Source organism: Neovison vison, chromosome 8 (assembly GCF_020171115.1).
Source record: "Neovison vison isolate M4711 chromosome 8, ASM_NN_V1, whole genome shotgun sequence".
Taxonomy (NCBI): Eukaryota; Metazoa; Chordata; class Mammalia; order Carnivora; family Mustelidae; genus Neogale; species Neogale vison.
Window position 1 is genome coordinate 63,539,814 of NC_058098.1, and position 144,179 is coordinate 63,683,992.

The 144,179-nt window shown below is 40.3% G+C and overlaps 1 long non-coding RNA gene and 1 pseudogene across 1 annotated transcript; one reads left to right on the forward strand and one right to left on the reverse strand.

Moving 5' to 3' along the window:
- Positions 1-13,684: 13,684 nt before the first annotated feature.
- On the forward strand, positions 13,685-105,148 carry LOC122916414. The gene is made up of 6 exons (XR_006386195.1): positions 13,685-13,726; positions 19,883-19,951; positions 30,560-30,610; positions 52,136-52,216; positions 96,252-96,343; positions 105,111-105,148. It is a non-coding gene; the product is annotated as an uncharacterized LOC122916414 (long non-coding RNA).
- Positions 84,824-86,960, reverse strand: LOC122916413 (annotated as a pseudogene).
- Positions 105,149-144,179: the final 39,031 nt, after the last annotated feature.

Sequence of the window (144,179 nt, forward strand, 5' to 3'; positions counted from 1 at the left end):
TCCTTTTTGGTAGGGTCCTTGCCTGGTTTGGGGATCAGCGTAATGCTGGCTTCATAGAAAGAGTCTGGAAGTTTTCCTTCTGCTTCAATTTTTTGAAACAGCTTCAGGAGAATAGGTGTTATTTCTTCTTGGAAGGTTTGGTAGAATTCCCCAGGGAATCCGTCAGGTCCTGGGCTCTTGTTTTTTGGGAGATTTTTGATCACTGCTTCAATCTCGTTATTAGATATCGGTCTATTCAGGTTGTCGATTTCTTCCTGGTTCAATTTTGGTAGTTTATATTTTTCCGGGAATGCATCCATTTCATCTAAGTTGCTAAGCTTATTGGCATATAACTGTTCGTAATAACTTCTGATGATTGTTTCTACTTCCTTGGTGTTAGTTGTGATCTCTCCCTTTTCATTCATAATTTTATTAATTTGGGATTTCTCTCTTTTCTTTTGGATTAGTGTAGCCAGTGGCTTATCGATCTTATTGATTCTTTCAAAAAACCAGCTTCTAGTTTCATTGATACGTTCTACTGTATCTCTGGTTTCTCCCTCATTGATCTCAGCTCTAATCTTGATGATTTCCCTTCTTATGTGTGGAGTTGGTTTGATTTGTTGTTGATCCTCCAGTTCTTTAAGGTGTAGAGACAGCTGGTGTGTTCTGGATTTTTCAATTTTTTTGAGCAAGGCTTGGATGGCTATATATTTTCCCCTTAGGACCGCCTTTGCTGTATCCCATAGGTTTTGGACCGAAGTGTCTTCATTCTCATTGGTTTCCATGAATTGTTTCAGTTCTTCTTTGATCTCCTGGTTGATCCAAGCATTCTTAAGCAAGGTGGTCTTTAGCTTCCAGGTGTTTGAGTTCCTTTGGAACTTTTCCTTGTGATTGAGCTCCAGTTTCAAAGCATTGTGATCTGATAATATGCAGGGAATAATCTCAGTCTTTTGGTATCGGCTGAGTCCTGATTTGTGACCCAGTATGTGGTCTATTCTGGAGAAGGTTCCTTGTGCACTTGAGAAGAATGAGTATTCTGCTGTTTTAGGGTGGAATGTTCTGTATATATCTATGAGGTCCATCTGGTCCAATGTGTCATTCAATGCTCTTGTTTCTTTATTGATTTTCTGCTTCGATGATCTGTCTAATTCTGAAAGAGGCGTGTTAAGATCACCTACGATTAGTGTATTCATATCAATATGACTCTTTATCTTGGTTAACAGTTTTCTTAAGTAATTGGCTGCTCCCATATTGGGAGCATAGATATTTACAATTGTTAGATCATCTTGGTGGATAGTCCCTTTAAGGATTATGTAGTGTCCTTCTGTATCTCTGAGTACAGTCTTTAGTTTGAAGTCTAATTTATCTGATATGAGAATCGCTACCCCAGCCTTCTTTTGAGTCCCATTGGCATGAAAGATGTTTCTCCACCCCTTCACTTTCAGTCTGCGTGTATCTTTAGGTTCAAAATGGGTCTCTTGTAGACAGCATATGGATGGGTCCTGTCGTTTTATCCAATCTGCAACCCTGTGCCGTTTTATGGGTGCATTTAGGCCATTCACATTGAGAGTGATTATTGATAGATACGTTTTTATTGACATCGAGTTACCTTTGAAGTCTTTCTTTCTGTAGACTGTCTCTATATTTCTGTTCAATGCTATTCTTGGGATTTTTCCTCTCTTATAGCACCCCCCTTAATATTTCCTGCAGTATCGGCTTGGTGGTTGCATAGTCTTTTAAGCCTTGCCGGTCTTGGAAACTCTTTATCTCTCCATCCATTTTGAATGTCAGTCTTGCTGGATAAAGTATTCTTGGCTGCATGTTCTTCTCATTTAGTGCCCTGAATATATCTTGCCAGCCTCTTCTGGCTTGCCAGGTCTCTGTGGACAGGTCTGACGTTATTCTGATGGGCTTCCCTCTGTAAGTAAGGAGGCTCTTTGCCCTGGCAGCTTTCAAGAGATTATACCTACAATTATAATTTCTCAATTTGACTATCAGGTGTCGTGATGTTTTTTTGGAGTGTATAATCTTGGGTGGAGACCGTTCAGCCTCTAGTACATGAACGCTGGTTTCATTCGCGAGATTCGGAAAGTTTTCATGAAGGACTTGTTCCACGACATCTTCTAGACTTCTTTCTTTCTCCTCCCCTTCAGGAATTCCAATAATTCTGACGTTGGAACGCTTCATGGCATCACTTATTTCCCTAATTCTGCTTTCATGGGATCTAAGCTGTTTGTTCCAGGCTTCCTCCTGATCCTTTCTCTCTATCTGTTTGTCTTCCAGATCACTAATTCTATCTTCTGTCTCAGTTACCCTAGCTTTGAGAGAGTTTAGATTGGATTGGAACTCATTGAGAGCATTGTGGACCTCCTCCCTGGTAGCTTTAAGCTCCGCCCTAACATTGTGAACATCCTGTCTGGTCGCTTTCAGTTCGGCCCTAATCAATTCTGTTTGGTCATCCATGGCTTTCTCCAACCTAGCTATTGCCTGGATAATTGTTAGCCTGAATTCTCTTTCCGACATATTGTCTATGTTGATAGCCGTTAGCTCTATTGCAGAAGGTCCATCCTCTGTATTTTTCTTCTGTTGGGCATTCCTCCTCCTAGTCATTTTGGTGGGAGAAGACTGAACAGATGTAGCTGGATGTATCAACTCTGGTGCAGTCAAGGTGCACCCTGGAACACTTCCTGATCTCCGTCTCAGAGAGAAGCCTCAGTCTGGGTGCAGAAGCTGAATAAATTCCCCCTTGGACGCTGGCAATGCAGGTTCCAAGTTAAAGACCCTGGGGGCGCAGGATCTTTTGCTCGTCCCCAAAGCCAAGGCAGTGGCGGCTGTCTGGGAGCTCCTGCCCGCCAGAGAGGTTCCAAGCAGAGATCGCACACTGAGATTTTGCCGCCGGCTGGGGCTGGGAGTGCCCGGCTTGCGCGCACCTCTTTTCAGAGGCGGCTGTGGGTCGGGCGCGCGTCTGGGGCACTGAGAACGGGGCGCTGGTCCGTAAGCCGCAGGCTGGGCTTTCGTGCGCCTCTGTCCGGGGAAGAGTTTAGCGCGAGCGCGGCTTAGACTTTGAAACAATGGTGCGGGTCAAGAAGCGCCCCCGGGCCTTAGATACCCAGGAGAGCTGGAGCGACGTGCACGCGCATCTCAAGCTTTGTGGTAGGGCGAGCGCGCGTTCTGCAGACCGGCGCGGCTCCCATCCCCTCACAGGAGCCGGAACCCCCGCGCTCTGGGGCGCGCTGGCGGCTTAGGGACCAGGAGCCGGTTTCTCTGCCGCACTTTCTCTGCCTCCGCGCCGGGGAGGCCGTCTGGGACCGGGGACTTAAGCCCCTGTCCCTAGCCGCCCCGTTTCCCACAATTTGCCCCCGTGATCCTTTGCTCTTTTGGAGTGCTTTCAACCAGTCTCCAAGTTAATGCTGGTCCCCAGATGCAGGGCACTCTCGCTCGTATCGGGGTATGACTTTCGCACCGGTCGCCTCTGGTGGCTCCCTCCCCCTTTTGTTTATCTTCCGATATCAGTCCGCTGTTCCCATTCCGCTTTACCTGCTCACTGGTGTCTTCTGCCCCTGTAGAGATCCAGACGTGTATAATTCTGATCTCAGGCTGATTTCATGGGTGATCAGAGTTCTTTGGTAGGTAATCAGCTCACTTTGAGGTACCGGCTGATAAGACGCCTCTTCCTAGTACCCCGCCATCTTGTCCCTCAAGTTGCCTTTTAACAAAGGCAGATATGTCTTTCTTTTGTAGTTCCCCACCCCCTAAGCACTGCTCCTTTGTACTTTACTGGAAACAGATTACCTTCCTTCCTTCTTCACAAAGAAAATCAAGGTTTCCAGGGATGAACTCCCTCTACTTACTCCTTCTTCTTGTTCAAATTTTTGCAATGGTCTCTCCGAAGATTTTTGACTTCTGCTTCAATTTCCTTGCTGGTTATGAGTCTGTTCAGATCTTCTCTTTCTTCCTATTTCTGTTTTGGTAGTTTATAAGCTCCCTGAAATGCATCCATTTCTTTCAGATTGCCTATTTTCTTGTACATAGTTGCTCATAATATGTTCTTGTAATTGTTTGTATTTCTTTGGTGTTGGTTGTGATATCTCCTCTTTCATTCATGATTTTATTAATTTGGGTCCTTTCTCTTTTCTTTTTGATAAATCTGGCCAGGAGTTTATCAATCTTATTAATTCTTTCAAAGAACCAGCTCCTACTTTCATTGAACAGTTCTACTGTTTTTTGTTTTGTTTTTTGGTTTCTATTTCATTGGTTTCTGCTCTGATCTTTATTATTTCTCTTATCCTACTGGATTTAGGATTTGTTTGCTGTTCTTCCTCCAGCTCCTGTAGGTATAGGGTTAGGTAGTGTATTTGAGACCTTTCTTGTTTCATGAGAAAGGGTTGTATTGTCATGTACTTTCCTCTCAGAACTGCTTTTGATCTCTCCCAAAGATTTTGAACAGTTGTGTTTTCATTTCCATTTGTTTCCATTTGTTTCTGTGAATTTTTTCAATTCTTTAATTTCCTGATTGGCCCATTCATTTTTTAGTAGTAGCCTCCATCTATTTGAATTCTTTCCAGCTTTCCTTTTGTGATTGAGTTCTAGTTTCAAAGCATTGTGGTCTGAAAATAGGCAGGGAATGATTCCAATTTTTTTGGTGTCAGTTGAGACCTGATTTGTCGCCCAGGATGTGATTTATTCTGGAGCATGTTCCATGTGCACTAGGGAAGAATGTGTATTCTGTTGTTTTGGAATGGGATGTTCTGAATATGTCTTTGATGTCCCTCTGGTCCAGTGTGTCATGTAAAGCTTTTATTTCCTTGTGGATCTTTGCTGTCCATTTCAGTGTCCATTTCAGTGAGGGGAGAGTTAAAGTCCCCTACTATTATTGTATTATTGTGATGTGTTTCTTTGATTTTTTTAATTAATTAGTTTATACAGTTGACTGCTCCCATGTTAAGGGCATAGATATTTGTTTTTTTTAATTTAATTTTTTTTTCGGTGTTCCAAGATTCATTATTTATGCTGAGTGAAACAAGGGCATGGATTTTTAAAATGGCTAGATCTTATTCGACAGACCCTTTAATTATGATATAGTGTCCTTCCTCATCTCTTATGTGTAATTTGTCAGATATAAGACAAATGTAATTTGTCTGATATAAGGATTGCCACCCAAGGTTTTTTTTGATGTCCATTAACATGGTAAATTGTTTTTTACCCCCTCACTTTAAATATGGAGGTGTTTTGGGGTCTAAAATGAGTCTTTTGCAGACAGCATATTAATGGGCCTTATTATTATTATTTTTAATCCATTCTGATACTTTGTGTCTTTTGATTGGGGCACTTAGCCCATTTAAATTCAGGGTAACTATTGAAAGATATGAATTCAGTGCATGCAGACATATTGTCTGTATGGCAACACTGTATATTGTCTCTGTTCCCTTCTGGTCTATGTTATTTTTAGGCTCTCTCTTTGCTTAGAGGACCCCTTTCCAATAGTTCCTGTAAGGCTAGTTTGGTGTTTGAAAATTCTTTTAGTTTTTACTTGTCCTGGAAGTTTTTTTAATCTTTCCTTCTATTTTCAATGACAGCCTAGCTGGATATAGTATTCTTGACTGCATATTTTTCTTGTTTAGTGCTTTGAATATATCATGCCAGTCCTTTCTGGCCTTCCAAGTCTCTGTGGTAGGTTTGTTGCCAATCCCATATTTCTACAGTAGTATGTTACAGACCTCTTGTCCTGAGCTGCTATCAGGATTCTTTTTGTCTCTGAGACTTGTAAGTTTTACTATTAGATGATGGGATGTGGACCTATTTTTATTGATTTATAAGTGGGTTCTCTGTGCCTTCTGGATTTTTTTTTTATTTTTTATAAACACATATTTTTATTTCCAGGGGTACAGGTCCATGAATCGCCAGGTCCACACACCCCACAGCACTCACCAAAGCACACACCCCCAATGTCCATAACCCCACCCCCCTTCTCCCAACCCCCCTCCCCCCAGCAACCCTCAGTTTGTTTTTTGATATTAAGAGTCACTTATGGTTTGTCTCCCTCCCAATTCCATCTTGTTTCATTCTTCTCCTACCCACTTAAGCCCCCATGTTGCATCACCACTTCCTCATATCAGGGAGGTCATATGATAGTTGTCTTTCTCCGCTTGACTTATTTCACAAAGCATGATACACTCTAGTTCCATCCATGTTGTCGCAAATGGCAAGATTTCATTTCTTTTGATGGCTGCATAGTATTCCATTGTGTATATATACCACATCTTCTTTATCCATTCATCTGTTGATGGACATCTAGGCTCTTTCCATAGTTTGGCTATTGTGGACATTGCTGCTATAAACATTCGGGTGCATGTGCCCCTTTGGATCACTACGTTTGTATCTTTAGGGTAAATTCCCAGTAGTGCAATTGCTGGGTCATAGGGCAGTTCTATTTTCAACATTTTGAGGGAACTCTATGCTGTTTTCCAGAGTGGTTGCACCAGCTTGCATTCCCACCAACAGTGTAGGAGGGTTCCCCTTTCTCCGCATCCTCGCCAGCATCTGTCATTTCCTGACTTGGTTTTTTTTTGAATTTTTTTTCCAATTTATTTATTTTCAGAAAAACAGTATTCATTATTTTTTCACCACACCCAGTGCTCCATGCAAGCCGTGCCCTCTATAATACCCACCACCTGGCACCCCAACCTCCCACCCCTCCACCACTTCAAACCCCTCAGATTGTTTTTCAGAGTCCATAGTCTCTCATGGTTCACCACCCCTTCCAATTTACCCAAAAGCACATACCCTCCCCAATGTCCATAACCCTACCCTCCTTCTCCCAACCCCCCTCCCCCCAGCAACCCACAGTTTGTTTCGTGAGATTAAGAGTCACTTATGGTTTGTCTCCCTCCCTATCCCATCTTGTTTCATGGATTCTTCTCCTACCCACTTAAGCCCCCATGTTGCATCACTACTTCCTCATATCAGGGAGATCATATGATAGTTGTCTTTCTCTGCTTGACTTATTTCGCTAAGCATGATACGCTCCAGTTCCATCCATGTTGTCGCAAATGGCAAGATTTCGTTTCTTTTGATGGCTGCATAGTATTCCATTGTGTATATATACCACATCTTCTTGATCCATTCATCTGTTGATGGACATCTAGGTTCTTTCCATAGTTTGGCTATTGTGGACATTGCTGCTATAAACATTCGGGTGCACGTGCCCCTTTGGATCACTACGTTTGTATCTTTAGGGTAAATTCCCAGTAGTGCAATTGCTGGGTCATAGGGCAGTTCTATTTTCAACATTTTGAGGAACCTCCATGCTGTTTTCCAGAGTGGTTGCATTCCCAGCTTGCATTCCCACCAACAGTGTAGGAGGGTTCCCCTTTCTCCGCATCCTCGCCAGCATCTGTCATTTCCTGACTTGTAGGAGGGTTCCCCTTTCTCCGCATCCTCGCCAGCATCTGTCATTTCCTGACTTGTTGATTTTAGCCATTCTGACTGGTGTGAGGTGATATCTCATTGTGGTTTTGATTTGTATTTCCCTGATGCCGAGAGATATGGAGCACTTTTTCATGTGTCTGTTGGCCATCTGGATGTCTTCTTTGCAGAAATGTCTGTTCATATCCTCTGCCCATTTCTTGATTGGATTATTTGTTCTTTGGGTGTTGAGTTTGCTAAGTTCTTTATAGATTTTGGACACTAGTCCTTTATCTGATATGTCGTTTGCAAATATCTTCTCCCATTCTGTCAGTTGTCTTTTGATTTTGTTAACTGTTTCCTTTGCTGTGCAAGAGCTTTTGATCTTGATGAAATCCCAATAGTTCATTTTTGCCCTTGTTTCCCTTGCCTTTGGCGATGTTCCTAGGAAGATGTTGCTGCGGCTGAGGTCGAAGAGGTTGCTGCCTGTGTTCTCCTCAAGGATTTTGATGGATTCCTTTCTCACATTGAGGTCCTTAATCCATTTTGAGTCTATTTTTGTGTGTGGTGTAAGGAAATGGTCCAATTTCATTTTTCTGCACGTGGCTGTCCAATTTTCCCAACACCATTTATTAAAGAGGCTGTCTTTTTTCCATTGGACATTCTTGCCTGCTTTGTCGAAGATTAGTTCACCATAGAGTTGAGGGTCTATTTCTGGGCTTTCTATTCTCTTCCATTGATCTATGTCTCTGTTTTTGTGCAAGCAACTAACTTTTTAAAGAAAACTGTATTTCCTAGATAGATAGAAAAATAATACACACAAACATATATAAATCTGGTTATATATGTAATATTTATATATACTTAAATATAAATACATTTTAGATATGTTTATATATACATACATAATTTACTTAGAATATTAATATACAAGTTTATGTACTTTACTTAGAAGTCATCTTTTTTGTGTAAATGTATACACGCATACCTTGGAGATAATGTGGGCTCAGTTCCACATGACTAGAAAAAAGTGAATATTGTAATAAAGTGACTCAACTGAATTTTTTGGTTTGCCAATGCTTAAAGTTATGTTTATACATTACACGTAGTCTACTAAGTGGATGATAGTTTATGTCTTAAAAAATGTACGTAAGCATTACTTAAAAACACATTTTTGCAAAAAAATGCTAACCATCATTTGAGCTCTCAGGGAGTCTTAATCACTAATCACAGATCATCAAAACAAATATAGTAAAAACAAAAAAGTTTGAAATATTGCAAGAATTATCAAAATGTGACACAGAGACACCAAGAAAGAAAATGCTGTTGGAAAAATATTGCCAACAGACTTGTTGATGCAGGGCTGTCAGAAACCCTCAATTTGTTAAAAAAAAAAAACAACACAGCATCTGCAAAGTGCGATAAAGTGAAACACAATAAAACAATGTATGTCTCTCTCTATATATATCAGAATTCTCATTCCAATGATCTAAAAAGATTGGATCATCTGGCTTCCTTTGAATAATATAAATTTTTAAAAGTAATTTTACTGCAAGGCCAATCAATTAAATTCTCTGCTTGAGCCCCTAAGTAATCATTTCAAATGAACATACAAAAAAGCCTTAATTTTAGAAACATCTAAATGAAATAGGAAATTTTATTAAGAATAGCCCTTACAAATGTCTTATCTGGCATGATCAGAGTTCCTAGGTTATATATCTTCTTCTTTTGATAAGTCACCTTAAAATAGGTTCTAAGGGATACCTAGATATCTATATAGATATGTCTATATATATATATATATATATATATATATATATATATAAAATGTGTATGCACATATAATCTTTAAATCATCTTTAAAGTATAATACTTGCAATATTTCTTATTATTAACCTATATTAATTAGTCTGGTTCCTTATAAAGTATGTAAAATGGCCAACAAGTCAAAGATTCTTAAGAACATACAGCAAAACAAAAATTTATCCCTGGTTTTTCTCTTAAATTAACTCAAAATATAACTTAAATAACTCAAGTAAACTTAAATATATAAACCCAAATTATGGCTATTCCTCACTCAGAAGAATATTGAAATTAAAATTCTATTTTAAAATAATAATGACTAAAGTGATAAATGAATTCAATTTATTTGCTTATGCATTCATTCATCATGCCTTAAAGTAGGGGCTAGTTCTTATTTCTAGTAAACTCATGTCATGAGTATAGATTCTTTGCCTCTTTGGTTAGGTTTATTCCTAGGTGTCTTAGTTTTGGGTGCAATTGTAAATGGGATTGACTCCTTAATTACTCTTTCTTCTGTCTTGTTGTTGGTGTAGAGAAATGCAACTGATTTCTGTGCATTGATTTTATATCCTGACACTTTACTGAATTCCTGTGCAAGTTCTAGCAGTTTTGGAGTGGAGTCTTTTGGGTTTTCCACATATAGTATCATATCATCTGCGAAGAGTGATAATTTGACTTCTTCTTTGCCGATTTGGATGCCTTTAATTTCCTTTTGTTGTCTGATGGCTGAGGCTAGGACTTCTAGTACTATGTTGAATAGCAGTGGTGATAATGGACATCCCTGCCGTGTTCCTGACCTTAGCGGAAAAGCTTTCAGTTTTTCTCCATTGAGAATGATATTTGCGGTGGGTTTTTCATAGATGGCTTTGATGATATTGAGGTATGTGCCCTCTATCCCTACACTTTGAAAAGTCTTCATCAGGAAGGGATGCTGTACTTTGTCAAATGCTTTTTCAGCATCTATTGAGAGTATCATATGGTTCTTGTTCTTTCTTTTATTGATGTGTTGTATCACATTGACTGATTTGTGGATGTTGAACCAACCTTGCAGCCCTGGAATAAATGCCGCTTGGTCGTTGTGAATAATCCTTTTAATGTACTGTTGAATCCTATTGGCTAGTATTTTGGTGAGAATTTTCGCATCTGTGTTCATCAAGGATATTGGTCTATAGCTCTCTTTTTTGATGGGATCCTTGTCTGGTTTTGGGATCAAGGTGATGTTGGCCTCATAAAATGAGTTTGGAAGTTTTCCTTCCATTTCAATTTTTTGGAACAGTTTCAGGAGAATAAGAATTAGTTCTTCTTTAAATGTTTGGTAGAATTCCCCCGGGAAGCCGTCTGGCCGTGGGCTTTTGTTTGTTTGGAGATTTTTAATGACTGTTTCAATCTCCTTACTGTTTATGGGTCTGTTCAGGATTTCTATTTCTTCCTGGTTCAGTTGTGGTAGTTTATATGTTTCTAGGAATGCATCCATTTCTTCCGGATTGTCAAATTTGTTGGCATAGAGTTGCTCATAGTATGTTCTTATAATAGTTTGTATTTCTTTGGTGTTAGTTGTGATCTTTCCTCTTTCATTCATGATTTTATTTATTTGTGTCCTTTCTCCTTTCTTTTTGATAAGTCTGGCCAGGGGTTTATCAATTTTATTAATTCTTTCAAAGAACCAGCTCCTGGTTTTGTTGATTTGTTCTATTGTTTTTTTTGGTTTCTATTTCATTGATTTCTGCTCTGATCTTTATGATTTCTCTTCTCTTGTTGGGCTTAGGATTTCTTTCTTGTTCTTTCTCCAGCTCCTTTAGGTGTAGGGTTAGGTTGCGTACCTGAGACCTTTCTTGTTTCTTGAGAAAGGCTTGTACCACTATATATTTTCCTCTCAGGACTGCCTTTGTTGTGTCCCACAGATTTTGAACCATTGTGTTTTCATTATCATTTGTTTCCATGATTTTTTTTCAATTCTTCTTTAATTTCCTGTTTGACCCATCCATTCTTTAGAAGGATGCTGTTTAGTCTCCGTGTATTTGGGTTCTTTCCAAACTTCCTCTTGTGGTTGAGTTCTAGCTTCAGAGCATTGTGGTCTGAAAATATGCAGAGAATGATCCCAATCTTTTGATACCGGTTGAGTCCTGATTTAGGACCGAGGATGTGATCTATTCTGGAGAATGTTCCATGTGCACTAGAGAAGAATGTATATTCTGTTGCTTTGGGATGAAATGTTCTGAATATATCTGTGATGTCCATCTGGTCCAGTGTATCATTTAAGGCCCTTATTTCCTTGCTGATCTTTTGCTTGGATGATCTGTCCATTTCAGTGAGGGGAGTGTTAAAGTCCCCTACTATTATTGTATTATTGTTGATGTGTTTCTTTGATTTTGTTATTAATTGGTTTATATAGTTGGCTGCTCCCACGTTGGGGGCATAGATATTTAAAATCGTTAGATCTTCTTGTTGGACAGACCCTTTGAGTATGATATAGTGTCCTTCCTCATCTCTTATTATAGTCTTTGGCTTAAAATCTAATTGATCTGATATAAGGATTGCCACTCCTGCTTTTTTCTGATGTCCATTAGCATGGTAAATTCTTTTCCACCCCCTCACTTTAAATCTGGAGGTGTCTTTGGGCTTAAAATGAGTTTCTTGGAGGCAACATACAGATGGGTTTTGTTTTTTTATCCATTCTGATACCCTGTGTCTTTTGATTGGGGCATTTAGCCCATTAACATTCAGGGTAACTATTGAAAGATATGATTTTAGTGCCATTGTATTGCCTGTAAGGTGACTGTTACTGTATATTGTCTCTGTTCCTTTCTGATCTACCACTTGTAGGCTCTCTCTTTGCTTAGAGGACCCCTTTCGATATTTCCTCTAGAGCTGGTTTGATGTTTGCAAATTCTTTCAGTTTTTGTTTGTCCTGGAAGCTTTTAATCTCTCCTTCTATTTTCAATGATAGCCTAGCTGGATATAGTATTCTTGGCTGCATGTTTTTCTCGTTTAGTGCTCTGAAAATATCATGCCAGCTCTTTCTGGCCTGCCAGGTCTCTATGGATAAGTCAGCTGCCAATCTAATATTTTTACCATTGTATGTTATAGACTTCTTTTCCCGGGCTGCTTTCAGGATTTTCTCTTTGTCACTAAGACTTGTAAATTTTACTATTAGGTGACGGGGTGTGGGCCTATTCTTATTGATTTTGAGGGGCGTTCTCTGAACCCCCTGAATTTTGATGCTCATTCCCTTTGCCATATTGGGGAAATTCTCCCCAATAATTCTCTCCAGTATACCTTCTGCTCCCCTCTCTCTTTCTTCTTCTTCTGGAATCCCAATTATTCTAATGTTGTTTCGTGTTATGGTATCACTTATCTCTTGAATTCTCCCCTCGTGATCCAGTAGCTGTTTGTCCCTCTTTTGCTCAGCTTCTTTATTCTCTGTCATTTGGTCTTCTATATCACTTATTCTTTCTTCTGCCTCATTTATCCTAGCAGTGAGAGCCTCCATTTTTTATTGCAACTCATTGATAGCTTTTTTGATTTCAACTTGTTTAGATTTTAGTTCTTTTATTTCTTCAGAAAGGGCTTTTATATCTCCCAAGAGGGTTTCTCTAATATCTTCCATGCCTTTTTTGAGCCCAGCTAGAACCTTGAGAATTGTCATTCTGAACTCTAGATCTGACATATTACCAATGTCTGTATTGATTAGGTCCCTAGCCTTCGGTACTGCCTCTTGTTCTTTTTTTTTGCGGTGAATTTTTCCGCCTTGTCACTTAGTCCAGATAAGAGTATATGAAGGAGCAAGTAAAATACTAAAAGGGTGGCAACAACCCCAGGAAAATATGCTTTAACCAAATCAGAAGAGATCCCAAATCATGAGGGGGGAGAAAGGGGATAAAAAGAGGTTCAAAAAGAAAGAAAGAAAAAAAGAAAAAAAAGAAAAGAATTAAAAAAAGAAATCAAATAAAGAAATGTATAAAAAAGAAATATATATATATATATATTAGATAAAGTAGTTAAAAAACGTTAAAAAAGAAAAGGGTAAAAGTTACAAAAAATTTTAGCAGAAGAAGAGAAAAAAATGAAAAAGAAAAAAAATTAAATTAACTGCAAGACTAAAAAATCACAGGAACAAAGCCATGAGTTCCATGCTTTGCTTTCTCCTCCTCTGGAATTCTGCTGCTCTCTTTGGTATTGAAACCACACTCCTTGGTAGGTGAACTTGGTCTTGGCTGGATTTCTTGTCGATCTTTGGGGAGGGGCCTGGTGTAATGATTCTCAAGTGTCTTTGCCTCAGGCGGTATTCCACTGCCCTTACCAGGGGCCGGGCTGAGTAATCCGCTCGGGTTTGCTTTCAGGAGCTTTTGTTCCCTGAGCGCTTTCCGTAGAGTTCTGGAGGACGGGAATACAAATGGCGGCCTCCTGGTCTCCCGCGCGGAGGAGCCGAGAGCCCGGGGCCCCACTCCTCAGTGCGCCCCCAGAGAACAGCGCCCAGTAACTGCCATCTGCCTTACCTCTGGCCACGCTCCGAGCTCAACGAGCCTGTGGCCAGTTCAAGGTAACACCGAGCTGTGACCTTACTGTCGGCTCTGTCTCTGTAGCCGGCTTTCCTGTTCTAATTCCCGCAAGCTCTGCGACACTCAGACACCCCTGATCCTTCTGTGACCTTGCGGGCCCTGAGGCCACACTGCCCTCGAGTGGGCTTCGTCCTGATTTAGCCTCTGGAGCGATGTCCCTCAGCAGAACAGACTTTTAAAAGTCCTGATTTTGTGCTCCGCTGCTCTGCCACTTGCCGGGAGCCAGCCCTTCCCCCCGGGGTCTATCTTCCTGTCGCTTTGGATTCACTTCTCTGCCAGTCCTACCTTTCAGAAAGTGGTTATTTTTCTGTTTCTAGAATTGCTGTTCTTCTTCTCTTTGATCTGCCGATGAATTTGCAGGTGTTTGCAATCTTTAGATAAGCTCTCTAGCTGATCTCCTGCTAGCTGAAGTAGTCTCAGCCTGCCACTTCTCCGCCATCTTGACTCCTCCCCCCTGCCTTCTGGATTTTGATGCTTGTTTCCTTCACCAAATTAGGAAAATTCTCCACTATAATTTAATTCAATATATCATCTGCCCCCTTCTCTCTTTCTTCTTCTTCTGAGATCCCAATTATTCCAATATTGTTTCTTCTTATGGTATCATTTACCTCTCAAATTCTTCCCTTGTAATCCAGTAGTTATTTTCTCTTTTTTTCTTTATTCTCCATCATTTTGTCTCCAAATCAGTAATTCTCTTCTGCCTCGTTTGTCCTGGCTCATTTGTCCTGGAGTTAGAGTCTCCATTTTTTATTGCACCTCATTAATAGCCTTTTTGATTTTGACTTGGTTAGATTTTAGTTTTTCATTTCCCAGAAAGGCATTCTTTAGTATCTTCTATGCTTTTTCAAGCCCAGCTAGCATCTTTATAATCATAATTCTGAACTCTAGTTCCGACATCTTACTAATGTCCATAATTGATTAAGTCCCTAGTCATCGGTACTGCCTATTGTTATTGTTTTTTTTTTTTAAGGTAAGTTTTTCTATTTTGTCCAGAGAAGAATAGAGTGAATGAGAGAACAAAGTGTACAAAGGTTAACAATGACCCCAGAAAAATATACTCTAAAGATATCAGAAGAGACTGGAAATGGGGGCAGGGAGGAGAATGAAAGAAAAAAAATAAAAAAGAATATGATTAGGCTGGTGAATAGAACAGAGCCACACACTATATTTTGGGTGTAATTTTGTCTGTTAGAGGAAACTGCCTCCCAAAATTATAAAAAAAGAAAAACCTTTATATATATATATATATATATATATATATATGGTTAAGTATAATGAAGGGATGGAATATAACTATAAAAATGAAAATTAAAAAAGATTAAAAAATGAATTGATAAGATATTGGTTAAAATAGGAAAGAAGAAAAATTCAAAAAAGAAAAGAAAAAAAAGGATATTAAAAAAATTAAAGTTGAAAGACTAAGGAATCATTGGAAAAAAGCCATTAATTCTATGTGCTGTATTCTCCAAGCACTGCTGTTTTGCATTTCTCATTTATCAGTAAACCTGGTCTTGGTTGGATGTTTTTGCTGATCTTCTGGGGGAGGGGTCTGTTACAGTGATTCTCAAATGTCTTTGACTGAGATGGAATTGTACTGCCCTTGCCAAGGGCCAGGTTAAGCAATCTGCTCAGGTTCGCTCTTGGGAGCTTTTGTTCTGTGAATGCTTTCTGTACAGCTTCGGAGGAGGAGAATGAAGATGGCAGCCTCCCAATCTCTGGCCCGTAGGAGGCAAGAGCTTGGGGCCCCACTCCTCAGTGTGCTCTCAGAGAAAAGCAGTCAATCCCTCCCATTTCCCTGGTGTCCTGCCACACTCTGTGCTCACCTGGCCTGTGAGCAAGCATTTCTGTCTCTGGCAAAAGGCCCATTTTGAGTCTCCAAACCCAGTAGATTCCTGTAGTGTGCTCCCACACCACTCCTCCTGGAGGAGGAAGGTGAGTCTCCCTGCATCTGCAGCTAGTTGTGTTCCTGCCAGAAGAGCAGTGGCCTGACCGAGCCTTGGATCATGGTTTAAGGTAGCCCCGAGGTGAGAGCCCCCACTTTGGCTCCATCTCTGCAGCTGGCTTCCCTGCTGTAATACCTGGGAACTCTGCCACACTCAGACATCCCTGTCTGAGTCCCTGTGGTCCTGAGACCACATTACCCATGAGGGCCTCTGGAACATCGTCCCTTAGTGGAGCAGATTTCTAAAAGTTCTGATTTTGTGCTCTGCTGCTCTACTGCTTGCCAGGCCTTTCCCCCTTACCCCACCTCCCCACTGTTTCCCTTCCTGTATGTTGCCTCGGATTTACTTCTCCACACGTCCTACCTTCCAGAAAGCAGTGGTTTTTCTGTTCCAGAATTGCTGCTATTCTTTTCTTTGATCTCCTGCTGAGTTTGTAGGTGTTTAGAATGGTTTGATAACTATATAGCTAAATTCCTGGGACCCAAGGAAATTTAGGTCTCTCACTCCTCTGCCATCTTGCTCCTCCCATCTACTGTAGGTTTTTGTTTAGTGGTTATCATGAGGCTTACATAAAACAATTTAGAGATGTTATAGTCTATTTTAAGTTGATTAAAGCTTAACTTTGCATACAAAAACAGTGCCTTTTTATCCCTGTTCATTTCTGTTTTTGATGCCACAGTTTACATCTTTTTATATTGTGTATGCATTAACAAATTGTTTTAGGTACAGTTATTTTTAATACTTTTGTTCTTTAACATTTTATACTGGAGTTAAATGGTTACTACCCCACCATATTATAGTAATATAATCTTCTGAATTTAACTACTTACCTTTACTATTGTTTTTTATAATTTCATGTTACTAATTATGTCTTTTATTTCACCTTGAAAACCTCCTTTCAACATTTCCTGTAAAGCAGGTCTAGTGGTGATGAAATCCCTTAGCTTTTTTTTTTCAATTTATTTATTTTCAGAAAAACAGTATTCATTATTTTTTCACCACACCCAGTGCTCCATGCAAGCCGTGCCCTCTATAATACCCACCCCCTGGTACCCCAACCTCCACCCCCCCCCCGCCACTTCAAACCCCTCAGATTGTTTTTCAGAGCCCATAGTCTCTCATGGTTCACCTCCCCTTCCAATTTAAGCTTTTTTTTTTTTTAAACCTTTATCTTTCTTTTATTTCAGAAGTACAACTTTGCTGAGCAAAGTATTCTTTGTTGCTCCTTTTCCCTTTCAGCACTTCAAATATAATATTCAGCTCTCTTCTAACCTGCAAAGGTTTTGCTTAGGAATCTGTTTATGGCCTTATGAGGGTTTCCTTATAGGTAAGGATTATTTTTTTCTTTTGCTGCTTTAAAAATTCTCCCCCCCCCTTTTTTTTTTGATTTTGGGTAGTTTTATTGTGTGGCTTGGAGTAGAACTCTTTGAATTGAAAATTTTGGAAACCTATGAGTTTCATAAAATTTGATGTCTCCATTTCCCCCCAGATTTGGTAAGTTTGCTGTCATTATTCCTTTAAATAAACTTTCTCTTTATACCTCTCTCCTCTTTCTGGGACTCCAATAACGTACATATTGTTTGTCTTAATGGTATCCCATATAGTGTGGTATCATATTCATGTAGATTTTTTTCACTTTTGTTTATTCTTTTTTCTTTGTTTGCTTCTGTCTGGGAATTTCAAATAACCTGTCTTTGACTTCACAGATTCTTGCTTATGCTTGGTCAAGCTTAACATTGCACTTTTCATTTCATTCATTGTGCTTTTTAGCTCTAGGTTTTCTGTTTACTTTTTTTTCATGATTTCTTGCCTCTGTTAAACTTCCCATTTTGTTCATGTGTTGCTTCTCCAATTTTATTGAATTGTCTTTTCTGTGTTTTCTTGTAGCTCATTGAAATTCCTTAAAGCAACTATTTTGATTTCTTCATCAAGCAAATTGCAGATTTTGGTTTCTTTGCGGTAGATTTCTGGAAAAACATTGTCATGTTTCCTTGATTTTTCATGTTTCTTGAAGTCTTACATTGCTGTCTTTGTATTTGAAAAAGCAGCCACCTCCTTCCTTCTTTCCTGACTACCTTCAGGAAAGAAATACATTCTGTCAGCTCTGCTAGGGATTCTGAGGCTTTCTTAGATATTTTCTTTATATATGCCTCCTCCACATCTCTAGTTCCCTTTTAAGGTTATATGCCTTTTCTAGATCTTGCAAAGCCAGACAGGGTGCTTTCTCTACAGTGTTGCTAAGTGCTCAAGTCTATGTATTTTCTCTAGTCCTGCAGAGTATGGCCAACTTTCTGTGCCTTCTTGCTAATCGTCTACAAAAACTTTCACTTGTCTCCCTTAGAAGTACATACAGGGAGCCAGCCACAGGATGGGAGTCTGTGTGGGTGAGGCAAGTGGAATGTCGGTGGGGGGAGGGTGTCCTGTGGGCAAGTTAGGGGATCCACAGGCAAGGTCTCCCTGGTGGCTCAAAAGCAGGCTTCCTGATGAATCTGCAAAGTGGTTAGTACATGTCTTATACGCCTTCCAAGAGCCCTGGCTTCTGTCCTTCCAACCTATCCCTACCCTAGGGCATCAGTATTCCGAATGGGGCAAAAAGAAATGGGCTTCTTCTGCAAAGCTGTGGAACCCAGGTGCTCACTCATATGCCCTCATTTCCTCCTTGGGAGAGAACTGGATGGAGAATGTCTCTCTTGGCATAGAGCTGTGCCACCTTGCGGAAAAGAGATGTAGGTAAAATGGCACTGTTTCTCTAACCCTCTTTGATGTGTCCAATCTTGGATATTTTTTTGCTCCAACAGTATGCTGGAACTTCTTTGCTATACACCTGGACTTCCGTAAATATCCTCTCATCCATAGGTGATTGTTAAAACTGGTGTTCCTTGGGTTGGGGGGGAGACAGTAGGAAATGCCTATTTTTCCATTTTGGTGACATCACTCTCATATCTGCTTAGTCATTTCAATATTCCCCTATTATAAAGAATCCTGTGATAAGCCCCATTGTGTGGAGCCTTTCTCTATGTTAAGGATTATTTCTCAAGAATATTTCCTAAAATAGGAAATTACTAGCAGCAAAGTAAAAGCAGTTTTAAGGGTCCTGAATTATACTGCCAAATTGCTCTCATGAAAGGTTCTGCAAAATTACAGTTCTGATAGCAAGACACAAGCCTCCTTGTTTCATTTCACTCCCTATCATTGAATATTACCTAAAAACCTTTCTTAATTTCATAGGCAGTTTCCAACATATTGTGATTTAAAGTTTTTTTTTAAAGATTTTATTTATTTATTTGACAGACAGGGATCACAAGTAGGCAGAGAGGCAGGCAGAGGGAGAGGGGGAAACAGGTTCCCTGCTGAGCAGAGAGCCCGATGTGGGGCTCGATCCCAGGACCCTGGGATCATGACCTGAGCAGAAGACATAGGCTTTAACCCACTAAGCCACCCAGGTGCCTCTAAAGTTTTGAAACCCTATAGCATCCTATTTGTCTTCAAATATACAAGCTTGCATATCACTGCAGCAAGGAGAAAGAATATTTCTCGTCTTGCTCTTGTTTGGTAGTTATTAAAATGAAAAAAGAATTCAAACACATTTGTGTTTTTTTTTTTCCTGTGATGTATATAATTACTTGTACACACATTTTCAAAGCAAAATCATCAGCTGATTATCTCCAGATAAACATCCAATCAAATGTCATTAGTATTCACATTGGAAACAAGCAGCATTTTCATTGTGAACCATCAAGATTGCCCAATCTGTAGGGAAGAGATGAAACAGAGACAATTGCTAAAGGAACTAACAGCACAGCACTTTTAAGGACCCATAAAGAGCATGTAGTTCGGCTTCCTGCACACCTGTTTTCATTTGTGCTTTCAAATTGAAGAAAGTTTACAATGAGTCTTGACAACAATAAGCGCCATATGTTAAAGACAATCATTGCTCTAGCCTGTGGCTTCCCTAAAAGAGCTGTGGTTGAGAAATACCATTTTACACCCTAATAGGAAACAATGAGAACTACTTTTCTTTTCTTGTGTGTTTAAGAGTTCTCCCATGAACCGGGGCACTGACACTGGCATCTATGTAAACATTTGCCAAATACATAATTTGGGGAAACAAGCTCTAGTAAGAATAGGTACATGCTAATGGTTTAAGACCAATGATTTTGTTTTGTTTTGTTTTTGTAAATCATCTCCTTTAAGCCTTAGCACCAGTCTCTGGGAAGAAGGAAGCCTTGGAGGAGACAGAGCTGAGCCCAGGACCGTCCTCTGGTATGTGGTGGCAAGTTAAGTTCATTGAATTCAAAGCTCTTGCTCTTTCAACACCAGGTTGTTTGTCTCTCATTTCTCAAATAAGGTCTACAGCCAAGACCTTGCATCCCCTGCTCATTCCCTGCTAGCTGGAGTTGCTGCTATAACTTTGATGGGGTCCATTAAATTTCATGGGTTTTATGGCCTCCCTCCAAAGCATCCTTTTGTGCTTACCCAAAGACAAAATCCAACTACAAGCAGGACTGATGTGGGTGCAGGGCTTTTCTTTTCATGGGGACTGCATACATTTGACTGATAAAAATGATGTGGTTTGGGAATCGCCTTTGTTTGTGAGAGCAATGCTAGTCACTGTCATTTGGAAAGCCAGTCTGCATCTCCTTTGCCAAGGCTCAGAATTAATTTCATTCAACTCTGTTCTGACTTTGTGGCCTCTATGGGCATGTACGTGGCCAGACATTCACCTTGGCCTGAAAGGATATAACTCTTGAGCTGGAGGGAGGCCAGACAGTCAGGTTGGGTCCCTCTAGAAAGAGTGTCAGTGTCTTGGGCACCTTGATCTTATCATATGATAGATGGAAACAGCTTTTTAAAAGAAAGAAAACAATAGGACTTGTGTTAGGATAATTTAAGACTTTGTGCCAGAATTAATGGTAGTCTTGGTTCCATATTAACGGGCTTTTTGTTTTGAGTAGAGCTCTTATACACTGTCTAGGTTTTTTCAAATTGTCTCGGTTTTCTCACTTGTGCAATAAGAACTTGGACATATCACAAAGTTTTGCTAAATCAAATGAGACAATGAGTGCAGAAGCACTTTGTAAAATTAAAGCTGATGTGAGCTCATTGTCCAGATAGTTGTGTTCTCAAATCTGACATTTCTCTTCCTTCTGTCCTATGACTCCTCATTATCCCCCTGCACTGCCTCCCCTCCCAGGTGCATCATGGAATTCTGTCAGAAATGTCAGGCTAAGGTGATTTCCATCCAGAGAGAGGCTTGGAGAAGTCAGCTCCTTACAGTAAACACTGTAGGTATGAATGTTCTCAGTTCTGTAGAGTGAGTGTCTGATTCGTGACAGCTCATACCCCTTAACTGCTTTCATCTCTGACATTCTAGCAAAAAATTACCTTTGCACTGTTTCAGCTGATAGAAAGGAAATTGCTGTTTTGTGGTTATTTGTTTGGAATTAGGCAGCAGAAAAGAAAACAGTACCCTGCTAGGCAAGCCATAAAATGGGATTTATCCCTTCAACCTCTTGTAAAATTAGAAGACCCAATAAAACAGGGAGCACAGAGCACACTTTCCAGAAGTAAAAGATAACAGAGCATATGGTAAATGGAGCAAATTGTGGATGGTGGTGATGCGAGAGCCAAGGAGGAAATTGCAAGAGTGTAGATATTTCAGCAAACTCTTAATTCAGGACCCTGACTGTGCCCTGGAAACTTGTTTTCTTTAGGACTATATGGTTCAAAGACAAGTGTTCAAGCTAGATTTTAATGAACAAGGCAAGAATGACCCTTGAATGGACACAGGTTAATTCTTTCCAGCTACCCACTCAACAGTGCTTGGACTTACTTTTAAAGAACTTGTTTTTTTTCTTTTTTTTGCTTTGTCCCTCCAGTCCCTCGGGCATCTAACTAATGGGAGCTCATGTTCATGTTTTCATCTCAGACTGACTTACTGTTGGCAGAAAGCAGACTTTGAGTGCACCAGGAGTGGAAGGAGTTGGTTGGGAGGCCTGTGAGCCACAGGGCAGTAAATAGATTGACACAGACAGATTGATGTGCTTAGTTCAGTCTGTTCCGTAACAGGAGTTCTGCGGCTATGGAGTTGGAATACAAGGCTTCTTGGAAAAGATTGACTCTGTGCTTTCCCAAGAAAGAGTAATTAACAGTTCTGATGCAATCAGTTTCACAAGGCTTTTGTGTAACCTGTGGACTGTGTCCATTTTGAAGGACATTTTGAAGGATTACTGTTAAACTTTGGTAAAATTTCTAAATTATTTCCTTTTTATCTGGAGAAAGAAAATAAAATTCTTTTTTTAAAAAAAAGATTTTATTTATTTATTTGAGAGACAGAGATCACAAGTAGGCAGAGAGGCAGGCAGAGAGAGAGAGGGAAGCAGACTCCCTGCTGAGCAGAAAGCCTGATGTGGGGCTCGATCCCAGGACCCTGAAATCATGACCTGAGGTGAAGGCAGAGGTTTAGCCCACTGAGCCACCCAGGAGCCCCAAGAAAATAAGATTCTTAAAAACAAAACAAAACAAAACAACCTTGTTATTCTGAACCAACTTTAAACTAACAGAAAAATCTAAATAATGTGAAGAGTTCCCATATATCCCTCACCGAGCTTCCGCTGATGTTGACATTTTACATAACTGTAGAACAATTACTAACACCAGGAAATTAACATTAGTAGAATACTGTTAACAAAATAAAGACTATGTGTTTCTTACTTCTTATTCTCCTGTGAACTGTAACTTCTGGATTGACCCTTGTTTTTCCTGACCTTGGTATGTTTGAAGAGTTTTGCTGGATATCCCTCAATTTGGGTTTGTCTGGTGATTTTTCCTGAAAGGCCTGAGGTTATACACTTTTATTAAGAATACTAGAGAATGAAGCTGCAGCCTTAGTGTGTCATATCAGGGGGTTCCAGGTGTCAGTGTGGTATAATTACTGGTGATGTTGACTTGATTACTTGGTGAAGGCAGTTTCTGCTGAGGTTTCTCCATTGTAAGTTTACTACTATTCCTTTCGTAGTTAGTAAGTATTTTGGGGAAGACACCTAGAGACTCTGCAAATCCTGTTTCTCCTGAAACTCTTGCTTACTAATTTCAGCCCCTATCGCTGGATCTTTCCTGGAAAAAATATTACTGTAGTGTTTGCATAATGGGGACAACCTATTTCCTTCTCCATTTATCAGTTGGAGAAAATGAAGAAAAGACCATCCTATATGGGATGGTCTGCCCTTTTCCTCCATTTATTTACTGATGCTATACATTTAAAAAATGTTTATCAGTGAGAACTCAGTGATATTTATTCTATGCTATGTGTAATACCCTAATACCTTCCCTTTCTATTTTGTTTGTAAAAATGTGTTCCAGTCTTGTCATTAGGATCCTTTTCAGGTTGGCTCCTGTGGTCAAGCCTCCATCTTTTTTGAGCATTTCCTGACTTCTGGTACCACAAGATGCTCCGGGCTCATCTTGTATCTTGTATTTTCCCTGATCTTGTTCTGGAATTTACTACTTCACAGATAGCCTTGTTGTTGTTGTTGTTGTTGTTGTTGTGTGTATGTGTGTGTGTTTAATAGGTGGAAGATGGTTAGAAACAAAATCAGAGCACTGAGAGTGTTGATCATTTCTGGGTGTCCCTGCTTCTAGTGCTTCCAGGAAAAAGTGGGAGAAATTTGCACACGTGCCTGCCCATGTGTATGCGCACATCTGCACCTATCCTTTACCTGTATATTCATATGAAAGACATGACTTTGTACCAGTCCTTCAGATACCCATGCAGTAGCATGGGTCGCCCTTGGGCTTTATCCCTTTCTTGGGTTGTAACTGTTTTCTCTAACCGTCAGGAACCTGGTTCTCATTAGCTTCAAAATATTCCTCGTTTGCTCAGTTTTCATATGAGCATGGATTACTTTCAGATTCACAACCCATACTCCAGTAAGAGACACATTTGCTGATGAGATTGCAGCATTTATGTATTTTTTTTTTTTTGGTCTTAATTCCTACAGTATCTAGACAAGATGCTGCTTTCCATGGTGACTTAAGTCAGTCTTCCCCTCCCCCTCCCTTCGGTGTGGTTATGGATGGTATTCATTTGGAATACGGCTTTTAAAACAAAACACATGCTCAAGTTTGCATGCCAAGGTGAACATGCTTGTGACAGCTTCTGTCTCAACTGGCTTCTTCTTTCCAATCCCATCTGCTACTGCAGTCTTCCCATGCGGAGCCACCAGCCTCTTTGCCAAGCCTGGGTTTTTGTCACACACTACAGTCCTTCTTTGGAGAGCTGCACATGGTCTCGATTCAGAGGTCTGTCCAGGACTCCTGGGCACCCCAGCACAAAGGGCCTTTGACATGTGCCAGAACCTGCCTGCCTCTGCTTTGTGGGGACGGCTCCTGACCAGCCAAAACCCCGACCCGGGCTGGGCCTCAGAGGGTGCCTCAGAATGGGCTGGGGCAGGCCCAAGACATCTCAGGCAGTGACATGTGGTGAGCTTGTACCTGTGCCTCAGGGAAACATCTGCCTGCTTGCTGTCCTTCAGTTTGCTCCAATGTCTATGTGCTTTGTAACTAGGGGCACAGTGTGGGTTTCCCCTCATCTCCGTTTGGAACCCTGAGCAATTTAAAAATAAGAACCCCAACTGGGAGGCCATCTCCAATAACCCTGCTTACAGGAAAGAGGGAGGGCAAATGCCTCCTGCTGTTGCTCTAGGCCTGCAGAATTCCTTCACAGTCGGGGCCAAGGTCACCCTCTGCCTACAGGTCAGCAGGACCAGGGAAAGAAGGCTGTGGAGAAATCCCCCACAGAGGGAGCCTGGGAGAAGAAGCTGAGTTCTCGGGGAGGTAAAAGGGGAAGAATTGTGTGAGTGGGAACAACCAGTCTCCAAAATGAAAGTGTACTTGTAGGTTCATTTACGTGTGACAGGACCCAAGTCTACTTCGGTTTTGGTAGACTTTTCTCTCTTTAGACTTGAAGATGCTGAGGGCAAAGAGATCTTTTTTTCTTCATTATCTATATCCTTAGAAAGCATGTCAATTGAATGCAGAGCCCATGAAGAAATGAAATAAAAAGATGAGTTTTAAGACCTAAGTGTCCTAAGGAGAGGATTACCAGAGTGGGGGTGGACGTGGATGCCTGCGCTGGGCGAGAGGAGCTTCATCGGGTCCCAAAGGTGGAAGAAGGGAGATGAGCAGGTGGGGAGGGAGAACACATTCCATGCAGACCAGGGAAGCATGGTTAGGATGGTCAGGATGTTTGGGGCACTGCAGCTAAGAAATTGAATGAAAGTGGGGAATGATGGGGGATGAGGTTGATATAGTTGATTAGGACCAAATCCTAGAGAGAGAGAGCAGAAGCTTTAATAGTTAGAAATTGAAATTTGGAGCCAAATAGATGTGTTTGGTTTCATACAAGTTTATATTTTGTGGACCTTTTTATTGTTACAAGGTATGTTCCTATACTTGTGATGGTTGAAATAGTTCTGTGGTTCAGGGGTGTGTGTGTGTGCATGTGTGTACTTGTCTCTTTATCTTCTATCTGTCTGTCTATCATCATCATCATCTATCATTCCAACTATCCTCATCATCATCTATCATCAATTAATCTGGGGTAGCAGTCAAGTCTACAATGTTGTAAAGTTTGGAGTCAGTCTGCTGCTGTCTCCAATACTTCCTCTCTGGTGACCTTGGATCGGTCACTTCACCTCTAAGAGTCCCAGTACCCTTGATCTGTGAAGTGAGCCTGGGAACAACAAGAGCCAGGCCACAGAGTTGCTGTCAAGATGGGTCGCTGCATGAGCAGCGTGGTGGGTACCTGGCTTTGGGAAGCACTGCCGGTGCTGTCATTAGCAATGACACTAACTCTACAGGGAAATGGTGCTGCTGGTGCCCATGTTCAAGCATGGACATCTGATGTTTCTGGAAAAAGGAGGAGTATAAGGAAGCCATGTTTCAGGAAAAGTTGATCCCAGAGCATGCGGGGTGGGCTGATGTGAGGGGATTGTCCGAGTAGCCAGTTGTGGGCACAAATGATGCACACGTGAAAACATAGTGACACAAGAAGATAAAAAGTCCCAGGTAAGTGAGACAGACAGGTGAGCCCCAAGAGGATGGTGAGATACAGAAAAGGAGCAAGAGAGGAGGCATGGACAAAGAAGTGAGATCTGAGGTTGGTTCAACTCCTGAGCTTGACCCTAGTTTTGGTCAAACAGAGTATCTTTTACTTATATAAAGATGGAATTCTGGGAGAGTGTCATGGAGGATACAATGGAAATATCCCATGATGCCACTTCCTCCCAGCATTGTTCTCCCCTTCTTGAGAAGATAGGATTTTCCTTGCTGTTGTAATGTCGCTTATCTACAGATGACGGCAAAGCCTCCTGATGATTCGTGAGCAGCTCGTTAAAAGCTGGGCATTTCCCTGACTCTTGAAGACAACACTTTGAATGTGCCAGGGAGTCAGCCCCCCTGTTCAGGAGGTGGAGAGAAGGTGAAGGTGCATTTTATCCCTTGCACACAAGGACAAGGGAGAATATCTCCGGAACAGTATGTTTGGGTTCTTATGAACACATGCGGTGTTTGGTGAGGCACTGCAGCTTCAATATTATTTTCTTGGTGAACGAATAAAAACTAAGAAGGGTGTAGATGTGTCCAAGTGGAACAGGGCAGGCATAAGGATGCCCACTTTGTCATGGAGAGCCCCTCACATGGTCTACCCACGGGACGACATCATGACTACATTAGTCATTTGGTTTCACGTGGCTTGGGTGCTTTTCCTTTAAATAGCCTGAGGGTTTCCATGGAGCTAATTACCTGCCATTTATTAAAGAACCACAAGTTATCTGTGTGCATGAATATATGCATTTTTGTTACCCAGCCAGAATCTCCCTGTAGTGCCTTTCTGATCTGAACTTCAGCTTCTTCTGTTGCGGGAGAGAAGTATCTCTTTTGCTTTTCTTTCTAATCTAATTCTTCTCCTGCTTCCCCCGCCTCTTCTTCCTTATCCTCTGCTCTCTGTGGTTCTCATGTGGAATCAATACTGCACACAGGTGAGTTGGTTCTTATAGTAGAGATGATAACTTAACTGCAAAAATTCTGCGATGCCACCATTCTCTATCTCCCTCCACCGCTGGTGGCCTCTCCTTATGTTTCCGTCTCCTTACATGTAATGGGTTGAGGCCTCTCCAAATTCCTATGTCGCAAGTCCTAACCTCCCATCCCTCAGAATATGAACTTCTTTGGAAATAGGGTCATTGCAGATGTAATTAGTTAAGATGAAGTCATACTAGGATAGGATGGGCCCCTAATCCAATATGACCAGAATCACTATAAAAAGGTGAAATTTCAATACACACACACACACACACACACACACACACACACACACACGGGAACTTCATGTGAGCAGGAAGACAGAGACTAGAGTTTTGAATTTATAAGTCAAGTGACACCCGTGATTTCCAGAAGAGTGCCAGAAGGTGGGTGGGGACATAGGGCACAGGCCTCTCTGGGTATTTGTATCCTGTTTACACAAAGATGGAGTGTTTATAATACTTTAGCTAGCTCGCATATCTTGAATACCTTTATCTTTACCAATGAGAGCCCATTTCTATGTCTATCTTGCTTCAACAAGCCACTGTTTTCTCCAATGCAAACGTCTTCCTGACATTCAGAATGATCACTAGAGTAGATAAAAGCATTGGTTGAAATGTGAGTAACAGGGGCACTTAGAGCAGCTCCTTCTAGAATACAGGTAGGTCAGGGCTTTCACCTCAGGACTGTGGGTCACCCCGGGACTGTGGGTCACCCCGGGACTGTGGGTCACCTCGGGACTGTGGATCACCCCGGGACTGTGGGTCACCTCGGGACTGTGGATCACCCCGGGACTGTGGGTCACCCCGGGACTGTGGATCACCCCGGGACTGTGGGTCACCTCGGGACTGTGGATCACCCCGGGACTGTGGGTCACCCCGGGACTGTGGATCACCCCGGGACTGTGGATCACCCCGGGACTGTGGGTCACCCCGGGACTGTGGATCACCCCGGGACTGTGGGTCACCCCGGGACTGTAGTTCACCCCAGGACTGTAGTTCTGATGTTTGGACAGTTAGCTTGAGCTAACACACATAACATCATACTGTGTTTTCTGAAGTATTCTTTATAATCTTTTTTTTAAAAAAGATTTTATTTATTTGTTAGAGAGTGAGAGAGCGCTCAAGTAGGGGAGTGGCAAGCAGAGCAGGTGAAAGAGAAAAAAGGCTCCTGGCTGAGCAAGGACCCTGACATGGGACTGAATCCCAGAATCCTGGGATTATGACTTTAGCTAAAGGCAGACTCTTAACCGATTGAGCTACCCTCTTCTGAAGTGTTTTAAGAGGAAGTACGAAACCCCAGGACTAATGCTTTGCTAGGCCAAGCCAGTTAAACACAGTCGCTACCACTCCCTATTGTGTTCCATCCTGTGTTTTCTGTCATTTCTGCCCCATTTCGATCCCATATCCTGTAGGCTGTGGGTGCTCATGTGAAGCACGAGGATGTGGGCACTGAAAGTCAGATGAGGGAACTTAGAGCTTGTACAGTACTTGACTCTGGCAAGCCATGCTAAAGTTGAAACATAGGAGAGCACATGAAAGGTAAACAGATGCACACTCCTGAGATAGGATTAATGTCCCAAATCCACCAGTACTGGTCATGTGGCTTTGGCTGCTACTTCATCTCCATGGAGCGGAATGTCCTCATCTTTAAAATGTGCAGTCTGGATGAAATGTTCTGTAAGGACTCTTTTAACCCTGCCAAATTACTTTTTTATATTCTACTGTGTGGACACAGGCAGCATGGATTCTTTGTGGAAGGAATGGGTAAGAATTCTAGAGGGAAGACAAATGCAATTTTTAAAAATTTGCTAATAAGTTATGTGTAAAAATGCCATTTACAGTATGGAGCTACTCACTGGTTTCTTGAGTCCTACCCATGACTTGATGGTGTAAGGGACATTGCTGGCTGGTACATTTCATCCTACTTATTTATGCGTACATGTATTTATTACCCTACACACTTAAGATAGGATTTAAGGTGAAATTCTTCCACTCTCCTTCTTCCTAATTTTTTCATAATTTTCATACAGAGCACTAGGTGGCAATGTTGTGTTTTTAAAATCACTTTATTTTCCACACTATTTGATGAGATGCTACTTAAAAATAACTATGTTTTCCATTTTAGTTCGTCTTGAGATCATACTTCCTCATTGTTTAAAATGTGATAAGAAACCTTCATTCTTGAGCTCAGAGGCACTAAAAATTGTTGTTGTTGTTGTTCTTCAAGATAACAATCCCAGTAGCTAAGTCAAGTAAAATTAAATAAAATCTATCCTATGGTATAAAAGGAATTTGAATTTTCCCTGAAAAAGGAGTTTAGAATTCATCCTGAAAATAGAGAATTGACAGAGAGATTCTTATTCTCTATGGAGAAGAATGCCAAACCCAGTTTTACTCTTTTTTTCAGTGTATCTGTTTTTAGAGGGGGGGGTAAAGAGAGGGAGAGAGAGAGAGAGAGAGAGAGAGAGAACCATAAACCAATTTTAGAAAGCAAAGACCATTTTAGGCCCTCATCATAATATAATTTTTGAAAAGAAAAGACATTAATCTTCTGAAAGATAACTCTTTGCAAATAAGGAAAATCACCTAGGCATTTCTTTCCACAGTAGGAGTGAAACCAGAAGGAAAGAGTACATTAGACCCAGAATTTCCTCTGGCCTGATAGTGAAGAGTATGGACTCATCTCTTTCACAGATACTGTTTCTAGAAACTAGCAGTTTTGGGGGAAAGTTATTTGTATGTTTAATGATCTGAGACTGTTTTTCTACCAGTACTGTTATATTGACACTGGGCAAGTCGAGGGGGTGGGGAGGAAGATGGATAATGGGGTACTGGTCTTATTTGCTTAGTTACTTATGTTGCAAATTCTCACTTACTGATAAACACACATGGCCACAGTTGCAGAGTGTCTCTGGGGGCCATTTAAAATCATGCACTGGGAACACCTGGGTGGCCAATCAATTAAGTGCCTGACTCTTGGTTTCCAATTAGGTTGTGATCTCAGGGTCCTGGGATCGAGCCTCGTGTCAGGTTCCTGTTCAGTATGGAGTCTGCTGGAGTTTCTCTCTCCCTCTCCCTCTGCTCCACCCCCCAGCACTCTCTCTCAAATAAATAAGTAAATCTGTAAAAAAAACAAAACACTATGGAGTATTATGCCTCCATCAGAAAGGATGAATACCCAACTTTTGTAGCAACATGGACGGGACTGGAAGAGATTATGCTGAGTGAAATAAGTCAAGCAGAGAGAGTCAATTATCATATGGTTTCACTTATTTGTGGAGCATAACAAAAAGCATGGAGGACATGGGGAGTTAGAGAGAAGGGGGTTGGGGTAAATTGGAAGGGGAGGTGAATCATGAGAGACTATGGATTCTGAAAAACAATCTGAGGGGTTTGAAGTGGCGGGGTGGGGGTGGGTGGGAGGTCAGGGTACCAGGTTGTGGGTATTATAGAGGGCACGGATTGCATGGAGCACTGGGTGTGGTGAAAAAAAGTAATGATACTGTTATGCTGAAAATAAATAAATGAAAAACAAAAACAAAAACAAAGCAAAACAAAACAAAAACTAAAACAAAAAAAATGTATGGACCATGGGCTCTGCCCCACCATCCTAACTTCATAGGTAAGGCACCCAGTCTTTGAGGATTTTGACTTTCTCCTTAGTTAAATGGGGGCTCCCATCTCTCAGAATTGTTGTGACAACTCAATAATAATGATTAAAAAAATAATAAAGTATACGACGTAGAACACAATAGTTAATACTGCTATTTTCCTTTTCTTTCCAAAGGTTGACCAAAAACGACCCTAATGTCCCCTGACCTGAATTGCTGGCCAAAGTGTAAGTAAAGCTCAGATGTCAAAAGACAACTCAGACCTTAACAATGTTCACACTTGCTATAATAGCAAATGCACAAGTTGTTTCACATTCAAAGCCACTGTCCCTTTTAAAACCACATGCATGTTTCCTCCACAAATAAAAAGTAAAAACGAACGAAGAAAAATCCCAAGATGCCAGGCAACAAACTCTGCACATGACTCAGTGTGGTACCCGCATTAGGTACTTTTAAAACTGCTCTGGCTTAAATGTCAGAACTTCCCCAGAAATCTAAAGATGAGTTTGAAAAAAAAAAATAAAATAAAGAAAATAAAGATGAGTTTGAATATCAAAATTTGGCTTTGATTTGGTTTTCCAGACCTACTTAATTTGTAGATGTAAAGTCTAGGCAAGCAGAAATAATTTCACTTACTTTATCTAATTGGACAAATAAAGACTGAAGTGATACTAGAATCGACTGTACTAGACAGTATTCGCCACAATATTTGAAACAGTAAGCTTTGTTTCATATGTATATGAATTTAGATTTTTGTTTGATTTGCTATATGTTGTTGAGATTATTATGTCTTATATACATATGAATTTATGTAAATGCCTTCAAATCGACTGTCCCTAGAAACATTATCTATGAAAGAGGTAAGTCCTTTCACTGATACACACAATGCATAGGACAGCCCCTACAACAAAGGACTATCCAGCCCCAAATGTCAATGGTGCTGTGGTTGGAGAATCTCTGGCTTAGAAAGAGCTTCCCGATGGTGGGGTCCAGACCCTTCTGGTTTGGGTTAATATTGTGAGGTGATAACAGGATTATCTGTGTCTCAGTAAGCACCGAGAATACTCTGTAATGAAATGATACAAAATATTCATACTCTTTGCTCTTTGTATTGTTGTGTCCACAAGAAATGAAAGCTTCTAGCTTCTTAGGGATTTTGGAAGGCTATCATAGAAGACTTCAATGATCTTTATAAGAAAATTATGCAGACTAAACTTGTATACTGCTGGTGCTATATGACGGCTCTAACATAATGCAAACTGTCATTCTGAATGAGCCTATTAGAAATAATTCATGTTTTTCTGGCATATGAAACCAGAGAGAAGTGTGTTTTAAACCAATGTTCAGTTGAGGAAGTGCTAGGGACCAGGCTCTGGGGATAGGCTGGGAGGAATGATACACTCACTGACTTCAGACAACCAGCAGTCCTAGGACGAAGACAACTGTGAGTCAAATCATGACCTGAATCAGCCTAAAATCACAGCAGGCTGGGTGCTGGGGAAAAGAGGAGCCTGGTCTCTAGGAGTGGAAGGTAGAGAGGTGTTGCGTGGAGGTGACCGAGCAGGTCAAGGAGGTCAAGAAGGCCAGCACCACTGGGGGAGGGATGGGGGAGTTGCTGGAAGGTAGAGTGGGGAAAGCAGAAGGAGGAGGCCAGGGTAGGAACTCAGATCTTTATCATAAGAGCAGTAAGAAGCATTAATTAATCAGAAGCACAAGATAATTAGTTTTTCTTTTTTAAAAAAAAATCACTCTGCTTGGAAATGGAAAATGGATGGTATGAAAATAATTATACTATTTTTATTCCCGTTATTTAAGTGATATCCTGTCTCCCTCCCTGTCCCCAGTCCCACAAAGGAGAGGCCTTGCCTACACTATCCTGAGATGCAGACAGGTTTCTTAACTGGGTTGATGTATGGAATCAATGTGAAAATTCTGAAAGTGATGTCCTGAAGGTGGGACAAGGTCTGAATTGGAGGAATTGGTCCAAAACCAAAAATCCATGGGTTTAGATAAAAATAATGAAACAAGATGGGCACTACAGCAAGAAATTCACTGTTGGAGAAACACACAGTACTAAAAAAGGGAGAGCCTGGAAGGATCCTCTGATCATGGCAGGCACGTTTCCTGTGACTTTTCCTGGACACAGCAGGGCAGGTAGCCTTTCCCAGATGACCTCTCTTGTGAATAGTGGGAGACAGGGTGTCCCTGGGTTCGATCAACGAGTCCTCTTATGGAGCTCTTGCAAATTTCTGATGCAGAATGTGAATTTCCCAAATCACTGTCCCATGGGCATTTCCCCCACGCTGTACCAATATGGGACTTCCATGACCTCACCAGGAATCCAGTACTCTTCATTTAAGATTATCTGGATCCCCTGCTAGGTCTGGCTGCTGGAGTGCATGGTGGAATATGGGATCTTAGCAGGCTGGGAGAGGCAGGCACTTGGCAAAGACATGGCAAATGCCCATGGAAGGGACAATAGAGTAGAGAGGCCAGAGGTTTTATTTAAAGGAATAGCACCAGAGTGGATTTTTCCACTATTGTAATATGGCCTCATCCTGATTCTAATATTTGTGGTTTTCTCCTCTTTTTATACCATTCTGTGTTTTTGATAATCCCATCACCACATTCTATTTATTTATTTAGGAGGGACACTTTGTGTCCTGGGCTATCAATATGGGGCTGTCCTTTTGAGCAGGGCCAGGACCACTGTGCTGCACACACACAGAAGGCATCATGTGCACACAGTCTGTGTGAATGATGCCCCCTGGAGTTGTTCTCTACACACACATACATTTGGAAATTTAAAAACAGAACATTAACCATATCTTGTTCTTTGCATTCCTTTTATAATGCAATGCTTCTGACTGATGAAGCAAGTAGTCAGGAACTGTGGGGAAAGAAGGAAACATGCACAAAGTCATATGCCAGGAGGATATCTTTCTGTATTCTTTGGTTAAAAGAATTCTTGGCTTGGTTCTCTAACTCTCACTGTGAGTTCTGGAAGGCAGGGGTGGTGTCTACCCTGGTCACTGGGGTTTACCTAAATCTTGGAACAGTCTTCCACACAAAACAGGAACTGGGTAAATACTTGTGGAGTAAAAAAAAAAAAATTTTTTTTTTCATTTTTGTGGACATTGTTATTGATTGGGGTTATTTTCAGCTGTTGTCACAGAACTGTTCCTGCAGAGGCTTAATCAAATAGGCAGCTACTTTTTCTCCTTCGTGGTCTGCAGGCAGTTGCATGGAGCCCCACAAAGTGACCAACAAGGAAACTGTTCTCTTTCCCTGCTCTGTTCTTTGCACGAGGCTTTTGCCCGAGGCTTTTGCATGCAGGGTTGCAAGAAGATTGTGCCAGGCCTCCAGGTGGGACAAAGAATAAGGTCAAGGGGCAAAACAAGATGATACTGTATCTTTTTACTGGAAATAAAGTAGTTTGTTCAAAATCTTCACTAAGATCTCTGTAACAAACCAGGACATAGCATCCTTTGCCCCAAGAGGGCCGAAACCAAATTTATTTTACTCTGACTATGGAGTTACCTGTATTCTCTGGGTGTTGCTACAGTGGCACAGGGCTTCTTATAGTGCCCATGATGTATGTACATTAAATATCTGATTTTTTCCTATGTACATGACAAAAATGTTCCTTATGTTATTTACTAAGAAAAAGAATTTTATAAACCTAATTCCCAGCATGGTATTTTTGAGAAGCTTTTGAGATAATACCTAAAGTTGCTTCATTAAAAAAGGAGGCTGACAATATTCCTGACAATATCTTAAGCCAAAAACCTTCTTGTGATGGGGCTCATGAGAGTAATCCAAACTGATTGTGTCTGATCAGTAATTCAGGATTTAGATTAAACAAGAATGGAATCCAAAGACAAATGATCCCTTTAAAGAAACAGTTAGTATGCTCATCTTCATCTCACTAACGACATTTTTTTTTCCCCACATGTTCAAGACCTGGTTTTATTACCCATGTACTCTATGAAGAGCTCTGAGCTCCTATCAGGTTCCAGGCGCTGGGCACAAACACAAATGCATTCATGGAGCAGTGAGTGGGAGTCTCACCCCCGTACTGGGGTTGTTGCCGCTTTTGATCCCCAAGGCCAGCGCCCTCAGATGCTTGCATTTCAGTGGCAGGAGGTAGAAAAGAGACAAAGGTACAAGTAGATAAAGAGCCCCTTGTAAACAGGAATCAGAGCCTGAAGAAAATAAAACGAGGCACATAGGGAGAATAAGTGAGTAGCTGGTGGAACAGGGAGCCCCTTTCGATTGGGTGGTCAGAGGTCTTTCTTGAGATCCAAGGGAGAGATGGGAGCCAACCCGGAGTAGGCGGCGGGGAGGGAGGCGGGCAGGCACAGAGGACAGCCGGTGTAAAGCTCTGAACCTGAATAGCTTAGTGTTCCGGCCAGGAGAAAGCGCAGGTATGGCCGAGAGTAGTTATTAGGCTGGGACTAGTTGTTAGAGGACGGCAGTGCGTGCTCACGAGGGACCAGGTCACCCAGGACCAACAGGCCATGTGAATAAGCTTGGACTTTATCTTAACCAAAATTAGAGGCAGCTGCAGTGTTGTCTGATCTGTGACTTGGAACTTCTCTGTGATGATCAGCTGTAGGCATTCAGGCTGGCAGTGCTCTTGTGGGGAGTGGGGCTCGGCGCTTGGATTCTGCTGTGAGACAGATTTGGGAGGTGGAGCCCATGAGATTGGCTGTAACCTTCAGTTGCGGGGTGCATCGGGGAAGAGAATCAGGACCACTCCCGGCTTGGGGATGAGGCACAATATTGTACCTGCATCGATCAGCTCCCTCTGTCATAACTCTCTGGGTTAACCCCAGGCTGGGGGGCTTAACCAACAGACGTTTATTTTCTCACAGTCTTGGTGGTTGGAAGTCCAAGATCAAGGTGTCAGCTGATTTGGTTTCTCCTGAACCATCTCCCATTGGCTTGCAGATGTCTGCAATCCCTGGGGCCTCTCAGTGTATCCAAATTCCCTCTTCTTATAAGGACCCCTGTCAGATTGAATTAGGGCCAACACTAATGTCTTATTTTAACTTGATCACTTCTATTACAGGCTCTGTCTCCAAATACAGTCACATTTGGAGGTACTGAGGATTAGCACTGCAACATACATATTCTGAGGAGACACAACTTAGCCTGTAATGGTCCACAATGAGCAGATATCCAGATAAACCCAGCAAAGGAGCGGTCATGAAAGATAGTGAATCTTTTAAGGTGTTAGAGATACCATCAAGATATAGATTGTGTTTGCAAAGAAATCTGGATGTCTTAATATATTTTTTCTGGTCAGAACAGCTCTGCCAGGGTTAATAGTATCAGAGAAGAAACTAGAAGGAGAAGACTTGGAGGGGAAGGAGAGGAACAGAGGAGGGAGCCAGAGAAAACAGACTTTTTGAAATGATTCTCAGGCTTTGCTCAGTGAGAGAAGTTGTCATGTGCAATTATATTTACCCAGATATAAAAATTTGCTTCAGAATGTAGTGAATTTCATGATCGTAGATGAGCTTTGATATTGAGAAAATTGGTTACTTCTCTGGGGAGGGAGATGGGTGGAAATGATTTGCATTCTGGCGGGGATGGGGCTTAGTTATTAAGGAGAGTGGCCCAAGTCAATGACAAACTGGCTGCTACTTCCTTAGTGTTTTGAAATCATGGTGACTCCAGGGTAAGACGTTCTCACAATGAAAATATTTAACTGTTTTTTTTTCATGATAACATAATTAATGGGTAATTATTCCTGTAGCCTTTGTGCATGATTAGATGTTCAAAGAATGCAGGAAATACGTAGGGAAGAAAATGAAATCCTCTGAAATTCTACCCTCTGAGATCACCAGCATCAACAGTGACTCATCGTCATTTCTTCATGCTTTACTTTATGCATATATATGCACATCTTTAATTCACACCATGCAAGCTATGTTATTTACAGTAGTGTGTGTGCATGAGCACGTGTGTTTGTGGGTGTGCCCATGGGGCTCAACTGTGCATGCATGCTGTTCCCTCTCCCTATCCATTCCCTGTGAACTGTGCTGGCAACCTGTTTCCCATCCTTTCTGTTCTCCAAGGACCCATGCTCACTTACCAATAAAGACCTATATCTACACTCAAACACAGGTTCCATTTTAAAATTAATGTCTGTTTTACAAAAGTGTGATCTCAAGTGAATATGTCTGTATATACAAACACTCATTTTCCCTCATCTCACTTTCTCATTCACCTCTGTTCTTTGCAAGTGTTCTGCTTCGTAAGTGCTAATGGCGTGTCTGCTTTGTTCCTTGAATTCAATTTCGGTGCCTGTTGAGATGCTGTATTTCATCAACATCTCTTCTGTGAGCATCACATCTTTGTGTCAGCACTGCCCTGGTTTTCCCAGCTTCTCCTTCTCCCACCTCTTCTTGGTGGGGGAGATGCTGGGGTGCTTGCTGGTGGACAGGTGATGTAATTAGATGTTCCATTAGCATACACCCCACAGACTTTTCTCAGGAGCGCTCTCCCTCTCTAAGTGTTAATTCCGTTGAAATGTCAGTGGGTCAGAGGGTATTTCTACACATTATTATTATTAGTTATTCAGCAATCTGGCTCACTGTGTGAATTGACCCTGACCTTGGTTTGGAAATCCACAAAGTGCTTCCCTGGACTTTTTGTCTTTGTCACTGCTTTCCATAAAGGTAGAGATTTGTTCTCCTCTCCCTATCAGAGGGACTTAGATTCCCATGCAAGGCATGGATCCAATTTCTATGACTTCTTCCTACAGAGCCTACCCAGGTAATTTCCCCAAGATCTGCTCACCTCTTCCATGTTGCTTCTCTGATCCCAATGCAGAGAATGATTATTGCTTAACTGAACCTGCCTGGCAATCAAAATTGTTTCTGTTGAGATGATGTTCCAGTCCTTCAATTAAATGTCATTCTCTTCAGGAATGCTTGGGTGGCAGAAAGGAAAATTGTTCTATGTTTCTGATTAGTGTGCTTTTCACTGTAGAAAATATTCTTAGCATGGATCTTGAGCCCAGGGAAGCAATGTGATTGCTGCTTAATATTTTGAAATCTTAACCCTAAAGGGCAAGCCAGATATTTACTAGTTGTACATTCTTAATAACACACATTAAATAAGTTGCAACCATGAATGCAGATAAAATTAATTCTACCTAGAGTTAATGGAGGGGCGCCTGGGTGGCTCAGTGGTTAAAGCCTCTGCCTTTGGCTTGGGTCATGATCTCAGGGTCCTGGGGTCAAGCCCCGCATCAGGCTCTCTGCTCAGCGGGGAGCCTGCTTCCTCCTCTCTCTCTGCCTGCTTCTCTGCCTACTTGTGATCTCTGTCTGTCAAATGAATAAATAAAAATCTTCAAAAAAAAAAGAGTTAATGGAAATATATGATGCTGTTTTTCGACTTTAATGGAAACTTGCTAAGATTTTATTTAAAATATTTTGTGAAAAGTGAAGTTATAATAAAATTATACAGAGGGAAAAGTTCTAGAATGATCCATAAGTGTGCACGTGAATGCAGTACTTTCTCCAGCAGTCATTTATCGTAAGAGGATTTATGGCTGTTTCATGATTTCCAAGGGCCAACTGTTAGCACAAACTTGGTCTTACCAGGTCCAACACCACACCAGGAGGGAATGGGGATGGAATGCAGAAACTGGCACATTCTGTTGGGCATGCTCCTTGTCCTCTCGTGCAGGAGACTCTGGGTCCACAGGACAGGGGGCAGCTGCAGGACCGGGAAGGGGCCTGGTATCTGCTGAACTTTCCTGAAACACTGAGTGGTGACTGGGTCTGAGGACCAGTAATGCTGGAGAATCTGTGTTGAGATCTCTGTTTCCAGAATTCAGAGCTCTCTGGGGTCTGCCAAGCAGGCGGATGCTCTCTGTGCTTGGCTCTCCTGTCACTATGTCTGGGAATTAGACAGAGAAAAAAATCCTTGGTTGCTCCAAAATGAGGCTTCAGTTCATGGAACATTTCCACAATGTCAAGCCTTCAGTAGCTCAGTACTGGTGTATTTGTGTGTGTGTGTGTGTGTGTGTTCACATGTACAAATGGTTCTGACCTTATTTTAGCAATTTAAATGCAGGTTAACATAACTTGGTTTTCCTGCTGTGTGGGTGCCTAGGAAATTTAATTGAATCTAACCAACACTTGTATTCTCTGGAACGGACAGATGAGTTTTCTCTGGGGAATGAAAAATACCAGGTGGTTCGAAATTAGAAGACAGCCTGTGAGAGCAAATGAACTCCATGCAGGGAACTGTGAGGTCTGCATTCCCACCTTAACTCTTGTTGTCCATCCAGGGAAGTGTAAGTAGGTCACTTAAACTCTTAAGAATGTTTTAAGTCAAAATTTAATCAATGGTAAAAGAACTAAATTGGCTATCTGACTTAAAAAGCTCCTTCCAGATTGAAAATCATCAGCCAAGGGTGAAACAACAGATCGACTACTTATTGTCTTCAGATGCTTATATAGAAAAGCATTAAATTACGAGAGCATTCAAAAAAATCATGTAATAAGCAAAAGAATCCAGTAACTTCCTGACTTTAAGTTATAACTAGGGTAAAAGTTAGACACTCTAAAAAAAAATCCCCTTTAGTAATTATTGCATTACACAGACCATTGCCCTGATTATTCATTCATTCCTAAAATATTTCAAGTTCATGCTCTGTGGGCAGTAGTTGCAAGGTGCTAGGGATGCAAGCTAAAAAGACATACATGCCTTCCTCGAAGTAGTCATGGAAGGTGGGTCTTGGAGAAAGAATGGAAAGTACATAGTAAAGAAGCTAATGACTACAGAGTATAATGAGGGCTACCATACCTAAAGGACACCTTGCTGCCTAGGAAATGCTGATCTTGTTGCACATTTCCATCCACATTGTGAAAACATAAGATGGAAGTGATTGCAAAATGTTCCTATATGCTCCCCACTCACTGGATTTTCAGCAGCTAAAACCAATCATGATGAATGAGAAAATGTAGATTTGAGTGTAATATATGTACTGTTTCAAGGAATCGACACAGGAAAATGTAAGGGGAAGGGGTATTAGCTCTGGAATGAGGTGGATGTGAATTCAGATTCTGGCTCTTTTTTTTTCCTTCAATTTATTTATTTTCAGAAAAAGAGTATTTAATATTTTTTTCACCACACCCAGTGCTCCATGCAATCCATGCCCTCTATAATACCCACCACCTGGTACCCCAACCTCCCACCCCCCTGCCACTTCAAACCCCTCAGATTGTTTTTCAGAGTCCATAGTCTCTCATGGTTTACCTCCCCTTCCAATTTACCCAAATTCCCTTCTCCTCTCTAACGCCCCTTGTCCTCCATGCTATTTGTTAAGCTCCACAAATAAGTGAAACCATATGATAATTGACTCTCTCTGCTTGACTTATTTCACTCAGCATAATCTCTTCCAGTCCCATCCATGTTGCTACAAAAGTTGGGTATTCATCCTTTCTGATGGAGGCATAATATTCCATAGTGTATATGGACCACATCTTCCTTATCCATTCATCCGTTGAAGTGCATCTTGGTTCTTTCCATAGTTTGGCGACCGTGGCCATTGCTGCTATAAACATTGGGGTACAGATGGCCCTTCTTTTCACGACATCTGTGTCTTTGGGGTAAATACCCAGGAGTGCAATGGCAGGGTCATAGGGAAGCTCTATTTTTAATTTCTTGAGGAATCTCCACACTGTTCTCCAAAGAGGCTGCACCAACTTGCATTCCACCCCCAAACTACTAGAACTCATACAGATTCTGGCTCTTTCTAAACTGGTTCCTCTAAGTGAGTAACTCAACTTCAAGCTTCAGTTCCCTTGTTTGTACAAAGGGACACACTGCCTTTCTCACTTGCTGAGCTAGTGAAATAGGAACACGTGAAAGGATCTATTTCTCTGGTCTCCTCACTTGGTATTGGTCTTATTTCAACTTCTGTAGGGCACTGTTTTTCCTAAGTATCTGGAGATGTTTTTCCCATCACACAAGAGGATAAAAGATCTCCTCTTATCTCTGGTACAATGGAGACACCTTGGGATCTGGAATTGAATTTGCCTTGTTAACAAGTTCCCATTGACATGGCAGTGGGCCTTCAGCTCCTTTATGAGGCTCCTTAGAAAACACGCATGTGATGAGAGACCATCTCTTTGGGCTCCTAGACTGTCTAGGGTGTAGTCTCTGTCTTCACTGTCACTTAGTTCCATTCACCTGCTCTCTATCCCCATTAGGGCCATTTTGACCATTTCACCCTGTCTCTGTTACAAGTTCCTTGTCCACAGCCACTCAGCCCAATACCCTCAACCTCTTCACTTGGCCAGAAACCATCTATTTAAACCTAATACATGCCAAGTGCCAGGCAATGTATCTTCTGCTTTGTGGGAGTCACTATCTGGGACACAGGGATGTGCCCATCATGATGCCCTGTTATTTCTACTGTCTGGAAAGCTATTGCTAGAGCTTGCCTTGTTTTACTTAATGGGAAATATCATCTCCTTTTCTGAAGTTCACCCTTACAGAGGGGCTTTGCTACATGGTTGCTTGACCTGAGAGATTTTAATTTATGCATCATCTTGCTTTCCAGTACTGTACCTCCCACAAAGTTGCTGGACCAGTTGGGGGTCCCTGAAATCCACACTATGATTTAGTTAATGATGTACCCATCACTCTTCAATCCTGATTCTTTTTAGGACTCTGAAAACTGCTTTTGAATAAGGCAGGAACTCTTTATCCAGGAGACTCCTTGACTCCTGTATACACTGGTGGAAACAGATAGAAACCTGAGTATGCTGTCACTTAACTTCACCCACAGATATGTCTGTACTCAGTATGAAGCTGGGACAGGCAGATACACTTCAAGATTTAACACAAATGGGATATTTCTTTTGAAAGAGCTCTTGACTTCCAGTCATGTTGATGGGTTGAGCATAACAGATCTCCTTATACTATTCTGAATGCAAAGAAATTGTGGATGAAATATTTAAAAATATTTTTGAAGATTCAAGATCAAGGTAGGGAGACAGTAGAAGGGAGGAGAAGCTGAACTGAACCAGCCTCTAGATAAGGGACCTTCATACAGAGCTTTTGACAACTGTATGAATGGGGAACATATGTGTGGGTTCACACTAAGCAGGAAAAAACCTCAGTGCCTAGGTTGAAACTAGGAGCTGGGGGAATTATTACGTCTTTGAATAGGAACTGGGCTATCTACCCATGAGGCTGGGGTCCAAGTAAAGAGCAAACTGACCACCCTTGGTCATTGACTGTATGCAGAATTATCTACGACCAGGCCTGTGGAACTTTCAGTTGTTGAACTCACAGAGTTACGCTCTCCCAGAGATTTAGCCCCAGAACCCACAATAGGTTTTGGGCAAATAAAGAACTACACAGAAAAATTTCTAAGACCCAGAGAAAGAATAGTCATGGAGAACAATGATGTGAAATGAGATCATACAGAGGAATGGTGCAATGTTTGATAGAACTGGCTCCATGAACGTTGATCTATGGTACTACCCCTGCTCTGACTCCAAATTGTAAGTGCGTGTCTAAAGGAGAAGTGATAAGAGAAGACTATGAACACAGCTTAAACGAGTATGTTTAAAAGTCAAAAGGGATAAAGGAGAATATGACCTAAGGATAAGAAGTTATGAAATAGAAGAAACGGGTATAAAAAATAACTCAAAATCTGGGAATTAAAAAAAATCACTAGAGGGTTTACTGATTCATTAGACAAAACTGTAGGGAGAATCAATAAAGGGGTAGATAGATCAGATAAATCTTTCAGAAATCAGCATTGAAAAATAATGATGTGAAAAATAGAAAAGTTAAGAGGTATGGAAGACAAAATGAACAGTCCCAGCACACCTGTAATGGAGTCCCTGCAGGTGATGGAGACAGTAGTAGAGGCAACGTCCAAAAAGATAATGTTGACTTATTTCACTCAGCATAATCTCTTCCAGTCCTGTCCATGTTGCAGAGAGAGTCAATTATCATATGGTTTCACTTATTTGTGGAGCATTACAAATAGCATGGAGGACATGGGGAGTTAGAGAGGAGAAGGGAGTTGGGGGAAATTGGAAGGGGAGGTGAACCATGAGAGACTATAGACTCTGAAAAACAATCTGAGGGGTTTGAAGTGGCGGGGGGTGGGAGGTTGGGGTACCAGGTGGTGGGTATTATAGAGGGCACGGATTGCATGGGGCATTGGGTGTGGTGAAAAAACAATGAATACTGTTATGCTAAAAATAAATAAATAATTTAAAAAAAGATAATGTTGAGAGCTTTCCAGAAGTGGAAAAAAATACCCATCAGATTGAAATATTATAATGGTACCAAGATTAATTGAGTAAATCATTCATTCATTGAATCCAAGATTCATTTATGAATCTTGGAACACTGAAAAAAAATAAAATTAAATTAAGATGTTAAAAAAATTTATAATGAAATAAGTAAATTCTACACACACACACACACACACACACACACACGTAAAGAAACTGAAAAACATCAAGAGAAAAATTCTAAAACCCACCAGGGAGAAATCAGAGTAATGATAAATAAATAACAGTGAAAAGACAGTAGTGTTTGCATCAGAAATAAAAGAAGACGAGACAATGGAAGAAAATATTTAAGGTCCTGAGGAATAATGTTGTGAACTTAGAATGCTGAGTTGAATGAATATTTAAGAGTGAAGGGAGAAAAATAGATAGGTTTGTAAATATTATTACTTAAAGACTTATAGCAAGATATATGAAATATACAAATAATGTACTTAAATAAGAATAATGAATTTATAAAGAAAGAGTGGGATGCAGGAAGTAATAGTAAGCAGAAACAAATGTGCAGAACATGGTGATGTATTTAAGTACATATTCACTGAAGAGTAAAATAATTATTAATGACAACAATAGTGAAAAAACCAGAGTGTGTGTGAATTTATAAGCCATATAGAAATAAAGAATAGAATACTAATCATGTGAGGTGGGGATTAGGAATGTGGAAAATTGAGAGGGAAGTTAAATTATTGCCACCCTTCTGTGTTGTTTGATAAGAAGATAGAGATATTGATTTATTTGTACTTATTTGGAAAATATAATTTTAAGTATATATGTGAAAAACAAGAGTAAATGCACAAATGGTAAAAATATAATGCATGATTACTAAATGAGTAGAGGGAAAGATGGGAAATATATAGTTCGACCATCCTTGTAGAAAGAGAAAAGAAGAGAAGTAATAAAAATACATATTTAAAACCCACAAATAAGATCACACAAAAAAGTTCAGATATATCAAAATCATACAATGAAAGGGGTAAACACAAATTAAATGACAGACATAAACAGATTGGATTAATATCTAGCTATTTGATGTTTACAAGAAGCACATTTACAATGTAAGGATACAAAAATGTTGAAAAACAATAAATACAAAATATATGCCAGCTATATACTAAAATAAGATGATGTAGAAATATTAGTAATAACCAAAAGAGAATATAAGACAAAAACAGAAAAGCAAAGGAAAGGAAACATTTCTTATGAAAGGGAGGCAAAAATTCCCTAAGAAGTCATAGCAATAATGATTGCATGCATATGAGATAAAATTGCCAAATAATTAAAGAAATAGCTTACAGGAAAATAGAAGAAATTGGCAAAGCCACAATGATAGTGTGAGGTTTAACTATGCTTCCCAGAGAATGATGGTTCAAACTTACAAAAAAAATCATAGAAATTAGAAAAACACAATTGACAAACTTTGATTTAATGATTTTATATAAAGTTTTGCTTTTGACAAAGAATATAATTATTTTAAGTACATACAGAACTTTTCAAAAAATATATATTTCATTGAAAAAAATTTCAACAAATCCCTAAGAATTTATCATATATAACCATATAAATTTATAAAAATATATTTTATATTTAATATATTATATATAATATATAATTTATATTATATATAACTGTATAAATTTATATTTATATATATAACCATCTTCTCTGACTACAATGCAATAAAATCAGAAAAATAAAGAATTGGCATGAGCTCAAAAAATATCAGATGTTTATGAAAATATTTAGATAAAACACATTTCAAAGTAATCCATTAGTTATAAAAAAATGTCATGATGGAAATTAAGAAAATGAGAAAAGTATCATAATATTTTAAAATGTACACTATAGTAAAACCAGTTCTGAGAATGAGAGTTATATCTTTCAAAAACGTATTAGAAAAATAAAAAAACATTAAATATCAATTAGCTAAGCAGTCAGTTCAAGAAATGAGGAAAAAAACAACAGAGCAAATTGATTCCTTTTTCAATTCTGAAAACATTCAGGTATCATTTTTTTAAAACATTGCCTGTATTTTACTATCTCCTTTTTTTTTGATGCAGACTTAAAAAGTATTTTCTGCCCTTTTCTGCTCTCTTGATTTTCTTACCTCTTTTGTCACTGTGTATTGCATATTTGATATTTTAATAACTTATTTACCAGTTCATCAATCCTTTCTTCATCTGTATCTAATCTGCTGTCATATTCATACTTTGTGACCATGTTTATGGCTTTTGTATTTTTTAGTTAGATTTTTTTTCAGATTTCTTATATCATTTGTTACAGTTTTTTTGTCTTCCGTAGATAACTTTTAGCTTGATTTTAATTTTCTTATTTAGTAATTGTAATTTTTTAAAAAAGTTATATCTAATAATTTCAATATCTGGTCTTTATAGGTTTTCCTTCTTCTCTGCTCTTCTTTATTGCGCTGTGTGTGTGTCTGTTTGTACCAGGTTATCTTTGTGTGCTGGTTACTGTATTTTTTTTTTTTTAAGACTTAGTTTTTTTGAGTTTCAGGTTGACAATAAAGTTAAGAGGAAGGTACGGAGATTTCCTACGTATGCCCTTACCCTATACATGCATAGCATAGCACTTCATTACCAGTATCGCTCACCAAAATAGTTTAAAGTTCCTCCACTTTTCATGGCCTGATAGTTGTTTTTTGTTGTTGCTCGTTTGTTTGTTGTTGTTGTTGTTTTCGCACTGAATGATATTCCATTTTCTGGAACCCCGGTTTATCCCTTCATCTACTGAAGGATAGCTTGGTTGCTTCCGAGTTTTGATAGTTATGAGTAATGCTCCTGTGAACATCGATGTGCAGATTTTTTTGTGTGGACATACATTTTTAACTCCTGTGGGTAAATACCAATGATGGATGGTATGGTTAAGAGTATATTTAGTTTTGTAAGAAACTGTCAAACTATCTTTCAATGTGGCTGTGCCATTTTGTATTTCCACTCTTTGTATTTACGAGAGTTTTTGTTGTCCTACATTCTTTTTGTTTTGTTTTGTTTTGTTTTTTTTTCCAATTTATTTATTTTCAGAAAAACAGTATTCATTATTTTTTCACCACACCCAGTGCTCCATGCAAGCCATGCCCTCTATAATACCCACCACCTGGTACCCCAACCTCCCACCCCCCCGCCACTTCAAACCCCTCAGACTGTTTTTCAGGTCCATAGTCTCTCATGGTTCACCTCCCCTTCCAATTCACCCAAATTCCCTACTCCTCTCTAATGCCCCTTGTCCTCCATGCTATGTTGTCCTACATTCTTGTCAGCATTTGGTGTTGTCAGTGTTCCAGACTCTAGGTGTACAGTGGTTGATTATTGCATTTTAAATATTATTTGTAGGAATAACGTGAGGCCCAAGATGAAAATACATTCTTCTAAGGAGGATTTGTATTTTTCTCTATCAGGCACTTGGGGATGCTATTGGTTTGTGGATGACCTTATTCCAAGTTTAAAGTTTGATGTTATCTGGATCACCCAGGTGGTAAGAACTGTGACTTCAAGAGGTGCCTCATTTATTTTCATATTTTAAGAGTTAGCATTAGTTGTCCCCGGGTAATATGAGGCTGACTGTTAATTCAAATTACCACTGGGCATGTTTGTGCTTTGACCTTATTCCCATTGGCTCAGTCTTGTAGCTCTTTACTAGTTGAGCTGAGGGTTAGTAAACACTCTTAGAAGGAAAAAAAATGAGAGCTGAGTTTACTTTTCTGGATTCTCTCATTTTCATGAAATCCATACCAGTGCTTTTCAAGAAATCCTATATTTCTTCTTAATCTATACCCCTAATTCTGCATTTGTTCCATGTATTAGAGTTTTCTTGGGTATTCCTGTCCCCAGTTGCCCTACTCACTTATTTCCCCCCTAAATAAAACAAGTGCCTATTTGACATATCTTAGATGTGTTGTCCATATTTCAAATCTAACATGTCCAAAATTAGGTCCTTCATTCATATTCCCCTCACCTACTCACACAGACACACACACACACACACACACACACACACACATACACACACACACACACACACTCTACCCTCTGGCATTTTCTATTCTCCAATCCTTGTTCCCATTAATCTTACAAATGTTCAATAGAAAACCAAGAGTTCTCATAAATCCTTTTGCATCCCTGTGTGCCTTCCATCCATTCCTGGCAGGTTCCCCTCAGCATAAACTCAGAGGCCTCCAAATCCAGCCATTTTTCTCTACTCTCAAAATCCACGGCGATGCTCTAGTTCTGAGCCATCTTCATCTCTCTTTGACTAATGGAGACATGGACTAATTAGATGAAAACTTTGTTTCCTCTTCTGCTGAGCACCATCCTTCCATCATTAAACTCCAGACAGAATAATTGTTTAAAATGAGAACTGTAACGTGACCCTCCCCTGTTGAGATGGCTTTCCATCGCACTGGCAATGGAGTCCATGGGTACCAAGGCTCTTCTCTATGAGCCCACTGCATGCACAAGCATTTATTTCTGTTCACCCGATAAGTGAAACTTGTATGTGCCTTGCAGACCTCTTATTCTGCCTGGGGACACACACTCTTCTGGGCTTGCTTCTTCTTCTTTTTTTAAAAATATTTTATTTTTATTTATTTATTTGAGAGAGAGAGAGACAGTGAGAGAGAGCATGAGTGAGGAGAAGGTCAGAGGGAGAAGCAGACTTCCCGTGGAGCTGGGAGCCCAATGTGGGACTCGATCCCAGACTCCAGGATCATGACCTGAGCTGAAGGCAGTTGCTCAACCAACTGAGCCACCCAGGCTCCCCACTAGGTTTGCTTCTTAACAGCCAGCTGTCACCTCCAGAGCACATCTTCAGTGGCATCCTGACCTGAAATTGCCAGCCACTATAGATGGCCAGCCCTGCCCTTGTGTCTTGTACTGTTTCCGGTTCTTCAGAGCACTTACTCCTATCGGAAACACTCCTGCTTAGCTGCTTATTTTCTTGTTTATTGTCTGTCTTCTATACTGGAGTGTACCTCTCTTGACAGTATCCTAGAACACTGTGTGATACAGAGAAATGTCCAATAGGTATTTTTTGGTGGTTTGAAAATGGGAGAATTTCCTATGTTTTCTCTGAGTTACTTTATTTTCAGAAGCACAGATTGCATTTTAATTTAGAAAGCCTGGTTTTTCTTTTCTTTCTTTCTTTCTTTTTTTTTTTTAGAAGGGGGTAAAGAGATCTGTGCTTGAGATGTCCAGGAAAATCTTCCTTCTCTCTGCTAGAAGGTGGATGACAGCATCCTACCACCGGACTCTCCACACAACCCAACCCATGTGAAGTATGACTGACTGCATGATGTGAGCCTGGCCTGTCCTCTTCAGTAAGCACAGGTCCTCTTGGCATGGCTCTTCTCCCCATCATGTAGCTGCATCCCCATCTGGTCCTTCTCATGCGGCAGGCTCTCCCTTCCACCCAGACACACTAACTCACTAATACACGCACCTCCTCCACAGTTGGCTCTGTCTGTAGCTCCTTCTACTCCCTCAGTGGTTGTATGGCTTAAAATGTATACTGTTTTGTCTTTGTTAGGATTTGATTCTTTTAGATGGATTGCATGCTTTGTTTTTTCTTTTCAATTTTGATGATCTTAGGGATAAATGTAGTGAACAAATATTAAGTACTTGAATGTGTTTATTACATGAATGAATGAATGAATAAATGAATGAATATGTTTAAGTGTGTAGGCTTTAGATCTTCAGTTGGTGGTTGGTTAGTGTTTACTTGATGATTACAACTTTCTGTGTTTCTCATTCATTTTATGCTAGGCTTTTTTATTTTCCCCATACTCTCACCAGTACAAAACAAACCAAACCAAAAATACTTCCCGTTTTTTTTTTGTTTTGTTTTTTTGTTTTTTTTCCAATTTATTTATTTTCAGAAAGACAGTATTCATTATTTTTTCACCACACCCAGTGCTCCATGCAAGCCGTGCCCTCTATAATACCCACCACCTGGTACCCCAACCTCCCACCCCCCCGCCACTTCAAACCCCTCAGACTGTTTTTCAGAGTCCATAGTCTCTCATGGTTCACCTCCCCTTCCAATTTACCCAAATTCCCTACTCCTCTCTAACGCCCCTTGTCCTCCATGCTATTTGTTATGCTCCACAAATAAGTGAAACCATATGATAATTGACTCTCTCTGCTTGACTTATTTCACTCAGCATAATCTCTTCCAGTCCCGTCCATGTTGCTACAAAAGTTGGGTATTCATCCTTTCTGATGGAGGCATAATACTCCATAGTGTATATGGACCACATTTTCCTTATCCATTCGTCCGCTGAAGCTCATCTTGGTTCTTTCCATAGTTTGGCGACTGTGGCCATTGCTGCTATAAACATTGGAGTACTTCCTGGTTTTTGAGCTTGACTAAAGATACTCTTAAGCTCTTTCATTGGAGAGGGTCTCAAAGCAAATATAGGGACAGGAGAGAGGCAGAGACAAAGTGGAACTCTAACCTGACTTCTCTCAGACTAAATTCGTAATGATCCCTAGATCATAGAACTCAGATTTTGAGAGGAAGAGAGATGACATTGCAAGTAGAATTTAAAAGAAATATATGAGTTGGGTATTTCTGAAGATGTTTTAGTGGCCAGAAAGTGAACTATCACCTTGGATTGTGTGTTATTGCTGCTCTCCCTTTATGCATTCTAATTGGTTAATATTTGGTTTTACCCATGTCACTCTTCAAAGGAAATTGATATGTCTTATCACTCTCTAATTCAGCTCTTAATCTAATATTTTACCTTCATTCCTTGTATGACTTGTTGCTAATACATTCTTTTTTTTTTTTAAAGATTTTATCTATTTATTTGACAGACAGAGATCACAAGTAGGCAGAGAGGCAGGCAGAGAGAAGAGGAAGCAGGCTCCCTGCGGAGCAGGCAGCCCAATGTGGGGCTCAATCCCAGGACCCTGGGATCATGACCTGAGCCGAAGGCAGAGGCTTTAACCCACTGAGCCACCCACGTGCCCCGCTAATACATTCTTATTGGTATTGTTAGTAATGTATTATTATTAATAATTTATTATAATCAATAGCATATTATTAATAACCATGTAACTTTCTAGTATATGAATGTGTGCCTTTCTAGGATATCTGGTTTTCTGAGCGCCTGTCCTATGAGTTGGGAGGAATATATCTTTATGGAGCAGAATTTATAACTACAGTAATTTATAATATAAAGAATTTATAACTACAGTAATATGAAATAATAATGAAATAAACTATCCTAAATGCATACACAACTACAAGCTGGTACATTCCAAATATGGTCTGTAAGTCTCTTGATCAGAAATCAGAATGTATTTTTCTGTAACAATTTAGAAAAGGTTGCTGAGTTCCTGAAGTAGCACAAAGAAGATAATTAAGTAGTTGAATTTGGGGGACTAAAGACTCACTAAAGAACAGACTACAGTGGACTGTAGGTTGACAGTGCCAGTGAATCTAACTGCCCTTCACAACAATGTTTTAAATTCCTGGGCACACCAGGAATTTGTCTCTCTGACAAACCTTTTCTCTTCCCATTTGTTTCCTGGTGAAACTCTAGCAATCCTTTTGGTGGGGATTTTCTTGCTTTGAAAGGAAGTAACAGGACATTTTCAGTGTGGGAGAGGACCAAAACTCTGGTTGCTGGAGCAAGAAAGCAGCTTATCTCTAGGTCAATGTGGTCATTTCTTGTTGGCTGAGTGACCATGTGGAAGAAAGCTGTTTCGAGAATTGTGAAATAAGAAGCACCAAAAGAGCTGAAAAGGAACAGAATGGCTTGAAATATGAAATATGAGGAGTATAAGATATTGAGGGGATTTCTGGAAGCAATGTTCATTTACCTATGAGGTAGTAGAAATTAGTGGAAGCAAGGCTGCATTAATTCCTACAGAATGAAGTCTGGGAATCCAGAGCCTGCTAGTCTGTTCAGTAGACCATGGGAGCCACAATACCATTTCTATTTTGGAATGCACAAATTGTGGAGTCGTTAAATCTTATTAAATCGGTCTAAGACCATTGGGACTTGTAATTGTCATTTTTTATGTGCTGTGTAAAGTCTTATGAAACCATAGGCTTTTATAATTGTATTTGAGACACTTCCTTCTAGAGCCCACACAAATAATTACCAATATTGAGGTGCTTGGAGATTCTACTTCTTCCTATAGGACCAAACATATGGTTGATTTGACCCTCCAGCAAAGTAATGAAATGAATTAATTTCTGGATGATTAGCAGCCTTTGATGGTGACTGTATTGGCTTAATAATGAAGACAAGCCATATGTATATGTGATTCTGCATGGAAATGGATTTAAAAGATGGAAGAAAGCAAATGCTTTGCTATGAGACTAGAATGTTGAATTTATATTATCTTCATTCTACTGCGTATAGGAGACTGTGGTTTGAATAAGTCTGCTAATCAGCTTAGGTAATAAGTGTTGGGACTACTTATCTTATATCTCATTCTTCCAAAAGAGAAATAAACAGCAAGCCTGCATAGTGTTGTAATTATCCACAAGAGCCGAAGGATTTGATAAAAGTGAAAATAAACAACAGAATCAAATAACATAATTTTCTATTTTTAGCTGACATTTAGGGAAGACTGTGAGGTAAATTTCCTCTCAACTTTGTTAGAATTGTAAACAATTTATTGATGTTTGACAAGCCCCACTGTTATATCCCTTCCATCCTTCTGATGTGTTAACTACGTGATTGTTCACTGCCAAGTTATGCAGTGTATATGTATTTTTTTAATCTCATGGGTAGATGAAGAGTTAGTTAGAATTTACTAGCTTTCAAGATTTTGAAATAAAATGGAGTCTCTTGTGTCACAGCTTATTCCTTTTCAATTTAACTTTTATTTGAATTTTGAATTAGAATTTTGACCTATAACTTACATAGGCTTAAGTTGCACAATGTGTTTATTTGATGCCTTTATATATTAAATATACATATTTAATATGATTAGCATTGTAGCATTAGCTAGCACCTTTATGATCTCACATAATTATTATTTCTTTGTTGTGATGAGAACAATTAAGACCCAGTCCCTTAGCAACTTTGAAGTCTATAATACAGTATATTTGCCTCTAACTCCTATGCTGTGCATTAGCTCTCTAAGACTTATTTATCCACTCGAAGCAAGTTTATTTAAGGTCACAAACTAGTGCCCTTGTGGATAGTGGATAAGGAAATTCTGTTACATCTTGCTCTTAAAAAGGTTTTGTTTATCAAATACTACTGCTAGCTTCTTTTTATATTCCTTTCCCTAAGTATTCTTATTTTGACATTTGTGAGACAGACACTTGAAAGAAAACGATAATTTAGTTAGCTTTAAACAGAATCTTTTTTCAGTTAACATAGGTATTCTCCTAATTTCCTTCTCGTTTAAAGTGGTTCTAATTGTTCTGCAGATTTCGTGGAAGAACATTCTTGCAACACAAGATGAAGGAGCACTTGTTTGTGTTGGGGGTGTGCATGTGACTGGGGAGCAGGTGAGCAGCTGTTGAATTATACCCTCAAGTTATGTCAATGGTGAAGGATTTTTTTTTTATCTGTTAAATTGTCACCATATTTCTTTACAACATATTAAATGTTTAATACATTTTTTTTTTTTTTTTTGGTTCAAAACTGTGAAATTGTGGTGTGAGTTAGAAGCCTAGAGGTTTACTGCCTCTTTGGTGTGCAGGGAATGGAGGAAAAGTGATGTTTTGTTTACATCATAAAATAGAGTATCTTCAGTTTAACCCTCCAAATCTATCCCTCTTCTGCCAGGCTGTTTTCTGGAGTCAACGCACCCATATTCTTTTCTTAGAGGGAACCACTATCTTGAATTCTGTGGCAATTTTTCCTTGCTTTTCTTTATAACTGGATCAGCTACATATAAATCTTAATGAAGTAATTTATTTTGCCTTTTTAGGGAACTTCATGTAAGCAGATTCATGATTGTATCTTTTGTATCTTTTTCCTTTTAAACAATTTCATTTGCAAGGTTTATCCATGTATTGGATGCTCATTAAATTTTATTACTCTATAGTGTTCCATTGTATGCCTTTACTGAAACTTACTGGTTCTTTTGTGGATAGACACTGGATTGATTTCCAGCTTTGGCCATTATTAAGTCCTACTACTCTGAACATTCTTGTACATCTCTCCAAACAACATTATAAAAATTTCACAGTCCATGAATAAGACTGATGGATCATGAGGCATTTGTATCCAAAGCTGACATTTGGGGAAGATTGTAGGGTTAATTTTTTTTCAGCTTCTCTAGAACTGCACAAATTTCATTGATGCTAATCTCTCCAAGTCTTGTTCCTGTGGCTGCAGGTCAGCTGGTGGCTGCACTCCGAGGTGTGAGCTGGTGGCTGTGATAGTATAATCAGAATCTTTGTATGTCTTTTGCTTTTCTTGAACTTAGTGGGCTAGTCACGGCATGTGCTTCTCATGGCAATGGCTCCAGGTCCCAAAGGCAAGAGGAAACTGAAACTGAAAAATGCCTTTATAACCCTCTGCTTGTATTGTATCTGTCTGCACTTTATTGGCCAAAGAAAACCCATGGCCACATAATTTACTTCCTGCCTCTGGCTAAAAACCTGATAAATATTAGTTATTATTATTGTTATGAATCTAATTACCATACGTGTAATGAGATGGTAACAAACTTTTCCCATTGGCTCAGCTGGGATCAAGACCCCAGAGGGTGAGATCAAAGGGTGTTAACTGCTTACACATTCTAAAGAGAGATACCAGATCATGTAAATATATAGATAAAGACAATGCTAAGGTATAATCTCCAACATGCTCCAAGTGTTCCTCACCTATGGGGTACATGGGGAGAGCTCATTAACTTTGATTATAGAGGGAAGATTTCTGTGAGAGAATCACCAATATGAGGTGCTTTCTTCTGCCCTTTTTTAAACCTAATGAAGACTCCTTTAAAAAATCATTAAGAAGGGGCACCTGGGTGGCTCAGGGGGTTAAGCCTCTGCCAAAGGTCATGGTCTCAGGGTCCTGGGATTGAGCCCCACTTCGGGCTCTCTGCTCAGCAGGGAGCCTGCTTTCCCCTCTCTCTCTGCCTGCCTCTCTGCCTACCTGTGATCTCTTTCTCTGTGTCAAATAAATAAATAAAATCTTAAAAAATCATTAAGAACATTTAATATATGTCTGTTAGAAGTTGGGGGGTGATGTGACTTATTCTTGACTCACATCCCCCATCCTCCCCAAACATAGAAGCCTACTGAGGCAAAGGCTCCCAGGACGGCTGGCACGGCAGAAAGAGGAGCACCAAGGGAGGAATCTTCTCCTCCGGTGATGGCAGGGCAAACGGACATGTTTCTGTGGTTGTCAGACTTGGGTTGTCTAAATGCTACAGTCCAGGAGGGGTGTGTACTGGTGGACCAATGGAGGAGGAATGAACCAGAGATATTGCCTCCAAAGAGGGAAACCAGGAATGAGTCAAAGGAATGATGTCAGGAAGCGGGCTGGAGGTGGGGGGTTTCTGAAGAACCTACCAAAGTACCCCACAAAAGAAAAAAAAAAATCAGTGTGTGGACATTGGCCACATCCAGAAGACACCAGTGCCATGTAACAACTGTTCACTCCATTGGGACCATCCCCTCCCTCCTCTCCAATTCCTCCACTGTAGAGAACCAGAAACAAAATCCCCCGCCTCAGTAAGGGCCTCCCTGCCTGAGGCAGGGCTGTGCTAGGCGAGGGATAATCTTTGAACTGGACAAGAGATAAAGTTTTAATATTGAATTGGTTCGGATTTTTTTAACACCTGAGAAACAAGACTACCTGTCATAATTGGGAACGACCAGAAAAGCTGTGGGATCTACAGAAATCACATCATGTCCAGGAACGTGAGATTTGACATAGGACCAAAGAAACACAGTACTGCCTGATAAAGCAATTTACTTTCTGCCTGCCCCTTCTGAAGTTCAATTCATTTGATAAATCAGTTATGGATACTAATGTAAGTATCCAGAAAGAGTATCTGGTTAAGTAGATTTCCTTGCTCATGTAAAACAATCAATATTCTGGGGGCACATGGGTGGTTCCGTCAGTTAAGCATCTGACTCTTGATTTCAGCTTGGTCATGATCCCAGGGTGGTGAGTTCTAGCCCCACATCAGGCTCTGTGCTTGTGTGGAGTCTGCTTGTCCCTTTCCTCTGCTTTTCTTCCTGCTCACACACGCTCTCCCTCTCTCTCAAAACAAACAAATAAACAAATAAATGAAATCTTTTAAAAAAAGTACAACCAATGTTATGTTTTTTTTTTTAAAGATTTTATTTATTTGGGGGGCACCTGGGTGGCTCAGTGGGTTAAGCCGCTGCCTTCGGCTCAGGTCATGATCTCAGGGTCCTGGGATCGAGCCCCGCATCGGGCTCTCTGCTCAGCAGGGAGCCTGCTTCCTCCTCTCTCTCTGCCTGCCTCTCTGCCTGCTTGTGATCTCTGTGTGTCAAATAAATAAATAAAATCTTAAAAAAAAAAGATTTTATTTATTTGACAGACAGAGATCACAAGCAGGCAGAGAGGCAGGCAGAGAGAGAGGAGGAAGCAGGCTCCCTGCTGAGCAGAGAGCCCGATGCGGGGCTCGATCCCAGGACCCTGAGATCATGACCTGAGCCGAAGGCAGCGGCTTAACCCACTGAGCCACCCAGGTGCCCCCAATGTTATGTTTTTAATACCAAAGCTTTCACATATGTCACCTTTGCTTCCAAAGTCTGCCCTTGACAAAGTATAGCATTTTCTGCCTATTTCCTGTCTGTGGGCAGTGTTTGCAATGTTCCATTCAAATCTACCAAACCTGTGTCCAAGAGACACGTAGTTCATCTTGAAATTGAAAAGAGTAAGAATGCTGCTTTGGGTGTGGGTCACTAAACCACCATTCCCCTAGAAAATCCAATAATGGTAAGAAATGTGGAGTTAGAGAATATACCTGTGCTAGTAAAACAAGTTTTTAGTGTCTAGCCAGTCTGTCAGTGACTGTCCCTACGACTGATAGATTTGTCTTTAAGGAAACCCTCACATTGTCTACCACTGGTGCATCCATAAGATTTGGTGGTCACCACACTTTTGTCAATGTCAACACCATTTAGTCCCTCAGGACAAAAACCTGGGAGTCTTTTATTTTTTAATTTTGTTTTTGCCATGAAATATTTCTTGCATATCCATAAGCAATCATATAGAGTTTAGAAATTGAAAACTCCCACCCATATACATGCCTACTACCCAGTGTGAGAAATAGATTATGTTTCTAAAGACTCGGTGCCCCTCTGATGCCCGCCTTCAACCACAGCACTCCTTTTCCACCATGGCAGCCACCATTTTGAGTGTGATGTTTACCATATCTTTGATTTTCCTTAGTTTTACTTGAGATCTATGCAGCGCTAACCAATATATCATTAAACTGGGAGAGGACTTTGACTCTATAGAAGTGATGGGATTTTGTGTATGTACCTTTGTATCTGGCATTTTGTACTCAACTTTATGTTTGGAGGTGTCTCCAACAATGTGTATGGCTGCACTTGATTTATTGTCGCTGGAATAAATTCTTCTGAACAGAATTCCATTTTATGACTATACCACAATTTTATTCTCCTGTCCAGGGAAATTTACACTATTTTCAGTTTTTTGCTGTTACAATTAATTTTGCTATGAGCATTCCTGTGTATAAAACCTTTGGCAGACATGCAGGGGTCCCTCGGGATAGAACTAGGAGAAAAACAGCTTTACAGTATAATGCTTTACTTTTGGCAACAGCACAGTGTGAGTTTCAATGATCGAAGTCCTTGCCAATCCCTCTAGAAGTAAAATTACATGTCATTTGGCTTTAATTTCTATTTCTGGACTATTAGTAAGGTTAAGCATCTTTTCATGTTTTTCACCACTGATGGGTCCTTTTGGGTAAAGTGCCTGTTGATCTATTTTGTCCATTTTTCTGTAAGATTTCTTCTTCTTTCCTTATTGATTTTTATACTAATCATTCTCCAGTTATGTGTGTCAGAAAGAGCTTACTTTTCACATTTTTATAATGTCCAGTCAACAAGAACAGTTTTTTAAAAAAATTTTTATTTATTTTCAGTGTAACAGTATTCATTATTTTTGTACCACACCCAGTGCTCCATGCAATCCGTGCCCTCTCTAATACCCACCACCTGGTTCCCCCAACCTCCCACCCCCCGCCCCTTCAAAGCCCTCAGATTGTTTTTCAGAGTCCATAGTCTCTTATGGTTCACCTCTCCTTCCAATTTCCCTCAACTCTTCTCCTCTCTAACTCTCCTTGTCCTCCATGCTATTTGTTATGCTCCACATATAAGTGAAACCATATGATAATTGACTTTCTCTGCTTGACTTATTTCACTCAATGTATAGAAATCAGTGGCTTTCTTATACACTAACAATGAAAATACAGAAAGGGAAATTAGAGAATCGATTCCATTTACTATAGCACCAAGAACCATAAGATACCTGGGAGTAAACCTAACCAAAGAGGTAAAGGATCTGTACTTGAGGAACTACAGAACACTCATGAAAGAAACTGAAGAAGACACAAAAAGACGGAAGACCATTCCATGCTCTTGGGTTGGAAGAATAAACATTGTTAAAATGTCTATACTGCCTAGAGCAATCTAATTTCTAAGGAAATGTTGAAAAACAAAAATAAAACTGGGAGCATCACATTACCTGATTTCAATCTTTACTACAAAGCTGTGATCACCAAGACAGCGTGGTACTGGCATAGAAACAGACACAAAGACCTGTGGAACAGAGTAGAGAGCCCAGATATGGACCCTCAACTCTATGGTCAAATAATCTTCGACAAAACAGGAAAAAATATACAGTGGAAAAAAGACAGTCTCTTCAATAAATGGTGCTGGGAAAATTGGACAGTTATATGTAGAAGAATGAAACTCGACCATTCTCTTACACCATACACAAAGATAAACTCAAAATGGACGTGGCTGTCCAATTTTCCCAACACCATTTATTGAAGAGGCTGTCTTTTTTCCATTGGACATTCTTTCCTGCTTTGTCGAAGATTAGTTGACCATAGAGTTGAGGGTCTATTTCTAGGCTCTCTATTCTGTTCCATTGGTCTATGTGTCTGTTTTTGTGCCAGTACCATGCTGTCTTGATGATGACAGCTTTGTAATAAAGCTTGAAGTCCGGAATTGTGATGCCACCAACTTTGGCTTTGTTTTTCAATATCCCTTTGGCTATTCGAGGTCTTTTCTGGTTCCATATAAATTTTAAAATTATTTGTTCCATTTCTTTGAAAAAGATGGATGGTATTTTGCACTTGATCTTAGCCAAAAGGCCGAGAAGGATGGTACTTTGATAGGAATTGCATTAAATGTGTAGATTGCTTTAGGTAGCATAGACATTTTCACAATATTTATTCTTCCAGTCCAGGAGCATGGAACATTTTTCCATTTCTTTGTGTCTTCCTCAAACTCAAAATGGATAAAAGACCTCAACATGAGAAAGAACAATTTTTAATTTGAAAAGAGAAGTATCAATCCTTTTGAGCTTTGTTTCAATAATTCTTACATTATTCTAAAAACATTATGCTATCTCCTATTCTAGAAGCTTCACACTTCTGCTTTACGCATTTAATCCTCGGTCCCCATGGAACCGGGTCTTGTAATTGCTGAGAGATTTGGTTCTGACCGCCTTCTTCGCCCACATGTCCTACCAGTTGCACCAGAACCCTTTATTTATTTATTTATTTATTTATTTCAGAACCCTTTATTGAAGGGTGCTTTCTTTCTCCGGTGATCTACAATGCCACCCGTGGTCTATCACGCATCCAGATGTGGTGAGCTCATTTCTGGCGCCTGTTGGGTCCTGCGGATCTAGTTTTCTGCCTCTAAGCGGACACCACACCATTTTAATCATTGCCTTAATAAATCTGGATACTTGGCCCGTTCTCTCACTTTGCTGTTCCGAGTCTCCTGGTTTGAGAGAGGATACGGCATATTTTGCTGCTTGATAGTAACCGCTCGAATTAACTAGGCAACTTCTGTTGTCATATATTTTGACACTGACCTGCCTGATCAAAGTACTCTAATTTGAAGCGACCCATGTTGGCATTATGAGCACTAAGTCATATTGACCTCCTGACCTCCTGATAGGATGAGGTCTCTGATCTGTCAGCTTCTAGATTACCCCATTCCAAACCACTCTCCCCCTGAAGACTGTCCTCTCAAATGTGGCAATACCACTTTGCCTTTTACACAGTGGCATCCTGTGGCCTTTAGAAACAAGCCTAAAATCCTTAGGGATTCACAGATCCCCTGTGACCTGACCTTGGCTTATACCCCCAGGCCTTCATCCCTTTTACCTTCTTTCCGCTGGTCCTGCTTTGAAATCCTCATTGGCATCCTGCTCTCCCTCCCCAGCACAGAGTATTGCTAGGCCCTGTCCCAAAGCTCCCCTCTGGAATAGCTGGAAGGTCTCTCTTTAAAGTATCTCCTGTATTACCTCTGTCCTCCCTTTCTCTCTCTGCTTCCTGCTCACCCATTTCTCATAGCTCTGTGAAATTATACAGCCTTGCTGATCTTGCAGCAGGAGCTTCAGGGATCTCACTCAGTTTGGAAACTGAGGATTGCAAACAACAGAATATGGATGAAACATAGTGTCAACAATAGAAATATGTTTTTCTCACAAAGTAAGGAATCCATAGGTTGGTGGACTCAAGGTTGAATTCAGCTGCTCAGTGTTGCCAGGGTAAGCTTCTTTCTTCACTATCAGCTCATGGTCACAAGACAGCTGCCAGCAACATAAAGTCTACATGGCTCCCAATATCAGAGAGAGGAAAAATCTTTTCTCACTATTGGTTTGGTTTTCTCTTCCTGCTCTCTCCATCCCTCCCTCTCTCTCTCTCTTTTTTCCCTCCCTCTCTCCCTCCCTCTTTCTTCCTTCCTTCCTTTCTTTCATTCTTTTTCTTTCCTCTTTCTCTCTCTCCCTCCTTCCTTCCTTCCCTCTCTTCCTTCCTTCCTTCCCTCCTTCTTTCTTACCAGGGAGGAAGATCATTTCTCAGAAATTAACTGTGAGACTCTCTTTCACACACCATTGACCAGAGCTGTCCTCACTGTGAGGAAGGCTGGACCAGTTTGGATCTGACATATCCAACCACTGCTGAAGGAGGCTGCCTCTGCCAGCAGGGAGGGAGGTCAGGGGCACGGAAGCTGGAAGGTGTCTAATTTAGATTCTTTCTTTTTATATTTATGAACACTAATGGTCCTGTCAATTTCTTCTGTATGGACTCGTGGAGGAAAGATAACCCAAAATTCATGAGTGACTATCCCAAATCTCTGGTAATATGTTGAGCGACACTGTCCAGTATGGTAGCTATTAGCCACAAATTGCTTTTTAAGTTTTAAATATAGATTATTAAAATTAAATAAAATTTAAAATCCAGTATCTTAGTTAAATCATGTTAGTTTCAAGCATTGGCTAGCCACAGGTAGCTCCTGTTTTGAATAATATGGATTAAAAACCATTTCTATCATTACAGAAAGTTCTATTAATTATCACTGACTTAAATCCAACTTAGAAAAGCTTTTCTCTTTTCTTTCCTACTTAAGAAAAGCTTTCTGAGATCTAATCCAGAAAGGACCTATGGTAGTGTCTTATATATCGGTAATCCTCAACAACTGTTTACTACCTTGAAAGAAATTTTAAAAATTGCATAAAGTAAATTTAACCCATTGCTGTCCACCACTCTTTGCTCTACTTGATTAGAGAGAACTTTGTTCTAGTAAATTCCTTTTAATAAATCATCATAAAACCACTTACATGACACATTTTAGATCTGTTTTTCTACTTTGTAATTTAATAAACAAAATTTGGGGCACCTGGGTGGCTCAGTGAGTTAAAGCCTCTGCCTTCGGGTCAGGTCATGATTTCAGGGTTCTGGGATCAAGGCCTGCATGAGGCTTTCTGCTCAGCAGGGAGCCTGCTTCCACCTCTCTCTCTCTCTGCCTGCCTCTCTGCCTACTTGTGATCTCTGTCTGTCAAATAAATAAATAAAATCTTAAAAAAAAGTAAACAAAATTTCTAAGTGGCCATGCTTTTGAAAGGTTGAAGTACCCAATTAAAATTCAGTTGTCAGACAAATAGTGGTGGCTTGCATTGCAAGCAAAATTAGTGTGTGTGTGTGTGTGTGTGTGTGTGTGTGTGTATTTGACAGTTGATTGCTGAGAGCATTTAATGGGTTCCATTAATGTGAGTAAATTCAATCCATTAATTATTTTGCCAGCGGTTATTCTTATTAATGTATAAGTATGAAGAAAAGAAAGTAAAACTCAATTATTGTGCAATAATAAACTCAGCAGTTCCACACATGTTTCTAGACTCCAGCAAAGCTGACATGCAGGCAGTTCAGTGCCTGAAGGCACCATGCTATTCTTCCCCACACTCCATATCAGGAATTATTTAATATGCATACTTTGCATTTTCATTATTTATTTGAATGTTTTACTTTTGGAAAACTTTAGTTTTAAATAATCATAGAGTCACAGGAAGTTTCTCTCTCTCTTTTTTTTTTAAAGATTTTATTTATTTATTTGACAGACAGAGATCACAAGTAGGCAGAGAGGCAGGCAGAAAGAGAGGAGGAAGCAGACTCTCTGCAGAGCAGAAAGCCCGATGTGGGGCTCGAACATTGGAACATTCTAGTTGTTTCCAGTTTTCGACTACCAACAATAAAGCTGCTGTGAACATTCTTGCATGGTTTTGTGGGGACATATGTTTTCAGTTCTCTAGCATGAGTGTCAAAGGTGTGATTACTGAGTTGGATGGTAAATGTATGTTTGGTTTTTAAAGAAGCTGTCGAATCATTTCCCACTGTCGATAAACCATTTCACATTCTTACCAGCAAGGTATGAGACACCCAGTTTTTCCACGTCATCACCAACATTTGGTATTTTCACTATTTTTAATTTTAGCAGTCCTAATGGATGTGTAGGATATTTCATCATGACCTTCACTTGGCAGCTTAGAACTGGGCACACGGTAGACTTTCTACAGATTGGATAAGCACTTCCCTTGGAATGCTGGCCCACTGACCTCAGGTGGTATAACAAGAAAATAGCTAGAGAATATGGAGTTGTAATGAAGAAGGATCGTGGACAGAGAAGCAGAAGATGAGGTGTCTCATAAACCTGAGAGAGGTGGGTGGGCAGACCTCAAGGGAGGAGATACTCCAGAAAAGCCAAGAGGAGGCCAGGTTGACTGCCATGGGGATGGTTGGGTTTAGGGGTTACAATTAGGAAAGAAGCTGTGAAGGTCCTGAGGTAGGAGAGTGCGATGCTTGTGCCAATGGACAGGAGGAGGTCCTGGGACTGGCTCAGATTGGGCAGGGGGAGGGGACTGGGAGGTGAGATCAGAGAGGACAAAGTGGGGTAGGGGCTTGGTAGGTCACAGTTTTTACATGGAATGTGGTGAATGTCAAGAACTGTGTAGGTCTGGAACATTATAAGCTTTTTTTGTTAGCTAACAAGGATTCCTCTTGTTTCATGGATGAAGGCAGGAGACATGAGACTCTTGGGCCAGAGAGTTTTTGTCCTGTTCTCTGTACCCCTTGAGTCTCACAGAGGAGACACAAGGACCCATCATGGGTATCTGTATCCACAGTGGGTTGTGTTAAGGAGAAGAACCAGAGTCAAGAGTCCATCACTTTCTGAACAAGCAGCAAACATTGTAGGGAACAGCAGGCATGTCAGTGTCTATTCTCATGGGAAGGAGGACTTTCTTGATTGTTGTACATGATCTCTTTGACCTATGCAGTAGTCTGTATGGCTGGCTAAAGACACCGTTTTTCTGTCAGATGAGGGATGTCTGTAGTTTGCACAGCAAGCAATCACAGGCAGGGTACTTAGGGCCCTTGTCAGATAACTTCTCCCAAAGTTGGATGCCTTTCAGGGTTCTGAGCAGAAGGGTGCATGATCAGAGCAGCTCTGACTGCTCTATTGACAATAAAATGAAGAGGGTCAAGGGTAGAAGCAGGAGGGAAAGTTAGGAGGTCACTACAGTGATCCAGGCAAGCAAAGATGATGGCTTGGATCAGATAGTGGTGGTGGCCATGGGGAGAGGTGCCCTGTCCACTGAGTGGATGGTCTACTGAGGAGGAGCTGTCAGGATTTGCTGATGTTGAACATGATGTGTGAGAGGAGGTGGGAATCAAAGACTATTCCGAGCCTTTTAGACCAGGCAAATGACACAGTAGACTCCCATGCAGGGAGATGGGGAAAACCCTAGGAGAAAAAGTTTTGGTAAAGCAAGATCAACCAGGAGCTTCCATGGACATTTGGAGTGAGATGCTTCCAGTTGGGCATGTTGATAAGGATGTCAGGAAGAGGTCCAGAATGGAGATGTAAATTTGAGGTCTGAGTGCAGAGGTGGTGTCTTAAGTCAGGTTCCTTAGAAGCAGACACTGAAGAGGAGATTCTAACATCAATGATTTATTTAAGGAAAACTCTCAGAGATCTTTGAGAAAGTGAGAGAAGCGAGACAGGACAAGGGAAGAAACCAGGTAAAGATGTAGGTTTAGCTGACTTTGAGCCTCAGCCTGATCCCTTGGGGGTCTCTGGAGAAGGGATGATACTATAGTGCCTCACTTCCTGGCACAGAAGCTGGCTGGCCCTCTGTAATGCCTTTGCCCCCATAAGTCAGGAAGTGACCTGAGTATGGAAAGAATAGCATTTAGGAATGATCATGTTAAAAGAAATGATTCTGGGTGAGATCCCCTAAGGCATAGGGTAAATGGCAAAAGAGAAACATCCAAGGGTAGAACTTGAACACTTTACCTATTATATTTCAGGAAGATGGCGGGAAACCAGAAAAGGAAACAACATTTTTATTTAATTTTTTTCTTTCTGATTTTAATTTACCTTCAATAAGCCAACACATAGTACAACGCTAGTTTCAGATGAACAGTTCAATCATTCCTCAGTTGCGTATAACATCATCTGCCCTCCTTAATAAGCTCATCACCCAGTTACCCCCTCCCCCACCCACCTCCCCTCCAGCAACCCTCAGTTTGTTTCCTATATTTAAAAGTCTCTCATAGTTTGTCTCCCTCTCTGATTTCTTTCCATTCAGTTTTCTGGCCCTTCCCCCATGATCCTCTGCACTGAGGAAACAACATTTTAAATTTAGTGAGTATCATAACATCATTAATACAATATCACACTGCTTACAAAGCCATAACTCAATAATTAACAGTAGTTTTGTCTAGTCCATTGGTCTTTAACCTGCCTCTTTTCCCTTTGAAATCTTTTTTTTTCCATGTTGAGGGTTTCACCATTTCTTGTACTTTCAGGTGCTTTGTTGAATGTGTCCTTTGCAATCCTCATGCATGTGTCAGTCATCACAAAATGCAGCCCACCTTCATCAATTTGGAAACTGTCCTTCCACATGGCCTGAAAAGCATTTGGAGGTTGCTTTCCAAACTAACTGGAAATGTACCCACTTCTTTAGGGTGGGTATTTGCATTACTAATATTGAACATACATCCTTCTATGTGTCATGCCATGCTGTGTACCCAGAATATTTTTGTTTAAAACCAAATTGTAATGTAAGCTTTTTGAAGACACTTGAAAATGGTTAAAGCTGACATGTGTAGTAGTAACATGCATGTGCTTCCTAACCATGCCACGATATTAACAAGGGGGGAAATCAACAACCTTGCATTTGCCCAGAGAAGCCCACCCTACTGGAGGCAGATGGAGGGCTTTACCTGAAACAGACATTAATGGGAGGTCTCTAGTAGAGAATGTCTCCCAACCTGAGTCCCTACACTACCACTTTAGGCTTCATGTCTAACAGGCATCTATCTTTCCAGAAAAGCAAAGGGAAAATCAAAAGAGCCAGATGATCTTTTTTTCTAGAAAAAAATTAGACTCATTCTTTGGGGAAAACTAGAGCAGCTTCTCTGCAAAACTAGCGTTTTAAAGTAAGACAATAAAAATTTTGCACGTGGGAGCTTGTGGTCATATCCTTGTGCCTGGTCATCTGAGCCAAGCCTGCTGGTCAGTAACTTTGCTCACCCCCAGTGCCTCCCAATAAGCCTTCCCATTGCATATTATTCAGACAACCATGGATCACCAGATGTATGCAGCAGATCAGTAAAATGAGACAAAAGCAAACTGAAAGAGAAAAGCAGAGAACCAATAAGAATTTATGGAAATTATTAGTAAGTGAGGAAAATTCCAAAAGACATTATATCCATTCTATAAGAACTGGACGTCATAGAAGGAACAAACAGGAAAGAGCTTCTAGAACTTAAAAATATGATAGTCTAAACAACCAAACTTAGTAGAATCCTGGAAGGTAAATTTAGAGAAGTCTCCTGGTCCAAAAGTACAAAATTTGAGAAGACAGATAAGACACAGAAGATCAGTAGTAAAGATCAACATCTCATGGATTTCTAGAAAAAGAACAGCAAAAAGAAGGGAAACATTATTTCCAAAAACTTAATACAAAAATTTTTATATAGTTGAAAGTAGCCCTACCCCTCAAATTATAAGAACCTACCATGTGTCAGATAGAATGAAAAAGCCCTAGACTTCAATGATGAATTTCAGACTACTAGGATAAAGGCTTTTTGCGGAGAAGAAAGTCACTCAAGAATCATTTTGGCATGAGGTGCCACGTCAGGACGTTGGATGATAAAAGAAAAAAAGAAGACACTTCCTTTTCATTTATTTCAAGATTTTGCTATTGTCCATTATTTTCTCTGAAGAGGGAAGATGAGTGTATATTCATACCTGGGATCCAATTTGCTTTTAATGAGGAGATGAATATAAGAATTGAATGAGAACAGCTGAATTGTAGACCTCCCTATCAGAAATAAACTTCTTCACTGAGTCGACAATTCTTTTTTTTTTTTTAAAGAATGGGCACCTCTTGCGATGAACTAGAGGGTATTATGCTTAGCGAAATAAGTCAATTGGAGAAAGACAACTATCATATGATCTCCCGGATATGAGGAAGTGGAGATGAAATGTGGGGGGCTTGGGGGTAGGAAAAGAATAAATGAAACAAGATGGGATCGGGAGGGAGACAAACTATAAGAGACTCTTACTGTCACAAAACAGATTGTGACTGGAGGGAGGGGGATAGGGAGAGGGGGTGGGGTTATGGACATTAGGGAGGGTATATGATATGGTGAGTGCTGTGAAGTGTGTAAACCTGGTGATTCACAGATCTGTACCCCTGAGGCTAATAATACATTATGTTTATAAAAAATAAAAAAATTAAAGAAAAAAAAAAAAAAGAATGGGCACCTGGGTGGCTCAGTTGGTGAAGCAATTGCCTTCGGGACAGGTCATGATCCCGGGGTCCCGGAATTGAGTCCCGCATCAGGCTCCCAGCTGGGCGGGGAGTCTGACCTTCCTCTGACCTTCTCCCCTCTCATGCTCTCTCTCTCTTTCAGATAAATAAATAAAATCTAAAAAAATAATAATATATTTATTTACTTGATAGAGCATAAGCAGGGGGAGCGGCAGGCAGGGGGAGAGGGAGAAGCAGGTTCCTCTTGGAGCAGGGAGCCCAGTGCTGAAAGAGGGCTCAATTTCAGGACTCTGGGATCCGAACCTGAACCAAAGGCATTGCTTAACCAACTGAGCCACCCAGGAACCCCCTGAGTCAGCATTCTTAAAGACATGCTACTTACGTGTTTCCCCCTAGTATCATAGGGTGTTGTCCTGGCTAGAGTCAGGTTGCTGGGAGGCTGGACAGGACAGTGGTGCAAAGCCTCTCTCTTTCTCTGAGAGACAGAGCCAAGGGATCTGGTGCAAGGACAGCAAAGGTGAGAACCTCCCAGTAAAGGTGAGAACTGAATTCTAATCCAGAACTGCCAAGACAGAACTTGACTGAGAGGCAAACTATGCCCCAAGTGAAGCTCCTACCACAGAACTCAGCAAGCAGGTGAGCTGGTTCTAGAAGACAAATAGGAGAACTGAGAATTTCTTCAAGGTACTATAGGGAGATGTTGACCTTTGGGTTTCTTTTTATATGGCCCAACATATTCAGAGGAGATGGCAAGGCTGTTTGGAGAGTGTCATACTTGTTTTAAATATCCACCCATAACACGAATGGAAATGCTTTATAAAAACAGCAGAGGCAATTAGCTGAGTCTCTGAAGAGTAAAACCCAAATGTAGCATGCATATAATCTGACTATCATTGTATACAACAAATAGAAATGATAGACCGTGAGACTCTGATGTCAGCTTCTAAGTCTCTCAGTAAAGACCCAGTGAAACCTCTAGCAGATAGTAATGTCCCCATAATTTTAAGAAGTAACTAAGAAAATCTACTTGTGTGTCATACAGTTAGGCATTGACATAGCTCCCACAATTATTTCTAATTTTTTTCTGCTGAATTAACAATTTCTGAGGACTGTGAAACTACTGATCAATGATGTAAAATATTTCACACCACCAAAGGAAAATTATTGATTTTAGAAATATGGCGGGGGGGAGCTATCTATAATTAAAGCTATGTGTCACTTTTGGGGTTAGTGTACCTCATGTGTGTCTCCTAAATCAAAACTGCTGAGGTAATTAGAAGACCTCCATGCTGATCCAATTTTGGTTCTTGGGTTGTTAGAGTTTAAATACAATGGATGCCATTCAAAAGTCTTTTATAATGAAATATTGTTCTGAGTTATTCCTAACATATCCAAAGGGATTTCTGGTCAGTTCAGGCTAACTGAAAAAGCTAAGAAAAAATGAAAAATTCTCTGCCATTTCTCCAGACATCTGAGTTCAAAGTTGCTCGGTAGAGTGACCTGACAGTCGTGATGCCGAAGATGAAAGTACTTGAATAAAAGATGAACATTTATATTCATTCTAACTCTCATTCCCAGATATCAAAGGAAATTAGGGACACTTAGGGAATAATTTCATAGCAATAGGGACTGAAAATTATGAGTTCTGACTACTGAAAACATCAAGAAACTGCCTTTAAAAAATACATTGGAAAATGCAGAGTAATTTTCATCTGTTTGGAGTTACTCATGTCTATTTGTGCCTTAATCACAGCGTTTCAACCCAAGCCTCACAGATTATCTGTGTGACCATAGGCAAAACATTTGGGGCAATGTGAGAATTTTAAAAACTTCCTCTTTGGACTTTTCAACTCTATGTACAAAAGTGTCCCAGCTTCCTAACCCTAAGACCATTCTCTCACAATTAACAATGATTATTTAATGACATCATATACTCTATCTGTTTTCACATTTCCTTAATTGGGTATTTAGATTTTGTTTGAATTGAGATCGAAATAAAGTCCACATACTGAATGCTTCAGCTTTTTTTTATTCTTCCCTACATCAATTTTTCTGTTGAAGACCTTGGATGGTTTATAGGATTTCCCAAGTGTGGATTTCTTTAATCTCAACCCCCAAATTTTAAACTTCCTGTAGCTCCTGTAAATCAGCAAATACCTCTAGGGATTTGATTAGATTCATGGTTGCTTTTGTTCTATGTTGTTTTTTGACTAGACCAATAGATAATGGTGTCTTTCCCTCAGGAGTCATATCTGGTGATGTTTATCTGCCAGTGATAATCTTTGCTTAGATTTGTTAATTTGTTAGTATTGAAAAATATGATGTTCTAATTCTAGTATCCTTCATTTGCTTAAAGCTGGGGTAATTTAAGAAACTTTCGCTTAGCTGTTGTGTTATTCTGATGTACAGATTTTATAGGAAAGGGTTGATAATTTTTTACTCTCTCTTTCTTTTTTTTTTTGTTGTTGTTTTTTTCCAATTTATTTATTTTCAGAAAAACATTATTCATTATTTTTTCACCACACCCAGTGCTCCATGCAAGCCGTGCCCTCTATAATACCCACCACCTGGTACCCCAACCTCCCACCCCCCCGCCACTTCAAACCCCTCAGACTGTTTTTCAGAGTCCATAGTCTCTCATGGTTCACCTCCCCTTCCAATTTACCCAAATTCCCTACTCCTTTCTAACACCCCTTGTCCTCCATGCTTTTTGTTATGCTCCACAAATAAGTGAAACCATATGATAATTGACTCTCTCTGCTTGACTTATTTCACTCAGCATAATCTCTTCCAGTCCCGTCCATGTTGCTACAAAAGTTGGGTATTCATCCTTTCTGATGGAGGCATAATACTCCATAGTGTATATGGACCACATCTTCCTTATCCATTCATCCGTTGAAGGGCATCTTGGTTCTTTCCATAGTTTGGCGACCGTGGCCATTGCTGCTATAAACATTGGGGTACAGATGGCCCTTCTTTTCATGACATCTGTGTCTTTGGGGTAAATACCCAGGAGTGCAATTGCAGGGTCATAGGGAAGCTCTATTTTTAATTTCTTGAGGAATCTCCACACTGTTCTCCAAAGACGCTGCACCAACCTGCATTCCCACCAACAGTGTAAGAGGGTTCCCCTTTCTCCACATCCTCTCCAACACATGTTGTTTCCTGTTTTATTAATTTTGGCCATTCTAACTGGTGTAAGGTGATATCTCAATGTGGTTTTAATTTGAATCTCCCTGAGGGCTAATGATGATGAGCATTTTTTCATGTGTCTGATAGCCATTTGTATGTCTTGATTGGAGAAGTGTCTGTTCATATCTTCTGCCCATTTTTTGACGTGTTTGCCTGTTTCGTGTGTGTTGAGTTTGAGGAGTTCATTATAGATCCTGGATATCAGCCTTTTGTCTGTACTGTCATTTGCAAATATCTTCTCCCATTCCGTGGGTTGCCTCTTTGTTTTGTTGACTGTTTCCTTTGCTGTGCAGAAGCTTACTGCTCTTAAAAAAACAGTTTTAAAATAATCAGTTGGTTCTTAAACATATATTTGAGGTTAACTGATGATTTGAGGTTTTTCCCTGTTTATAAGTATTATAAACTAGATTTAATCATATTTAATGTGTTTCAATCCATTGCAATTATCTGGTTTGATGTTCAAATTATTCCATTTTTGGTTAATGGAAACATATTTAAGTTGATTCCTGAGTCTTTTTGAAAACACCTTAATCGGCTTGACAGCTTCCTTGCCTTCATTTTTTTGTTTTTTTTTTTTCTTTTCATTTTATTTTATATTGTTTTTTTTTTTTTCAGTGTTCCAAGATTCATTGCCTATGCACCATACCCCATGCTCCATGCAATACATGCCCTCCTTAATACCCACTGCCAGGATCACCCAAACCTCCACCCTCCTCCCCTCCAAAACCCTTAGTTTGTTTCTTAGAGTCCACAGTCCCTCATGGCTTCCTTGCCTTCTGGTGTGATCAGATGTTTCAGATTTATCCTGTCCATTGGAATCAGCCATTTCTCAATGAGCCCTACTTTCTTTAGCGATAAATGTTATTTGCAGGCTGCAATTGGAGATGTCATCCAATCAGGTTGGTCTTCGTTTCTGGGCCTTTTCAGTGCACAGAACTAGGAAATACTACATGCATTTTTGGGAAAGATTTGTTTATTTATTTGAGGAAGAGAACTAGAAAGAGAGGAAAGGAGGAGGGGCAGAGGGACAGGGAGTCCCAAGCAGACTCCATGCTGGGTATAGAGCCTGATGTGGGGCTCGATCTCATGATCCTGAGATCATTACCTCAGAGGAAACCAAGAGTCAGATGCCCAACTCGCTGCACCACCTAGGCACCCCATATGCAATTTTTTTTAAAGATGAGAGAAGTCATAAGTTTACACTGATATTTCCAATCTGAAATCTAGATGACAGCATTTTTGCTTATCCTCATTAATCTTGTCACCCTTCAACCGTGTTGAAAATCTCAGTTTATAGTACCAAGCTAAATGTGTATTTGACTTATCCTACAAAACATGACAACAACATGGATGCTACACCACCATGAAAATGGTTTTAGGCCTTTCTTTTTGTCCTTCAGGAATATCCTACTAGGAACCTACAGTTAAAATTTTGTGTCTTAAAGCTCCAGCATAGTTCCTCTCTGAGTCATCATGCTGCCAGCTAGATCCACTTGTTTGTTTCATTTGCTTTTGATTCAGGGAGTGCTTTTGAAGAGTGTTTAAATTTGTTTAATAAATAATATAAAATAATTACATAGTTTCAAGCCATAAATCTGTAAAAAAAAAAAAATCTAAAGAAACCTACTTGAAATCTGTCACCTCTACTTTATTTTCTTTCTCTTTCTATAGGTAATCATGGGGGAGTAGTAAGGCTTTCAAAGTCAACAGTAATTAAGAGTCTGCTTTTCTAGTAAACTCTCTGCCAGTTTTGCTAAGCTATCTTTTAAAATGCTCTAAAATCACCTCATCTGGAAATAAAATGTAGATGTTGCTAGCAGGTCATCAAAAACCAGTCTTTTTTTCCTTCTTAAAAATAATTTGTTCTGTTTTTAAAATCTGCAGATTCAAAACAATAAAGAATAAATTAAAGATCTTTCATAATTTCATCGTTTAGAAATAGCCAGTATTAATATTTGGTTAATTTTCTGCTATCCTTCTTTTCTATCCAACTGATTTTTTAAAATTAGAATTACAATTACGCTTACAATTTTGTATTTTTCTGTTTAGTTGTTTAAAATTATATTCAGAGTAATTATCCATATCTTTTAAAGTTTGTTTTTATGGATGCAAAGTATTCCATTATTTTCATTCATCTATTCAACAAATATTTAAGGAACTACTTTTGTGTGACAGGTGTGGTCAACACTGGGGAACAACAGGAAATGAAACAAATCAATCCCTGCCCTCATGGAGTTTACATGTTACACACACACACACACACACACACACTTTTTCAAGCATTCCCTGGGGTGTTGCATATTTAAGGTGTATATAATTATCTGCCATTACGAGTATTCTGATGAGTACCCCTATTCATAAATCTTAGTTTATACCTATCACTTAGGATAGGTCCCCAGAAGTGGAATTATACATTCAAAACATAAATGATATAAATACTAATTTTTGACATATCTTAAGGAACTGACAGAAACTCTTATTGGGTCGATGGCTAAGAAAACTGTCTTTTCTGGTCTACCTTGTGTATTGTGGGTAGAGAATAATGTCCTGATTCCTCTGATCTTTTTCTCTGTGGTCAAGTCTTTTTCATGCTGCGATAGAGATGTCCACAATGAGAGGAGTAGGTTGGTTGGTTTGACTCTGGTTTTGGAAAGCAGGTGGAGTTAGATTAGATCTCAGGCTGTTACCAGAAGGGAAGAAAGGGAGACCACTGAGTGCCCAATCTCCAGCCTCTGATCAGAGCTATCTTTCTCATACTCCCTGTACCATCCATTAGAGGAAGGCCCTGTACGTCACAGGTCTGTCTTCATCAAGCCTTGTATATGAGAAAGGAGTGTTTACTTCTTAAAGACTTCTTAATTCCTGTGAGTGGTTATGGAATCAGAATGTCTGAGTTTAATCTTGACTTTATTATGTACTCATTGTGTGACTATATGTAGGATTTTGACCTAACCGAGTCTAAGTTAATTCTTTACAGCATAACGCATGACCATCTCAAAAGGAATAAGTGAAGTAAACATAAAACATATTGAGGCTCTGGGCACATATGAAGTAGTTAATAAAGGCCAGTTATTGATAGACACTAGGCATCACAGAATATTCTGGTACTCAAGCCTTGATGACCAGCACAAACTTATCCTTAGCTCATTGAGTCGATGTTATTGAAGCCAGAAAATAAAATATTTTTAAGTAATATTTTCAGATTTGGCCACATCCTCATCTCAGCACACCATTAATTTTGACAGAAGATTCTTTATTTCTATTCATGTGATTTTGCTTCAGGCTTGCTCTAAAGATCAAAGATAAGGTAAAAGTTTTGCTCTCTTGAATTATTGCCTGCAATATGCAGACCTCAAATGAAGAATTGACTTCAATGGAAATGGTAAAGTAAGGATCTCCAAGGCTCATTCCTTCTCACAAACAAGGGAAAAACTAGAAAACTCTGTTGGAAATAGTGGTTAGAACTCTGGAAGATATCTCAAGCTTTACAGCAGCCAAACAAGTGCTTAATCAAGAAAAAGGAAACTGAAGAACAAGAGGGTTTTGGGCCATTTTAACTTCTTGCTTGATACCCATTCCACAGCTTGGCACTGGCCTTTAAGATGGTAGCCCACATTCCCAGTGTGGGCTAGGGATTCCAGGCACTGGAGAGCAGAACTTGTCCTCCAGGTCCTATCTTCTCCTCTCCCCCTCTCCTCCCTGCTCCCTTTCTCCTTCCCTCTACTGTTCCCTTCTCCCCTTCCTCCCTCCCTTCCTCCATCCATCTCCTCCCCTCTCCTTCCCTGCCCTGCTCTTCTTTTCTTCCTTGTCTGTTTTTACTCCAGGTGTTTAAGGAAATCATGGTCAGCCACTAATTGATTACTAAACTAAATGAATAAAGTCTTCAAAGACACATGACAAAAAATAAGGTTTTTATAAAAATAGTTTAGAAAGGTTACTAAGCAAACACGCCACTGCAACCCATAGCAAAACACCAACAAACCCTGGGGAGAGTCTGATATCCAGAGTTACCCCGTTATTATATACAAAGTGTTCAGTTTTCAACAACAAAAATACTTATGAGGCATGTGAAGAGAAAAAACAGTGTGACTCATTCACAGGAGAAAAAGAAAAGAATAAAAGAAATTCTCCCTGAGGAAGCACATACATTGAAGTTACTAGGAAGAGACTTTAAACAAACTATCTTAGAAAATACGAGGGCCTAGATACCAGTTTTCGGGGAGCAGCTTCAGATCCCATGATATGGCTGTTTCCCTGCCTCTTCAGTATCTTTCTTCCACACCCTTGTATTTGGGCAATACATTTTTGGAACACAGAGGAATTAATACTAAATGTTATTTTATAAAATCCAACCTCCCACCTTGGAGAAATGGGTGACTCTAGGACTGGATCAGGAACTATGTAAGATGAGGCAGAAGCATTTTGCATGCCGAAAAGTAAGGGAGTGCCAAAAATTTACAAAACTCCCAAATTGTGGCTGCATGCCAAGGGGAGAGAGGAGCCAAAGAAAGAATGCACAATGGCCAAAGCTGAAAAAATGGGAACAAAATAAAGTGATATTAGATCATATACCAAAGTATAAATATCTACACTTTTATGTTGATTGAATAAATAAGTAATCTGGGGAGGAGAGCAAATCTTTCATGCAGAAAAATTCCAGATAATTTGTGTAGCTACTTACCTCTCAAAGAAGTGGAACATAACTATTTCCCACCCAGTCTCACCATAGTGTGGGTGCACGTGGTGCTTTCCCTCTGACCAACATGCCTCAGTCAGGTGGTCAGGATCGGGAACAACTGTTGCAAGTCATGTGGACAATATGGCCCCTTGATAGACTATGATTAAAAGGATACTTTACCCCTGTGGCATTTCCCCCTGAAACCCATAACCCCAGGTTGGTCACACACATACACACACACACACACACACACACACACACACACACATTCCAATCTCCAAAACATCTCACTAGTACTTTTTAAAACTGTCAGTCATCAAAACAAGGAGATTCGGAGGAGCTATCACAGTCTAAAGAAACCCATGGTGACAGGATGGCACATGTAACATTTGGAGGGAGTCCTGAAACAGAAAGGATATTAGATAAAATTAAAGAAATCTGGATAAATTATGGACTTTAGTTAATAATAATGTCTCAGAATTCATTAATTGTAACAAATGTATCATATTAATGTAAGATGTTAATGATAAGAGGAACTTGGTTGTGGGCTATACGGGAATTCACAAATTTCACAACTTTTCTACAAAACTATAACTATTCCAAAAATTAAAGTTGATTTTAAAAGATCCAGCTTCCCATCTCATTAGGAAGAGGAATTAGTTCTCAATCTCCCCAGAAATACCTCTGCTGTCTCTGGGTCACCAGTTCGTTGGACCACCCAAAGGGTAGCCAGAACAGAGACTGAAAGGAGATCTCCTGAGTTTTACTGTATATAATAAAACTTTTTTTTTCCAATTTATTTATTTTCAGAAAAACAGTATTCATTATTTTTTCACCACACCCAGTGCTCCATGCAAGCTGTGCCCTCTATAATACCCACCACCTGGCACCCCAACCTCCCACCCACCCGCCACTTCAAACCCCTCAGATTGTTTTTCAGAGTCCATAGTCTCTCATGGTTCACCACCCCTTCCAATTTACCCAAAAGCACATACCCTCCCCAATGTCCATAACCCTACCCCCCTTCTCCCAACCCCCCTCCCAGCAACCCACAGTTTGTTTCGTGAGATTAAGAGTCACTTATGGTTTGTCTCCCTCCCTATCCCATCTTGTTTCATGGATTCTTCTCCTACCCACTTAAGCCCCCATGTTGCATTACCACTCCCTCATATCAGGGAGATCATATGATAGTTGTCTTTCTCCACTTCACTTATTTCGCTAAGCATGATACGCTCTAGTTCCATCCATGTTGTCGCAAATGGCAAGATTTCGTTTCTTTTGATGGCTGCATAGTATTCCATTGTGTATATATACCACATCTTCTTGATCCATTCATCTGTTGATGGACATCTAGGTTCTTTCCATAGTTTGGCTATTGTGGACATTGCTGCTATAAACATTCGGGTGCACGTGCCCCTTTGGATCACTACGTTTGTATCTTTAGGGTAAATTCCCAGTAGTGCAATTGCTGGGTCATAGGGCAGTTCTATTTTCAACATTTTGAGGAACCTCCATGCTGTTTTCCAGAGGGGTTGCACCAGCTTGCATTCCCACCAACAGTGTAGGAGGGTTCCCCTTTCTCCGCATCCTCGCCAGCATCTGTCATTTCCTGACTTGTTGATTTTAGCCATTCTGACTGGTGTGAGGTGATATCTCATTGTGGTTTTGATTTGTATTTCCCTGATGCTGAGTGATATGGAGCACTTTTTCATGTGTCTGTTGGCCATCTGGATGTCTTCTTTGCAGAAACGTCTGTTCATGTCCTCTGCCCATTTCTTGATTGGATTATTTGTTCTTTGGGTGTTGAGTTTGCTAAGTTCTTTATAGATTTTGGACACTAGTCCTTTATCTGATATGTCGTTTGCAAATATCTTCTCCCATTCTGTCAGTTGTCTTTTGGTTTTGTTAACTGTTTCCTTTGCTGTGCAAAAGCTTTTGATTTTGATGAAATCCCAAAAGTTCATTTTTGCCCTTGTTTCCCTTGCCTTTGGCGATGTTCCTAGGAAGATGTTGCTGCGGCTGAGGTCGAAGAGGTTGCTGCCTGTGTTCTCCTCAAGGATTTTGATGGATTCCTTTCTCACATTGAGGTCCTTAATCTATTTTGAATCTATTTTTGTGTGTGGTGTAAGGAAATGGTCCAATTTCATTTTTCTGCACGTGGCTGTCCAATTTTCCCAACACCATTTATTGAAGAGGCTGTCTTTTTTCCATTGGACATTCTTTCCTGCTTTGTCGAAGATTAGTTGACCATAGAGTTGAGGGTCTATTTCTGGGCTCTCTATTCTGTTCCATTGGTCTATGTGTCTGTTTTTGTGCCAGTACCATGCTGTCTTGATGATGACAGCTTTGTAATAAAGCTTGAAGTCCGGAATTGTGATGCCACCAACTTTGGCTTTGTTTTTCAATATCCCTTTGGCTATTCGAGGTCTTTTCTGGTTCCATATAAATTTTAAAATTATTTGTTCCATTTCTTTGAAAAAGATGGATGGTACTTTGATAGGAATTGCATTAAATGTGTAGATTGCTTTAGGTAGCATAGACATTTTCACAATATTTATTCTTCCAATCCAGGAGCATGGAACATTTTTCCATTTCTTTGTGTCTTCCTCAATTTCTTTCATGAGTACTTTATAGTTTTCTGAGTATAGATTCTGTGCCTCTTTGGTTAGGTTTATTCCTAGGTATCTTATGGTTTGGGGTGCAATTGTAAATGGGATTGACTCCTTAATTTCTCTTTCTTCTGTCTTGTTGTTGGTGTAGAGAAATGCAACTGATTTCTGTGCATTGATCTTATATCCTGACACTTTACTGAATTCCTGTATAAGTTCTAGCAGTTTTGGAGTGGAGTCTTTTGGGTTTTCCACATAGAGTATCATATCATCTGGGAAGAGTGATAATTTGACTTCTTCTTTGCCGATTTGGATGTCTTTAATTTCCTTTTGTTGTCTGATTGCTGAGGCTAGGACTTCTAGTACTATGTTGAATAGCAGTGGTGATAATGGACATCCCTGCCGTGTTCCTGACCTTAGTGGAAAAGCTTTCAGTTTTTCTCCATTGAGAATGATATTTGCAGTGGGTTTTTCATAGATGGCTTTGATGATATTGAGGTATGTGCCCTCTATCCCTACACTTTGAAGGGTTTTGATCAGGAAGGGATGCTGTACTTTGTCAAATGCTTTTTCAGCATCTATTGAGAGTATCATATGGTTCTTGTTCTTTCTTTTATTGATGTGTTGTATCACATTGACTGATTTGCGGATGTTGAACCAACCTTGCAGCCCTGGGATAAATCCCACTTGGTCGTGGTGAATAATCCTTTTAATGTACTGTTGAATCCTATTGGCTAGTATTTTGGTGAGAATTTTTGCATCTGTGTTCATCAAGGATATTGGTCTATAGCTCTCTTTTTTGATGGGATCCTTGTCTGGTTTGGGGATCAAGGTGATGCTGGCCTCATAAAATGAGTTTGGGAGTTTTCCTTCCATTTCTATTTTTTGGAACAGTTTCAGGAGAATAGGAATTAGTTCTTTAAATGTTTGGTAGAATTCCCCCGGGAAGCCATCTGGCCCTGGGCTTTTGTTTGTTTGGAGATTTTTAATGACTGTTTCAATCTCCTTACTGGTTATGTGTCTGTTCAGGCTTTCTATTTCTTCCTGGTTCAATTTTGGTAGTTTATATGTTTCTAGGAATGCATCCATTTCTTCCAGATTGTCAAATTTGTTGGCGTAGAGTTGCTCATAGTATGTTCTTATAATAGTTTGTATTTCTTTGGTGTTAGTTGTGATCTCTCCTCTTTCATTCATGATTTTATTTATTTGGGTCCTTTCTCTTTTCTTTTTGATAAGTCTGGCCAAGGGTTTATCAATTTTATTAATTCTTTCAAAGAACCAGCTCCTAGTTTGGTTGATTTGTTCTATTGTTTTTTTGGTTTCTATTTCATTGATTTCTGCTCTGATCTTTATGATTTCTCTTCTCCTGCTGGGCTTAGGGTTTCTTTCTTGTTCTTTCTCCAGCTCCTTTAGGTGTAGGGTTAGGTTGTGTACCTGAGACCTTTCTTGTTTCTTGAGAAAAGCTTGTACTGCTATATATTTTCCTCTCAGGACTGCCTTTGTTGTGTCCCACAGATTTTGAACCGTTGTATTTTCATTATCATTTGTTTCCATGATTTTTTTCAATTCTTCTTTAATTTCCCGGTTGACCCATTCATTCTTTAGAAGGATGCTGTTTAGTCTCCATGTATTTGTGTTCTTTCCAAACTTCCTCTTGTGGTTGAGTTCTAGCTTCAGAGCATTGTGGTCTGAAAATATGCAGGGAATGATCCCAATCTTTTGATACCGGTTGAGTCCTGATTTAGGACCAAGGATGTGATCTATTCTGGAGAATGTTCCATGTGCACTAGAGAAGAATGTGTATTCTGTTGCTTTGGGATGAAATGTTCTGAATATATCTGTGATGTCCATCTCATCCAGTGTATCATTTAAGGCCTTTATTTCCCTGTTGATCTTTTGCTTGGATGATCTGTCCATTTCAGTGAGGGGAGTGTTAAAGTCCCCTACTATTATTGTATTATTGTTGATGCGTTTCTTTGATTTTGTTTTTAATTGGTTTATATAGTTTGCTGCGCCCACGTTGGGGGCATAGATATTTAAAATCGTTAGATCTTCTTGTTGGACAGACCCTTTGAGTATGATATAGTGTCCTTCCTCATCTCTTATTATAGTCTTTGGCTTAAAATCTAATTGATCTGATATAAGGATTGCCACTCCTGCTTTTTTCTGATGTCCATTAGCATGGTAAATTCTTTTCCACCCCCTCACTTTAAGTCTGGAGGTGTCTTCGGGCTTAAAATGAGTTTCTTGGAGGCAACATATAGATGGGTTTTGTTTTTTTATCCATTCTGATACCCTGTGTCTTTTGATTGGGGCATTTAGCCCATTAACATTCAGGGTAACTATTGAGAGATATGATTTTAGTGCCATTGTATTGCCTGTAAGGTGACTGTTACTGTATATTGTCTCTGTTCCTTTCTGATCTACCACTTGTAGGCTCTCTCTTTGCTTAGAGGACCCCTTTCAGTATTTCCTGTAGAGCTGGTTTGGTGTTTGCAAATTCTTTCAGTTTTTGTTTGTCCTGGAAGCTTTTAATCTCTCCTTCTATTTTCAATGATAGCCTAGCTGGATATAGTATTCTTGGCTGCATGTTTTTCTCGTTTAGTGCTCTGAAAATGTCATGCCAGCTCTTTCTGGCCTGCCAGGTCTCTGTGGATAAATCAGCTGCCAATCTAATACTTTTACCATTGTATGTTATAGACTTCTTTTCCCGGGCTGCTTTCAGGATTTTCTCTTTGTCACTAAGGCTTGTAAATTTTACTATTAGGTGACGGGGTGTGGGCCTATTCTTATTGATTTTGAGGGGTGTTCTCTGAACCTCCTGAATTTTGATGCTCGTTCCCTTTGCCATATTGGGGAAATTCTCCCCAATAATTCTCTCCAGTATACCTTCTGCTCCCCTCTCTCTTTCTTCTTCTTCTGGAATCCCAATTATTCTAATGTTGTTTCGTCTTACGGTGTCACTTATCTCTCGAATTCTCCCCTCATGGTCCAGTAGCTGTTTGTCCCTCTTTTGCTCAGCTTCTTTATTCTCTGTCATTTGGTCTTCTATATCGCTAATTCTTTCTTCTGCCTCATTTATCCTAGCAGTGAGAGCCTCCATTTTTGATTGAACTTCATTAATAGCTTTTTTGATTTCAACTTGGTTAGATTTTAGTTCTTTTATTTCTCCAGAAAGGGCTTTTATATCTCTGGAGAGGGTTTCTCTAATATCTTCCATGCCTTTTTCAAGCCCGGCTAGAACCTTGAGAATTGTCATTTTGAACTCTAGATCTGACATATTACCAATGTCTGTATTGATTAGGTCCCTAGCCTTCGGTACTGCCTCTTGTTCTTTTTTTTTCCGGTGAATTTTTCCGCCTTGTCACTTAGTCCAGATAAGAGTATATGAAGGAGCAAGTAAAATACTAAAAGGGTGGCAACAATCCCAGGAAAATATGCTTTAACCAAATCAGAAGAGATCCCAAATCGTGAGGGGGGATTTCTCTTCTGAGAAATCTCTTCTGATTGGGATCTCCCAATCTCTCCTGATTGGGATCTCCCAATCTCTTCTGATTGGGATCTCTTCTGATTTGGGGATAAAAAGAGGTTCAAAAAGAAAGAAAGAAAAAAAGAAAAAAAGAATTAAAAAAAAGAGATTGAATTAAAAATTCAATCAAGAATTTAAAAAAGAATTAAGAAAAAAAAAGATTGAAGAGATTAGGATCTCTTCTGATTTGGGGATAAAAAGAGGTTCAAAAATAAAGGAAGAAAAAAAAGAAATAAAAGAATTACAAAAAAGAAAATGAATAAAGAAAAGTATAAAAAAGAAAAATATATATATTAGATAGTCTAGTTAAAAAACGTTAAAAAAGAAAAGGGTAAAAGTTATAAAAAATTTTAGTAGAAGAAGAGAAAAAAAATGAAAAAGAAAAAAGTTAAATTAACTGCAAGACTAAAAAATCACAGGCAGAAAGCCATGAGTTCCGTGGTTTGTTTTCTCCTCCTCTGGAATTCTGCTGCTCTCTCCTTGGTATTGAAACTGCACTCCTTGGTAGGTGAACTTGGTCTTGCCTGGATTTCTTGTTGATCTTCTGGGGGAGGGGCCTGGTGTAGAGATTCTCAAGTGTCTTTGCCCCAGGCGGAATTACACCGCCCTTACCAGGGGCCGGGCTGAGCGATCTGCTCGGCTTTGCTTTCAGGAGCTTTTGTTACCTGAGAGCTTTCCGTAGAGTTCCGGAGGACGGGAATACAAATGGTGGCCTCCTTGTCTCTGGCCCGGAGGAGCCGAGAGCCCGGGGCCCCGCTCCCCAGTGCGCCCTCAGCGAATAGCTCTGACTCGCGTCTGCCTGACCTCCGGCCGCGCTCCGAGCTCACCGAGCCTGCGACCGGTTCAAGGCAACCCCGAGCTGTGAGCTTACTGTCGGCTCTGTCTCTGCAGCCGGCTTTCCCGTTCTAATATCCGCAAGCTCTGCGACACTCAGACATCCCCGATCCTTCTGTGACCCCGCGGGACCTGAGGTCACGCCGACCCCGCGTGGGCTTCGCCCCAGTTTAGCCTCCAGAGCGATGTCCCTCAGCGGAACAGACTTTTAAAGTCCTGATTTTGTGCTCCGTTGCTCCGCCGCTTGCCGGGAGCCGGCCCCTCCCCCCGCGGTCTGTCTTCCCGTCGCTTTGGATTCACTTCTCCTCCAGTCCTACCTTTCAGAAAGTGGTTGTTTTTCTGTTTCTAGAATTGCTGTTCTTCTTCTCTTCGATCTGCCGATGGATTTGCAGGTGATTGCAATCTTTAGATAAGCTCTCTAGCTGATCTCCTGCTAGCTGAGGTAGTCTCAGCCTGCTACTTCTCCGCCATCTTGACTCCTCCCCTTATAATAAAACTTTTTTATTTCATGTAATAAAACTACAGAAAGCTGCCTTTTTTGGTTGTACCAACCAACCAACCAATCAACCTTGGAGTCCAACTAGTCCTAGAGAAACTGCTTTACTTGTGGTCTATTTAGTTTGTCATGAATTTACCCCATTTGTTCTTCATGTGTTTGCATGGTTAACTCAAAAACAGCATGTCTTACAAGAAATGTTATATCTCACCTTGAAACAAAGAATGAAAACATGGTTTCTGTCAATGTAAGAATAAATTTCAGCAGTCAATGAAAATACGTAAAGTAAGAAAATTAGGGTATATGAGAATATAATGTGTTAAGTTACAGTCTTATTCACCATGTCAACAGGAACACAAAAATCCATTCCAAAGGTTTAACTAGAGAGGGTGGGGTGAGGAGGGGTGAGGTGTGAGCAACACACAGGGGATCAGCAAAGAACAGGAGAGATTCTAACCAGCAAGAATGCACTACCAACCCAAGGCCTGAAGGGCCAGGGGAGGACAAGTTCTCACTCCCTTCATGGAAAGGGATCAGGGAAAATGAGGAAAGGCAGACTCTAATCTCCTGCCCTTCTCACCAGAAAACCTCCTGCTGGTCTGTCCCATTCACCAGATCCAGCTAGAAACCAAGGGTAATGGAGCCCTAGTGATGACTGCTCTAGAGCCCAGCTTCTATGGGCAATGAGCAAAGCAGGTAGAGATGAACACAGGGGACAGATGAAGGACAGACTTGTGGAAAGGTCAGTGCACATATAGGACTTCAACAAGACATATGCTTCTGCCTTTATTACCATGATCCCAGAATAACAAGAGCACTTTCCCACTACCCACACTCTAGCACCAAGCCTTTAGTCTCTGGTCTGTTCTCCACAAAAGGAACCACCAATTCTAGCAGGGTAGCTAATTCTACATCTGTGTCAGGGAAAAATCAGGATGAATCTGGGAAATTTCAGTGGACCCAAAACAAGATGCAATGTCAGAAGCACCAAAGAAACAACTTGAAGGGATAGCCCTTGTTTGGCCTTGAATCTAAGTACAGCTATGGTGAATTGGAGCCAGTTTTGTCCCTAAAAACAAGAGATTTCTAATCATACTCTGAAAAGTTAGCAAAGATAACACAGGCAGGTAGTTGTAACACAAAAATAAGATAAATATAATAAAATGATCTTAATTATTGTATGGATTTTAATCAGTAGGTGATGTTAAAATGTGCGTGTTTTTTTTTTTCTTTCTTTTATTACTTCTCAATGTGCTTCCAAAGAATGGATATGTACTTGCCTTTATTTATAGATGCAAGAATGGATAAACACACAGAACTATAGTCAAGTCCAAAAATCTGAGAAAGAGTAAGCACTGCTATGGCACACAAGAGGACTAACTAACGTGACCTCCTGGAAGCAGGGCCCAATGGTCCCAAATGATGAATCCCATCAAGGTCCTCAGGAGGTGAACAAATTATGCAGACTCAATTCTCCCACCAGGAAATGAAACCCCTCTATGAACCTACTAATTACAATATAATACAGAGGAGAAACAGTAAAGTTTTTAATGATAAGCTTTTAATAATCTGTAGACTACAGATAGCAATACATCCAAAAGACTGGATTTTAGACTGTGTAACACTGGTCCAGTGATATTTTTTTAAAGTATTTTCTGACCATGTGTTAGCTTCTTGTGGTTGCTGTAACAAACTTACCACCAACTCCATGTGAAACAGCAAACATTGGTTCCGTATACTTCTCTGGGCAGTCTGAAACCCAGGGGTTCCTAGGGCCATCTGCCCACTGAAGGCTCTAGGGAAGATTCCAAAATCTGCTTCTGGTGGCTCCAGCTGCTCTGTGGCTGCATCATTCTGCTCTCTGTCTCTGTGGTCACATTACCTCCTCATCTTCCTTTTTTCAGCAATTGGAGTCTTGTTTACAAGAACGCTTGTGGCAGCATTTAGGACCCATCCTAGTAATCCAGGGTGATCTGCACATATGAGGATCCTTAATCACATCTGCATAGACATTTTATTTTATTTTTTTTAATTTTTAATAAACATATAATGTATTATTAGCCCCAGAGGTACAGTTCTGTGAATCGCCAGGTTTACACACTTCATAGCACTCACATAGCACATACCCTCCCCAAAGTCCATAACCCCACCACCCTCTCCCAACTCCCCTCCCCCCAGCAACCCTCAGTTTGTTTTGTGAGATTTAGAGTCTTTTATGGTTTGTCTCCCTCCTGATCCCATCTTGTTTCATTCAATCTTTTTCTACCCCCAGACCCCCATGTTGCATCTCCACTTCCTCATATCAGGGAGATCATATGATAGTTGTCTTTCTCCAATTGACTTATTTTGATAAGTATAATACCCTCTAGTTCCATCCACGTTGTCACAAATGGCAAGATTTCATTTCTTTTGATGGCTTAGTATTCCATTGTATACCACCTCTTCTTTATCCATTCATCTGTTGATGGACATCTAGGTTCTTTCCATAGTTTGGCTGTTGTGGACATTGCTCCTATAAATGCACCCACATGCATTTGGGTGCACGTGCCCCTTCAGATCACTACATTTGTATCTTTAGGGTAAATACCCAGTAGTGCGATGGCTGGGTCATAGGGTAACTCTATTTTCAACTTTTTGAGGAACTTCCATGCTATTTTCCAGAGTGGCTGCACCAGCTTGCATTCCCACCAACAGTGTAGGAGGGTTCCCCTTTCTCTGCATCCTCACCAGCATCTGTCATTTCCTGACTTATTAATTTTAGCCATTCTGACTGGTGTGACGTGATATCTCATTGTGGTTTTGATTTGTCTTTCCCTGATGCCGAGCGATATGGAGCAGTTTTTCATGTGTCTGTTGGCCATCTGGATGTCTTCTTTGCAGAAATGTCTGTTCATGTCTTCTGCCCATTTCTTGATTGGATGATTTGTTCTTTGGGTGTTGAGTTTACTAAGCTCTTTATAGATTTTGGATACTAGCCCTTTATCTGATATGTCATTTGCAAATATCTTCTCCTATTCTGTCTGTTGTCTTTTGGTTTTGTTGCCTGTTTCCTTTGCTGTGCAAAAGCTTTTTGATCTTGATGAAATCCCAATATTTCATTTTTGCCCTTGCTTCCCTTGCCTTTGGCAATGTTCCTAGGAAGAAGTTGCTGTGGCTAAGGTCAAAGAGGTTGCTGCCTGTGTTCTCCTCAAGGATTTTGATAGATTCCTTTCTCACATTGAGGTCCTTCATCCATTTTGAGTCTATTTTTGTGTGTGGTATGAGGAAATGGTCCAATTTCATTTTTCTGCATGTGGCTGTCCTATTTTCCCAACACCATTTGTTAAAGAGGATGTCTTTTTTCCATTGGACATTCTTTCTTGCTCTGTCAAAGATTAGTTGACCATAGAGTTGAGGGTCTATTTCTGGGCTCTCTCTCTCTCTCTCTTTTTTTTTTTGCCAATTTTAAATACAGTCTTATTTAAGACATTGCATTTTAACAATACAGTGCTTATAAAGTGCAATGTTTATTTCCTTTCCCTGTGCACATATTCCATATTCAAGTATCAAGAATGCTCAGTATTTTTGCTATAACAGCTCAACATTACAACTGCCATGGAATTTGCTACAAATTTGGGTCCTTTGAATATTGTGGGTGGAACAATGCTCTACCTATTTATTCTCAGGTTGGCTTAGTCAACCTCTTCAATGGTGGGCCCAGAGGAGGCACGACCAGAGGGAGGAACTCCACCACCAGGGAAGCCTCCAGGCATTCCTCCTGGCATGCCCCCTGCACCCTGGTACAGCTTGGTGATGATGGGGTTGCAGACTTTCTCCAACTCTTTCTGCTGGTGTTCAAATTCTTCCTTCTCTGCAGTCTGGTTCTTATCAAGCCAGTTAATGATTTCATTGTACTTATCAAGAATCTTCTGTTTGTCTTCATCATTTATCTTGCCCTGAAGTTTTTCATCTTCAACAGTTGCTTTCATGTTGAATGCATAAGACTCAAGTGAATTCTTGGAAGACGACTTGTCCCTTTGTTTCTCATCTTCAGCTTTGTACTTCTCAGCTTCCTGGACCATGTGCTCAATATCTTCCTTGCTCAAGCAGCCCTTGTCATTAGTGATGGTAATCTTGTTCTCTTTTCCTGTGCTCTTATCCACGACAGAGACATTGGGGATATCATTAGCATCAATATCAAAAGTGACCTCAATCTGAGGAACGTCATGAGGAGCAGGAGGTATGCCTGTGAGTTCAAACTTTCCAAGTAGGTTGTTGTTCTTGGTCATGGCATGCTCACCTTCATACACCTGAATAAGCACAACAGGCTGGTTGTCGGAGTAGGTAGTGAAGGTCTGTGTCTGTTTCGTGGGAATGGTAGTATTATGCTTGATGAGAACAGTCATGACTCCTCCAGTAGTTTCAATGCCAAGAGAAATGGAGTGACATCCAACAGCAGCAAATCTTGAACATTTTCAGATTTGTCTCCAGAAAGGATGGCTTCCTGGACAGCTGCACCATAAGCAACAGCCTCATCAGAGTTGATGCTCTTATTCAGTTCCTTTCTATTGAAGAAATCTTGGAGAAGTTTCTCAATCTTGGGGATATGGGTAGAACCAACCACCAGGATAATATCGTGGATCTGAGACTTGTCTAACTTGGCATCCCATAGGGCTTTCTCGACAGGGTCCAGGGTGCCATGGAACAGGTCAGAATTTAATTCTTCAAACTGGGCACGAGTGATAGAGGTATAGAAGTCGATTCCTTCATACAGAAAATCAATCTCAATACTGGCCTGGGTGCTGGAGGAAAGTGCATGCTTAGCATGTTCACAAGCAGTACAGAGGTGATGAACTGCCCTCTTGTTTTCACTGATATCTTATGTTTACACTTGAACTCTGCAATAAAATGGTTGACCATTTGGTTGTCAAAGTCTTTTCCACCTAAGTGGGTGTCTCCAGCTGTGGACTTAACCTCAAAGATCCCATCCTCAATAGTAAGGATTGACATATCACAAAGATCAGCACATTCCTTTCAGCTCCAACTTTTTTTATCTAAGCCATAAGCAATAGCAGCAGCAGTTGGCTCATTGATGATTCAAAGTACATTGAGACCAACAATAGTTCCAGCATCTTTGGTAGTCTGATGCTGAGAATCATTGAAGTACGCAGGTACTGTGACAACTGCATTGGTAACAGTCTTCCCAAGATAAGCCTCGGCGATTTCCCTCATTTTCATCAAAACCATAGAAGACACCTCCTCTGGATAAAAGCTTTTTGTCTCTCCCTTGTATTCTACTTGGACCTTGGGCCTGCCAGCATCATTCACCACCATGCAAGGCCAATGCTTCATATCAGACTGGACAACAGCATCATCAAATCTCCTTCCAAACAGGCATTTGGCATCAAAAACTGTGTTGGTGGGGTTTATCGCAACTTGGTTCTTTGCGGCATCACCAATCAATCGTTCGGTGTCCATGAAGACGACATAACTTGGGGTGGTCTGGTTTCCCTGATCATTGGCAATTATTTCCACTTTCCTGTGCTGGAAGACACCCACGCAGGAGTAGGTGGTGCCAAGATCAATGCCAACTGCAGGTCCCTTAGACATGGTTGCTTCTCTGTGGGCCTGGCTCAGGTTGAGAAGAACACAGCAATCCAAAGATGTAGCCCTGCGTTCAATGAGACCCAGCTCTCTATTCTGTTCCATTGATCTATGTGTCTTTTTGTGCCAGTACCATGCTGTCTTGATGATGACAGCTTTGTAATAGAGCTTGAAGTCCGGAATTGTGATGCCACCAACTTTGGCTTTCTTTTTCAATATTCCTTTGGCTAGTTGAGGTCTTTTCTGGTTCCATATAGATTTTAGGATTGTTTGTTCTATTTCTTTGAAAAAAATGGATGGGATTTTGATAGGGCTTGCATTAAATGTGAAGATTGCTTTAGGTAGCATAGCCATTTTCACAACATTTGTTCTTCCAATCCAGGAGCATGGAACATTTTTCCATTTCTTTGTGTTATCCTCAGTTTTTCTCATGAGTACTTTATAGTTTTCTGAGAACAGACTCTTTGCCTTTTTGGTTAGGTTTATTCCTAGGTATCTTATGGTTTTGGGTGCAGTTGTAAATGGGATTGACTCCTTAGTTTCTCTATCTTCTGTCTTGTTGGTGGTATATAGAAAGGCAACTGATATCTGTGCATTGATTTTATATCCTGACACTTTACTCAATTCACATATGAGTTTTAGCCACTTTGGGGTGGAGTCTTTTGGGTTTTCCACATAAAGCATCATATCATCTGCAAAGAGTGAGAGTTTGACTTCTTCTTTGTCGACTTGGATGCCTTTAATTTCTTTTGTTGTCTGATTGCTGAGGCTAGGACTTCTAGTACTATGTTGAATAGCAGTGGTGATAATGGACATCCCTGCCATGTTCCTGACCTTAGCAGAAAAACTTCAGTTTTTCTCCATTGAGAATGATATTTGCAGTGGGTTTTTCATAGATGGCTTTGATAATATTGAGGTATGTGCCCTCTATCCCTACACTTTGAAGAGTTTTGATCAGGAAGGGATGCTGTACTTTGTCAAATGCTTTTTCAGCATCTATTGAGAGTATCATATGGTTCTTGTTCTTTCTTTTATTAATATATTGTATCACATTGATTGATTTGCAGATGCTGAAAATTTTACTATTTACCTTGCAGCCCTGAAATAAATCCCACTTGGTCGCAGTGAACAATCCTTTTAATGTACTGCTGGATCCTACTGGCTAGTATTTTGGTGAGAATTTTTGCATCTGTGTTCATCAAGGATATTGGTCTGCAATTCTCTTTTTTGATGGGATCCTTGTCTGGTCTTGGGATCAAGGTGATGCCAGCCTCATAAGATGAGTTTGGAAGTTTTCTTCTTGTTTCTATTTTTTGGAACAGTTTCTGGAGAATAGGAATTAGTTCTTCTTTAAATGTTTGGTAGAAATCCCCTGGGAAGCCCTCTGGCCCTGGACTTCTCTTTGTTTGGAAACTTGTGATGACTGTTTCAATCTCCTTATTGGTTATGGGTCTGTTCAGGTTTTCTGTTTCTTCTTGGTTCAGTTGTGGTAGTTTATATGTTCTAGGAATGCATCCATTTCTTCCAGATTGTCAAATTTGTTGGTTTAGAGTTGCTCATAGTATGTTCTTATAATTGTTTGTATTTCTTTGGTGTTGGTTGTGATCTCTCCTCTTTCATTCATGATTTTATTTACTTGGGTCCTTTCTTTTTTCTTTTTGATAAGTTGGCCAGGAGTTTATCAATCTTATTAATTCTTTCAAAGAACCAACTCCTGGTTTCATTGATTTGTTCTATTGTGGTTTATTTTTTTCCTATTTCATTGGTTTCTGCTCTGATCTTTATTATTTCTCTTCTCCTTCTGGGTTTAGGCTTTCTTTGTTGTTCTTTATCCAGCTCCTTTAGGTGGGATTAGAATCTAATCTAGGGTTAGATTGTGTATTTGAGACCTTTCTTGTTTCTTGAGGAAGGCTTGTATCATTATATATTTTCCTCTCAGGACTGCCTTTGCTGTGTCCCACAGATTTTGAACCGTTGTGTTTTCATTATCATTTGTTTCCATGATTTTTTTCAATTCTTCTTTAATTTCTTGGTTGACCCATTCATTCTTTAGAAAGATGCTGTTTAGTCTGCATGTATTTGGATTTCTTCCAAATTTCCTCTTGTGATTGAGTTCTAGCTTCAGGGCTTTGTGGTCTGAAAATATGCAGGGAATGATCCTAATCTTTTGATACTGGTTGAGACCTGATTTAGGACCGAGGATGGGATCTATTCTGGAGAATGTTCCATGCACACTAGAGAAGAATGTGTATTCTGTTGCTTTGGGATGGAATGTTCTGAATATATCTGTGATGTCCATCTGATCCAGTGTGTCATTTAAGGCCTTTATTTCCTTGTTGATCTTTTGCTTGGATGATCTGTCCATTTCAGTGAGGGGAGTGTTAAAGTCCCCTACTATTATTGTATTATTGTTGATGTGTTTCTTTAATTTTGTTATTAACTGGTTTATATAGTTGGCAGCTCCCATGTTAGGGGCATAGATATTTAAAACTGCTGTATTTTCTTGTGTGGACAGACACTTTGAGTATAATATAGTGTCCTTCCTCATCTCTTATTATAGTGTTTGGCTTAAAATCTAACTGATCTGATATAAGAATTGCCACCCCAGCTTTCTTCTTATGTTAATTAGCATGGTAAATTGTTTTCCACCCCCTCACTTTAAGTCTGGAGGTGTCTAAAATGAGTTTCTTAGGCAGCATATTGATGGGTTTTGTTTTTTTATCCATTCTGATACCCTGTGTCTTTTGATTGGGCCATTTAGCCCATTTACATTCAGGGTAACTATTGAGAGATATGAATTTAGTGCCATTGTATTGCCTGTAAGGTGACTGTTACTGTGTATTTTCTGTCTTCCTTTCTGATCTACTACTTTTAGGATCTTTCTTGCTTAGAGGACCCTTTTCAATATTTCCTCTAGAGCTGGTTTGGTGTTTGCAAATTCTCTCAGTTTTTGTTTGTCCTGGAAGCTTTTTATCTCTCCTATTTTCAATGATAGCCTAGATAGATATAGTATTCTTGGCTGCATGTTTTTCTTGTTTTGTGCTCTGAATATATCATGCTAGTTCTTCCTGGCCTGCCAGGTCTCTGTGGATAAGTCTTCTGGCAATCTAATATTTTTACCATTGTATATTACAGTCTTCTTTTCCTGGGCTGCTTTCAGGATTTTCTCTTTGTCGCTAAGACTTGTAAATTTTACTATTAAGTGACGGGGTGTGGACCTATTATTATTGATTTTGAGGGGGGTTCTCTGCACCTCCTGGATTTTGATGCTTGTTCCCTTTGCCACATTAGGGAAATTCTCTACAAAAATTCTCTCCAATATACTTCTGCTCTCCTCTTTCTTCTTCTGGAATCCCAATTATTCTAATGTTGTTTCGTCTCATGGTGTCACTTATCTCTCAAATTCTCCCCTCGTGGTCCAGTAGTTTTTGTCTCTCTTCTGCTCAGCTTCTTTATTCTCTGTCATTTGGTCTTCTATATCACTAATTTTTTCTTCTGCCTCATTTATCTTAGTAGTGAGAGCCTCCATTTTTGATTGCACCTCATTAATAGCTTTTTTGATTTCAACTTGGTTAAATTTTAGTTTTTTTATTTCTTCAGAAAGGGCTTTTATCTCTCTGGAGAGGGTTTCTCTAATATCTTCCATGCCTTTTTGAGCCTGACTAGAACCTTGAGAATTGTCATTCTGAACTCTAGATCTTACATATTACCAATGTCCATATTGATTAGGTCTCTAGCCTTTGGTACTGCCTCGTTCTTTTTTTTTGTGGTGAGTTTTTCCACTTTGTAATTTTGTCCAGATAAGAATATATGAAGGAGCAAATAAAATACTAAAAGGGTGGTAAAGACCCCAGGAAAATGTGCTTTACCAGATCAGAATAGACCCCAAATTGTGGGAGGAGAAAAGGGATAAAAAGAAGTTCAGAAAAAAATTTTAAAAGGAAATGAATAAATAAAAATATAAAAAAATATATATATAAAATATAAAAAAATAAAAAGAATATATATATAAAATTATATATATAGATCTCTCTCTATATATCTATATAGTCTATATATTCTATATCTATATCTGTATCTATATCTATTTTTATATCTATCTATATCTATATTCTATATATATATATGACTGATGACTAGAACAGGGTCACCCACTTAATTCTAAATATGTATATATATATATATATATATAGAGAGAGATATCTATAGATCTATAGATCTAGATCAATAGATCTATATATAAATAGATTCTATATATAGAATTCTATATTCTATATAGAATATAGATATAGATAGATATAGATATAGAATATATAGACTATATAGATATAGTATATATATGACTGGTGACTATAACAGGGTCACCCACATAATTTTGGAAGTATTTTGGTCTCTTAGAAGAAACTACCTCCCCAAAATTTAAAGAATGAAAAACATATATAAGGGTAAACACAATGAAGGGATGGAATATGCCTATAAAGATGAAAAAAATTTTTTTTTAACTTCTAAAAAAGGAGCTTATAAAGTAAGTTGTTTGGAGAATAAAGAAAAAGAGAGTGGAGAGAATTTTTTTGAGCTGGAGACTAGAACAAGCACAGAGCTAGATTTAGGGTATATTTTGATCTATTAGAAGAAGTTGTACCCCAAATTTTTTAGAAGCTTTTTTGATTTCAACTTGGTTAAATTTTAGTTTTTTTATTTCTTCAGAAATAACAAAAAATAAAGTTAGATGCAATTAAAGATAAAATAAGACTATAATAATAAAGGTTATATGTATACAAACCTTATGTGTATACAAAAACCTTATGTGTATACAAAAAATAAAGTTAGATGCAATGAAAGATAAAATAAGACTATAATAATGAAGGTTCAAAAAATAGTATTATTATTTTTTTTAAATGAAAGGTATTGTTAAGATAAACTAGTTAAAAAATGTTAAAAGAGGAAAGGGTAAAAGTTTAAAAAAATTTAGCAGAATAAAAAAAATAAAATTAAAAACAAAATTAACTGCAAGACTAAAGAATCATGGGGAGAAAGCCATGAATTCCATGCTTTGCTTTCTCCTCTTTCTTTTTTTTTCAAATTAGTTCACACTAACAGGTTCTAGAAGCTAGGCTGAGCCCACATTTTTTTTTTTTTTAAGATTTTATTTATCTGAGAGAGAGGCTGGGGTAGAGGGAGAGAGAGAGAGAGAGAATCTCAAGCAGACTCCATGCTGAGCACAGAGCCAGACACATGGGGCTCGATCTCCTGAGCTTGAGATATGACCTGAGCCAAAATCAAGAGTGGTACACTTAACTGACTGAGCCACTCAGGCACCCCAGGATACATCTTTTTTGGGGGCCACTGTTCAACCCACTATAGGGGGAGACTGAGAGGAGTATTGGAAAAAACCCCTAAAACCTACGGCTAGAATGGAAAGGGTCTTATTGAATAAGAGGCCCTCACTTCCTCGCTATGCAATGGGTACACAGTTTCAGCTATGCAAGGTGAGCACGTTCTAGGGCATGGTTTTACAGTCTTGTGCCTATAGGTAACAATATCATACTGTATACTTAAAAAATTGTTAAGAAAGTAGATATCATGTTAAATATTCCCACTACAATAGAAACAAGTCCTACTGAAGTTTGACTCTAAGAGGGAAGTTCAGGTTGAATTGTCCCAGCCTCAGTTTTATCCCCTTGGGAGAAGCAGTTGTGTCTGGTACCTGGGAGTCTCAGCTTCCTGAATGGCATCTGGCCTGAGAAGGAATTCCTTGGCCCTGGGTAAGATGGCGGCAGTATCAGGAAGGAATCAAAATATTACTGCTTAATAACCGGGAAAATATCAAAATAAGTATCAATAACCCTAGGAACATATAAAAATAGTAGCAGAAGTAATAAAGAAAGGAAGTAAATCCACAGTGTTGACAGGTTGGAACAGTTTTGAGTATTAAGTGAAGAAATATGTTTTGTAGACATTATAGTTGTGTTTATTTTTTCTGTTGCTTCAGATGCTTGAGTAAATGAGAATGCACCTTGCTAAATGGGTTCTGATCAATTAGAATTTTCTTAGATATATTATTAACCAAATTTGTCATCAGTGTTTAAATTCTCAAGAAATATTGATTTTTCAAATTTGATGTTTTTTAATATATTAATCTATTAATTTGAGCACTAAACAAATAGTAATGGATATTCCATTTCACATACTCAGGCCTCACAGACTTTAGAGAATGTGTTAACCATTATTAGTGTTTGGGACATTTTTAAAGGAGAGCCTGCTTCATTTTCTTACCTCTCATCCTGTCTGTGGATGCCTTTTTAAGCTGGTGGAGGGCTTGCCAACGTTCCTCCTCTGCCTCTTTCTGAAAGAAGCTGCAATCTCCAGTCTTTCAAGCTGCAGCATACTTGGGTCTTTCTTCTCTGACATGAGCTATACCCAAAACAATCCACATCGAATTTACAGTTAACTCAAATCTCACATCAGTTTATTCTTATTAAATCAGACATTCGGCCATACTCAAAGGGGCACCATTATTATTTTAATGAGGAATTGATTTTTGTGGAATAGGTATTTTTCTGCAATGCCTCATTCTCTATTCTTGTTCCTTCAACAAAATTCTGTTTTCATGCAGAATAGAAATAAATACCTTTTCCTAGGAATATTGTATTTGCTTTCATGTGTAATAAATTTGTTGGATCTCTTTCCCTCTGAGAACTCACTCTAGATTCTCTAGCCAGCTACTTTTGTTGTAATGATTACATCTGTGTTTTTACTTTCTGGTATTCCCAACAATGGTTTTGAAATACAGCTGGCTTCAGTTGTCAAACGGAACAAACGGACACTCCCACTGGAAATGGGTACCCATAAAATGGCAGAGCACATGATGGGTAGAAATACTTGTTTTCTCCTCCTAACTCAGCAAGTTGATTTGGAATCCACTGAGACCACTTCAAATAAAAGTTGGGCTCAGTTTTTATTTGTAGGCTTTCATTGCTTGGAGAAGGCAATGATTCTGCATGGTATTTGCAACAAAGGAAAATTGCACATGGAAATGTGCAACTCTTTCCAAATTGGGCAATAATTGGAGTAACACTCAACAGGGGAGAAAGGAAGAGATTATTGGGGGGAAACAGATCAAGGTCTGAAGTCCAAATGTGCTCTGTACTTATGTTACATCCTCTCCTCACTTGATGGTCTAGAAACATCATGAACATTTTCTCTGCATTTTGAAATTTCTGGGTGATAGCCTCCCATTTTATAAATAGAAAAAATGGTACATCAAGAGATAAGAGAAGATAAAATGACTCCTTGGAAAGAGAACTGACTCATTCCTTCTTTCAGTCTAAATTTACTGAGCATGTTTCACGAGCTGGGAACCAGGCTGGGCAGTGGGATTACAGAGATCAAGAAGCCAGGGGTGGGCTAAGAGTCTTACTGTGCACTGTGGCCTCATACTTGGGCCTTTGGAAGATGTCTCAGCCTATGAGCAGTTCCCTCAGGGCCTTTTTCATCCTGCTGCCTTCCCAGCTCGTGATGATAAACAAATTCAGCAAATGGGGTGCAGAATTCCAAATTCCCACCTGTAGAGGAGTCACAAATAAGGAGATATTCTCAGATAGTTAGTGACAAAAAAGAGGAGAGAATTCCATGCATGGCTGAGAGGCATGTGGGATAGTCACGTTGGCAAATGGGATCACCTCCACCCAGAATTAGGGAGGAATGTACCCAACATCGTTGCAGAGGTTGACATATATTTTTGTTGGTGACATGCAGGAGAAAATGTTCCCCTTAGCTCCCCATGTGAACTTGGCCCAAAAGAAGTCAGCATTGCACTTGAGTAGCACTTTGTATGGAAGCTTACATTTGTCCTGGTGCACAGAACCCAAGTCTCTACAGACAGAAAGAATGGGACAAAGACCTGGTGGCTATCGAATTAGCCCCCTATTTTTTTGTCTGGTGTTCACCAGCTCCCACTTGCATGACAACAACTTTGGGCCACTCCCAGGGTATTTTTCAGGTTGTTGGAACCACATTGTACATATTGGAAATAAAGAGTAACCCTCTGGGATCCAGGTGGACTGAGTCCATGGGCCTGTTTGCTGTGAAGGTCAAGGAGGAACAGCTGGAAAGGCTGCGGTGCCCTGGCAGAGGATGGCTGGCACAAGACACAAAGCCAACACCTCCGGCACTGCTGTTCAATTACACCAATTGATGGTTATTTGGAACAATTTCACAGGGGCAGCTTATGGCACAGAGGCTACCTTATGCTGGTTGGAATGAAGGACATGGCTCTGTAAGCAGCTGCTCAGGCCAACATTCCACAGTAAGCATCATACAGGAGAGAAACATCAGCACTTTCTGGCTGAGAACCAGCAACCCTCCTGTTCTCATCCTTCTTCCTTTGTGCTTTTTTGGGGGAATTTTCACCCTTTTAGACTTTTCCTGGGATCACTTTTGATGTGATGAGCAGCAGCAACTTTGCAACTATGCTCTTTAGGCTCAGTACGTGGTCTCCTCTGCTTTTCTACCTCCAACTGTCTGAGACAACACTCCTCCCTTCCACATGGGTCCTGATAGTTTCTACACTTGTGACCGGCCACCCTGAGTGGGTTGCTCTTGGCCCCTAGTCCTGCAAGGGGGAAATAATGCCACCTTTTACAAATGTCAAGGAACATCATACTATGGAAAATCAATTTGAAAACAGACTTGACTATGAATATTATAAGCTAATAATAGTAGGAAAAAGAACCTCTGCTAGGAGACTCATTCTACAGAGAATGTTTAAAAAAAGTAATCAAAAGTGACAATTTGCAGGAGCAATGGAAGATCCATGTCAGAAATCAAGGCAAGAGACAAAACCTTATAAATGTTTTGTATATTTCTCAAGACTTTTCACTTGATGAAGATTCATGGGTTGACATTTCAATACTGTGTTTGTCATCAGTTGGTATGGATCTGTTCTAACTAGCTAAGCCTTACAGCAACATCCCATATACGGCATCTTCGCCATTTTATTCTGATTGCTGGTAGCCTGATGGCCACAGAATGATTCACACTAACTCTGGGCATGCCTAGACTAGACATCAAAGACTCTGAGTGACTGGATCTTCCACAGAATGAATTACATATTAGACAATAGCTTGTGTTTGCCATCCATTTAGAATTGAAATTTATATTGTCAAATTTGTATTTGATATTGCAAGGTGAGATCGTAACATTTGGCAAACATTTATAATCTGTATTTTGTTTTATATTTATATTTATATAAATTATATATATATTTATAACTTGTATTTTATTTTATTTTTCTCTCTAGGACAGAGACACCGAAGAAGTCAAAACACAATGAAACCCCAGGTTGACTCAACATGGAGATCATTGCCTCTGGTTTCATGTTACTGGCTGATTGTAAGTCATTGTTTCTGTATCCTTATTTTTCACATAACTGGTGGAGTAAGATCAAGTAGACTTTAGAGTGGAAATTGAAAATATGATAATTCACATAAGGAGGTTCAATTTGATACATACAGTTCTTGGATTGATTATATTACTAAATTCCATTATGTAATTTCCACAAAGTATTTTCTCTTATCTAATATAAAATTATAAATTTCAATAGAAAAAATCCCAGTTAAATGTTATCTGTATTGATTTCTTCTCAAAAGTATGTTAAACACTTAAGTACCAGAAATAGACAATCAACATTAATGTAAGAATTAGAAGCAATGAGTTCTAAAGAAGCCCAGTGAATTCAAACTCAGTTCACTGTAGAGAACATTTGTGGTTCCCTGTATGTTATGCACATTTAATGCACGAATGTGCATTTGTAGATTTTTAACACATGTTAAAATCCAGTCAATCTTTAAGCCTACCTATGTAGAGCTACATTAAATTGGAGAAGCTGTACGTCATTGGTAGGGGGGCATAAAGCAGCTTCTGAAATATCTGTAAGGTACATGGATCCTTAAAAGTCTAGGCAAGATGTGGGATGCTAAGGAGGCTCAGGCAGCTGAGAGTCCAGCTCTTGATTTTGGCTCAGGTTATGATCCCAGGGTCATGGGCTTGAGCCTGATGTTGGGCTCCGAGCTCAGCACAGTGTATGCTGGAGATTCTCTTCCTCCCTCTCTCTCCCTTTGCTTCTCCTCTGCTCTCTCTCTCTCTAATAAATAAATAAAATCTTAAAAAAAAAAAAAGAAAGAAAAAGTCTAAGGAAGAGGTAAGATGCCAAAGAAGGGGTGAAGTGTTCTCTAACGCAAATTGCTTCGAGTGTACAAATTATTAATGATGGGCCAATGTATCTCCTGTTGATTTTCACTCAAACCATCCATCAGTTACAATGAGAAGCTGCCTGAGAAGGAGCAGATTCCCATCCAGGCATGAGGAAGTTCTTCCCTGTCTCCTTCCCAGCAGCTTTCTACAAGCGTATGCCAGCAGAAGCTGCCTCAGCCTGGCTTCATCCCCTTCCTAACCCTAGGTGGAATGGATAATTTGCTTTTAGTTACTGTTGTTGTGCATTCCAGGATTGATTTTTTTTTTTTAACTGTAGGATACAATTAACTTGTCAATAAGCCTTCACATGTTTTTATGAAATTGCTTTGAGATTATAGTACTTGATGCACATAAAATGATAGGCTTGAGTCTAAGCACTTCTCCGGAAGTGTTCTGATTTGATCGGTGGAGCTGGAGCTCTGGAAGGTGAGGAAATTGTTCTGCCCTTTCGTTCAGCTGCATCCGTCAGCTCTGGTTACTGTTGTGCTTGGCTTCTGCTTCTTGAACGGGGTGCTCTTCAATCATACTTTCCTGTGGAAATTCCCCTGAGAGACCAGGATTCTGAAGTGTTGACCTTTGCATCATTCAGTAAATTGAAACTGACCTTGAGCCGTCAACCCCACCGAGTTTGCCCCTTGAATCTGACATTCTTGTTTATGAAATCTATTCACTGTTTGTCAGTGTTTTTAAAACCAGTGCTGTAAGTGGCTGCCTGACATAATTGTGGGGTGGGGACAAAGGTCATGGGAAGGAAGAGGAAGAGTAGGGCTAACACAAATCTCTTTTCAGACATGAATGTTCAGGATTTCTGTTGAAAAAGAAAACCCCATGTAAGAACTGCATTCTAAAATATAAGTGTGTGGAACCAATGCAAATGCATCCTGCAAGATAGGGCTACATTTAAATTTATCTTTGTAAAACTTCCTAATAGCCTGGAGTATCTACACTGTTCTTCCTTTTAGAAACCTTTTTTTCCTTTTAGAAACCTTTAATTGCAAAGTACATTTTTCTTAAGATTGCTTTCTTTTGGAAGAAAGACCTAAAAGTGTTTTCTGAGTATCTATGAGGATGTGGAATTAGCAGTCATTGTGGCGCTACATTCCAGAGAAAAGATGCAAAGCAGCTAGATTATTCTCTTGAATGACTAGGAGAAATGTTGATTGTATTGCTCTTTGAAAACACAAACTGTTAGGGAAGTGCTAAAAAACAAAGACAATCATGCTACTGATTGTGACCAGGACTTTATTATAATAAATAATAAATAATAACTTTATTATTTATATTATCAAAACTTGGCTGGGGCGCCTGGGTGGCTCAGTGGGTTAACCGCTGCCTTCGGCTCAGGTCATGATCTCAGAGTCCTGGGATCGAGTCCCTCATCGGGCTCTCTGCTCAGCAGGGAGCCTGCTTCCCCCTCTCTCTCTCTCTGCCTGCCTCTCTGCCTACTTGTGATTTCTCTCTGTCAAATAAATAAATAAAATCTTTAACAAAAAAAAAAAAAAAAAACAAAAAACTTGGCTGACCAGTGATGGGGGTTGGGGAGGTTTTCCTTTTTGATAAGGAGCTGTGCTTTGGATGTGTATTTAGAGGGCTAACTCTGTATTTGATATACTCAACTCTGATGAATTTTCGAAAAATGAGGGGGCTAATACAGACCTCAAAAATGTGCCATTTATTTACTTATTTATTTTAAATTTATTTTTAATTTATTTTCAGCATAACAGTATTCATTATTTTTTCACCACACCCAGTGCTCCATGCAATCCGTGCCCTCTATAATACCCACCACCTGGTACCCCAACCTTTAAAAAAAATCCATGAACTGAGTTTTGTAAGCACCATTGTGTCAAATGTGTATCATCTGAGTAAAATTTCCATGTCACGAATAATGGTCATACTCCATTTCCTTGAAGGAACTTGAGCAACTGCCTTATTTAAAAGCTTACCTAGTCATTGACCTTTTACTTTTTCAGCAGGAAAATGTGAAAAAGTTAAAAAAAAAACCCAAAATGCTCTTTCTTAAAAAGTATTTGAATGCAAAATCTAAGCAGTAGGTATTTAAGTGCTCTCTGAAAAACTTACACAACTTCTCTGTAAGTTTGAAAATATTTATCATAGAGTCAAGTATCATATAGTCTCACTTACTTGTGGAGCATAAGGAGTAACACGGAGGACATGGGGAGTTGGAGAAGAGAAGGACGTTGGGGGAAATCAAAGGGGGAGATGAACCGTGAGAGACGGTGGACTCTGAGAAACAAACTGAGGGTTTGGGGGGATGGTGAGCCTGATGATGGGTATTAAGAAGGGCATGTATTGCATGGAGCACTGGGTGTGGTGCATAAACAATGAATTCTGGAATACTGAAATTTAAAAAATAAATAAAAATTTAAAAAAATAAGTAAAAATCTTAAAAAATAAGATGTTGGAAAAATTTGTATATTCTTGTGGCTTTGCAAATAATTAGTGATCTTTGACCCAAGGGCTCTTCATAGTGACTGGCTAATCTGCTTTTAGATTAGATTTTAGATCCCTGAAGCCCAGTCCCCATATCATTTCCCAGCCTCCCACCTTCCTGGACAACAGGCCCTCGCTTCTTCTGCATTGCTTCCCAGTGTGGCTCTGTGATGGACTCTGACCCCTTGCTGAGCATCTATAAAAGTAGAAAGTTGGTTCACACCATCAGCTTGGCAGCTTCTGTCTTCTTAGTTCTGAATTTATTTCATATTTTAGGGCAAGGCTTCTCAACCCTGGTACTATCCACATTTGAGGCCACATAATTCTTAGCTGTGGGGGACTGATCTGTGCACTTCAGATTGTTTAACCACATCCTCAGTTTCTACCCGCTACATACCAGTAGTACCTACTTGTGACAAGCAAAAATGGCTCCGGACGTTGCCAGACGTCTCCTTGGAGGCAGAATCACTGCAGTTGAGACCCGCTATTCTACACCAATTCCCAAAGGTTTTCTTCTTCTTTTGAGTGAAATGCTATTGAGTTGTTGGTGTGTAATTAATTTTATTTTATTTTATTTATTTTTTTGGTGTGTAATTAATTTTATAACATAAAGCAAGAGCTCTCCTTTTATTTGTATCACTTTTCATCTTGTTGATTTGGATATGTCATTCATTGGAAGTGTTTCTGAATTGAGATTTCCTTGTACCGTTTAAGCCCTCTCTTCCTGTTTCTTTTCCTTAGCAGGACCATTAGGCTGACTTGATTTGCGTGTCTTCTGCATCAGTCAGGATCTCAGCAGAAAACAGATGGTTCACTTGCTGAGTTACTGAGGAGAGTTTTGTCCAGGAATTACTCTCAAAGAGAGAGGCTGGATTTTAGAAATCCACAAGATTCTTTTTTTCACAATAGTCAAGAGGCAGAAGCAACTTGGGTGCCATCGGTAAATGAATGGGTAGACAAAATGTGGCTTGTACACATTATGGAATATTATTCAGCTTTAAAAAGGAAGGAAATTCTATACTATTTGATAGTGGTATTTCATAATGCATAATACATCATTTAAATGATATCGTATGTGTTCACAAAATACTATTGCATACCTAAAGTTACCATAGACAGTAATCAATGATGCATTAACATTTTACACTTTTTAAAAAGATTTTATTTATTTATGTGACAAAGAGAGAGCAGCAGAGCACAAGCCAGGGGAATGGCAGAGGGCGAGACAGAAGCAGGCTCCCCACTGAGTAGGGAGCTCAATGTGGGACTCAGGACTCGATCCCAGGATCCTGGGATCATGACCTGAGCTGAAGGTAGACACTTAACCAACTCAGCCACCCAGGCGCCCCAGTGATGTGTTAAAATATTAAAGGAACTGGATGTGAATGTAATTTCCGGCACAATGACAAACTTGAATTGATAAAAATTTCCGAAGATGGCATCGCTTAATTGATGAAGTCCATATTTCTTAAAATAAGTCCCACGGTATTTGAGACCCAGATGCAGAAGCTAGAAAAGCTTGATAAGAGTTACATTTTAATATTTCTTAAAGACTCAAGTATATACAGCTAGGGGTTGCAGGCAAGCACTTTGATTTGAGCTATGATTTATCAAGCGATCTAGAGGCCTCTAGTGTTAATAATCATTTTGCGTATTGCTGTTGTCTCTCTCAAGTTGTCTTCTTAATCAGCATGTGTGCAGCTGTGTCATTGTAGCAATCTGTTTATTGTTCTTTCAAGCTGGAAAACTACAGGCCCTCTCTCCTTTTATTTTATTTTTTAGAATCAGCTTTGTGTTTGCAGTGTCAAGATTTACATTTTAAAGAGTCAGGCAGGGAGGGAAAGGAGAGAAAATGAAAACCTGCTTCTCGGAGACCTCTCATTTTCTACCCTATGAATTTCACGGTGAAAAGAATGTCAGCTGCTGCTCCTTTTCACTTCCAGAAGCTTCCAAGGGCATGATTTTAACAATGCCCTGTTTTTCTTATATTCTTCTTCTTTTTTTAACATGAAAATATCTGATGGTGGGGTTAATTATTTCATTCTGCCAAGAAAACGTTCAGAACCTATGCCTGGATACAACGTTGCAGTATTTCCCAACAGAGAAATCATCTATATTTCAGTCCATCAGGGAGGGTGACCCGGTATGTTTCAGAGGTTGTGTGCTGTGAATGAATGATGGTGTTGCTTCAAAGGGGTGCCATTTATACCACAAGAGCATGGATTCTTCTTTTTTTAACAATAGTATTTCCACTCTCTCTAGAGTGTCTCATCCTAACAAAATTATGAAAATTTTCCAGTAGATGGAAATAAAGTATCTTGCAGGAGAGATGCCCTTTTCCTAATCTGGACAGTGAAGGGGATGATTCTGTTCACCAAGGTGAAGCTTGCTGGAGGCAGAACATATTTGCAGAATAAAGCTCTTGGGTTCAATTTTTGATCGGTTCAAGTGTCACAGTGGCGAAGCCAAGAAGGCAATTGAATATGTTCAACTCAAAAGAGGATATAGTTTAAAGATTAGTATGTAGGAGGAAACACCATCCAGACAATGGTGATGATATAATGGATAAAATACCCAGGGATAGAGTGTAGAGCCACCAGAGAAGACCTGGTATTAGAGAAAACCCAAAATCTAATAAGGAGGAGAGGAGGGATTAGGAAAAGGACAAGGAGAGACACAAGAGGAGGGGGCAGCCACGTGATTTCAGGAAAGCCAGGGCAAGAGAGACCTTCGAGAGGAAAGGAGATGTCACGAGTGTGAATACTGCAGAGAGCTGAGACAGGTTGAGTGAGAATGGCAGAGGGTCCCTTGGATCAGGAGTCACGATGAAAGTCAAATTAACATGTGACTGAATTGTGAACAAGTGGAAATGCTTTGAGCTACTTCACTGTGGAGGAAAAAATAGTGATGCTTTAGCAGCTGCAGGAGAAAAGGGACCAATGAAGTGCTTTCTGTTGTAGTCGTGAGAAAGATGTAAGGAAGCATTGGGTGACAACGCTTCCTGGGTCTCTCACATTTCTGCGTCTTGTGAAAGCACTAACAGCGCTCAGAGCTGTCTTTTCAAGAATGTTTGTGTGGTGAATATCCTTGCAAGACGGAGACAGAGTTTTCCTCTGAGCAAAGAACAGGTTTGTTCATTGTCAAGTAAGCAAGGTAATGTCTTCCTATGGGATGAAGCTCAGACAGGCTTTGTGCCTATTATAAAAAATCTGGATACCCTCAGCTCAGGTTTCCTGCGATGCATCCCATCACAAATGCAGATACAACTTGACTCTCCTCGAATTTTTCTGTAAGAATCAGGGCTCAGGGGACAGAGGTCAATAGATTGGTGTTGACGCCACTGCTGTGCTGTGAATAATAAATCGCTTGTCTCTGATTCAGGAGTTTTATGTCTTCTTCTGTCAGCCATAAGATTGTGTCAAGCTATTTGTTTGCTTGTAAGGTGGGGTGAACTTTGAGCTTTCACAGTTCCTAACAGCGAGTATTGATGAGAAGGAATCTGTAGAAAGGTAGGGAAGGGATCCTTTTAGCCAGGTTTTCTGGTATTTGAAGAACCAGCTCCAAAACTTGGAAGACTTCCCACAACTCAGCAAATCAACTGTAGCTCTTTGCTGTATTGTCCTGTCTGTATAACATTTTTCTGTTCTCAGCTAATGTGATACTGATCATTTTAACAAGTTTCAAATCCAGGGCAAAAGAAAGTTAAAATCTCATATTTGTACAGTAATCATGTTATTCTTATATTTGCAATATGATTTTTTGTAATCCTGTAGAAAGGGTTTGCCACTTAGTGATATTTCCTAAAAGTAATTTTTCCTCAAAGTCTTAAATCAGTATGTGTATACTTTTCATTTTTCCATCAGTCAGGTTACTATGAAGGAGGCCTTCTCTCATACACTGTGCATTTTGTTCTTAACTCTTCATTGTGTGGAAAATGAATGGAATAAAGCATAGAGCTGATCCAAGTGGACAATGATGTTTCCCACTCTCATCTCTCAGGGACTGGTGTCTGTACATGCCATTTTTTTCCTCCTATAAAACTCCCAAATCAGAATACTCTCATAAGCCTGGTCCTCCTGCAAATTCATTTTCTCTCTCTCTCTTTTTTATTTTTTTTACTGAATCCAGAATCTTGCTTTATTTTTTTATTATGTTAAGTTAGTCCCCCTACAGTTCATTTTCTCTTTACAAAATCTATCATTTTGCTTGAACCAAAGAATACTATCAATGTTTTCAGAAATATAAACTGTTTTCCTTTTTCATTCAGAAGAATAAACAATTTTGCTTTTTCTAAATATTTGCCTTCAATTTACAATTTAAATAAAATTTCAAGAGTATTTTAACCAAGAAGAAATAATTTCTAAAGGTAAATATACTTTAAGGTAATGGTTTATTTATATCTATATTTATAGATAGATAAAATAATACCAAGATTATCTTTTTTTAAAAGATCTTATTTACTTTTTTTTTGACATAGGGAGAGAGAGCAAAAGAGCACAGCAGAGGAAGAGGGAGAAACAGGCTCCCCACTGAGCAGGGAGAGTCTGATGCGGGCTCACATCCCAGGACCCTGCAATTATGACCTGAGCCAAAGGCAGACACTTAACTGACTGAGCCACTCAGGCATCCTTCTGTGATTATCTTTAAACAAAAGCCATCATTCTTCTACAATTAGCTGTCCAGTTTTCCCAGCACCATTTATTGAAGAGACTGTCTTTTTTCCACTGTACATTTTTTCCTGTTTTGTCGAAGATTAATTGACCATAGAGTTGAGGGTCCATATCTGGGCTCTCTACTCTGTTCCACTGGTCTATGTGTCTGTTTTTATGCCAGTACCATGCTGTCTTGGTGATCACAGCTTTGTAATAAAGCTTGAAATCAGGTAAGGTGATGCCGCCAGCTTTATTTTTGTTTTTCAACATTTCCTTAGCGATTTGGGGTCTCTTCTGATTCCATACAAATTTTAGGATTATTTGCTCCAGCTCTTTGAAGGATGCCGGTGGAATTTTGATCGGAATGGCATTAAAAGTATAGATTGCTCTAGGCAGTATAGACATTTTAACAATGTTTATTCTTCCGATCCAAGAGCATGGAATGGTCTTCCATTTATTTGTTTCTTCTTCAATTTCTTTCATGAGTGTTCTGTAGTTCCTCAAGTACAGATCCTTTACCTCTTTAGTTAGGTTTATTCCCAGGTATCTTATGGTTCTTGGTGCTATAGTAAATGGAATCGATTCTCTAATTTCCCTTTCTGTATTTTCATTGTTAGTGTATAAGAAAGCCACTGATTTCTGCACATTGACTTTGTATCCTGCCATGTTGCTGAATTGCTGTATGAGTTCTAGTAGTTTGGGGGTGGAGTCTTTTGGGTTTTCCATATAAAGAATCATGTCATCTGTGAAGAGAGAGAGTTTGACTTCTTCATTACCAATTTGGATACCTTTTATTTCAGCTATATGTAGAAGAATGAAACTCGACCATTCTCTTACACCGTACACAAAGATCAACTCAAAATGGATAAAAGACCTCAACGTGAGACAGGAATCCATCAGAATCTTAGAGGAGAACATAGGCAGTAATCTCTTTGATATCAGCCACAGCAACTTCTTTCAAGATACGTCTCCAAAGGCAAAGGAAACAAAAGCAAAAATAAACTTCTGGGACTTCATCAAAATCAAAAGCTTTTGCACAGCAAAGGAAACAGTCAAAAAAACAAAGAGGCAACCCATGGAATGGGAGAAGATATTTGCAAATGACAGTACAGACAAAAGGTTGATATCCAGGATCTATAATGAACTCCTCAAACTCAACCCACACGAAACAGACAAACACATCAAAAAATGGGCAGAAGATATGAACAGACACTTCTCCAATCAAGACATACAAATGGCTATCAGACACATGAAAAAATGCTCATCATCATTAGCCCTCAGGGAGATTCAAATTAAAACCACATTGAGATATCACCTTACACCAGTTAGAATGGCCAAAATTAACAAAACAGGAAACAACATGTGTTGGAGAGGATGTGGAGAAAGGGGAACCCTCTTCCACTGTTGGTGGGAATGCAAGTTGGTGCAGCCTCTTTGGAGAACAGTGTGGAGATTCCTCAAGAAATTAAAAATAGAGCTTCCCTATGACCCTGCAATTGCACTCCTGGGTATTTACCCCAAAGACACAGATGTCGTGAAAAGAAGGGCCATCTGTACCCCAATGTTTATAGCAGCAATGGCCACAGTCGCCAAACTATGGAAAGAACCAAGATGCCCTTCAACGGATGAATGGATAAGGAAGATGTGGTCCATATACACTATGGAGTATTATGCCTCCATCAGAAAGGATGAATACCCAACTTTTGTAGCAACATGGACGGGACTGGAAGAGATTATGCTGAGTGAAATAAGTCAAGCAGAGAGAGTCAATTATCATATGGTTTCACTTATTTGTGGAGCATAACCAATAGCATGGAGGACAAGGGGCGTTAGAGAGGAGTAGGGAATTTGGGTAAATTGGAAGGGGAGGTGAACCATGAGAGACTATGGACGCTGAAAAACAGTCTGAGGGGTTTGAAGTGGCGGGGGGGTGGGAGGTTGGGGTACCAGGTGGTGAGTATTATAGAGGGCACGGCTTGCATGGAGCACTGGGTGTGGTGAAAAAATAATGAATAATGTTTTTCTGAAAATAAATAAATTGGGAAAAAAATTATAGACACAATGATCAGAAATATATAAATAAAAAGAATGGGAATGTTTAAAAAAAAAAAAAGCCATCATTCCTCCTGCCAGTGTCTTGGCGAATGTTTCTGTTGTACCTCCTTGAACTCTATTTTACAGTCACATAGCTTCTTCTAATCGAGCATGCTATAAGTGGGTTGTGTATGCCTAGTACAAAAAGCCAAGCAGCACTTGCCTTTTCCATTATAATTTCAGTGGCACATTAGATTTTAAATCAACCTTGAGACATTCCACCTTTAAAAGGCATTTCTTAAATGAGGAGGAGCCATCGTTATGACATCTTTTTCTCTTTTATGAGAAACAATATAATATTCACCAGTTGAATTCCTATCATTGCTTAACACAGATGTGGTACATACAAACACAATGTGATCATGTTGAAATAAATACATGAGCTGGCTTATGTGGGGAGGGATGCTAACAGTTGGAGGGTTTAGTGGGGATTATTTTTCAATGCTTGAGTATCCTCTATGTCTACAGTTTGGGGCTGGAAACTCCCAGTCGTTTCAGAAACCACTTAGGACAGTATGTGATAGAACAGAAGATCTTAACTTTTGTTGTAGCATGCGTTTTTTGGTTTGTTTTTGGTGCCTGACTTTTTCAGCAGTCTGGTGAGGATGACAGACCCCTTGTCAGAATTTTTTTTTTTAATGCATAAAATAGAACATGCAGAGTCACCTAAGATAATAAACACAATTGGTGCTTTGCCAAGATCCACTTAGGATCCTACACCATTGCTGTGAGCCTATCTCCCAGACTTTGTATTTCTGCTTCTTGACACAAACTTTGAGATTCTTCAGAGGATTGCCCTTGGCCAGTGGGAATTCCTCACCCACAGACAGAAAGCTGAGAGAGTCTGACAGTTTCTGTTCTTGGAGTTCCCTTAGCTAATGACTGCGTGGTCTCAGCTTGAAACCTAGTTCCCTTCACCTGTAGTTAGGACATATTCAGACTCTGATGTTCTCTTCAGAGCCCCCACCAGGAGCAGCCAAGGCTGAGATCTCACCTGAAGTCAGACCTTTGCTTGCCTTTTGCCCATTCCCTGCACAGCTTCCCCATTGCTTTGCCAGGCTCTCCTGGGAGTGCATCCTTTATAAACCACTGACACATACATCTCATCTCAGGGGCTTTTCTCTTGAAACCTAACCTAAAACACAAAAGAAGCTGGGAATCCAGTTGTCACACTTAAAAAAAAAATAATGTCACAGTATGTGGTTTTTTATTAGCACAACAAGATTCAATGGCAAGTCTAATAATAATTACCGCGATTTTGATGCATAGATGAATGAATAGTGACAATGGTATTGCTAGTGTTATGGTAGCTTGTTGCCTGCATTCACAATCAGAGGAAATACCAGACTTCCGTTATGATTCATGGAAATAAAAATGCAGTTCTCCCTTGCCTATGTCAGCAGATGCTCGTGTCCTAATCTCTGCAACCCACTACCTTACACAGTAAAAGGAAGTCGGCTGATGTGATGTTCAAGACCTTGAGGTGGGGAGGTTATCCTGAAGCCAGTGGAACACAAGGGTCCTCACAGGAGCAACAGAAGGCAGAGTCAGAACAGGTGATATGAAGCAGAGTGGGGAGACAGAGCCAGGAGCCAAGGGGGCCAGCAGTCTCTAGCCACTGGGAAAAGGCATTGAAATGACTCCTGCAGAACCTCCAGAGGAACACTGCTTTGCCTGCACCTCAATTTCAGACTTCTGCTCACTAGAGCTTTAGGAGCACAAGCTGATATTGTTCGATGTCACAAAGTCAATGGGAACTTGAAATGACAGCAATGAGAAAATTCCTATGCCCATCCAAGTTCATAGACTTCTGCTCTGTACCCACGGCCTTGAAGGTTCATAGACTCAAATTAGGAGTCCTTTCATAAGGGTTCATTTATTAAATTTAATTAATTAATTAGAGCACACAGTGTGAGCAGGGGGAGGGACAGCGGAAGAGAGAGAGAATCTCAATCAGACTTCCTGCTGAGCATGAAGCCCAATCCAGGGCTTGATCTCATGACCCTGCAATCACAACCTGAGCTGAAACCAAGAGTGGGATGCCAAACCAACTGAGCCCCCAGGTGCCCCAGTGTTGATTGATCTTAAGGGTATGACCTTTCTTGCTATTTGATTTATGAATTTCACTGTCTTTGTCAACCGAGCCCGGGGACATCTGGCACCTAAAACTAGAACTAGGAATATTGAGAAAAATTCCTCCCACTCACCCCTGCTTTCCCCCTCTTCAAACTAGGGAACACAAATGTTATTAGCCAGAAAGGCAGGGAAGGCTAGAAGGGGGCTGGTGGCTAAGTCTTGGTGCACCGTAGCTAAATGCATGGGCCCCCACGTAGGGTGGCCAGGGAGAGTGGGTTGTGTGCCAGGGCTCGGGCAGTGGCTGGTACTAGGGAAGCAGGAATAATCAAAGGGTAGAAAAAGACTACTTGCCCGTGAAAATCATACTCAGTCACACAGTAATATTGATTTCTAGTCAAGGACTGTATAATACAACTGGAGGGAAAAGACAAGGATACAAGAAGCACACAAGTAGGCAAAGCAGAGAATTTTTCTGAGTCAAACTATGGTTTGCATAAAGAGATACATAGGATTTGAGAGGGGAAAAGAATCAATAAAGGACAGCTCTAGAAGGCTTCATGGAGGAGGTGAGAATTGAGCTTGTTCTTAGTGAGCGATTACAATTTGAACAGCTAGAGAGGAGAAAACAGAAGGGTGTTGTAGATAGCAAAAAAATAAACCAAGACGTGGAGATGGGGAGGGGGGTCTACACTTGTTTCTGCTCATTATAACGACCTAAAATATTTAACTCAGAATTGCTCCCTGTGCTCTGCACTGGAGTTACAATGTTATCGACATTCTCAAGGGGTGCTCCGGAGTGGAGGGGGGCAGAGGGAGGTGAGAAAGATTTGCCCCCAGTGCACCGAGAGCCTGAGGATGAAGGGCGAGGACTGGGATGGAGAGGCTTTGAGGGGAAAGGGACATGTAGGCTGGGTCAGTGCTATAGCGATGAATATCGTGAAGGTGGCATCAGAGTGGAGTGACTGTGGGAATATAAGCCACCAGGACCGAGCCCAGCATGCATGCTCACTGAGCTGCCCGGCGGGAGAGATGGGCAAGAGGTCTGCAGGGGGAGGGTCTGCCAGCAGGCAGGTGGAAAGAGGGCAAGCCAGAGAAGCACACTAAATTTGAGGACTTGTCACTATATTTTATTAATCTTTTAGTGCTTCCCTTAAATAGGTCAGATCCCTCTACCACAGTCCATGGGGTTTATTGATTTTTGTGGTACAAAATTTTTGCTGCATTACTAAAAATCCATTTCCAATTTATAAGAGCTAAAGACGAAGCAGCTGTGCAGTCAGCCTTTCCTTATTGAACGAGGAAGTGAAAAAAGGCTTCAGAAAACCGGAGAAAAGGAGGAAATTACATGAATTCTTCAAACCATGGTCCCTACAAACAAATCCTTCTTTCCTCTCCACTTTCCAAGTATTTGGTGGGTGGTTTGGGATCTGAGGTTTTTGTCTGTTTCTATTTCCTTTTCCTCAAGTACATTTGACTCAGATGTGAGAGATGGGTTGAGTGGATAATTTATGCTTGGAAGAACATCAAAAAGACTACGAGGAGCTCATTTCTCTGAAAGCACCAGTCAGTTAATTAGAGTAGTCCCACTACTTTGATGTGAGGCAGGGAGATCTTAAGTAGTTCAGGGCCCTTCAACGTGCAGAATTTTTCAGAATGAGATCTAGTTAACAGTGGTGTTATGGTTGATCCCAAATAGCAAAAATGACTAAACCACTGGGGAGTACTGGGTCAGAAGCACTATGCTAGATGCAGTGCCCATTCCATCTTGAAATCCCCTCAAAAGTGCCTTTAGGGTAAGACCATAGCACAGGACTGGCTAGCAGAGGGGGCATGATGGGGTCTTGGGAGCCAGGACCTCATCTGGGACCCTATTTTGGTAATGACTGATCCTCTTTAGTGGACCCGGGCTCCCCCTGGAAAGACCTTCCATATGTGGACTCAGGTCCAACCAGGCTGGTCGGCTGCAGTCCCAGCTTCTAGGGGGAGGGGTAGCCCGAGATCCTGGAGCCACTGACGCCCAGTCACATCTTCACCCCTCCAGCCCTGGGAGGGACAGACCTCCAGTTTGCCTTACCTCCCTCTCTTTATGTTCTCAGCTCTTTGACCATTTGTGAAGCTTGAGTCACAGAATAAAATTCCTCTGTTTAAAATATCTAGAGTGACTTCTACTTTTCTGAATGACCCCTCGAAGATTCCCTGTGTCATTTAAACCCAGTGCCCCCTCACTAGCGGGTCACATTCTATTAGCCTCCAGTACTGAGTTTATACAGGGTAAGGAGTTCCGGGAGGAGTGAAAGAGGGATGGGTTACAGACAAGGCTAGGACGCAGGTGGAGCTTCAGGAAAGGAGACTTTTCTACCCCTGTTTGACCTGCCAGTTGGTGGTTCCAGACTGACTGTCCCCCCGTGCAAATTTCCTTCTGAAGACACAGTATTGCCACTCTCCTGCCACTTCCCCAGGCAGTCTGGAATTTCAGTGAATGCTCTACATTAATAGAGAGCCAATGAAATCTAGAATGTTCTGAGGAAAGGACTCATTCTTATAACTGATCCATATTTCACCACTTTTTGGAGAAATAACAGTGGTAGAAGCCATGGTGACCCCTCAGAACTGAAAACAGCCTTGCTTATCTCCCATCCTCTGCCTCCATCTGCTGCTTATTATTATGGAATCAACCCCCACTCAGGTGGTTCAGAGAAACAGTCAATGAAGAGGGATGATCTAGACGTTCCTCGAATGCACCTGAAAAACTTTCATTCTAGGTAACTAAGCCCACACAAAGGATGAAAATCTTCTAATATTGTTTTTCCTTCTGTGTCTCCAGAGGGTTCCAATTGTGTAACCATACCTTCTTAGTGGGTCCAGAGGCACCTCAAATTTTACTCAGTAATATTTAGAAATGTAGTTTCTAAAAATGCTTTCTTTTATGGAAAGGGTAAAGATGATGATGTCAGCGGACTTTCGTTTTAGGCAACCGGAAGTAGTTCTGCTTACCTCAGCTTTTAAGAACACATTACTCTTACCAGTAAATTCCCTTTGAAAATTATTATTCTCCACACACACAAACACACACACACACACACACACACACAAACACACACACACACACCCCTTTTTTCACATTAGAAATTGCACTTCTTTCTTATCTGAACCTTCCTTGTTACACTCATTTTGTTGAATTCTGAGGGGTTTGGAGCCTGGTGTCCATAGGAATTTGGATCCTTGGGGAGCAGCTTGTAGTAGACTTTGTAACTTGATTAGTACAGCTCTTTCTCTCTTCTATTCTTCCTGCTGACTGGGTGTTAAAAGCTTGACCTGCTATCATCTCTTGTTTTAAAATTATACCTCAGCATGGCACTCTCCAAGTCGGAGAAAAAAATTAAGGAAGGAAAGAAAAGAATAATTTTCTGTGATGCTGTAAGTAAGGAAATCTGTATCAACTTAATAATTTTTCTTTCTTTCTTGACTAAGGAATCCAACCGCTCCTCTATGTCATTTAGTGACTTAATTGTCTTAATGACTCCAGGGACTCTCCACTTGCACTGCCTCATATTAACTCCACGGAATCGGTATGGTTTGCTCTGCTTTTATTAGAGGAACTGGCTGTCTTTTTGAATAGATGTTAGATTGTTCTGTCTTTTATGTTGTTGCTCTATGCAAGTGTTAAAAACGCCACTTTAAAAGACAGGACTGGCAAATTGTTTAGTTAAATTGTGCGTGGCAGATGCCTATGAATTCTTCACACTCATTACAGTTTCCCTGTAAAGTGCCATCATCTCGAAGAGATTACACTTTAGATATTTTCAGTGTTTATCCAAAATGATGCAGCAACATTACGTGCTCTGCCTGGAAGCCGTCCTCCGCCCTCAGCCCTCTGCAACAGCTAGCAAAATATGATGAAATGCTTCCTTCCATGGACACCCGGGTTTCATCAGCCCTTCATTCCAGGGACTCAATAGGAAATTTAATGTGTATCTAAACAATGGGGGACACCACTTTTACTCAGGTCTAAATGCTGGATTAGTGTCATAGAATGATTGGCTTAGGGTCATCCATTTTGTGTATGAGGTATGAAATAGGGTTGGTAAGAAATACAGGGTTTCAGGGGCAAAACCCTAAAACTTGAGGCTCAAATTAGGAATTCTCCAGAATCTACAATGACACAGTGGTCTTGTGTCATGAGCAGGTGGAGACATAGAGATTTTTATAAGTTGCCCCTTTATTACAAGCTTTTTGGTTGAGGAATTCTTTGATTATGTAAGCAAATCAGATCATTGATCCTCACCCCAGAGAAAAGACCACCATCATCCCATATCGTCAGAGTCTAGGCTATTGGATTTGGAAGGCCCTTTCAAGGTTCTATAGTCACTGGATGAGGATTTTGTCCTTTTAACCACATACAGGACCAAATGACAGATTCCTGCGTGACACCCTCCCTTGGGTCACTCAAAATTTGTAGCTGTCAATTCACTCTGCAACTCAAAAACGTTTACCACAATTCAAGTGGCTGAGAGGGATACAATTGTGGAATATTCTTAAATAGCTTCTAACTAATTTTCAATTTCCTTTTTTTTAGTTTGTTAAAAATGAGGTGAAATTTACATAAGATGAACCATTGAAAATGTGTAATTCTGTGGCATTTAGTACATTTCACAATATCATGAAACCACCACTTGTGTCAGGTTCCCAAACATTTTCATCATCCCAAATGAAAACCCCGTTAAGCAGTTAGAACACATTCTATTTGTCCATTCATCCATTAACCCATTTGGGGTTGTTTTCACCTTTTAGCTATTGTGAAGAGTACTTTCTGTGAACATTTGTGTACAACTATTTGTATATATGTATTTTTCATTTTGGGGGTTAGATACCTAAGAGTGGAATTGCTGGGTAATTCTATGACTAACTTTCTGGAGAACTGCCAGGCTATTTCACTGTAGCTGCACCATTTTATATTCCTGCCAGCAGTGCATGAGGGCTCCAGTTCAGTTTCTCCACATCCTTACCCATATTTATTTCCTCCATCCCTCACCTACCTACCTACCTATCTTCCTTCCTTCCTTCCTCTCTTCTTTCTTTCTTTTTCTCTTTCTTTTCTTTCTTCCATTTCTTTCTTCTTTCTTTTTCTTTCTTCCTCTCTTCTTTCTTTCTCTCCTTCTTTTCTTTCTCTTTCTTCCTTCCTCCCTTCCTTCCTTCCTTTCTCTCTCTCTTTTCCCTTTCTTTCTCTCTCCTCTCTCTCTGCTGTCCTAGTACTCAGTAGAAGGTATTTCATTGTGTTTTTGATTTGCATTTTCCTAAAGGCTGAGCATTTTCATTTGCTTGTTGGGAATTTGCATGTCTTTGTAGAGATATCTATTCAAATTCTTTAGTGGTTTTCTAATAGGGCTGTTTGTCTTTTTGTTGCTAAGTTGCACATATTCTTTATATATTTTGAATACTGGACCCTTAATCAGATATTTGCAATATTTTCTCTGATTCTGAAGGTTGTGGTCTTTTTTACTTCCTTGATAATGTCCTTTGATGTACAAAAGTTTTGAATTTTGATGCGGTCTGATTTATCTGCTTTTTCTTTTGTTGCTTATGCTTTTGGTATCATATCTAAGAATTCATTGGTAAATCTAAGGTCATATTTATATTTTTTTCATTTTCTCCCTTAGGGAACATGGAAAGATTAAACTTTTTATCCTCCTAAAAGTTAGGTATTGCCAGGTAACCTGCTTTGTCCAATCAAATACGAAGTATGCCACTTTTGGATGGAATCTTTAACAGCAAACAGAAAATTTGTTACATCCCTCATTTCTTGCTTTGGTAGTGACGGGAGCACATGTGTCAAGAAAGCCTCCATTGAGGACTATTACTCAACCACAAGAAAGAACAAGATCTTGCCATTTACAAAGACATAGAACTAGAAAGTACTTTTCTAAGCAAAATAAGTTAGAGGAAGACAAATACCATATGATTTCACTCATATGTGGAATTCAAGAAACAAAGCAAATGAGCAAATTTTTTAAAAAAGAAGAAACAGAGAGGCAAAGCGAGAAACAAGATTCTTAACTATAGAAAACACACTGATGATTGCCAGAGCAGAGGTGGGTGAGGGGACTGGGAACTAGATGATGGGGATTAATGAGAACACTTGCTGTGAGGAGCACTGGGTGATGTATGGAAGTGCTGAATCACTCTGTCGTACACCTGAAACTAGTATTACACTGTATGTTAACTATACTGGAATTTAAATTAAAACTTACAAAGAAAAAATAAAAGAAAGCCTCCACTGAAAGGAAATGGTTTAAGACAAGAGGAATGAGGATAAGAACATAGTTTTCTTCCTATCTCTGAAGCGATTGGGACTCCCCAAGGACTGGATACCCTTATGGAGGACTTGGAATTTTGTCTCTAGAACTCATTTTTTCAAGGAGTGAATTATTGAATGAGTTGAGTTTTTAATTTCATATTTCTATAAATACAGGACCGCATTGATGACAAATCTTCATCTGCCAACCAGTGTTCAATAACACTGTCAATATGTCAAGCACATGTAATAAGCTTCATAAGATTACCACCAACATAAGTTATAGGGGAAAATCAATTCTCAATATATTCTAATAGAAGCAGAAAATATTGTCTCATAAAGTATATGTGTTTTTAAAATGCTTATTAGGAAGAATTCTACAAGTGAGAAATTAACTTAAATGGACATTTAGAAAGCTTATTAAGCTCATATTAAAACATGGGGAGATAAAGAGGAGAAGGGAGTTGGGGGAAATTGGAAGGGGAGGTGAACCATAAGAGACTATGGACTCTGAAAAACAATCTGAGGGTTTTGAAGGGGCAGGGGGTGGGAGGTTGGGGTACCAGGTGGTGGGTATTAGAGAGGGCACGGATTGCATGGAGCACTGGGTGTGGTGCAAAAATAATGAATACTGTTATGCTGAAAATAAAAAATAAATTAAAAAAAATAAAATTTGCTGCAAAATTTGAGGGCAGACTGAGAACTGAAATTTCTGGAATGTTGTAAAATAAGAAATGGTATAGTATAAACTATGTATGCATGTGTGTTTGTGTACAAATATGTGTGTGGGGGGTCTCCCCCAAACACAGATTTCCTTTTACTTCCTTTTGAGCTTCAGAATCAATTTTATTATTGCTGCTCAGTTTAAATGATGACATTTGATTAAATTGGGATGTCTTGGGTTGTCTTTGTAAATGACTTCTTAAGTTTCTTCTTTCCATGTGAAAATTTCTGAAAGGTATCTGTTGAGTTGCTGGGCTATAATTTTCATTTGATGTCATTGGAGGGCCACTGTGAGTCAAAAGAATGGTGATGTTTTCTGTTGATGTGACTATAGTTTTCAAAATGTTTTGAAATAAATTTTGCCATGTCATCACTAGTGTAATTTGATATATTGTCACATATTTTCAATGGTTTTAATAGTTATGCAATTTAAGTCAATAAGCCTTATTTTAATAATCAAGATATATTTGAACAATATATAATACCCAGAATATTATGGTATGTACTCTGAGGAACACCTCAAGGAGCTATTTGATAATTTTAGATTTTATGTATATATAGGAGTGAAAATTAAGAGAAATGCAGCAAGACTTTACTGATCATAAAACACAGCATTTCTGAGATTGTTTAAAACTTTTTAAAATTAGTTTTCAGTATATTTTCTTCCTCCCCTTCCTCACTTCTCCCTTCTGTCAGCGATGTGGTCTGCACCATTTTTCACCCCTGCCCCCTACATCCCTAGTTGAAGTCCTCTTTCCCAATATTTCAGAATGTGACTATACTTGGTGTAGGACCTTTAATGAGGTAATGAGGTAAGATGAGGTCATTGGGGTGGGCTCTAACCCGGTATGATTGGTGTTTTTATGAAAGCCAAGCACACAGACATGCACAGAAGGAAGCCTGCGTGAGGACACAGCAGGATGGAGGCCATCTACAAGCCAAGGAGAGAGGCCTCAAGAAGAACCAAAGCGGTTGACACTTTGATCTTGGACTTCTAGCCTCTAGAACTGTGAGGAAATGAATTTCTGTTGTTTAAACCAGCCAGTTTGTAGTACTTTGCTATGGCTGCCCCAGCACACTAGTACAGTCCTCTTACCTTTAGGAAAAATGTTAACGATTCACATACAATGTAGAGCTATCCATGAATTAGATTTTGCCCAGTGCTCTGCTTTTATTCTCCTTGATTGCCTTTCTCCTAACCTGTGCTCCAGCTGCTTCAGACATTTTCTAGTTCCCTGATGCAGCATGGGAAACATCCTTGAGCCTGTGCATGTCCTGCACCCTCTGCTCGAAGAAATACTTTTATTTATTTTTCCAGATGCAGCTCAGGGTGTTTTTCCTCTTTCTGTGGAGGCTCCCTATGTTCTCAGTGTGGTGTTGATAACATTTCTTCTGAACTGTTCTTAAACCTTGCATGTATACATAGTACTTTTACTATTCAGATGTGTGGACTCTTGAAAAACAGCTACTGTGTTCTAGTCAACACTTCTGCTCTTGGAATCTATGCAATGATTAATAAATGTTTGTAGTATTACATGCATAGCACACAGACTGTGAAAAAGCTTCTATGTTTTTTGCCAATTTTCAAACATTTTTTTTTTTAAGAGATGGGTAGAGAGATAGAGGGAAAGAGAGAGGGAGAGAGAATCTTAAGCAGGCTCCATGCCCAACATGGAGTCCCACATGGGGCTCGATGTCACAACCCTGAGATCACGACCTGAGGTGAAATAAGAGTTGGATACTTAACTGACTGAGTCACCCAGGGGCCCCTCAATTTTCTAACGTTCTTTTTATTTATTTATTTATCTATTTGACAGACAGAGATCACAAGTAGGCAGAGAGGCAGGCAGAGAGTCGGCGGGGGGGGGGGCAGCAGGCTTCCTGCTGAGCAGAGAGCCTGATGTAGGCTTGATCCCAGGACCCTGAGATCATGACCTGAGCTGAAGGCAGAGGATTTACCACACTGATTCACCAAGGCACCCCAATTTTCTAACATTCTTATAATATTCTTAAGTCGGGACTCATTTGTTGTGTTTCAGAAAAAAAATCAAATATTCATTTAATTATAAGGCCAAATGATGTTATCAAACTACTTCAAATAGTTGTGTTTAAAAAAGATTGTTGTTAGAAAAAGTATGCCATTTTTTCCCCAAAGATTTTATTTACTTATTTGACACAGAGAGAGAGATCATGAGTGTGTCATTTTTGAAGCAAGCTCCATATAAAGAAAAGTTTCATGGTGTATTAGGAGGGATTCTTGGGTGCAAGTGATGGAAACTGAGTTAGGTAAGGTAAGGAGAAGATGAAAGATATCGAGTGGCTTAGAGAAATAGCAAGAGGGTTGAAGAATCAACCCTCTTAAGAGAAGTAGAGACTAGCCAACCAGACAGAATGAAGTCAGTTCCAAGGGCAGTCTGGCTAGGATGCTGTTGCGGCTCATATCTTAATGATCTTAGGGACCTAGTGCCACAAATACAGGTGCAGACTCTAGGCTGAGAACGTGCAATTGGTCAGGAATAGGTCATGTGCCCATGCTCCAGGTCGCAGGCAATCGGTAATAAGAAGAAGATTCTGGTATTTCCAGCTTCTGTCCAGAGGGAGACAGGAAGGAGGGCTCTTTCTCCCTTAAAGATTCATAATGAGGCATTCTTGCAAGAATGGAAGAGTCTTTGAAGCAGGATAGAAGTCCTCTCACAAAAAAAGTGAAATATTTACTACAGCCCATGCTTTTGACTATTCAACAACCATATATACATTTCTTCCTTCCTTGCTATTTTGAAGTAAGTTGTCCTGCCTAAAATAATACAGCCATTCCTTATGTAACTAAAATATGACACTTCCAAATGAAATACAACCTAAATTACCATCATTTACCTTAACCACCTCCAAGTTTCTTGGGTGATGGACAGTCTTCTATGTCCACTGCAATGCCCCCTGAATATTTTACAACTTAAGGTCTTAATTTCAGTATTAAAATCACCAGAACACCTAATGTATAATGTGGAGGAAAAGAATGGGAAAGGAAAAGGAGGTCCTTTAAAAAAAGATGAACATAAGCATGGGCCAGCGGGGAAGGAAAGGTAAGTAGTGACTACATTCTCCACAAGCCATTCCACGTTCCCCGTGTCTTCAGCAGTACCCCAGCTAATGTTCCCTCATTGGGATAATGAACTTTTCATCACTGAGGACTCTCCGCCCTTGGCGAACTGGCCCGCATGTGGGGGGAGCTTAGGGCATGGTAGTGTGAGGACCTGGGGGGTCAGCCCCCTCCTGCTTCTCATTGTGTAACAGCGTCCCCGTATGTCCACCAGCCAGCACTCCCACTTCTTCTCCCCTGCTGTCTTTCTTGTTTCTGCCAAATGGCATGAGACACACAAATGGCCAAGAACTTGGGGACATTGTTGTGTCCCCTGCCAGAAGCATTCCTCTCTTCCTAAGCCTCCAAGCAAGAGGAGCACAACATCACCATGATCAGAAACACAAATATTTCACTGGGACTTTAAGGGAGAAAAAGCTTTACCTCTAACTTCTTAGGGTCTCCAACTGGACTTGAAAATTAAATTGACATAAGGTAGATTACTAGAAGAAAAGCACACGGATTTTCACATGTACATGGGAGCCTCCATAGGAAAATGAAGCCCCAAAGGGGTGCTGGACCTAAGTGTCTCTATACTATATCAAACAAAGAGAAGCAACTGTGGAAAAGTAATTAAATATACAAGGAGCCTAAAGGAAGATAAGGCGGTATTTTAACAAAGTGTGTTTGAAATAGATTTCTCTGGGCCTCAACTCCCCATCTGGTGATGAGAATGTTTCTTTCCTCCCGGCATAGGGAGAACACGGTTCACATGGGAGCGCATCTCCTGCTTTCAGAAAGGAAACAGATCAGAGCATTCTTGCACCTGCTGCTTTTCAAGTGCCTTTAGCTTAAAATAACCCTTATGCCAAAGTGGTATTTTTGAGCGGCCTATTCTGCCGCCCTTCAGACATTAGGTCTAACCGTGAGATGTGCCTCCCTTATTCTTCCCTGAAATCTATGTATTTTAGCCAATGGCAAGAAAGTAGCTTATGCTGAAAGCTGGTTCAGAGTATATATTGTATCCACAGGACAGCATTGCAGACTTGCGAAGTGTTTTTTCACACCTGGGGTCAAAACTAGTATATAATATGAATTTTACCAATCTGTATAATGTCTATATCTGGATGATAACGCACCTGATAAAACCATAAAGTTATATAAACATCAATGGATGGTCTTACTGTCTTTTATTTGTAAAATTAATTAATTTGCCAGAAACAATGTAAGATGAATCGACACGACAATATGTAAGATATTTATAAAATCCAGGGATGATGATGCTAAAAGACTCATGAACACAAATTGAAACACAAAATAGGTGGTAATTCCAGTTTAAGAAAATGGCTGGGTTCCATGATGGAAGGTGTACTGAGTAATCAGTTTGTTACTGGGAAGCTGGCTGTTCCCCAAGGTATGATCACCATTAGAGTCTCAGTTTGGTTAATAACACCAGCTACCTGGACACTTTGCATGGTGAAACTGCCTTTAAATTTGTGCATAACCTCCCTTCCTGTCACTTCTGTCACTTGCTAGGGTCTCGTTGAGCAAGAGATGAGGTGGCCGGAGAAGAATACTGACCACCAGCCATTAAGTAAGACATCTCATCCAGGTGGTGAACAACCATGCACCTTCTTGTTTCCAATTTTTTTGTCCCTAATTCTACTGTGTTCTTCCAAATTCCTGACTATGTGGCCAATGCACTAATCAGTGATGAACCATCTATCCCTATCTCTGACCACTTCTCATTCAGGAAGTAAGCAGCCTAAAGTTCTTTTCACTGAGGGGACGCCCCTCCTTCACTATTGTTGAGAGCCACCATCGAATGGCGCCACAGTGCTTGGCTAGTGCCATGATTGCATGCAGAGCCATCTATTTTCTCCTAATAATTTGTTCATCAGGAATTCCCCCCTGGAGATGAGAGTCAAGGCTGCTGAAACAGGTAACAAGATGGTAGGACCAGGGGTTCTGGAAGTGGGTCATCCAGGGTTGCTAGATGAGAAGGTGTAAAACTTACATAAGGTGCATCAAATATTCCCAGCTAATTGTAGAAACTCAGGCCACAGAGATCCCTACTGTATCAGTCAGGAACGTCTCAGAATGCAAATAATGGAGTCCAACAAAAGGTGACTTAAGCCCATCAGACTTTACTTCTCTGTAGAGAAAGAAGTTCAAGGGGAGGCAGACACTGGCTTTGTTGGTGACTCTCTGAGTTAAGACCGGTGCCTCTGCAGTTCTTTTGGCTCTTTTCTTTTGGTTTTGGAATGGTTCCTTCATCCAAAATGAAGTGTAGAATGTCTTCACCCAGACACCCACTTTCCAGGCAGAAGGAAGTAGAGAAGGAGGAGTGCCCATTCCACAACCCCTTGTATCGGAAGAGGACAATCTTCACCCAATGCCTTGAGAGATTTCTGCTTTGGTCTTATTAGCTAGAACTGTGACAGAGGTCATCCACACCCCAATATCCAGGGGTAAAAATGGCTGGGAATTTGACAATGTAGCTTTTTAGTCTTGGTAATGGCACGGATATGGAAGTAAGAGTTTGAGCGTGGGAGATGATTTGGCAGCCAAGTGTTCAGCTCACTTGGTGATGACAATCAGGCATTTCATTTCCACAGGGCCTCGTAACAAACCAAGAGCTGTTCCTCAGAAGGAAAGTAATTACCAGTGCTGAGGACTCAGAGCCTCTCATTCTCCACGGGGACTTGCCCCGGGTTTCAGACAGCAGATTTCTGATGCAGATGCTTTGCCCTCATACTGGGTCTGCCAGTTTGCCAATGTTGATTGACCCAGCTGCTTGCCCTGCAGCTGATCACAGGAAAACTTGTCTTTTCCTCTGGGCCCTTCTCAAGAATGGAAGTAATTTGGGAGAACAGTGAATGAGTCAGAGTGGGCCACTCAAACCTTATGGAATATGCTGCTTGAAAAGTTCGGATGTGCCTGCGTCCTGGTGATAGGGAGGCTGGATTTGGCAGCTCTTGCCCTTCACATGGTACATCCCAGCATGCTCAGACTACAAGACTCTAATACTTGACCCGGATAGCACTGGGTATGTTTGTGCCATTTGTCTCCCACTCTCGTGTGTAGCTGTTTCCCCAGGTCATTGAGAGCATCTGCTGCTTCCCATTGACAGGTACAGGTTGTGGTTTCATTACCATAACATGTTCAATGGGTCCAGGAGCCAATATGCTAATGTGGGAATCATTCCAGATACTAAGGATAACTACTCCAAGGATACAGATTCTCCTAAGGAACCAGGAAGTTCCTTCATAAAAAGGGCTGAGAGACCCATTTCCACCACTGCCAAGGGAACTCAGATCTCCCCTCTGTTTATTCATCATCTCCATAACGCCCCACTCTGACCAGTGGATGACAGTGATGCTCCAGCTTCCTGGGAATTGGCAATTCTTTTCACTTTATTGAGACATACTTTACACATCATAAAATTCACCCATTTCAAGTGCACTTTTCATTGATTTTTTAGTAAATTTACCGAGTTGTGCAACCATTGCCATAAATCAGTTTTAGAACACTTCCATCACTCCCATAAGGTGTCTCTGGCACACAGGTAAGAGATATCTTCCTGGAGTGATGAAAATATCATCAGATGGAATTTGAAAACACTTTAAAATAATTGCATTATATTCCATCTTATTGATAAATGACCATCACTTGTACACCCACATTTAGATTGTTAACATTTCATGATAATATACCCAATGATATAATGAGCATCACAACCTACATATATGTGCATGCATTTCTTAATATATATACCTAGGATAAATTTCTAAAAGTGGAATTAGTGGGTATTAATGTTTTTAAGCCATGAGCATGCCCAAATTATAAAAACTAAAGAAGCCTCGATGAAGGATAAACACCATGGGAGACTATGGACTCTGAAAAACAATCTGAGGGGTTTGAAGTGGTGGGGGGGTGGGATGTTGGGGTACCAGGTGGTGGGTATTATAGAGGGCACGGCTTGCATGGAGCACTGGGTGTGGTGAAAAAATAATGAATAATGTTTTTCTGAAAATAAATAAATTGAAAAAAAAAAAACCACAGTGGAAAGGCTTTTTCTAACTCCGTGGTTGGCAAAAATGTCACGAGAACAATTATTTTTGGAGACAGCCAACACCTACTGTGATAAAGAGGGGGCAGTCTCTCCCATAGGCCCTAAAGTATACCCCAGGTGGTTCTGGGAGCTTCCTTCTGTGCCAGTTCCTCTGTTGCCAGGAAATCAATTCCTTAGAAACTGCCTGTTAAAATTTAACACCTGACTGTTCCTAAAATGTTAAAGCAAAAGCCACATAAATGATCTAAGATCTGGGCCAGAATGGACAGCTGTGATTTCGTTTCCTTACTTTTTGTGTGCATTGAGTATTCTATTTTTAGAAGACCAGGCTGTAGGGACTCTTACCAGAGTTACTTTGAGAGCAGCCTGCACACACCTGGGCCGACAGAGGCCCTCTGAGATGAAGGCGACATTTGTCCCTCGTCGGAGCCCTCACATTAGCAAAGCTGAGAAAACACACTTCAGTTTCTTACTGTGAGCCAAGAAAACACCAAGCCTGAAATTCAGACCCTGCAATTCTCTGGTTGTTTCCTAACTACCAATCTGTCATCCTTACTTCACAACATTTTCCCACCACCACCCTCAGGTGGATAGCTTTGATAAGTCTTCAAGGTAAAAGAAACAAACCGACAGCAAAAGAGATTTTAAATGACATTTATTATTTCAATCGGTACTTTTCCTTTGCTTTGCTATAGCCTAGCAAATTTTCAACAAGACAATAAATGGTTTTGCACTCATGCAATAAACTGCAGTGTTGAATGCTTCCACTCTGTTTTCACTGTTTGAGTGTAAGTGCCTTGGTTTACCTTCTCCTTCTATGAAAGGAAGAACAATCCTTGCTTTTCTAGGCTTTCAAAGGCATTGCATGGGTTTTCTGGGCCAGAATAGGTCTGATCTGATTTTACCCAAGCTACTTCTGGTTCCCCAGCACCACACCTGATATCACCATGTTTTGTAGGCTGACGTCCTTGGACTTCATTGAGGTTTTGGGTCCTAAGTCTCCTTTGACCTCCTATTACTTGTTAATGAGGGCAAAAAGAAAATTAAAAGCTAGAATAAACCCTATGGTATCAGGAGGTATCAGTCTTTAATATTAGACTGATTAGTTTTTAATATATATGCTGAGAGATTAAGAAATAAATAACATGCTAAATTAAATTATTTTATTTTAAGGTATTATTAAAAAGAAAAGTGTGTATATACCTGGATTAGTATGCATGTATATATTTCCTAGCTCTGACTCCTGAGAGGGCTAGAACAATGTCACCCCCAAAACAACAAGCACACCTAATGCCCAGACTTTGGTTTCTAAATGCCATTCTCTAATCAAATAAGTCAGGACCCTTTGGAGAAGCAGTTGATTCCAGATATCCAGAAAGTAAGGAATTGTTAAAAAGAAAGAAAGCTAGAGAGAAAGAGAGGAAGGAAGGAAGCAAGGGAGGAAGGAAGGAAGAAGAAAATATGTTAAGAGGACAGGAGACTTGATTTCCTAGTGGGTAAAACTGGAAACATTTGACAACAAGGTAAAAATAAAAATGGTATCATTGGATTCTCATCCAATGAATAAAATAAATATCCATGAGTCCACATTACAGAAATTACTGAATAATTAGAGAAGAAAGACAACTCTTCATTACAGAACAACTCCAGTTAATACATGTCATAAGAATGAGGGAAAGTGATAATTACCATTACAACATCACAGGAATAAATGCTATAGGCAAGAACAACTGATGGATGTTAAAAGCAATGGTTTTAGAAAAGTTTCCACTACGTAGAATTCCTGTGGATACAAAGTCCTAGATCAGTTTGCAAGAAGGATGCGGTAACACAAGGGCAAGAAGGATAGCTGAGCGTTTAGACCACATGGATCTGGGGACCCAAATGCTATTTTGAGTTTCTTGTCTCTGCTTTTCTCTAGTTTGTTCTACAGATTGGGTATCAAGTATTGAAACATGGACTCATGCATATTTACATAATATATATGCTTTTATGACATATATCTTTTATAATAGAAAATAAATGATTTATTTGTGTTACATTGCACCAATAATAGCATCTATGTTTCCAGACTTTATGGCCACCTTATATAAGCAGACTGGGTAAATATGACTTACTTGGATCATATGATTGAGGCAGGGGGTGAATTAAGAGCTGATGGGGAAAAACTAATGTTCCCTACTTATATGTATTATAAGCCAGTGACTTTAGACTATTTTTTCTCAGATCCCTTTTCATGATTCCTAGAGAAAAAATGCCAGTTGGCCAGCTTGGCTCAGATGTTTGCTGCCACTTGGACTGGTCAATTTTGGCCATGAGGTCACTGCAACTCCTGCAACTGTCACCTACGTATGCAGAAGAGCTGGCTCAGCAATCTAGTAGCTGTCTACCACAGCCTGCAGAGAGGACCATCTCTCATCCAGGACCAGCTATGCAGCAGGTACTGATCTAAGCAATGAACTTGTCTATGTCATTTAGAGTCAGGATGATGACCCTGTGTAATCTCATTCCAGTTTACACTCTTAACCACTAGCTCTATTGTCCATCTTTTAAAGAGCTATTTTTTCTGATTATAATGTTATAGATGTTTATTCTGAAGAAACCCCAAAATACAGACAACACGAAGAATAAAATAAAAACACCTGTAACATTGTCATGCAGAGAAAAATACTGTTAATGTATTAGAGTATTTCCTTACAGTGTTTTCTGTGTGTGTGTGTGTGTGAGTGTGTTTGCAGTTTAATCTATCTTATATATGAACCTTGTACCTTGTTTGTTTTGTTTTGTTTTAGATTTGTATTATGAAAACTTTCTTATGTTATTAAATAACCTTTAGAAATTTCTTCTTCCAAAGCTGACTTATAATGCTCAATTTTACAGGTTATACTTATTATTGAGTAGCTATTTTGTTCCCTACATTTTTCTATAAACGATTCCCTCATACATACCTTTATGTAAATACTTCATGTGTCTCCAGTTATTTCAGAAGTAAATAAATTTATGTCATGAATTTCTATAAATTTCAACTTTATGAAATATATTCTCTGGATTCCTATGTCAAAGGAAGTTCTGTGACTTTAAGGACCTTGAAACGTGTGCCTGGTTGCTTTCCTGGAAAAGTTCTTGACTTATGTTCACACTGTACAGAGTGTTTGAGGGGGAAACTCTGGCTCTCTTGTGAGAGATCAAACTTTCCAAACAAAGGACAGACATTCAGTCCCAGCGGAATTAGAATCTTGGAGAAAAGTGAGTTTTGGAAGTATGATCTGAGATTAGGTACATACCTTAATGTTTTAAATGAAAGCCATGACTGATGGGAAGTAGAACAAGAGAAGGCAGAATCAGTTAATATTTCTGCGAGGGTAAAAAGTGGATCAGTTGAGGAACTCCTTCACGGGAAATAGATTTGGGTAGCAGAGGTGTTCAGACATGGAAGATGGAGTGTTTCTTGGAGTTAATCAGATAAAGATTTAATCTTGGAAGAAAAGAGAACACGTTTATATTTCATGCACACACACAGACACAGACACACACATGAACTAAGAAAACAAACCAAAGTGGTGAATTTTAAGAAAGCAAAGGAGAGACAAGATCTGTTAGCGGCACTACTATGAAAAATGGGATGTAAGGTAAGGAATATGCTTTTGTTAGAGCCACATGGAAAGAAAAGGATTGATTAACTTCAATAGGGCAGAACATGTCTGGAAAAGGAAACCTAGAAAGAACAAATCGTGTTTGAAATGAGGAGGCAAAGGTGATGCTGAGGCTGGTATAAGATCAGGCAGCTGCCTCCAGAGTGTATGTTGCTAGCAGGAGAGGGTGTGGGGACAAAAACACAAGGAAGTCCCTTAGGAGAGCAGGCCATGCAAGGCTATATTTAGGGGATGATGTCAGAGCGCAGAACTTAGAGATTCTCCTTGAAGTGTAGGCAGAAAATGCAGGGGAGAAAGAACATCAACAAATATCAGGCACGAAAAAGCAAATGATAATAGCATGAAAAAAAATTTAGGCGATAAGTGAAGAAATGAAAGATGCTGATTCAGTTCCTATGGCAGCTCTAACTTGGTGGCTTAATGTAACACAAATCTACAATCTTATATTTCTGGAGTCAGAAGTCCAGAATGGGTCTCTTTGGGCTAAAATGGAGGTGTCGGCAGGCTTATGTTCCTTTGGACGCTTATGAGGAGGATCCTTGCCCTTCTTTTTCCAGTTTTTAGAAGCAGCCATGCTTGGCTCTGGCTCTGTTCTGTCCTCACATCTCCTCTGACTCTGACTCTCTTGCTTCCCTCTTCTGGGAACCCTTATGATTATATCGGGCTCATCCAGATTATCCAGAATAATATCCCCATCTCATGTCCCTTAACTTAACCATGTCTACAAAATCCCTTTGTCATGTAAATTGATATAATCACAGGTTCCAGGGGTGAGGATGTGGAAATCGTTGGGGGCCCACTTGTCTGCCTACCATAGACACCAAACATAGCTGAGATCTTGGACTCCAGCAGTTGGAAATGATCTTAAAGGCTATCCTGGTCAGGCTTCCCTTTGGAAGCTTGGAGCCTTGCTCTTTGTCTATAGACAGAACAAATGATGAAAGATCCAGAAATGAAGTGAAAACATGGAGGTCTCAGTTAAAAAAATTAAAAAAAATAGGTAAATGAAAATAACAAGAAAAAGTATGGGAATTTAAAGAGAATTTACTTGAGATGAACAGGAAGCAAAGAAAGTCACAGTTTCTTTCCACCATAAAATGTAGCTGGTACCATTTAGAATAAAAATCCTGTCGTTCAGGGGCGCCTGGGTGGCTCAGTGGTTTGGGCCTCTGCCTTCGGCTCGGGTCATGGTCTCAGGGTCCTGGGATCGAGCCCCACATAGGGCTCTCTGCTCAGTGGGGAGCCTGCTTTCCCCTCTCTCTCTGCCTGCCTCTCTGCCTACTTGTGATCTCTCTCTGTCTATCAAATAAATGGATAAAAGTCTTAAAAAAAAAATCCTGTGGTTCAGAGCGCCTGGGTGGCTCGGTGGGGTAAAGCCTCTGCCTACAGGTCAGGTCATGATCTCAGGGTCCTGGGATGGAGCCCCGAATCCGGCTCTCTGCTCAGCAGGGAGCCTGCTTCCTCCCTCTCTTTGCCTGCCTCTCTGCCTCCTTGTCATCTCTGCCTGTCAAGTAAATAAATAAAATCTTAAAAATAATCCTGTGGTTCATGAATACAATGGAATATGACTCAGCCATCGGAAAGATGAATACCTACCATTTGCATTGACATAGTTGGAACTGGAGGGGATTATGCTGAGTGAAATAAGTCAAGCAGAGAAAGTCAATTATCATATGGTTTCACTCATATTAAGGAATAGCACAGAGGACCACAGGGGAAGAGAGAAAAACTGAATGGGAAGGAATCAGAGAGGGAGAGAAACCATGAGATTCTCTGGACTCTGGGAAACAAACTGAGGGTTATGGACAGGGGGCAGTTAAGGGGATGAGGTAATTGGATGAAGGATATTAAGGAGGACACAGGTTGTGATGAGCAATGGTGTTATATACAACTAATGAATCACTGAGCACTACATCAAAAGTCGATGGTGTACTATATGCTGGCTAACTGAACATAAAAAACAAAAAAGAATAAAAATCCAGTGGCTGATGGAGGATTTTGTAACAAAGCACCGAGTGGGAAGATCTGTGTTCTCTGACTGGTTGCAGCAATGTGTGAGAGAATTTTCAGGGTCATTCTGGAGAAAGAGGAGAAAGAGTAGTGATTACAGTTCTTTTATCCATTTTGACAAGTCTTTATTTCTTGGGCTAATGGAAAGGATCACATTGTGGATATTAAATATAAAACCAAGAGCTCTTGAACATAAGATCTGCATGGGGAAAGGGTAGGCTGAATCTTGCTGGGTGGGTCAAACACAGGAGGGCAAAGCCCTAAGGTTTGCAGGGGTTGTCTCCAAAGAACCTGGACGCAGGAAGCACAAACTCCTTGAAGGGAGAAGGCCTGAGGGCACCACAGGAAGGCCGCTGGAGGAGCAACAGCTGTGTACAGGTTGTCTTTACTCGCAACGACCTACATGGGACTGTGGTGAAGGCATTATGGCTCAGACTCAAATCCGAATTTTTAAGGTACAGTAACATAATCACAGCAGTCTAAAATAGGACTGACTAAGATATGGACTAAGATATGAAGAAAACCACGTACAGCAAAGAATGTGAGAAAATAGGAAAAAAAATTGAGGACAAGTGAATTTATTCTCTGCTTCCCCACCCCCATGTTTGTTATTGAAAAAAGTGAGAATAAATGAATTGGCCTTTATGGAAAGGAAAATAATAATTAAACTGATATCATGGAATTAAGATCTGTCCTTATCTTATACATAATATAATTCAAAGATCAACCCTGTTAATGAGGGAAAACTAGAGCCCCCAACAAAAAATAGAAGGGAGGGGAGGAAGATGAGACAACTAAAGGGAAACTTTTTAAACAGCTGAAATATTTTTAAAACTAGATATAAAATGTCACTTTATTTTGGAATGATTTCTTTCTTATTATCTGAGCAAAGTAGTACATAGTCCTTTCTGGAAATAAAAAATCATATTCTCAAAATTGTGTCTACTTTTATTGGTGAAATTCAAAAGAGTAATCCCCCCCAAAAGACACATTTTTACTAAATCTTTAGTGTCAAGATGGCATGTATATCTTTTAGCTGAACCAGGAAATAAGTAAGTGCTGAACGTAACACTCACTGCTCACTGATGAGATAAGAGGCTGGAGGACTGCCATTTTAATTGAAGAAAATGAAATTTTATTTTGCACTAAATCCTGGAAGACTAAGCTCTGGCACCAGTAATATCAGCCCCAAGGTCAGCTTCCTAGTGGTGTAAAATCTCAGTGTGGTACAGGAGAAGACAGATTTTATTTATGAAGGTCTCGGTACTCGCTTCTTTGGAAGTAAAACCTTAGGATGTGGTGAAATCACTGGTACAAAAGTTAGCAACTCTGCAACTCTATTCTAAAGTGAGCCTTTTGCTGGATTCGAGTGAAGCATTTTGCATCCATGCTCCTCTTAGAGCATCCCCATCAAGGGCTCAGTGGAAATGCTCCCGCAGGCTTGGTGTGTTATGCAAGCCTGGACTTTCTCATGTGCTTCTACTCTTGTTTGCGCTTGAAGTTGACGTGGTGTCAGTTACCACAGTGAAAGGACACGTCTGCGGATGCAGGAGGGAGCCATAGGGAGGGGGGTCAATGCCTCTGTGAGCATGTGTGCATCGTTATTAAATAATGTACAAGAAGTATAGATGGTCAAATGGCCACCTCATTGGCATGTTCTTCTGGAAAAGTCCAAGAATGTGTCATATGGCCTCAGTGAACTGTCTTAGTTGTAATTCTTGACTTCTGTCTAACTTACAAATAGGAAAAAAAAAGGATATTACAGTGGTCGCATCCATCTCTTCGCAAAGTGAGAAGTTTCAGTAAACTGATTATGGTTTGTGTAATAATGGAACCCCTTCTTTGACCTCAGGTGACTTACTTCATTTGCTATGGTTACTGGACTCCACAGTTCAACCCCTGGGCCTCACTCTCAACCAAGATGGCATCATGGGAAAAATGTGGGCTCCGGCATCAAAGAAATGCAGGCACTCCTCAAACTTGCCCCTGTCCAGCCACACAACTTTGTCAAGGGCATTGAATGGTTCTGAGCTTGCTTCCTTCACTGGAAACTGAGGAGGTAACAGCTGACCCTTACACCAGAGTCAAATGAGCATATGGCAGATAAGAAGGAACCAAGAAAGGCAGCTTCCCCTTTCCAAACCAAGGGTAACATCATATGCCCTTCGGTTGGGGCTGGTAGAGCTTATGCTAAGATTCCTGTGATGTTGGGAAGGTGTCACACTCTTAGGCAGAGGTTTGAAGCTTGAAATGATTTCTTCATTCTACCTTAGGCCTCAGTACTTCCACCATTTTATATTTTATTTTATTTTAATTTCAATTTTATTTTCTCCTTTTGCCACCTCCCACTGGCACTGGCATACTCTCCCCAATTTTCTAGAAACTCTGAATGCCACATATATAACTACTATGAGACAGCTTGATCTGAAGTCCCACAGGAATTCAAATTAATTTTTGAAAACTGAACTCCAATCTTGAACAAAAGTGAGAATATTTTACAATCTTTTTTTTTTAAAGATTTTATTTATTTATTTGAGAGAGAGAGACAGTGAGAGAGAGCATGAGCGAGGAGAAGGTCAGAGAGCGAAGCAGACTCCCCATGGAGCAATCTTTTTTTTAATTGAATATTTTATTTGTTTATTTGACAGAGAGAGAGAGAGAGAGAGAAACCACAAGCAAGGGGAGTGGGAGAGGGAGAAGCAGGCTTCCTGCTGAACAGGGAGCCTGATGTGGGCCTTGCTCCCAGGACTCTGCAGGACTCGCTCCCAGGACCCTGGGAACATGACCTGAGCCAAAAGCAGACACTTAACCGACTGAGCCACCTAGGCGCCACCCCCCACCTTTGTTTTTTCTTAAGTTAATTGTATTGTTAATTGTAAAATTCTCCCACGAACTGACTTTGGTCTCACACCTTCCCCTGGTGTCACTCCAATCTTACAGCTTTCAGGTTCTGAGACTATGCTGTACCGTTTTTTAGAAAATCCTTTTCTTAATATCATATTAACACACGAGACTGAACACATCTCACTTGCTCTCAGAGTCATGTTCCTTGTAAAGACCATTTTCTCTAAAATGCCTCTTTGTTATGAGTTATCCCCTTTCTTGTGTCCTTGGTCATGGACAGCACTGTGGTTCCTGGGAGTAGGAAAAGGCATTGACAGGAATCTACTATGTGATTTTTTAAGCCAGTTTCCTGAAAATCAAGGGTTTTCTTGTTTTCAAATGCAATTAATATCAAGGTTAAAGTTTACCAACTGGTATTTGAAGCATTGCTCATTCTCCCAGCAATTCACAGTTTGAAGAGTGTTCATCAGCTTTGACACTGACATTATGAAGCTGTTGCTATCATTTGAGGACCCAGCAGGTCTTATAAACACAAGGCGGTAAACACACATATCACCCTGACTGATCCTCAGAACTCTTTGAGGAAAACCTTCTAAAGCACCAGCAGCAGAACTTGTCTGAGCTGTTAATTATATATCCAGGGACTTGGGTTAAAAGTTTGATTGCAAAGAATTGTAAAATATTATGCTCACCGCCATTCACTCTATCCTGACTCAACTTGTTGAACACAATTATAAATGAATTAGACATGACAGTTTTAACCTTCTGTTAACTCCACAGTTGTAAAAGACCAAATGCAAGAAATTCGCAGTAGAATAGATACACGTAGACTTTGCAAATAGAATTTACTACTCTATTTTGCTTGGCTATGGCCAAACTTGAAGAATTCTATCCCTTTGGTAGGTTGTAGGTGGCTTTTATCTAGAGAGAGCCAGAATATTCTCTCCTCCACTGCCTGGAAGAACTTTTATAACCCAAGGCCCAATATGAAATCTCCCCCTTGCCAATTTTCTTTCTGGTACAGACTGGAGGATAAATGAGCCCTGACACACACCGCATCCTTTTTGTAGATCAATAACCCTCAAATCCAGTGTGAACAAATAACAAGGTGTCCTCATTTGTGGTGTATATTCCTTAACTCTGTTTGGTTCCTTTGCTGAATGGTTCTTCAAGTGTACTGATCTGCCCATCAATTTGATTTGATTTTAGAGTCTAAGGTCAAGAACACTTAACAGTTGAATTTTCTCATTTTATTCCCTCAAACCAATGAAACGTGTACTTTTTTTTTTTTTTTTAATACCTGTGTAGGACTCACATAGGATAGTGAGAGCTAACACTTCTTGACTGCTTTCCAAGCACCAGGTACCACACCGAGAGTCCTGCATCTGTTCACCCTGATGTCCGTAACAACCCCATGGGTTAGGTACACAGATGTACAAAGAGGATTAAGTGCTTTGAAGCACATATTTCTTGGAAACCAGCTCCTATATGAAAATGGTCAAAAGTACCCGATGTGTACCCTGGGCTATATATCACCCCCCGGGCCAGCTTTCAGACAAGGAACCAAAACATGGCTGCCTTTTCAACCACGAACCGTGTGACACACAAGTTCACAGGGAATCACAGCAGACAGTCTCTGGCTTTCCTATCCACCCAGCTCGCCTTGTGATGCTATTAAGATGTAGATAACGAATCGGCTGGTCTGAGGTAGGGCCTGGGACTTTGCAGGTAGAATGGCCACTGCTCCTCTTCGGAGCACACTTGAACCACTAGGGAACCAGAAAATGGGCTTGATGTGAGTTCCATCACACAAAGGGCCCTCCTGAGCATTTGTAGGATCGCACAACTAACTGACTAGCCCTGAGGACAGGCTAGGGCGGCAGGAGGCAGGGGTCGGATAGGTGCTGGGAGGCAAAACTGAAGAATGTCCTCACTCCAGGGGCTGACCTCTATGTGCACAGAGATGGGAAGATGCCTCCCTTAGGCCTTCCTGTCACCTCGCTTCACCTTCTTACCTCTCATCCCTGGCTCTGATCAGCCTCACCCTAAGGAGAGATCCTACCTTGTACTAAGCTTTATCAGTAATTTCTGGGCTACAGACAACCCAACCCCTCTGATGAAGCATGGAACACCCCATGGAGCTCCCAGGGCCTTTCTTCCCTTGTCAGACCCACGCTGTCTGGCACAGGATAATAGATGGGCTCCACGGGAAGTTCTGTGGGGATCCACACAGTAAGGAGGATTTCAATGCAAAAATGTCCCATGTTATGCCCCAGAGAGTTGAGCTTATGTGACACTCTCTCCAGGAAGCCTGGCTTCAGAGATTCTGGGCTTATTTACAAAAAGTTATCATGAGTCAGTGGATGCCCGCTAATGGCATCCACTAAATAAAGCTCCTTCCCCCTAGCAGAAACCATTAGTGTTTTCACCCATTTGTTTAGCTGATGAGAAGCTTCGGCCAGGGCATCTCCGCCAAGTGAGTGAATGGATTCCAGGCCAGCAGCGTCAACTCCTCCCTCCCTCCTAATTGCTGAAAAACAATTTTTGGAAATGTTCAATTATTTTTGGCTCACTCTATCATATTATGATCAGCAGTTGACAGAAAGTTTTGCGTAACTCACGTAACTTGTGGAAATGGAGAATCCAAGAGTAGTTGTAGGCAGTCCGACTGCACAACTTGAATGTTTTCATCACACAGTGGACGTCACTGTGGTGCTGACTATGGAGCCTTCCTTCCTTGCCCATGAGGCAGACCTGAAGGGATGGCGTCACTGGGTTTCTTGTCCCCCTATTGATTAGGGCCATTGGGCATCAGCAGTAGGAGATGGGATAGGAGACAGAGGGGCTGGGACATTTATTATGACCGGTGTCTCCTCTGACTGGTCTGTGACCCTGGACCATGCCCCAGCTTCTCTCTGTTGGCCCCCGCTACTCTCATTTCTTGCTCCTTCAGTCCCCAAGTTGCTCCTAGGAGCTGTTCTATTCCATGCAATCCTCCACATCATGCCACCTCTTTACAAACAATGGTTTTACCAAACTTCTTCAGTGACATGATTTGAGTGTGACATCTGTTTCCTGCTAGGAACAGATCAGCTTGAAGTCGGCACACCTGTGGACCCAGAATGCTCACTGGTTTGTGTTTTTAATGTACTTCATCCAAACCAAATCAAATGGCTGAGTGTGAGGCTAAGGTAATGCCATCTTGTCTCAAAGTCCCCTAAGTGGTATGTTAAACTTCCATGTGTTAAAAGTTCTGTTACCACTTCTTCTTTTTTTTTTTTTTCCAGGAAGGTCATCCTTGCCTGGTGTAGTCCATGAACCTCATTGCTTGGGATGTCATAAATAGTGACAAGCAGGATATTTTGAGCCTTTCCTCCCTCTCAGCGCTCCTGGAACATAGATTAAAACTGTCACCTTCAATTAGCAGAGAAGCCAGCTACCGCAGAATGAGTGACTTTCTCAAGGTCACTACCAGTTGAGGACTGGGGCGGCAGCCAGGCTCTGACTCCCTGCATTCCCCATCACTTTCTCAGACTTCTGCAGTAACTGTGGAGTGTGTCCACTCTGTGCCTGCTATCATTAGTGTCTGGGGTGAGCTATAGGGAAAAAGAAAGCAAAACTACACTTCCATTCCCTTCACTCTCTGTTGAGGAGTTGAAACAGATCGAAGGACACCTGACTCTACTCATTGGACGTGCTGGTGTCGAAAGTCAATGGAAGCACTGAGCAGCCCGCTGAGACATTTCAGGCAGCAGCTCCTCTCTCTCCCCTGCTCCAGCTCCTCCACTCCTGCCATAATTTTAGAATGTCCATAAACTTAAAATTTCCACTTAAAACTCCTATGTGCCAATTGTATTACTTATGGAGTGCTCTGGATGCTAATTGGATCCTAACCTGCATCCATGTGATTTTGCTAAAAGCTGCTTGTCTCTACTCCTTGGGAGGGCCCTGGGTTTGTTTCTATTTTTGCAGAGGTGATACAGGAAAGAAGTCCCACTGGCTCATCTTTAGGAGATTCATGGTCCCCCCTCATGCCCCTGCCTTGGCTGTTGCAGGTGAATTACTGTCACTTAGTGGCACACTCTTCCCTCTGGTCTTTCCATTTGCAGACGTCTCCTGTCCTGCACTGTTGGTGACTGTTGTTGGAGGTTTGAGAGTGAGCTGAAACGTATTGAAGAGTTTTCACCATAGATTAAGGCATGAGGTCCCAGACTACGATGGCGATCGATACTGTCTGTGTTTACCATCCAGAGATATTAAGACACTTAGCCAAGTGTTATGAGGTTTTTAGCAGCCATTGTAAATGAAATGCTGCAGCCTGTCTTCTAATCTCTGCCCAGGGAAAAGGGCTGACATGCAGCATGTTAATCTATGGATCTCACACTTCTCTTGTTTCAGGGATTATGGTCCCCTTGGCCAGACTGCTCAGAAGAGCTGTTAACGAAAAATGTATTTGCCCGATTTAAATGTTTTTTTTTTTTTGACATTTTATTACGAAAAAAAGTGGAAACACATAGCAAAGTTGGAAGAACTTTAGAATAAACTAAAGGGACCGAATGTGTCTCGTTAAAATCACATGATGAACTTCTAACCCTCAGTAATCACAGAATGTGGCTGTATTTGGAGAGAGGGTCTTAAAGGGATAATTAAGTTAAATGAGGTCATGAGCATGGGCCCTAATCCAGTCTGACTTATAAGAAGAGGAAATTTGGACACAGGGAGATCCAGAGGGAAGATATAGGAGAAGACAGCCATCTAGAACTAAGGACAGAGGTCTGGAATCAATCCTTTCCCAGTCCTCAGAAGCAGTGAATCGTGCTGTCAGCTTCATCTCGCACTTTTAGTCTCCAGAGCTGTGAGAGAACAAATGTCTGCTCTTTTAAAGACACCTGGTTTGTGGTACCCCATATGGTGGCCCTAGGAAATTCATTTGAGCCATATGCCCATCACCGTGTTCCTCCTGTTCTTGCTTTATTATGCACCTTTTTAGATGGCCATTCCTCTGTCACCATTCCAGCTTGACTTAAATTTAATCTCTTATTTGTTTGTAATCCCATGGCCCAAAAGGACACAAAGGAATGGTTCCCATTTGAGGAACAATCAGCCCTTTGATAACTGAGGGGTGTTTAAGGTGGCATGATCAAGAGTATACATGGGTTTTTATAATTGTATTCAGAAAACCAGAATGCTTCATATGTATTTGGCTTCTTGGGTATAAAACAAGTCTTTTAGAAATAGCAGCACATTCAGGCAGTGGTGGCTTCTGTCCCACCCTGAGCTCATGCGATATCCTTAGGAAGAAAGAAGCACAGGGACCTCACTGGGTATGTGGTTGGGAGGTTAGGAAGCAGGGTGGGCAGACAACACATTTCCGTGCATGCACAGAGCACCACAAAGGAGACTGAGAAGAGCCTGGGCAGAGCCGTCCTGGTCGCAGGACCGAGGGCCTGACTGTCCCTTACTGGGAGGACGGGGGCTCCCAAGCCATGGTCAGGGACAAGGAAAATGTCTCCATGCCTATAGAGAGTGCAACCTTGACCCAACCCTCAGAGACATGTTAGCTAGAAGAGAAAACCCTGACCTGATAATCATATCTGGTCACCATCTCCATCCTGAGGGTTTCAGGATCTAAACTTCAGGTCACTGAAATCATTTATGGTTGAGCTTCGATGGGACTGTAGGCAAAGTGGCAATAATGCTGTAGTGTATTGTTGATAAATCTTTCCTCCCAAATATGGACAGGGACCTGAGCTTAGCAAGACCAAGTCAATTTTAGAGTCCCCTCTGGGTCCGAAGAAGATCTTTCTCAAACTTCTAAGCCAAACTGCTGGCTACAGGTCTTGTTCTCCTCCAGGAAAGACACCTCATGGGAGAGATTGCTTTCACTTCTGTCTTTTGAGAGAGACACAGTTTGACAGCCTTGTGATCTTTTTTCTTAATTAATCTGCACTTGACATTTAATGTGAGCTCGATGTTGATAGCAGTGATAATCACACATTTCTGCTGCACGGGTAATTGCATGCCTGAGGAAGAAACAGTAAATATATGAAAAAAGATGGTTACATTTCTTTTTCTTCCTGGATATAGTAGGTGGGTCTCCATTCTAATGGTGTGCCTCATGGATGTCTCCTGAAATGTTCCTGTGGTACCCATACCTCCGTCACTTATGAGGGCCTTCCACACCTGTCCAATGTTGCTTTACCTGGAGTTTGACCTCAGCACTGGGTTGCAAACTCTCATAGGACAGAGGGAATCTAGCACTTTCTAGCTTCTGCCTGCCTGCACAAGACCTCTCCCTGCGCTGCGCTCATAGTAGGTTTTGAACGAAGAACTGAATGGAGGCATTTTTATCTCCCTTTGGTGTGAACCAATGCCTAATGCTTCTTTTATCCCCCCAAGGTATAGGCTCTGGGGTGTCTGTAAGGGACAGACACAGAGTCTGTTGGGCAGGTGGCCGCATGATTCTGAGGACTCCCTCTGTGACCCAGGGCCTTTGCTGCTGATCTACTGTTCCTCTTCCCCTTCATCACTTTGCCCCTTTCATTGTGTCTGTCCTTCGATGCTCGCCATTCACACCCAAGGTTCTGCCTGAATACGCAAGCCATGGCTATCTGTGGGGCGATGGACACCAGCTGTCTCTGATAATATAGAGAATAGATATGATATAAATATATGTTGACATACATTTTTGATCTTCAGCATTCTTACTATTAATATTTTAGATTAAGTAGATTAAATAAAACCATATGATTGCTGGTATTATAACAGAGATAACCCACCTCATTGGCTTAGCGTGTACATTAGATTACATTACTTTTACTCATCAAATTTACCCCCTAAGAGTCCCCACCCCCTTTGTGTGTCAAACCCAAAAGAGCTTTTCTTTCCCTGATCCCTTGGGTGTTCAATGAAACCCAGAGGTGAGAATCTTCTAGAAAAAAAGTGGAAAATGCACCAAGCAGAATCTCTTCAACTTGCATGCCTGGGAAGCACATGACTGGAATGCAGGTGTGAGTGAGACCCGGGACATGGCCAGCTGACAGGCTCCTGGGGACAGCCGTGTGCTGCTCTGCAGAGCACACTCAGAGCGGCAAACCTAGAGGTTCCTGTCCTGGCAGGATGGGCATCCCTGTGCCAACTTCCAGCTTCCCGGCACTCTGGGGCCTTTGCCGTCCATGGGGGGTTCTGTCCAGGTGGCTGAGCCCTGTGCTGCTGCCACTGGCCTGTCAGCAGTTCCCCAAGGCTTTGTTAAAGAAAGCTTCTGGCCCACAGTGCTGCTGTCACTCAATAACACCGAGGATGTCATCTCCCCCTCTCCGTCTTTATAGCTATATGGCATCTTCAGTGCACGCACACATGCACATTTGCACGCAAACACACACACGTCCCCCAACAGAAGCTCACGCTGGTTGTGTCTCCAGCATCAACTGCTGTGAGCAGGAGTCTTTTTTCTTCACAATCTAGGCTACAGGTTGAAGCAAGGAACATTCTAGACTTTCCTTATCCTGAGCTATATGGGACTTTGGGGGCTCCTGGTGTCCTCGCAGGCCAGATTTCTAAAACCAACTCATCTTAGTCCTTCAGAAGCATGATGACAATATTGAGCCCCCCCCAAGGAGGCTTCTGCGTGGACATGTGTACCCCCTCCCAGGAAGCTGTGAACTGAGCTATGGAGGGAATTCTTCCTAAAACCAAAAGGAAGCCCAGTTACTTTTGTTCCCTGGACAATAGCTGTCAACTTATTCTGTAAGTACATGTCACAGGAAACACATGGGCACCTTTTCTAGCTCTCTCTCTCTCTAAAGGCCAGAGGCAGGATTCTTCTAGATTTGTGCTTTATAATTTGGTAGCCGCTGTCATGTGCCAACAAGCACTTGAAATGTGGCCACTTAGAATCGAGACGAGCTATAGCTGTCAAATCCACACTGGTTTAAAGACTTACTAAGATGGCAAAAAGAATTTTTAGAACACTGTAGAATATCTTGTTCATAATTTTTATATTGTTTTTCTGTGGAAATTTCCTATACTTCGGGTTAAATAAAATATATTATGAAAATTTATTTCCAGTTTCTCTACTTCTCTTTAATTTAAAACCACCTCATTGAGGTATGATTGACATGTGAAAAGCTGTTCGTATTTAATGCTGAGAACTTGATGAATTCGTAGATAAGTATACACTCATGAAACTACTGTCACAATCAATGCCATAAGCATACCCTTTGCCTTCACAAGTTTTCCCCCATTGTATTTATTTATTTAATGGTAATAATACTTAACATAAGAACTACTTTCTTAGCAATTTTTCTTTTTTTTTGGTGGAGCCCAACATGAGGCTTGAACTCACCACCCTAAGATCAAGACTGAGTTGAAATCAAGAGTCAACGTTTAACCAACTGAGTCACCCAGGCACCCCAACAAATTTTTGAGTATACAGCAGTCACCCCTTATTTGGAAATAAGACCCCCAGTGCATGCCTGAAACCACGGATAGTACCAAATGTTATATGTACTATGTTTTTTCCTAGACATACATATTTACAATAAAGTTTAATTTTTAAATTAGGCACAGTAAGAGATTCACAAAATAACAATAGAATGGAACAATTACAATAATATATTATAGTAAAAGATGTCGTCTCTCTCACACAGAATACCATATTGTGCTCTACTCACCCCTCTTCTTATGAAAATGGGAGATGATAAGATGTCCGCATGGGAAGATAAAGAGAAGGGAATGACGTAGGTGTTGGGACACGGAGTCAGGCTACTATTGTCCTTCTGACAATAAGTCAGAAAAAGCTTCACCTGCTTCTGGATCCAGCTGATTGTCGGTAATGTGGAAAGCAAGACAGCGGATAAGGGGGAACTACTGTCAATACAGGTACTGGGCTGAACAGTGGATTCTAGGACCTGTTCATCCCTCATAACTGTAACATGGTAACCTTTGATAGTACCTCCCCATTTCCCCTGCCCTCAGCACCTGGCAACTGCCTTTTTTATTCTACTTCTACTCATATTCCTTTCCTTATAGAAGTGGGATTATATAGTATTGATTCTTCCGTGTTTACTTATCTTGGTCAGTACAATGTCCTCCAGGTTCATCCATGCTGTCCCAAACAGCAGAATTTCTTGTTATATTTTTAATGTGGCTAAGGGAAAATTTGAAATTACAGATGTGGCTCACGTTCTGGACTGAGCACTGAACAGAGCTACTCTGGGGAAAGAACAGTTTTTTGTTAGGCAAATTATTTTTATGACCCTTGGTGGTCAGATGAAAGGTGCCAGGGTTAGATGAGCAAACAGTGGGGCTGGAGGCAGGAGACTGACATGGCAGAAAGAGCAGAGGAGTTTTCTAAGAGCAGGAATTCCTAATATTCAATGGCACTGTTTGCAACTTAGTGATGCAAACCTTCTTTGTCCCTCCTGACTTTCAGTGAAGTTTCTGCTCAGGGGGCTTTCAAGGAAAGCCAAGGGCAAGGAGCTAGTTCCAGCTCTCTGTGGGGGTGAAGTGAAGGTACAAAGCCACAGGTTATGAAGTAGAGATGGGAATTCATCAGAAGCAGCAAGTCCAAGTCAGAGAACACAAAGGACTATTTGAGTCTCCAGAAAAGCACAGAATCCCTGGAGACACAACTGGACTCAGAGAAGTCTCGGGACTGGCTTGTGGGTCTTGCCAGCAGAGCAGTCTTACAAAGGAGCCCAGTGAGATGGCATTCCCTGGATAGCAGAGCCTCTAGTAGGGGACACAACATGATTTCTGACACTTTGATGAAAATTTGAAAGTATTTGGCAAAGTTGAAATAATTTTACAAATGAATACTCATATACCTACTACCTAGATTCTACCATTACCATTTCATGATACTTAAAACAAAATTAAATATCTATTCGACTATCTAATCCTTCATATAACCCCCAATCCATCTTATTTTTGATGCATTTCAAAGTAAACTTCACTTATCTGTATACTTCCCTTTAAATGCTTCAGGATGTGTATTGAAGTAGATCAGAATATATCACTCCCAAATATGCCACTTTGGAATAAGGATTGTTTTGAGCTGAAGGCAACTGAGAATCAAGAAATGTATGAAGAGTTCTTGTCCCTCGCCTTTTCTGCCTAAAAGCAAGGCACAGATTTCCTTTTCCTAGGGTGACTCTCCCCTACAAGGAGGAAAAGATCAACATTTATCGCCAGAGATGAAGAGTAGGAACTAAGATAAGTCTGCGTAAACAGACCTTACCAAAATAGCCCTTAATTTCCTTTAGTTTCCCCCAACTGTTTCCTAATAATTTCTTATAATCTATCATCCTTCAAACCCAAAACTCTCTCTTTTTTTTTTTTTAAAAAAAAGGTATATAAGTCCCTGCATCTAACTGCTTTTTTGAGTTTCACTTATTTTCTTATGTGTAAAATATTAATACAATGTGTATTTTCCACCCCCAGTTAGTCTGTCTTTTGTCAGTTTAATTTGCTGGCCTCCACCTCAGAACCTAAGAAGGTAGAGGAAAAACATTTCCTCTCTCACAAATATCACTAACAGGAGTTCAATATAAGGTGAAATTTACATACAATGAATTCATAGTTTTGACAAAAATATACACCTGTATAATATATGTCCTTATCAATATATGGGAAATTGCATCTCCCAGAATGTCTCTCACACCCTTTCCCTGTCAATCTTCACCCCCATCCTCTAGAAACAACTACCTTTCGTGTTTTTTCTGACCATAGATTAGTTTTGTCCTTTCCAGAACCTTATGTAAATGGAGTGATACAGTGCATACTATCTTTTCAAGATTTTATTTATTTATTCATGATTGAGAGAGAGGCAGAGGCAGAAGGAGAAGCAAGCTCACTACTGAGCAGGGAGCCTGATGTGGAACTCGATCCCAGGACCCTGGGATCATGACCTGAACCGAAGGCAGACGCTTAACCATCTGAGCCACCCAGGTGCCCTCAGTGCATACTATTTTGATAAGACTACTTTTACCCAGCAAAAAATTTTGAGATTCATCCATATTGTCACAAAACACAGCATTCTAAGGCAACTTCTGTCACTAAAACAAGCCCAAACAGTTTTACTTCTACCATACTAAGCATGAACTATGGAATTTAACATAAAGATATGGATACCACCATAGTCCTTTGTACCCAACAGTATGTTACTGACATTGATAACAGAACTTACACCCCCAAATATGCTACTTTGTCATAATACTTACTTTAAGCTGAAGGAAACTAAGGAAAAGCAGTTAAAGGGATGGCTTTCTAACGTCTTCCTTTCTACCTAAAAGCATGGTATACCTTTTCCCCAAGAAATGTGCCTTCCCCACACCAGGTAAAGGAGAACATTTTTTTTTTAAGATTTTATTTATTTATTTGACAGAGATCACAAGTAGGCAGAGAGGCAGGCAGAGAGAGTGAGAGGGAAGCAGGCTCCCTGCCGAGCAGAGAGCCCGATGCGGGACTCGATCCCAGGAACCTGAGACCATGACCAGAGCCGAAGGCAGCGGCTAAAACCCCTGAGCCACCCAGGTGCCTCAAGGAGAACATTCTTATCACTGAGAACAAAGTCGACATAGAGGTGAATCTGTACAAAAAAACCTACTAAAATTATAGTACTTTTCATTAGTTTCCCTGTATATTTCCTAGTCACTTTCCTACAACTTGACACCCTTACATCAAACCCCTTTTCCCTTTGTTGTGGCATGTTTGCACAGTTACCATTCTTTGTAAAAAAGTCATGTGAACTCTCTAGCCTACCTATTTTTTTTTAATTTTTCATTTCTTATATACGGTGGCTTCCATGTTCACGCACAAACCTCATGTCAATGTGATTCATATATTTTCTCCTGTTTCTCTGTCTTTTGTTCCAGTGTTTTGCAGGTGAGCCACAGACCTCAAGAGAAGAGAGGAAAACTCTTTTGCACTCTAGAGTTCTAAGAAGTATCTGTGGCCTCTGTAATCTCACTTCCAAAGGTATTTAAAGTACATGAACACCCAAACATCAAGTATTCCTTTTGAGGATATTTTATAAATTCCTCAACCATAAACATACTGTGATGCTTCTTTATGTATTTTATTTTTATCATATTTTTATATCATTTCAGAAGTTTATTATCCTCAGTGCTGACTAGAACTTTATAGAAAACCTGCCCCTTCATCTAATATTCTAAAAATGGAAATATACTTTGCCCAAAACCTTCCAAGTGATATAAATGGTGTAGACCCATGATCCTCTCTCAACTTGCCTCTTTCAGAATGGACACATTTCAACCCTCCATTCCCTTGATCATTTGATGGCCCCTCTATAGATTTGCTAGACTTTTATTATGACTTTAGTCAATATGGCAGTTAACAGATATTTATCATGGGACTCCTATGATTATCATGCTATGGAAATGCTGAATAAGATAAATATGGTCCCTTGGGGTGCTTGGGTGGCTCAGTTGGTTAAATGGTTGCTTTTGGCTCAGGTCATGATCTTGGGGTCCTGAGATTGAGCCCTGAGTCAGACTCCTTGCTCAGTGGGGAGTCTGCTACTGCCTCTCCCTCTGCTTCTGTGCTTGACCACTCTATCTTTCTCAAATAAATAAATAAGAAAATAAAAATCTTTAAAAAATAGACAAATATGGTCTCTGCCTATGTAAATCTTGACTGATTGATTTTTAAGTGGACAAGGTGGTATGGAAGAACAGTTCAGATGCTATGAAAATGTAAAGCAAGGGTGCTAACTTAGACTCCCTGGGAAGAGGCACCAAGCAGGGATGAGGATGATCAAAGTTAGGTAGTCAGTGCAAACACCTGTCAGACTTCAAGAAATGGTCTCCCACCATGCAAAACTGGGGAATGAGCACTTGGCTCACACTTGACCACTCGGCATGAAGCACTCTGCTGAGTTTTGGGCTGCCATGATTTTTTGCCACTTGTGGTTTGGTGGGGTCAGTGACTCCTAATTCTCAATAGTGCTCCTGGAACATAGTAGGCATACATTATTAAATGATTTTCAATGCTCTGATAGTTACA